This window comes from Sarcophilus harrisii, chromosome 6, assembly GCF_902635505.1.
Source record: "Sarcophilus harrisii chromosome 6, mSarHar1.11, whole genome shotgun sequence".
Lineage (NCBI taxonomy): Eukaryota > Metazoa > Chordata > Mammalia > Dasyuromorphia > Dasyuridae > Sarcophilus > Sarcophilus harrisii.
In genome coordinates, this window is record NC_045431.1 from 220,808,291 (window position 1) to 220,952,469 (window position 144,179).

The 144,179-nt window shown below is 37.1% G+C and overlaps 2 protein-coding genes across 2 annotated transcripts; one reads left to right on the forward strand and one right to left on the reverse strand.

Annotated features, from left to right (window-relative positions):
- Window positions 1-11,281: 11,281 nt before the first annotated feature.
- On the reverse strand, window positions 11,282-41,820 carry APIP (APAF1 interacting protein). Its single transcript, XM_031942860.1, has 7 exons — window positions 41,674-41,820; window positions 28,444-28,544; window positions 21,785-21,833; window positions 19,191-19,308; window positions 18,047-18,182; window positions 15,136-15,303; window positions 11,282-12,778 (listed from the first exon to the last, which is right to left on the reverse strand). Exons 1-7 carry the CDS (start codon window positions 41,728-41,730, stop codon window positions 12,679-12,681), a joined length of 729 nt encoding a protein of 242 aa, XP_031798720.1. The 5' UTR covers window positions 41,731-41,820; the 3' UTR covers window positions 11,282-12,678.
- A 141-nt stretch (window positions 41,821-41,961) lies between these two features.
- On the forward strand, window positions 41,962-117,552 carry PDHX (pyruvate dehydrogenase complex component X). Its single transcript, XM_031942859.1, has 11 exons — window positions 41,962-42,109; window positions 57,788-57,868; window positions 66,438-66,538; window positions 83,976-84,175; window positions 89,792-89,890; window positions 98,986-99,160; window positions 100,253-100,400; window positions 110,235-110,293; window positions 113,631-113,789; window positions 115,432-115,496; window positions 116,484-117,552. The coding sequence occupies exons 1-11, from the start codon at window positions 41,962-41,964 to the stop codon at window positions 116,740-116,742; spliced, it is 1,494 nt and encodes a 497-aa protein (XP_031798719.1). The 3' UTR covers window positions 116,743-117,552.
- The last annotated feature ends 26,627 nt before the right edge of the window (window positions 117,553-144,179 follow it).

The following is a 144,179-nucleotide window of genomic DNA, read 5'->3' on the forward strand; positions in this document are numbered from 1 at the left end:
TACCATTGGTGATAATAGATATCTTTGTTTCACTCCTTCTTTTATTGGAAAAGTTTCTAACTTATCTCCATTATAGATATTTGCTGATGGTTTTGGATAAATATTACTTATCATTTTGAGGCTTTCCTTTATCCATTTATTCCAATGCTTTCTAGTGTTTTTAATAAGAATGAGTGTTCTACGAACTGATGCTGAGTGAAATGAGCAGGACCAGGAGATCATTATATACTTCAACAACAATACTATATGATGACCAGTTCTGATGGACCTGGCCATCCTCAGCAACGAGATGAACTAAATCATTTCCAATGGAGCAGTAATGAACTGAACAGCTAGCCAGAGAAAGAACTCTGGTGATGACTAAAACCATTACATTGAATTCCCAATCCCTATATTTATGCCCACCTGCATTTTTGATTTCCTTCACAAGCTAATTGTACAATATTTCAGAGTCTGATTCTGTTTGTACAGCAAAATAACGGTTTGGTCATGTATACTTATTGTGTATCTAATTTATATTTTAATATATTTATCATCTACTGGTCATCCTGCCATTTGGGGGAGGGGGTGGGGGGTAAGAGGTGAAAAATTGGAACAAGAGGTTTGGCAATTGTTAATGCTGTAAAGTTACCCATGCATATAACCTGTAAATAAAAGGCTATTAAATAATAATAAAAAAAGAATGAGTGTTCTATTTTATCAAATTTGTCAATTTTTCTTCACTTATTGAGATAATCTATACAATAATATAGTCAATAGAGATAATTAATAGGGCAGCTAGTTGATTCAGTGGGTAGAGCGCTGAGTCTGGAGTCAAGAAGACTTAAGTTCAAAACTGGTCTAGGTATCAGCACTATATTTGGTTATTACAACTTGGTAAAAGTCCTTCTGTGCCTATTTTTCCAAATAGTTTACATAGTACTGTAATTGTTTTTTAAATGCCTGGTAGAATTCACTTGTGAATCCATTTGATCCTGGGAATTTTTTCTTATAAAAGTCACTGATGGCTTGTTCAGTTTCTTTTCTCTAAAATAGGGTTATTTAAATATCCCATTTCCTCTTTGTTTATCTGGAAATTTATATATTTTTTGTAACTACCATCCATTTCACTTATACATTGTTAAATTAATGGGGATATAACGGCAAAATAGCTCCTAATAATTGCTTTAATCTCATTTTTATTGGTGCTGAATTTGCCTTTTTAATTTTGATTTTGGTAATTTGGCTTTTTTTTTTTTAATCAAATTAATTGATGCTTGATCTTCTTAATTTTCTCCCTCATAAAAATTACATTTTAGTTTTACCTATTAATTTATGGTTTTATTACTTTTGATTTTATTATTTTCTCCATTGATTTTCAGGATTTCCCATTTGGTGGGAATTTTTAATTTGATCTTTTTGTAGATTTTTTTAAACTCTGCATTCCCAATTCATTGATCTGTTTTTTTTTTCTATTTTATTGATGTAAATATCTAGAGATATAAAATTTCCCTAGCATACCATACATTTTGATATATTGCTTTTTGTTGTCATTCCCTTTAATGAAATTATTAATATTTCATATAATTTGTTCTTTGTTCCAGTCATTCTTTAGAATTTGATTATTTACTTTCCAAATAATTTTAATTTATGCTTTTATGGCTCTTTATTGAAAATAATTTTATTGCATGGTAGTCTGAAAAGGATGCACTTACTATTTCTGCTTTTCTGAATCTGTGAGATTTTTGTGCTCTGATTTATGGTCAGTTTTTGTGAAAGTGTCATGAAAAAGGCTAAGGAATAAAGCCTACTTCTTTCTATTTCCATTCAATTTTCTGCAAAAGTCTATTATATCTATTTTTTTTTTCAAAATTCTATTCATCTTAACTTATTTCTTGTTTGCTTTATGGTTAGCTTTATCTAGTTATGAAAGAGGAAAGGTTAGGCGCTTCACTTTTAGAGTTTTATTTCTATTTCCTCCTATAATTCATTTAATTTTCCCTTTTAGAATATAAATGCTATCAAAACTATTTGGTACTGGCTAAGAAATAGAGTTGTACACGTGCAAAAATATTTGTAGAAGCCCTTTTTGTTATGATGAAGAACTGGAAATTGAGTGGATGCCTCTCAGTTGGGGAATGTTTAAATGGGTTGTGGTATTTCAATGTAATGGAATATTATTACACAATGGGAAATATTGAGTAGGCTGATTTCAGGGAGACTTGGAAAGACTTGCATGAACTAGTGCATGGGTGAGCAGAACCAGGAGAACTTTATATACAGTGACAACAATATTATATGAAAAACTGTGATGGATTTGGCTCTTTTCAACAATGAAGTGATTCAAGGCAATTTAATAGTCTTAGGATGGACAGAGCCATCCACATCCAGAGAAAGAATTGTGGAGGCTGGGTGTAGAAGCATAGTTCTTTCACTTTTTTTTTTTTCTTAAAGTGGTAGTCATTTGTTTGCTTGTTTTTTTTTTTTTTTTTTTTTCTCCTTTTGGTCTTGTGCAGCATGATGAATATGAAAATATGTTTAGAAGAGTGGCACATGTGTAGCCTATATTAATTGTTTACTTTTTTGGGGAGGGAGGTTGGGGGGAGAGAAGGAGAATAATTTGGAACACAGGGTTTTGCAGGGGTGAATATTGAAAATTATCTTTACATGCATTTGGAAAATAAAATATTATTTAAAAGAAACAAGAAATAGTGAATTTGATCAGTGAAATAGGTTAGGTAAATGAGACACAGTAATCAATCACTATTGTAATCTACTGTTTGATAAACCCAAAGACTAATTTCTGGGATAAGAACTCACTATTTAACAAAAATTACTAAGAACAATGGAAAATAGTATGTGTGAAACTAGAAACAGACCAACATCTCTTACCATATGTCAAGATAAGGTAGAAATGGGAGCATGATTTAGGCATAAAAGATGAAAACTATAAGAAGATTAGGAGAACAAGAGATAATTTACTTGTCAGATCTTTGGAGAAGGGAGGAATTTATAATCAAACGAAATAAAACAATTATGAAATGTGAAATGGATAATTTTGATTACGTTCAATGAAAAAGTTTTGGCACAAATAAAAACAAGATTAGAAGGAAAGCTGGGAAACAATTTTACAGCCAGTGTTTTTGATAAAGGCCTCATTTCTAAAATATATAGAAAACTGAGTCAAATATATAAGGTTACAAGTCATTCCCCAGTTGATAGTCAAAGGATATGAACAGATAATTTTCAGATGAAGAAATTAAAGCCATCTGTAGTCATATGAAACAATGCTTTAAATCACTATTAGGAAAATGCAAATTAAAACAACTTTGAGGTACTATTTCCACATCTCTCAAATTGGCTAAGATGACAGGAAAAGATAATGACAAGTGTTGGAGGGGATGTGGGAAAATAGGGACACTAATGTAATTGTAGGTGTGTTGTGATCTGATCCAATCATTCTGGAGAGCAATTTGGAAATTTGCTCACAAGCTTATAAAATTGTCCATACCCTTTGATCCAGCAGTGTCTCTACTAGGTCTGTATCCCAAAGAGATCATAAAAAAGGGAAAAGGAGTCACATGTGCAAAAATGTTTGTAGCAGCCCTTTTTTGTGGTAGCAAAGAATTGAAAAATGAATGGATGTCCATCAATTGGTGAATGGCTGAGTTATTTAAGGTGTGTGAAAGAAATGGAATAATATTGTTGTATAAGAAATGGTGAACAGGGTGATTTCAGAAAAAACCTGGAAAGACTTACATGAACTGATGCTGACTGAAGCAAATTGAACCAGGGAAACACTGTACACAGCAACATCAAGGTTGTATTATGATTAACTATAATAGACATAGCTCTTCTCAGCAATTTAGTGACCCAAGATAATTCCAATAAACTTTGATGGAAAATGTTATCCACATCCAGAGAGAGAACTATGGAGACTCAATGTGGATCGGAGCATGCTGTTTTCACTTTTTGTTTTTCCTTTCTTGTGTTTTTTCTCTTTTGTTCTGATTTTTCTCTCCCAAGATGACTCATATGAAATGTATTAAAAAAAATGAATGTACATGTATAACCTAATATATATATTTGTTAAGGACTATGTCTAAGTGTATTTTAAAGGGCAGGTCATTTCTCAGAGCCTCCACAGCTGTGAACATCTGAAGGCGTTGCAAAGCCTTTACTGACACAGGTGTTGCTTATAGACTGGGAATGAAATAAATTGGAGGCAGAGGGAAGAGGAGAGAGGTTAGAGAACTGTCTCTCAGTCTCCTTGAATCTCTATCATCTGTTCACAAGAAGAGATAATTCCAGGTAAATCCCAAGAGCAGCAGATAACATGTATATATGTTCACATATATTCATATATCTATATACATATATATTAATGTATGTATGAATTTGAATTGTATACCATTTGGTGTGAATGTTTAATATTTATATTATTTCATTGTCTAGGGTACCTATTAGTGAGATGTAGTTGTCATGCATATCTCTTCTAATTAGATCTATTTTTGCTTTTGACTTATCTGAGATCATGATTGTTACCTCTGCTCTTTTTTTTTTTTTTTTTTTTAAGCTCAATTAAAGCACAATCGATTTTGCTCCTGCCACTTATTTTTACCCTGTGTACTTATCTTTGCTTCAGATGTGTTTCTTTTAAACAACATATTGTTGAATTCTGGTTTTTAAGCCATTCTGCTATTCTCTTGCCCTTGTGTGGCTGAGCTCATCTCATTCATATTCACAGTTATATCTCTTGCTCATCAGTTATTTCAATCATGTCTGACTCTTCATGACTCCATTTGGGGTTTTCTTGGTAACAGTATTGAAATGATTTGCCATTTTCTTCTTTGACTCATTTTACACATGAGGAAACTGAGGCAGCATAGTCACATAGCTAGTAAGTGCCTGAGCTAATATTTGAATTCGGGAAGATGGAAGATGAGTCTTACTGATTCCAGGCTCAGAGTTCTATCTGCCACTTATCTGTGTTTGTGGGTTATAATGGTCTCGTAGTTAAGACTGGAATTGTGCCTCGTTAGTCATGACAAAAGGTGAGTCATTTCCCCTTTCAGATTGCAGGGTTCTCCTTTGTTAAATGAGAGACATTTGAACTAAATTATCTCAAGTTTCTTTTAGCTATGAAATTTTGGGTTTCTAATAAATAATTGAATTTCTAATAAAAATATTTAATAATAATAAAAAAGCTAGAATTTATGTAGCACTTTTAAGGTTTGCAAAACACTTTACAAATACCTCATTTTCACAACAATCCTGTGATATAGGTACCATTATTATCACACTTATTTTACATGAAAGAAATTGAGGCAGACAGGGTTAAGTGACTTGCTCAGGGTCATACAGCTAGTAAGTAAGTATCTGAGGCCAATTTTGAAATCGGGCTTCCTGACTACTATGGTACCACCTGGCTGCCCCAGTTATGGTTACCATTATGATGATTTGCTTCCATCATATTTTTCCATTTTTTATTCTTTTCTTTCTCTTCTTACCCTGTTCTTTCTCAGAAGTCTGATTTTTCTTTTCCTCCCTTTTATTACCACCCCCATTTTCTGTTATCCCTTTCTCCTCCTATTCCCCCATTGGATTAGATCTATTTCTATATCCAACTGAGTGTATATGTTCTACTTTCTTCAAGACAATTCCATCAAGTTAGATTCAAGTGTTGGCCCCTCCATTTTCCCTTGTGATATAATTTCTCTCATTCTTCCTTTCCCTTGTTCCTTCTCCCAATGCTTTTCTAACCTCTTAATTTATTTTAAAAAATTATCCCAATATAGTCAACTTACCCCCATGTTCTCAGACTATGAATACTTCTTTTAACTGCCCTAATAATGATAAAATTCTTACCACTTTTATCTTTATCTTTTTATGCTTCTCTTGGGTCTTATGTTTGAAAGAAATTATTCAACTCTGTTTTTTTTCATCAGGAATGTTTAATAATCCTCTATTTTATTAAATATCATTCCCCTAAAGGGTTCTACTCAGTTTTGTGGGGTAGATTATTATTGGTTGTATTCCTACCTCCTTTGATTTCCAGAATATATTCCAAACCCCCTCTATTTTAAGATGGAAGCTGATAAATGTTGTATGATTTTGACCATGATGCTAAAATATATAAATTTATTCTTTCTGACTGCTTTCAATATGTTCTGCTTGACTTGGGAGTTCTGAAATTTGATTATAATATTCCTGAAAGTTTTCATCTGGCAATTTCTTTCAGAAGTTGATCAATGGATTCTTTCAATTTCTATTTTACCCCCTGGTTCTAAGATATAAGGGCAGTTTTCCTTGGTTATTTCTTAAAATATGATTTTAAGATACTTTTTTTTTTTTTTGTCATAGATTTCATGTAAACCAATAATTCTTAAATTACCATTCTTCAATCTCTTTTCCAGGTCAGTTATTTTTCCACTGAGATATTTTACAGTTTCTTCTATTTTTCATTCTTTTGATTTTGTTTACTTTTTGATTCTAATTTTAAATTTTTCGGGAATTATTTTCCTCAGCTTTTGTGTCTCCTATTCCATTTGGCCAATTCTACTTTTTAAGTAGTTTTTTTTTTTTTTTTTTTTTTTAGATTAATTTTTGTACCTCTTTTTCCATATGGCCAATTTTGCTTTATAAGGAGTTTCTCTCTTCAATGGATATATATATATATATATATATATATATATATATATATATTTGTGCCTCCATTTTTTTTTTTAAAGTGTTATTTTCTTCAGTGTGTGTGTGTGTGTGTCTCTCTGATCTTTACCCAGGAAGAGAACCCTCTTTACTTTCCAATTCTGTGGGCTGAGAGCTCCTGAAGCTGTTGGTGTTACAATTGCCTCCAAGGCCTGCTGCTGCCATTGCCACCATATGGCCTGTACTGTGTCCTGGGCCCAATCACCAACCCAATGTTACAGACACTCCCTGCTGACCTCCTACATTCACTTGGGCTGGAAAATTATTTTACACTAACCAGTTTTTTTTTTTTTTTTTTTTTTTTTTTTTTTTTTTTTATTCTGCTGCTCCAGAATTCAATTTGAGGCATTATTTTAAAGTTGTATGCAGGGGAATTTGGGAAAGTTCAGTTGAGCTGCCTCTAGTCTGCCATCTTGGCTCTGCCAAATCCAACTTGGTCTTCCTACCTGGGTCATAACAATAGTTTCCGAATTGGGCATTTTGCCTCAGATGTCTTAGCATCTTTTGGTTACCAGAGTCATTTTCCCAAGACACAAGTATGACTGTGAAATCTCTTCCTCTATTAACTTCAGTGGGCTTCCTATTGTCTCTCAAATCAAATGCAGTGATGTCTTTTGGGCATGTAAAGCTCTTCATAACATGGCCCCGAATGAACCTTCCTAGCCCAATTTTGTATTATTACCCATCCCATCTTTACAATCTATTGAAGCTGACCTTTATGTTTCTCACATTTGAAGTTCCACCTCCAACCCCCTCCCACCAATGCCTTTGCAATGGCTATCTCCCACACTTTAGAATGGACTCTTGACCTATTTTCCTGTTCAAATCCTTTGATTCCCTCAAACTCAGGGCAATGACCATCTTCTCCACGAAGTCTCTTGAATTGTAAGTTCCTTTGTCCTGGCAAATTACCTTTACTTATTGTTTGTGTGTTTGTATATCACACACACAGACACACACAAAGTCTCCCCTGATAGAACTGAAAAAGTTATTTGTAGGCACAGACTGTTTCATTTTTATCTTATTTCCTCAGTGCCTGGCACATAAGAACTTAAGAAATGCTTATTGATTGGAGAGAATGGATGTGATAATTATATCACATCAAATAATTATACATATATGTGTGTGTGTATAGATATAAAAATGTAAGATAGGTCTATTTTTCTGTCTAGATAAATGAATAGATAGGATGAAAAAGCCTTCTAAGATACGTGCAGGTGTGCGTGTGTATGTTGGCAAGAGAGAATAAACTTGTTTTACTTGGTTCCAGATTGCAGGATTAAAGCAATGGGTGGAAGTTAAAAATTCTGTTAGGAAAAATTTCTTAATGATTAAAATAATGAAATGGATTGCTCCAGAAGTAATTCTCTTTGAGGGGATACAAAGTGGGGAATGGGAACCGATTACTCCAAGGGAGATTAGATAATAACTTGTAAGGGATGTTGTGGACAGGGACTTCATTGCAGCAAGGTAATTCTTTTATATTTCTCTGTGGTTTGTCTCATTCTTGAAGAGTTCCATGACATTGGGGAGGGGACATGCAGGTGAATTGGACTTAAGTGGGATGTGCACTGGAGCTATCTGAGTCCGGTGGCCAGATACAGATCACAATTTGTTGATAATTGTTTCATTATCCTACTCATTCCAGAGGCTCTCTTCCTCTTATTTCCATCCCTTATCATTGTCCCCCTAGATCCCACCCACTCAGCTCTGAGGAGTTTGTCTCATAGTTTACTGAAAAATTGAGGCAGTTTCCTAGGAGCTCAACTTTACTTGTCTCACATGACAAGGTGGTCCTTCCTTTTGGCCAAGGTATAACCCCCTAAATACACAAATTATATTATTTCATCCCATCGTCTCCCATAGATTGCCTCCATTTCTCATTTATCAGAATTATCCTTGTTCATTTTCTATTTCATTACAACTAAAAACATGCCCGTGTCTCCTCCATCTTCAAAAAACACCTCATTTGGTCCATCTATTCTTAACCATTAATAATTTGGTTTGCCAACAAACTCCTTTGGAAAGTCATCTATAACAGTGGTCTCTTCTTAACTCTCTACAATCTGGTTACTGATCTCATCATGCAGCTAAAATTGTTCTCTCTGAAGATATTGATGATCTCTTAATTTCCAAATCTTAAGCATTTTTAAAAAAAATTCTTATCCTTCTTGACCTCTCTGTAACCCTGACATTATCAATCACCCTTTTCTCTTAAGTTTTTACAATATTTCTCATTCCTACCCACCTGATTGCTCCTCAGGCCCCTTTGCTGGATCTTCATCCAGGTTATTCCTCATTAACCCTAGGTTTCCCTCAGGGCTCAAACCTGGGTCCTATTCACTATTCTCTCCATGCTGTTTTCATGAATTCATTTACCATCTCTATGCTTATGATTCTCACATCTTCTTATACAGCTCTAACCTTTCTGATGATTTTTCAGGCTTGCATCTTTAATTGCCTATTGGACACATCAAACTGGATGTCCCCTAGACATCTTAAATTCAACTTGTTTAAAACTGAACTCATTATCCCCCATTCCCAATCTTGACACCATTACAGAACTTCCCTATTACTGCAGAAGGTAGCCCTGTCTTCCCAGTAGGTTTCCAATCTGGGTCATCCCCAATTCCTCTCATATTCCATATCTAATCTGTTGCCAATTGATTACCTTTATAAAGTCTTAAGTTTGCCCTACACTCTGGTGTAGCCCCGCAATACCTCATGGCAGGTCTACTGCAATGCTCTATTGGTTAATCCCCCTGCCCCAAGTCTCTCCCCCCAACTCAAGTCCATCCTTTATTCAGCTACCAAAGGGATCTATAAGTGTGATCATGTTATTCACTCCAATAAACTTGAGAGCTTCTCCCCAGAATAATAATAAAAAAACCCAACCAAAACGCTGTTCATAGTCTTTCATAATTTGCACCCTCCCAGTCTTTTTATAGCTTCTATCTCAACACATACTCTGCATTCCAGTGACATTGCTGTTCCTGGAACAAGATGCTCCATTTCCTGATTCTGGGCATTTTCATTGGCTATCCCCCATAGAAGAAAGCCTCTTTCTAGTTTCTCAATCCCTTCAAGTCCCTGCTAAAAATTTTATTTTCCTAATTCCCCTTAATTCTGGCTTCCCTTTGTGGATGATCCCCAATTTCTCCTGAATATATAGCCTATCGATATGTATCTGCATATCGTTGCTCTGATTAGACTTGAGGATAATGACTATTTTTTGCCTTTCCCTGGATCTCCATCACTTAGCACAGTGTTTGACATAGCAGGTGACAAATATTTACTTACCAACTATTGAGACCAATGATTAGAACCTAGGACTACTTATTTCTAGAGTAATGGTCTTTCTGTTAAACATTGCAACCCCATATGGACCTTGTAAAAAATGTGGGAGTCATGAAAATAGGATTTATTATGAGTAAACGTTTGATCTGTATACTTATTTTATATACCCATAAGCCTGGGACTGAGTAGAAATCCTTCTAGTAAAAAGAAGTCATGAGTGGAAAAAGTTTAAGAAGCTCTGTATTATAATATGCTCAAAGGTTACTGCTTTAAGAATATAAAATAGCTTCTGGTATTGGTAAAGAATTGATATGAAGGAAAGACTGATAATCTCTTTAGGACTAAAAGAACAGTTCTTATTTCCATTCAATAAATATTAAGCTCCTAATGTAGGAAAGTTATTGTTGGGTACTAGGGTTAAAAAGACAAAGTCCCTGTTCTCAAGAAACTTCTGCTCTATGGTTCTACTTCCAAAAGTAAAAAATAAAAACAAATTCTTAAGCATTCAAAACATTAAGAGAAAAGATTCTTCTCCTGTAGGAATGGAAACCTGTTCCAAGATTAGGGATAGGTAAAATTTAAATGAGCATCTGAAAGAGATGAAATTGTGTTGTCTACGCTCTGGTTTCTACAAGAGCACTAACCCAAGAAACTTGTAAGACTTCAATCCAGGTGTAATAAATTAATGAGACCTATATTCTTTGAGCTCTTTCCTCCTCATAAAAAGGAGGTGGGTAGGGCCCAAAGGCTCTAGAATCAATTGCAGTTGAGAAACAATGCATTATCTCACCAAGAAATTGACACACCCTTCAACTAAAATGTTAATCCCTTATCCAATTTGGGGTGTGAATGGAATGTCAAGGCAAAAAAAGTTTGACTCATATGAGGCTCTTATCTGTTTAATCCTTCATATATAAAATCAACCTTTCTCCCCCCTAGAAACTAGGGAAGAAGGGAAGGGGGAAAAAAATCCAAACACATTATAATGGCAGGCGAAGATGCTCGGGGTATTTTCTTGGTGTGTTGACATGGGTAAAGGTAGACTGAACCATTCCTTTGCATCCTTCTCTCCCGTTTCCCCTCCCTCCCCCTCTCCCTATATGTATGTAAATACATGTCGGCAAGATTCTGCGTGACAATAAGCAGTTAAGGTCACGGAGTGCAGCAAAGTTGGGGTGACTGGCTGTTGATTCATAGCTACCCTGTTGCTTTGCACTAGACCTGTCTCAGGTTGGTCCAGTGAGTGATTCAAGTTCAGGATAATCACGAAATAAGGCACTGATATATCATTCAACACTCGATGATAACAACAACACAGATTTACTTAAAAATTGGATGGAAAGGATACAGCATGACTCAGATGGACACAGTGTGGGCGTGTACCAGCTAAGAGTTGGTCAGAAAAGTGGGACGTCGGTCATGTCTGGGGGCAATGACTCCTCCTATGGGAAGCCCCTTCAACAGCTGTGACTCTACTGGATCCTTTGCAGCTCTGGAGAGACTTATGCCCTAACCATACCTTTTCTCATTACCTTTTCTCTTAACCACCCTCTTTCCAGCTGCCTTGCTGCCATGCAAAAAGATCAGGTCCTGGTCTCACAATCCATTCCAAAAATTGTCTGAAAAATGCTTCTCCCAGGCTGCCATTAAATATTATAAAGGCTTAGAGTTTTTGCCTGTATAGAGTAGGCATTTAATAAATGCTTGTTCCCTTTCCCTCTTCTCCTTGTGCTGTCTGTCCTATTAGAATTTCAGGGACTTGGCTTTGTGGCACTTAAAGCACCCTTGCTAATCTACTTGCCCTTGTGGAGGCTGCCCTGCATACTTAGAATGGACTCCTGTGTGGAAGTCTCGCGCTTTTTTTTCAAGCTCCAATTCTGGGGCTACTTCTTTCATGAAGCCTCCCCCTATATCTCCCCAAGAGATTTAAAATTCCCTTAATCCTTCCATTCTGTGTGTCGGTTGTTGGGGTAGATTATAATTAAACCCTTTAAGAGCAAGGTTTGGGTATATGTAGGATGGATAATCCCCTTGTTTAGCAGAGTGAAGACTTAATGTTTGTTAATTAATAAGATAGTTATTCTTTTATGGCAGTCTCCGATAAGTAGAGGATGCTTCTGAAATCTTCCCGATTCCCCGTTCAATTAAATAAGAAATCTTTGTGACCTGAGGGAGGCTGCTCTGGTTAGATTAATGAATCTGAACCAGCCTTCCCAGTAGATGGAAGGCCACATCCTAAAGGCTGGAATGACAAAAGCAGGCCTGGCCCTCTCACTCAGCAGAGCACAAGGATCCTTTCATAATTAAGAAAAAAAAAAAAAATACAGCTTCTCTTCCCTGTTGATAAATGTGACTAGCACATGTAGCTCTGGTCACTGAGTATTTGTTTGAAGACTGAGGTAGAAGAGGTAAACAAAGGTACCTGAAACCTCATTTGAGAGCATTTTTGCTCTCATTCTTGCTAGTACACAGCATGTTATAGTAAAATATTACATAAAAAAAAAATCAGCATTTGTAGAAATAAGTTGAGAACAAATGCATACTTTGTGTAGCATTTGGCAACCTATTAATAACAAAATACACCTGATTCGGACATGTAGTAAATTCACAAAAATAGTACAGAAGGCCTCCTCTTCCTCCTGAATTCATGATCTGGATTTCAGCTTAGTCTCTTGAAAAAAATTAAAACCCCACTTAGAGAATTCCATTTTCTCCAACTGGAGGCTGGCTGGGGTCCAGCCCTAATTTCTTCATTGACACTGCAATATCGAACAAGTAGTCATAACACTCACACCTGGAAAAGAAAATGGAAAGAGAACTTGAGGGATATGGAGAAACCACACCCTTCTGACCCACTCATGTCTGCCCTTGGTCCCAGAGTCGGCCACAGGGACACCTGAGCTGGTGTTTTTTTTTTTTTTTTTTTTTTAATCTTTTTTTCTGATTGTTGGCCAGTACTTGGTCCCCACATGGGAAATGGACAGCAATACTGCTACGGGACCAGTGCCTTTTTCTCAGCCCATGGGGTCCCTGTGGCCAACATGCCCTCAAAAGCCCATTCAGGCAATCTTTTCTCCACATCACTAGGCTGTCCTCTAAAAAAAGGTGTCAAAACTCAAACTGAAACACATCCTCAGGGGCAGCACAAGGCCTTGGGAAACCACAAATTAACATTATCCAGGTTGCAATAACTTTTTTATTTGGTTCATTAAATATTTCCCAATTTCATTTAATCTGATCTGGGCTACATTTGAGGGATGCATCAGGCCTCCGCTCAGACAAAGCCTGAGGCCACAGTGAAGTCTGGTGAGACCTACACTCTCCGGGCAGAGCCCAAGAACCCAAGATTGCTGCAGTGGTACTTCTAGGGGGCACCTAAGCAGAGGTAGAGAGAGGCTCCCATCGCATCAGGTGGATCCTTGACGGACCAATGGAAAGTCAAGGACCCCAATAGCAGAGGATGAGGGGATGAGAAGGGGAAGATCATGGAACAACAAAGGACAGGAAATGTGCAGGAGATGGGAGCTTCAGAGCCCTAGCAAACACCTCTGATGTGGTATATAGGTGGACCAGAAATAGGGCAGAAGGAGTACTGATTTAAATGAGTTCAGATAGGAATTCTCTGTTGCTTGACTTTTTTTTTTTTTTTTTTTTTTTTTTTTTTTTTTTTTTTTTTTTTTTTTTTTAAAACAAAATGTCTCTGGTCCACTTCACATTCCAATTCCTTTCAAGGACAAATGAGAGGGCAGAGATGGGAGAATGAATGAAGTTCATTTGTTTGTATTTTATCCAATAACATGTAGTTAAGTATTCTGAGCTCTAAAATAAAATATTCCCTCTCTCCAAAGCAACAATAAACAAAATGAAAGACCCTCAAAGAAATCTTTCCTGGCTCCTATTTATATATTTATAAATATAAATGTGTTTATATTAATATGCATTTATATATAATTTTATATATATCATTTCAAATTGTTTCAGAACTGCTTGCTCTTTTGAAGGAAGTGTTTGCTTTTTTCATGATGTTTCATTAGGACATGGGTTCCTGAAAGATGCATAAGCTTTTGTAGGTCTGACTGAGATCAAAAGTGACTTTAGGGGAAAGTCCCAGTCAAGCTATGATGATAAAATTTTTCTCAACTTTAGTATTATCTGAGAATCAGACTAAGTTCTGAGAAGATCATCAGGAGGTGGGTCATGAACCTAAACTCATTTGAGGCCATAATAACTGATAAATCATCTATTAAGATGAAAATAAGATTATAGTTAGTCAAAGATTCCTTCCCTTGACTGTCAAAGTCCTCCCTGACCTGTATCTCTATGAAATTACAGATCCTTAAAAGCATTACATGATGTGTTTTTTGTTTGTTTTGGGAAAAGGTATATAAGTTCACATTAGGTGTGTGTGTGTGGGTTTTTTTTTTTTTTTTTGTTTTGTTTTTTTTTTTTTTTTGGAGGCAATTGGGGTTAAATGACTTGCCCAAGCTCAAATAGCTAAAAAGTGTTAAGTGTCTGAGACCGAATTTGAACTTGGGTCCTCCTGATTTCAGGGCTGATCCTCTATCCACTGCACCACCCAGCTACCTCACATTAGCTATTTTTTCACAAAAAAGACAGATGCTACCTTTCAAATATTTTGCTTTTGCTACTGTCTTTAGAATATGTATGGTAAATCTGATGAATTTTGATTAATAAAAGGCAAACATCTAAGAATAATGAATTACTTAAAATATTGCACATGAAACCTTCATATGCTGTGATAAACTGCTACTTTAACATAAGCTCTCATTAATCTTTTTTTGAAGCCTTTTTAGATTATTAATAAATTTGAATCTGTATATTAGTCCTAAAATCTGGACTAGATAAAGACATCTCAAAGATAAATTAGCTGATAAAACCCTAAACACTAGATAAATGACTAATAAGAAAAAGATCTATGCTAGATATGGATGGCTAAGCATAGAAGAATGGCTGATAGAATTATCCTGCTGTGGACTTAAGTTCTCAGCCTATCTAAAAAGCACTTATGGTTGCTTATCTTGCACATGAATATAAAACATTTGCTCTCATTTTTCCTTTTTAGAATACATATATGAATACATATGTATTTTACTTGATGAGTTCCCCAAACTGTTTTTAATTTGTACTCACATGGTTTTAGCTTTCTCCCATGTTTCTCCCCAGACATATACCCCATGGCGCCTGACTAAAACAGCACAGGAATCGGGGTATTCATTCATTGCTTGAGCCATTCGTTCTTTGAGGTCCTTTTCCTCTGGTGTATTCTCAATAATGGGGACCACTAACATATCATCATATCTACAAGAAGGAAATAGGCAACATTTTTTTCCCCAATATATACAAGTTATATTCACTGAAAGAAATTCCAATATTTTCCAAGTTGTTAGTCAGAGAGAGACTAAGGTTTCATCTCTAGAAAGTCACTGGCAAACTCTGTAAGTAGGATGTTGCATGTTATTCTGTAGATCTTGCACAAACATCTGTACCATAATGGGCTTCAGATTTTGGCACTAGTTTAAATTTTAAGTGTCAGAAACTTGTAAAGTGTACCACAATCCAACAACATCAAGATCACACAAGTAGTTTCCTTGAAGCACAGATGAGCAACGTATTTTAAAATGAGGGAGGGAAACAATAAATGTAAGGATCAGAAGCACAGAAAGGATTAGCAATGGAACTACTTGTTAAGTAGAAATGTTGAAACAATACACAATCTTCTCCCCTCCTGAATGTTTGCAGGATCCAAAAAACATTGGAAAGATAAATAAAAATGCTTCTAAAATTAAGCTTAAACACAGCCAACACAATATATATTCCATGATATTAAAAACGAATGCTTGCAGGTTTAAGTTTTTCCATTTTTGTTGAATCATTTTCATTCATATCTGACTCTGTGTCCTCCTGGCCTGGTCACTAGGTCTCTCTCCCCTGCTTCTTTGTTTCTCCTGTATTACATTTATTTCTTTATCAATCATCCTTTTATGTGGAAGCACTTCAGGATCCCTTAAAGCCAGGGAGGTAACCCACTTAACATACCTAAGAAAGAGTGAGATGCTTAAATATCTTGATTATTTCTAAATCTTATTCTGACTATACTATAATAATAACCCCCCATTTATACAGGTTTTTATGGGTTAAAAAGTCCTGTGAAATAAAGACGCTTTGTGCCACTCAATATTTATCTCACGAGGATTATGCCATAAATAATAAATATTATCCCTGCAATGTCAACAATGGTAGAGGCATTAAAAAAAAAACAAAAAACAAAACAAAAAAACAAAAAGTGAAATTAAATTACCCTAAGAAAGTAGCTTTGAATATACATATCCCATCAAATAACAAAAAAAGTTAGCTCTAGAATAGCATTATGAAGGTTGGCAGGTAATCTAGACAATTCTTCAATTTAAGAATTGGATATTTTTGCTGCTTCACAAAAAAAAAAAACACTTAGACAAAATGAGAGAGGGAGCACGTGCATGCAAGTGAGCTAGATAGAAGCAGACACACATATACACACACATAGCAACAGAGAATGATTTCTAACGCATGTGGGGACAGAGTGGCTCACCTTCTCCAGCAGTCTGTCTCTGCCTCTGCCAGTCCCAGGAAAGGTCTGACCCTGACCTATGGCTCGTCTGTAAAATGGGCTGTGACTAGAGTTCCGGCTCTGGCTTCATGACCCTCGGGAGAGGAGCCAGGTCCCTCACAGGTTTTCTCGTGCCGGGCTCAGTACAATGAAGGTAAGGGCATCATGCATGAGTGGTGCAGACATGGAGGACTTACTGTTTACAATTTGCTCAGAGAATTTATAAGCCACTGGAGCTCAACCAGTCAAGTTAAGGCAGTTTTAAAGAATATTCGGTATAAAGAAATTAAATGTGAAAAGGCATTAGTAATAAAAAACTTAGCCTCTTACTACAAAATGCCCATTTGGCACTTGAGCCTGGCACTGCATGTGAGCCACTATGAGTGATGCTCAATATCATGAGATGCATCAAGGCGTAAGAAATTTTTGCCAACATTCTGTGCCTTGGTTGGGTTTATTGGGGAGAAAAAGGAGGGAGGAACCTAGAGGGGTGGTGCAAGCTCACCTGCAAGGACAAATTAATTGGTATCTTTCTTCCAGAAAGGTTATGTCAACAAAGTACAAGAGTACAGCAGATGGCAACAGATGTTAAAGCTTCTGCTGTGAGCCAGAATCCCAGGCCCTGTGTCGGCCATTCCCTGGCCAGAAAGGCTAATGATCCCCAGAAGGTTGGGTACCAAGGGACAGACTTTCAGCCCATAGAAACTCATGTCACCTAAGTAAAGTGTGGGGAGCTGCTCTTGTTTGTGGAGAGCATTCCCATCCTAGTGGAGTCACAAGTTTTAAAAGCATTGCAATGTAAACACAGAAATACCCCCCTGGCTTAAGACAGCCTCTCCTGGGAAGATGGCTGGATTGGGAGTAAGGGAATCTAAGCTGGAGTCCTGGCACCACTAGTTACTACTCATCTGTAAGATGAGGCAGCTAAATTAGATAATTTCAGAGTTTCTACTGACCTTAAAAATCCATGACTTTATGAATGATTTTATAAATATGAGAGTGTTACTGAATCATTAGCTTATTCTATGGAAAGAAGTCCCCCTCTTATTTAGCTCTACTGAGAATTTATTTTCAGGCATGTGGTAAATGGCACATTATAACACATATGATATTCTTTGATTAAATGAAATGGCTATAATCTAATTAAAATATGTAACACTGAATAATAGAAAATACTATTTATTTTCATTAATCTCTAAACTTTGTACATTTCTTCTGTTATAAATTTAGGCAAGAAGCTTCCTTCCAAGAATAGGTTCTTGGGCTTCCCCTGGGGTCTGGTCTTTTGACACACACACACACACACACACACAAAAGGTTAAAAATTTCTGGACTACATGATGATTAAAGTCCCATCTAGTCCAAAGATTTTATGTGAAACTTACAAATGACAAGTGTTCTGTTTATCACCTTTAAGAAGAAATGTTAAATCTCCTAAATTACAAGATGTAATACCTGTAACACCCTCCAGAGGTACATTTCCTGATTCCTTTTATCATCTCCTGATGTGTAATCTTAAACTCTCGTCCTGGAAAGAGAAGGGTGGCCATCACAGCAGCCTTAGAATGAGTATGGATCACTGCTCCTGCTCCTGACAGAAAAATAAAAAGATTTTTGGTTATTAAAATAACTTTTCAAAAGTTAGATTTTATTTCAATCATCACTTGTTATATTTAGGTTTTTTTTTTTTTTATTATTATTCTCTACCATACATAGTGAAACTAGGCTAATAAATGCTGAGGGTTAGAGAAGAAAGATTTTTAAAAATCATTTTTTATCACATTGAATAAAGAATGAAAAATTCAATCTTACCAAATAATTGCTCTAATAAAGTTGTTTGTTGGAAGTGCCTCTATACTGAAGCAGAGAGGGGTGAGCTGTTATTTCCTCAAGCCCTTCTGCATAATAGATCATAAATAGGGCTGGAGAAGGAGGTAAGTTTTGGAGAGACCTTAACTAGAAACAATTCATTTCCTTTAACACAATACTTGTTAGTTCAATAGTTGATGACTGCATCCAGTTATATTCTTAGTGCTGGTCTAATTCCTGTTCTTAAGCATAAAAATAACCAATAGGCTATATTAGCTGCCTGAAAACAGCCAAAAGAAATATGTCCATTGACATTACACAACTATTGTACTAAATCATGTTATGAAGAACTTTAACATCAGGGTTGGAAGAGTGCTTTGATTATAAAGCAGCATTTCTGAATTATTCTTCAAGCTGAGTCTTTTCAGTCTGTTGTCCACAGAAACTTATGACAACCAAAATCTAACAATTGATTTTAATTCTTATGCCCAAAACCTGCAAAATTTCATGATTCCATAAGAATTTAAACCACCAATGGATTCAGAACCTAAACCTCTTCTATGAAGGCCTCCAAATGGAATGGGTTAAGTGATCCCTTCAAAGGAGTTGGAGCTATATTATATTTCCAGCTCAAATTATTGCTCCCTAGAATAACTAGCTCAGAGGATCATTTGGATCTAAGCTTTTGCACGTAAAAGGTAAAAAAACACCTTTTGAAAAAGTATACCTTCACAACTAAAGCCCAAATTACAGATCAATTAATCTTTGGGTCAAAGCATTTCCTGCATACCTCTCATAGTGTAAGCATTCATAAAGAGTGGTGTACACTGGCTTTTTCTTAGATTCTTGTATGGTGGAGGTCCACTGATGTCCTGTTCATTTATATCACAAACAAACATGTCGTCAGGCTGTTAGAAGGGAGAAAAAAACACTCAAATTAATGTTGTTCTGAAAGAGTATCTCTGTTATATGTGGAAGTGATAACAATATAACAAAGGCATCTAAAATAAAAATGGTCTTACTTCTGTTTTCATCAAATTTAAATGCTGAATTTAATTGACTAATTTCCCAGCCAGTCTATAGATTTAACATTAAATCTTCTCTTCCGTACCTATGAATCTCTATGTCAACAATGGCAGTTAAAAAATCAGTACTAGAAAACAATTACTTAAAATGAAATACAAACTGACTTTTCAAAATGTTAATCTACTCTTTAACTACCGATTATCTGAAGATAGAGACAAAGAGAAATGACAAATTCTGAAGCCCAACTCTAAATCAATGATTCTAAGTATGCAAAGATTGCACAAGGGGAGTCAACAATCTCAGGGAAATGTGTGTTGAATTTATATTTTAGGAAATCCAAAGAAAACAAGCAAACATTCTCTTTTTTATTCCTTTACAATAGGAGCTCAAAAACTGGCCATTTCACAGTGAACTTTAATAAGGCTTACTTTATATAAAGAACTATTATTGAAGCTTTGAGCTATCAGGACTATAACTCTTCTGAAGAAGGTGTGTTTTTCAGTAAGGAAAACTACAAGTATCCCATTAATGAGAGAGTTTCTTTTCTTACTTTTGCTTTAGGGTGGTCAAGAACCAATCCTATATTAGAGTCTGGGGTGCAAAGTAATCATATACATACATGTGGATTGCGCTATATTACTATGTGGCAGAGAGAATGAATACCAGATTCAGCAGAATGGAATACTTTTTTTTTTTAAACATCTATACCAATTCCTCTAATTACAGAAATGTTTTTTATAAAGAAACCAGAAGTGAAGGTTGCAGGATATTTTTTTTTTTTATGCATTGTTATCTCTAACCATTAGCCAATTACCAATGGGCTAAAAATGATCACAGAGGAGATGTATATTTTAGGCCATTTGAGAAAATAATGTAGCATACTTCTTAGATTACTGAAAGCGGCACTATATAGTGCTACATGATTATTCTCACAGCTCTATCATTCTGATTTCAAAATGAGATGTTCCCTTTTGTCCATTAAAGAAGGAAGAAGTTTCAAAATGGTAATGATATATAAAAGATACTCCCACACAGCACAAAACTAGGCACAAACAAAGTGCTTCAGTATAGCAACTTTTTATTTTTAGGCAAGGACTTAAAGATCTGCAAGGAGCCTTGGAAATTAACTAGACCAAGATTCTCATTTGATTATTTTTAGTTTTTTTCCCCATAAGTGATCCCCTCCCAAATTTAAGTTTAATTCATCATATTTCTTTAAACATTTTGCAAAATAGAGATACTGATTTGCTATTTCATATGTAAACAATGAAATTTAATAATTGTTAAATTCAACATAAGACTCTAGTGCAGGGGTCCTCAAACTTTTTAAACAGGGGGCCAGTTCACTGTCCCTCAGACTGTTGGAGGGCCAGACTGTAGTAAAAACAAAAACTTTGTTTTGTGGGCCTTTAAATAAAGAAACTTCATATCCCTGGGTGAGGGGGATAAATGACCTCAGCTGCCGCATCTGGCCCGCAGCCGTAGTTTGAGGACCCCTGCTCTAGTGTTTTGGATCCCTCCTTTTCTCAATTATTAAGGCAATTACTAATCTGTTGCTCTTCAATTTTATTTTTATTGGCAACTATATCCTTTTCCTCACCCCTCACAAGGCAAGCCATTTCTTATAACAAAAATTAAAGAGGGGGAGGGAGAGTTGTTCATCCTTTCCCTTCCCTGCAAAGAAGGAACTGTTCATACATTCTTTCTCTAGGGCCAAATTTGGTCATTATAATTAAACAACATTTAGTTTTGGCTTTATCTTGTTTTCTTTCCACTTATGCTGCTGTAATCACTGTGTATGTTTGTTCTGCTTACCATACTCTGCAGCAATACATATAGATCTTTCCATGCTTTTTCAAATTCTTCCTGTCACTTCTTATAACAGAAGTATTCTGTACTTCACATACAATTCTCCAACTAACAATCATCTGCTTTGCCTCTAGCTTTTTCCTAATATAAAAAAGTACTGTTAGGAATACTTAGCTATATATCTATATGAGTCCATTGGCAAAGTCAGGACTTAATATCATGATGAGGCTTCTTGAAGGTTTTGTCATAGAACACCAAATGTGGCAGATTCTGCCAGATGAAATATATAGAAAGCTTTTGCCATATTGGAAGATCAAGCTAAGTTTAAACAGGCTCATCATCAGACTGGTGGGAGGGGGAAGAATTTTTTAGCTGTAGCAACTCTCAAAGGCTATTTACCAAATTGTATAGGGATTATTACAGTTAAAGTGAGTAGCTACACTGAGAAATCCATAGATCTTTTATGTTCCAAGGTAATTTCTTTGTTTTAAAAAATATGTTCTTTAGCAAAAATTAGAGAGATTTTTAATAAGTATCTCTTCATCTTACCTGAATTCGTTCTTTTTGCACTCCTGATGGAGCAATGTAGATTTCATTGCTGTAATATGAATCAGAAATTTACATGTAACCTCAATTTTTTCTTTTGTGCATAGAAAGTTTATCTTTTCTTAATCTTGACCTCTAATATATTTATAGCTTGGAACTCTACATATAAAATAATTAGGTATATAATTGCTTATAATGCTAAATAAACTATTTTGAAGAAAAAAATAGTCAATTTGCTTTACAATCTCAATATTGTAGTTGAGACAATCTTGTGTACTTATGTTTAAGCATGTGCCAATTGTGATAAAATCCCTTTAAATTTCAAATGCTAAATAAAAGTATTCTTATTTTGTGTACATATGTGTGTTTATGTGTGTGTTTGTAAGGGCGTGCATGGACACATGCATATGTGAATATTTTCATTAAGTCTTTAAAAGATAGTTCACAAATCACTATTAATCAGAGAAATGCAAATTAAGACAACTCTGAGATACCACTACACACCTGTCAGGTTGGCTAAGATGACAGGAAAAAATAATGACAAATGTTGGAAGGGATGTGGGAAAACAGGGACACTGATACATTGTTGGTGGAATTGTGAACACATCCACCCATTCTGGAGAGCAATCTGGAATTATGCCCAAAAAGTTATCAAACTGTGCATACCCTTTGACCCAGCAGTATTTCTACTGGGCTTATATCCCAAAGGAGATACTAAAGAAGGGAAAGGGACCTGTATGTGCCAAAATGTTTGTGGCAGCCTTGTTTGTAGTGGCCAGAAAGTGGAAAATGAATGGATGCCCATCAATTGGAGAATGGTTGGGTAAATTGTGGTATATGAATGTTATGGAATATTATTGTTCTGTAAGAAATGACCAGCAGGATGAATACAGAGAGGCTTGGAGAAACTTACACGAACTGATGCTGAGTGAAATGAGCAGGACCAGGAGATCATTATATACTTCAACAACGATACTATATGAAGATGTATTCTGATGGAAGTGGATTTTTTGACAGAGACCTAATTCAGTTTCAATTGATCAATGATGGACAAAAACAGCTATACCCAAAGAAAGAACACTGGGAAATGAATGTAAACTGTTTGCATTTTTGTTTTTCTTCCTGGGTTATTTTTACCTTCTGAATCCAATTCTTCCTGTGCAACAAGAGAACTGTTTGGTTCTGCACACATATATTGTATCTAGGATATACTGCGACATATTCAACATATATATAGGACTGCTTGCTATCTATGGGAGGGGGTAGAGGGAGAGAGGGGAAAAATCGGAACAGAAGTAGATGCAAGGGATAATGTTATAAAAAATTATGGATTCTGTCAATAAAAAGTTATTATAATAATAAAAAAAATAGTCCAAACTATTTTAGAAACTTGGTGATCAATTCTCAAAATGTGTTCAATAAAAGTGATTCACATTTGAAAATTTGGCAATAGATTTCAAACAATCTATAGTGTTGTCTTTAATTTTAGAATGGAGAATGCCTTAAGTGTAAAAACATGAAGTACAGAGACCTCTAGTGAATAGCTTGCCAAACTACAGCTCTATATCCTACAACCTGAAGAAGAGAAAATGTTTTCTTGGAAAAAAATGGTAAAGCTTTGAATATTCAGGAACACTTGTTCTCTATATCAGGAGTACTTGGAAAAAACTAGCAGGGCTACCTGTGACAGCCCCTTCAATTATTAATGAAGCTAAATTAAAAAATTCCTACATAGAAATCCAATCATTTTTAACATCTGGCTTCCTTCACGACACCTCAATCCTTTCCTGGTCCCACCCATGTTTAGTGTTTTCCTCTGAGATTATTACCAGTTAATACTGCAAATGTCTTGTATGTATGTAGTTGTTTGCATGTTGTCGTCTCATTAAAAAGTGAGCTCCTTGATGGTAGGGGCTATTTTAGCTATTTTTGCCCTTTTTTTGAGGGGGGTATCCCCAGAACTTAGCACTGTCTCTGATACCTTATAGGTCTTTAATAAATGCTTGATTAGCTGCCTATAGGACAAGAAACACAGGAATTTTTTTTCCCCAGGGAAAATGCAAATCCATAAACAAATGAGCATACATTTCATAGACAAAGTTTCACATACATGTGGTTTTCAATGCAGATGCTGTGAAGTAGGAAAAAATACAAATCTGTTTAAATATTTAATGCTTTAACTACTGGTGTGAGTGTGTGTGTGTGTGTGTGTGTCTCCAAAGTCAAAGAGCTTCCCTTCTCTACAGCTGCATTTTTCTATCTATAAAGAGGAAACTGACCTCTGCCTATGGCTCCTACCAACACTAGTACGTCCTCAGATCCAAAGAAATGGCCCTTTTTTCTCTTTTGTCGTCATTATTGCTAGCTCTTTTAACCTCCCCTGACCCATACCCCACCTCACAGTTTAAAAACAAGAAGAAAAAAGGCCCTTGTAACAAATAAGTAAAATCAAATACAATAAATTCACCCAGGGGTTATGGCTGGAAATTCATCTCCTGCTGGACCTCGAGGCCATCACCTCTTAAGGAAGCAGGCAGCTCTATGGATCTGGCTAGCCACTATTTTCATCAGACTTCTTGCTTTAAAGCTTATTTTTCCTTTAATATTGCTGTACTAAAGGGTTCTCATTTTTCCCCTCTTCATTCTGTATCAGTTCATACCCATATTCCCAGGAATTTCTAAAATCATCTCCCCCCAATTCTTAAGGTACAATAGTATTTCATTTAGTCCTCAGAATCTGTCCAGCCATTCCATAATTAGTGGGCACCCCTTTAGTTTCTTACTCTATATTTTTGTATGTGTGGATCCTTTTTTTTCACTCTCTTTGAGGTATAAGTCTAGTAGTGGTTTCCTATATTAGTTCAAAAGATATTACTCCTCCAAACTGTCTACTAGAAAGGCTTCACTGACTTCCAGCTCCATGAGTGTGTGTGTGTGTGTGTGTACCTGCCTTTCTACACAATCTTGGACAATTCTCATTTTCCTGGTCATCCCTGCCAATCTGATGGGGGTAAGGTACAAATGTGCTGGAGCCAGCTTACGCCAGCTCTGGAGAGAGAATTCTTAAATTATCGATGTGAGAATTTACACATTGGAAATTGGCAAATGATATAAATCAGTGATCTATCTTTTTGTTGGTTGTATAGTGTTGGTAATATAAAAAGTGATGGCAAAAATCTTAATGAGTAGATTACATGTAAGTGTATTATGGACATCTTTTTTCTTGGATAGTCATTTGCTAAATATTTATCAGAACATCCCTTGTGTGAGGTCAATCTGAATTGTGTTTTTTATTTCTCTTGTTATTAGTGATTTCGAACATTTTTTCCACGTAGCTACTGAAAACTTGTATTTCATCCTTTGAAAGCGAGTTGTTCATATATAATTCAAGTCAATTCAGTTTCTATCTTGGACACCTGACTTTTTCTGAGAAAGCTGCTAGAAAGATTACTTTTTCCAAGTAAACTATTTCCATTTTAATTTTGCCTGCACTGATTTTGTTTGTTCAGAAGTCTTACAATCAGAAGTATCTACTTTATATTTTGTGATCCTTTCTATCTGTTCTTTGACCAAGAACTCTTTCCCCATCTATAGCTTTGAAAATTATCTTTTCTGTTTTTGTAACTTGTTTATACTATTGCCTCAATGCTCATTGTTTTACCTTATGAAAAATGAAAGCAATTCTAAAATTTTATCTATAGGGCAATAACCTAATGGGTGCTATATCTTTCCTTGCTAAATGAGATACATGTAGTTCTGGGAATAGTTCCAAAGAAAAAATGAAGCTGCTTGTGAGTAAATAGCCCACAAGGTATGTCAAAATCTTTAGTATCATTTTGTTTATTCAAGTTGTTTAGTAGATGAAATTTGACATTATTTCTGTTCTCTTTCATATGGAAAGCTGCCTATGACTTTGTAGACTTTATGTATTGAAAGATTAGTTATGTAGCTAATCATTAAATGGCTAATCACACTAAGAATACGCTATATAAAAATGACAGTTCTTTACTTTTAGAAGGAACCATTGGCTATGTTTTGGGGAAATTACCAGAACTAGAATGTAGTTTTCCCTCTATGCAATAAGATACTACTCCCCTCCCCCCCCCCCCCCCCAAAAAAAAATGGGCTTTGAATTCCTAAGTATCACTTTCCATAGTTTATTTTCTCTAGTGTTGACTCCACAATCTAGGGTAGGGTAACAGAAGTCTGAAACCATAATCTGTTTATGTTCAGAGGTTTCTCTTTTCATGTATTTTCTGAGCATTTAATAGTCATTGTTAACTCCTATACTCCTAAATTAGCTCAGTCACTAGTTTAGTACTTGCTAGCTTCTAGGCTTGGCATAATCATTTCAAAAACTATCTCCAGGTAATTTTTCATGAATATCAAGAAGGCACTGTGAAAATGTAAAATACTATTTACTTTATGAGGTGGTACATTGTAAAACAAAGATGATTAAAGTTAGAGACAAAAGTTGAATGACAGATCTATTTTTAGGCTTCCCTAGTCACTTTTCTCCCTGGGCCTGATTCTTTATTCTTTTAGGAGAAGAAAATGGAAGTTCCCTCTCAAATTCTATGGTTAACCATGTGCCCTGGGCAGGCTGGCTGCTGAATAAGAGCCTGCCTTTTACATGACCTTCTGTTTCTTTCTTTAATGTTCAGTCTCTCCTGGCACTGTGTGTACAATAGCACCTCTTCTGCTGCTTCTAAAAACACTGTGCCTGGAAATCACACTTTTGGGACATTTTGCTATGAGAAGTTTATGAACTGCTAGTGCTCATCACATAGTAGGAGAGAGCTTGAGCTTTTTCTTAGAAGGCATGTAAGGAAGGAAATACCTTGGAAGATATTTTCAAATTACAAAAATCACTATCATAAGCTGGTATAGTCTGTTAACATGGTGCTACTGTGATGTTAGATTAGTTTCAATTTATTCCAAACACAAAATTTTAAAAGACTGGACTTAAACCAATAGCCTAAGAAAATCATACAGGTTAAAAATAAGCAGCTTTGGGGTTCATGCCAAGGTTAATGCCAAATATTGGCAAATGTCATCATTATGCCCCATAAACCTGCATTCTTTTAGTAGATGCCATGTAGGGATGTAGCAAACTTAGAGGTTTATTTCCTACTGTGACCTCTAGGGGTAGCTGTACAACCATTAACCATGATGATAAGGTAAAGCTCCTGGCTCAGCTATCTCAGGTTGACTAAAGAATTTTTTAAAAATACTCAGAATTAAAAACCTGCTGTAACAGGAGTTTGTGAGAGAGTTCAACAAAGGGTGACCTGGGAAACTAAGCAAAAGTGAGGCGTCTTTGGCAGAGAATGAATTTCTTTAGAATGGATCAATTTTCAATTACTAAAAATTTTACATGTGCCTCTGGTGTATCTATCTAGGCATCTCTTCCAAAGGTGGTTTTAAAGAAACTAGTTTCAATGGATTTTGGCAAAAGAAAAATATTGCTAGGCAAATGCAAAGCAGATTTCTACTCACAGAGCATCTTTTTAAAATTAAGATGGATACCACTGAATAACGTCACAGTACTGGTTAGTCACACCACTTGCTACCATGACAGTGTAACAACTGCCTCCATGTGTGCTACAACTCACTAAAAATGTGAGCCAAGTCACATGTGTCTGTACATTAGAGGCAGGGAAAAGCAAGTTTTAATCAGCTTTTCCCTGATTAAAGTCAATAAGACTTTAATCTTATTGATTAAATTAGCAATCACTAATTGCAATTACTGATGGGTGGAGAAGGGTCCAAGAGATCTGAGAGACTGGACCCATCTGTGAAAGAAATGTGAAATGTGGATAGTTTGAGATGAAAGGGAAAGGTTGGTCATATAATCTGAAAGAAAGCCATGATGGAATGTGTCACAAATCCCTTGGAAGATCAGTGTAGTCACCAAAGGGTTAAGAAGAATGACAAAGAAAAGGCCCTTGACTTCAGCAATAAGAGATCATCAGATCACCAGTGTTAGGCAGGCAGTGGGGATGGAGATGCAACTGCATAGTGGTTCTTGCAGAGGGAACAGGAAGTAAGGACGTGGAGGGCAGGGTAGTGTAGACAGTTAAGACCGTAACACCTTGAAGGAAAAACAAAGTCAAGAGAACTCCTTGAAAAGAGAGACTGAGGCAGGAGCTATTGAGGTCTAGTCCAAGTCCTAAACTTGACCCATAAAATCTTTCTACAATATTCTCCAGTTTGTGCTTGTCTCCTTAAATTGGGTAACTCACTACCTTAAACGGTCATCCAAATCATTCTTCAAATTTAAGAACCTTGAATTTTAAGAAATTTTTCTTTATAATGGACAGAAATCTATGTTCACTTTGTATTCCCTACAGTACTTAGCAGTGCCTTGACAATCTATGAATATAGCTGTAATTAACTTCTTTAACTGTGCTTCTCCAGAGATTAAAGATTGAAGTGTTTTTCTTGATGTGAACCAGTGAACAATAAATATCCTTAGACATTTAATTAGCACCTTTTATGCCTTGTGTCCCCCCTTTTTTTGTGCATTATTTCTTCTTTTATGGTAACACATGTACAAAGCTTACACGTAAAATGGATTCAGCTGGGCATGTGATACGGTGGATGCCTTGTGAAATATTCACATGGCTGGATTTGAAAAATGAAATTAGTCAATAACTTACCCATGCTTCAAGCTAATTCCTCCGCCAGTGCCGGTGACCCAGCCCAAATGGTAAAACTGCTTGCAGAGCTCTGGAATCAGATTTCTTGGATGTTCCTTGTCCTTAAAAGAGAAGGGAGAGGGGAAAATTATTTTCATAATCATTCTATCACATTCTGTTGTCTAGAAAACTGTACCATCTTTTACAGTTCCTTTACTGAGTCTTTGTGGTGTATTTTATCTTTTCTAAAATGGACTATAAGAATATCTACTTCATATCAGTACAAACTAGAATGGATTTATGGCTCATAAGGAAGCTCAAATACACGTAAGGCCTACATATAAATTCAATCTTAGAAAGAAACACAACATTGAGGACCAAGGCCCCTACCCCCGTCATCCCATTCCTTGAAAGCCCTCTTTCTATGTAGCATGCTCAAAGTCTCTATACATTATATACAACATATACACTTTTTTTCCTTTTCCTCCATCATCTATATAAGATATGTTGCTTATATAGCTATAAGCACAAGCCAGTAGACTGTTTATAAATGTCAGAGAGACAAGAGATGGAACTAGACTGAGGCTCTTAACTTGGAGTTCATGAACTTGTTTTTAAACAAATGTTTTGGTAACTGTTAACTGTGAATTAGTTTCTTTTGTAATCTTATGTATTTTAAAATTATTTTGAGGAGTGCAGAAAGATCCATGACACCAAAAAATGTGAAGAATTTCCCTGTCATCTTTTCTTGAATACTATCGACACTTTACCTTTTTCGAAGATGGATCCAGTCTCTAATCTCTTGTACTTTTCCTCACCTATCCCTAACTGCTCATTGACTGATTAATGCACATACAATTGTGATTCAGCTCAGCTACATTTTGTTGTCCATATTGGATTATAGCCCAAACAGAGACACTGGGTGTTTTTTAAGATCCCTTTCAATTATGAAGTGTGATTCTATGTGAAATCCTGTATGACAGAAAGCCCATCTCAATCATCGCAGCATTAGCTTCCAAAGTGGTACCCAGAGCCTCACCTCAAGGAGGTGTATGATTGAGTAAAGTATGATGAAGTGGGAAGATGAGTTCATCCCACCTTCCCTACAGCAACCAACTGGATTTCCAAAACAACTTATTCCCAGAACAACTCTACTTCATCTGCCAATTTCATAATTGCCCTTCAGAGTCAACAAAATCTAGGAACCCATAAATAATAGTTGCACTGCCACTGGGACAGAATGTATAGCACAGGATGAGCAGACCAGGACTGCTACTAATCTTACTATTTCATTATTTACATGCTCCCATCAAACTCACCTTTGTTCTAAACCTCTCTTCTTATGTGTGTGTGTGTGTAAATGGAGAAGGCTCCTTGTGGTGATCATATTAAAATGCAACTGGGAAATATTTAAAAGATAAAATGTAATACAACAAAGATATTAATTGCATGTGGTTTTCCAAGTCAATATGTAGTAAGGATCCTTATGTAGAATTTAGTGTCCCCTTTGCATTAGAGTTTGGACCTACTGGTCATATAAGGTGCCATCAGCATCCTAGTGACCCTTGTGGTATACAACTCAGTCTCACCTTTTATTCCTTCTTCCTCTTCACCCTACACAACCCCCACAAGATCTTTCCTAACCGTCCTTTTCTTTCTGCTCCCACATCACCTTAATTAAGAAATTAGTAAGTGCCTATGCCTCAAATTCTCCCCCTCTCCAATCCATCCTACACACAGCTGCCAAAATGATTTTTTAAGAGTACTAGTCTGACCATGCAGCTCCCCTACAAATGCCAGTCTTTCAATACTGATTCTAGGCTCACAGATTTTTATCTCATGCTTTTAAAATGTCTGCTTTTTAAAAGTTTTATAATATGTATAATTATCAACATAATACTACTATACTATATAAAGTTTATAAATAAATATGTGCACAGTGAGGGTGAGTGATTTTTTTTTTTATAACTCTCAGGAGTGACTTCTCAAAAATATCTGGAGACAATTGCTTTAGAATTTAGTTCCAATTTCAAAAATAATCATAATCCATGAATTGTGGAACTCTTTAGGAGAAATTCTTACTCATTGTTCAATCAGAAATTTAATTTTCCATACAGTGGCTAACAATTTTGGTGAGCAGATCCATAACCTGAAATAGATATGGCAGATTAAAGGAGGAATGTATATGGAAGAAGGACATAGAAAGGAGTTGTCTCAGTCAGAAATTATTAAAGAATCAGAAAAATTATGAAAACAACATTTTGGAGCCACATACTTAAAAAGATCAAGACAGCGGGAGAACTCTTATTAAACTGACCTCAGGTCATAATAAAAGATCAAATTGTGACCTCTATGCTTTAAGGAAATAAAGAAATTCTAATAAATTTTAGGATTAAAATTAAATGGTCCAATAGTCTGGAAAATTAACTTCTCTGCAACACTGAATTCTAGAATGATAGAAGCAGGGATAGGGATGAGACCAGATTTCCAGGCCTCAGTTCATTCTAAGCTAACAATAGGGGCCTACTTCATAGCGGACCATATCATCTGTCAGTATCCTCATCATCTTCCTCCAAGGGTCAATCAGCCTTGGCAGCTCCTTTTTTGTGAATCCTTCCTGAGCCCTGTAGCTGCTGGCACACTCTCTCTCTCATGAATCTGTCTTATAAAATACTTATTTAGTGTACATGTTGTTTTATGTTGTAATAACAACAACTGGCATTTATGTACAGCTTTAAGGTATGTGTGGGTATTTTTATACTTTGGTTACTTTATTAGCCAGTGATTAGCACACAAGAAGCATTTAATATTTGTTTAATTGTAGGGTTACACTGGAAACTAGAAAACAAAATTCATAAGTAACCAAGACACCTCACTGTAATTTTAGAAACGAAGTGCCAATAATGTATCAGTAAAAGTAATAAATCTGATCAAATTCATGTTAAGTGTAATATTTTCATTTTAAAATTATTAGTACAAGGATAACCTTGTACTTTTTTAAGCATTAATTCTCCTCTTCAAATAATGTGTTTACATAAGAAATGCTTTTAAAATTGGTTTAATAAGGACAAAGATAATTCATAATAAAAGGTAATAATTCTCACTAACATTTTCTTCACAATGTTCTAATTATAAGAGATCTATTCAGCATGAAAACTGAAAAATATATCAAATTTCTAATTTCTCAACAAGGACAACTGAGAAATCTTTGTGATTTTCACTTTAAAACTCCCTTATGCAAAAGTCAGCAATAGTGTCCTCCCCTCCCCATGGCATAATTGCCTTTTTTTTTTTTTTTTTTTGCTGAGGCAATTAGGGTTAAGTGACTTGCCCAAGGTCACACAGCTAGGAAATGTTGAGTGTCTGAGGCCACATTTGAACTCAGGTCCTCCTGACTTCAGGGCTGGTGATCTATCCACTACACCAACTAATTGTCCCCATAATTGCTTTTACAATTGACAAATTTCTATTTTAATGAAAAAATTGGATACTATACTTGATGTTTGTCATGCTTTAATTATTTGAAAGAAATCAGAAGCAAAAAAAATCAGAAAAACAGTGACAGAGGGCTCCTTTAGTCTATTCTCTTTGAAGAACTTCAGTCAATGGCTCGCAGGGAACTTATTGTTATGTCCCATACAGATGCTAAACATCTGTATGGAAACAAATTAGGATTTCTTGATGTTTTCAGAACATTTTTGTAAACTAGTATTTTTGCATTCTAGGTGTCACGCTAAAAAGTTATTATTCCATAATAACAAAGATCTTATGAATTCATTCAGGTCTTGTGAAATAACAGAGGTCACAAAAATGAAAGACTGTTGGGAAACAAAAAGTCAGCTATCTTTGTTAAAATAAAACAAAAAAACCCAGCAATTCACATGTATACAACACTTGAAGATTTGAAAAGTGTTTTCTTCCCAACAATTCTGTGAAGTAAGCCAGGAAAATATAATTTTACAGATGGACAATGACCTGAGAGGCTAAGTGCCTTGACCATAGATCACACAGATAGAAAGTTTTGAAGGCAGAATTTGAACTCTGATCTCCTAACTTCATGCTTAGCACTTTATACACTGTCACACTGCATAGCACCATGGCATATAGCAGGAGCTTAATAAATGTTTTTTTTGGATTACCATTGTATTATGCCTAATTCACCATATATTAACGTCTAAACCTCTAAAGCTCCAACATTAACATTAGCCAAATGAATTTATTTACTAATGGAGCTTAAAAAAGATTTTTATCTATAATTTAAACTGAGAATTCAGGGATACTAAACAAACAAATCTATGATGTAAATCACTAAATTGACACCATTAAGAGTCAAAGGAATTAAATAGGCCAGGTCCAGGAAATGAACATCTTCCTAGTCTGAACCAGCTGCTCTTGAACTCTGTGGTCTCAGGCCCTCTATAACATGCCTCAAAGTGATTAAGGACATTCTACTTACTTCCTACCCTCAGATTTCCTTTATATAGGTTACAGCTTTCAGTATTTACTATATTCGAAATGAAAATGTCTTAATATTATTATGAAAACAGTTTTCACCAACTGGACTTGCTGACCAGGAAACCCTGGACCACACTCTAAGCAGTTCCAAAGTCCAGGAAGACTGACTAAGGAGGATAAAAGTGAGCAAAGATTCTAGTGAAGAGAATATCTAAGGTGGGATCTCCCTCACTGTGGGCTGTGGATGGGCCCTTTGGGGTGAATCAGTGTGCTCTCTAATAAATGTAGATGTAAAGAAAAGGTGCTATTAAAGGTATGAGCAGAGGGGTCAAGCACTTCTCTGGCACTTAAAAACTGATTAAAATGTACTTTTCTCTAATTGGGGCTTAATTTTTAATTGTTAAAAAATCCCAGAAATTTAAAAAATAAACTTATTTTCCTGACTTGGTAGAAGCAAGTAGATAACAAGTTGTTGACAAATATATAAAACTCTAAGAAAAAACTCAACATGGAAACAGAATATTGAAACACTGATTCTTAAGTTGAGGTGCCTTGAAGCTTATTTAGCTTAATCTTTGTTCAATTTCCCCTAAAACATCCATTTTGTGAAAGGAAATACTTAAAACTGAAAACAACATAATTACTTTAAAAAATTTAACACATAAACTATGATAAAATACTAAAGCTAAATGTTTTTGCTTTCCAGCCTATTTAAATGTATAATGGTAACATAAAAATTTCTACAGAAATGGCTTCCTCATCTTTTTTCAAATTACTAGAGATTAATTTACCCTTAATTGAACCGAAAATAATTCCATGTGCTTTGGAATTAGTGATGCTAGATAACTGTGAAATATAAATTTTTAAAATCCAATGAATGATGTTTTATATTCCTGAACAAATTGATGAAGGAAAAAATGAAAGCTTCATCAGCATCTCCAGTTCCTGCTAGGGTAATTTCTAAGTAATACTTTCAAAAGACATCAATTACTCTTGCAACACAGTACTATTATAGGAACCCAATTTCAAAATACAATTGGAGAGTATAAAATTGTAAACTTTTGCAAATATATGGTTATTTATTTACTGTGAAAACAATAACAACAGACAAAACAGTTTTCTAAAATTATTGATGAAATAGTAGTGGCAATCATTATTAATGCTGTTTTAAAGAAGGGGAACCTGAAGCTGAGAAGTCAAGTGACTTACCAATTTTTTTTCTCACATCCATGACTGAATAATGTTTGGTGATAATAATTGCAGAACTTTTAAAAAATTCTAATAAATTCAAAGTTAACTTTTTACATTACCATTTCAGTCAATATTATCCACCTTTTCAAGACATAAATCAAGATGGCAACATTTACAGTAGCAATGGCAAACTGAGAAATGAACAATGAGGTTCAGGTAGATGAGTGGGCCTTTTGACTTCTCTGGCAGCACTCTTTCCCAACTCCTTTGGCTGCTCCAACTTCCTTCCTCCCCGCCTCTTTACATCTTCCTTTTACGTGCATGGAGTCTTTTTCATTAGACTGTAAGCTCCTGAAGGGCAAGGCTTTTTTTTCCTTCTTTGTATACCCAGCACTCTGCACAGTGCCTGAGCCAAAAGACCCTCAATAAATGAACAGCAGATAGATGATATGGTTTGACATGGTGATAGTCACTTTAGGTTTCTGGATTTAACTCTCACAAAAATTGTACTGGAAGCTGATAATTAGTCTAGTTTACTTCCATGATATTTTAGTTACAGCAAATTTCTTTCATTCACACACACACACAAACACTTAACATTGCCTTTTGGAAATATTTTATAATGAAGTTGTAATCATCCCAAGAAATAATGAACTATTCAGAGAAAGATCCTTTATTAGTAAAAACTAACAGACTGATTTTTATAGCTGCTTAAATAAACTGTACATTTAAAATGTGAATGAAAATTCATTAAAGTATAAATTTAGAAATAATGGGAAAGTGGAAACTTTTTAAAAGCTGCTAAAAGTATCTGATTAATATTAATGAGAAATTAATGGAATAAAAATTTCTGTATTGTTATTATTTATAGTAAAACCATATTGGCTCCTTAATATATAACACCTAGTTGCAGTTATCTAAACTCCATGCAATTTGCAGTATTTTTAGGAACAAAATATAATAATTATATACTAAAAGTCCATCAAATTGGCAGAATTCTGCAGTTTTCAAAATCTGTGAAAACTATTAATTTGCATAGCAAGTTAAAACACTATAGAAAATAGCTCTGTTCCTCCTTTTATCTTTTCAAATCATTTCAATTATAGCAATTAGTACACATCAGACAATACAGAAATAACAACTGATAATGCAGCTGTGTTGCTGAATTTTGACTCAAATCATTCACAGCATGAAATGACACTTTCCAAGTAAAATAATCACTGAACAGAAAGAAGTAATACAAAGATGTTTGGTGAGAATGTAGTCATTTAAATTGTTTAAATTAGTAGGTAAACAAAAACTAGTGAAAAGAGAAACACAATGGATGTCAGAGATCTTGCTTTTAGTTCTTCCTGGTTCTAACACTACATGTATGTTATAGGGAAAGAGTTCTTAACAGCTCTGAGAACATTTCAAAAATATTTTGATAACTATATTTCGATATACTTGATTTCCTTTTAATCCTATGAATTTTATGCATCAAAAAACAATATCCTGATGAGTCTGCAGACTTTATCAGATTGCCTAAAATGTTCTTGATACAAAAAAATTTAAGAATCTTTATGATATGGGAACTGATTTGGCAAATTTCTTAGACTAAATGGAGTCTAGTCCAGTGCTGGAGGTCCTTTCTCCAGTTTTGTGGTTACTTCTCTAAAAGGAGGCATGCATATTTGATGCCAAGAAAACCCATGCAAACTTTGGCTTTGCGATTTATTTATTTGCCAAGTGATTTGGAGAAGGAACCTAAACTCCATGGGCCAGTTGCCTTTCAAAATAGAGGTCCTGGAAGGTTCTTTATTGTTTTAAATTAATGATCCAGAAATCCTAATGATCCTTATTTTAGTTACATGAAAAATAGGCTTAAAGTTCATTTTCATTTTTTTTTTTTACTATTACTTTGCTCATGAAATGAGTAACATGAAAACACTTCAAAAACTACAAATCACTATGCTAACTAAGACATGATTCAGTCCCAATCACCTCTGATGAACGTTTTTATCTTCCAGCTCCCACAAGCTTGTAATCTTGAGAGAATTTTTATTTTTTAAACTCTTTTCTTCTTCTCTTGATTCCCATATCCAAACACCAAATTCTGTTAATTCTAGCTGTTAAGGACCATGCTTAAGTGTGAAGGGGCAGGTGATTCTTCAAAAGCCCCCACAACTGTGAATCATAACACACTTGAAGGAATTGCAAATCAGCCTTTCCTGGCACAGATGTTACTTGTGAATTGGGAATGAAATATATTGGAGGGAAAAGGAGGGAGGTCAGAGAATGTAAATGTCTCTCAGTCTCCTTGTATCGTTATCATCCTCTCACAGGAAGGGATCTATTCTTCTGGTCAGAATAGCAGCCACTAGCAGGTGGCTCCTGTAACAAATGGTGCCCAACACAGGGCACAAGAAACAAAGAAGCAGAAAGCGCTTGAAAGCTATTTGTGAGTAGGATCCTCCCGGGAGAGTCTCTTTGGTAACCCATGGGAAAGGAAAGGGAGAAGAGACCCGGTAAGACTTTCAGTCGGGGTAATTAAAATGGGTCAATCCGTCAAAGGGCCTAGTCAGGAGACTGATGAGGGATTTATGAAAAATGTTTACTCTGACGACAATCCTACTTCTCCGGCTGTCAGAAAGTTTGCCTCCATGACATCTCACAAGATTCAACAGCTGCTATAGTGTCTCACCCTACACCCATCCAGAAAAGACTTTGATAATGCTTTTTGTATTCCTCAGCATGCAGACTCGGATAACAGTTGCTGTACAAACTTACTGCTGTCGGAGGGAAAATAATCATGTTCCCATAAAACAAAAAATGGGGATTTGTTAAGGACCACTTAAGTGTGAAAGGGCAGGTCCCGATTCTCTGAAAGCTTCCACTGTTGGAATCCTTACAAAGTGTTAAGTCATTAGAATTGATAGAAACAATAATTATCTAATTTTGCATGGTTCAGTATGATTGATCTGATCCTACGAGGAGATGTTATGGGCCAGAACTTGAAACAAAGTACTAAGTGGAATTGAGGAGACAATGGTTAAATCTAGTTTAGAATTGATTGAATCCTGCAACAAATAATGGTTTCCTAGTGATATAATGATTGGTGTGTACTCAGTGTATGGCATATAAGCAAGAAGCTCTCAGACACAGACAGACAGAGAAGCCCAGACATAGATACAGAAGCACACACAGAGACACAGAAGCCCACTGTAGGAGGCGGAGACAGATTCATTCCATATTCCACCTTTGTGCTGGCTGGAGACATTCGGAGAGAGCTAGGAGCTGAAGCTCAAGACTTTGAAGGACACAATAAAGGACTGGATTTTAACTCCTGGCTACATTTGGGGTGATTATTACTTGGAACTGAAACGAAGGCTGCCTCCAGAAACCTGCTCAGAGAGAACCATCATATTATATTATAAAAAGGAAGAGAATACCACATCATAACACACTTGAAGGAATTGCAAAGTGGCCTTTACTGCTGCAGATGTTGCTTGTGAATTGGGAATAAAATAAATCAGAGGCAAGAGGGAAGAGAAGGGAAGCCAGAGAAAACAACTGCCTCTCAGTCTCTTTGTATCGTTATCATCTTCTCACAGGAAGGGATCTATTCTGCTGGTCAGAATTAGATCCCCAGCAGTCACTAGCAGGTGGCTCCTGTAACATCTAGCCTTCCACAACTCAGTTTTAACCTATCTTTCTAGTGTTCTTTTCCTACTTGTTCCTGACATGAACTCTCTGGTTCAGTCAAAATGCTTATTTACCTATTCCTGGAACATTCTTTGTGTTTTCTGCCTCTTTATCTTTGCTGATGCTACGTCCTTATCTGGAATACTCTTTGTCAAAATCAAAATCCAGCCTATTCTTCAAAGCACCCCTCAAAATGATGGTGATTAGAAACGAATGTGACACTTATTGTCCATATAGATCTCCTTCGGCGTTTATCACATATTACCTAATTACTGTGACAATCATCCAATATCATTTATTTAAAATCTCCTCTAACATGCTAGTGATGTAAAAATTAAGACATGTTCTTCCACCATGGCTTATATATTCCCTTCAACTAATACATAAATTACTGGAAGGGATTATTTTTTATACTACATGGTACCTCAACAAGTCTAGCAATATCATAAGTTTATTAAATTCCTATCGTGGACATCCCAGTAACTAGTAAGCACTTTGAGGTATAACCCCAGATAGGATAATGTACCAACCAAGAATGTATGAAATCAGAGTTCAAAAAGAAACTGGGACTTCTAATTATGATAAATATCATAATACTTGACATGGTTGTCTATAGAATAGGAGCTCCCTAAAAGTCATGTTTCCTTGTGTGGTCTCTTTGGTGAAGTAAGGTTTATAGAAAATTGTCATTAGTAGAATATAATCCAGTGTGACACACATAAGTCTTATATATATAGTCTAATGACTAAAAATGTCAGAACTAAAGACCTGCCTTTTCAGTTTTCTTACCTCTTACTCCTTAACATGTACTCGTATCCAGTGGCTCTGACCTCCTGGGCATTCTTTCTAGCTGAATCCTATCCTTGGTACAGTCTCCCTTTTCATCTCCATCTATCACCTTCCCTGGCTTTCTTTAATTCCCAATAAAATCCAGCTTTCTGGAGAATGCCTTTCTTAACTCCTCTTAAGTTAAGAGCAATCACCTGAAATTCACCATCAAGCCCATTACTCAAACTCTGGATACACGTTCCCAACTACCTTAGCCTCTTCTCCAACCTCTTATTGGAGGGCTGGAGGGTGGAGTACTCACTCAACTCCCCCCAAAGTTTCTTCTATAAAGGACAGGATCTGTTGGACTGTCCCTCTCAATTTCTCCGTTGTACCTGCAGTTATCCTTGGTTTGCAGAACTCCATCATATTTCAGAACTATCCCTCTCTATTATTTGGTGGAGCCTATTATAATAGGCTCCACCAAAAGCCAAAAAGGCTCCTTGTGTGTAGTCTTCCCCCTTTGTCAGCCACTTGAGGATTTAAGACAGCTCCCCAGAACTTAATACAGTGTTTGGTACATAGCAGGTGCTTAATAAATATTTACTGAATTGAATTAATTCCAGGGCTTTCCTTCTTATCATTATTATCTCATACATAGCATGTCTGAATATGGGCATAGGAAATGTCTTTCCTATTATATTGTAAGCTCCCTAAAGGCAGGGACTATCTTACATTTCTCACATAGCCCCTGAGCACAACTGTCACCCCTTCCCTGTACCTTAGGCTAAGCACAGAGGCATCCCTGGATGCTGCTTGAGCTGGCCATGCCCTGATCCTTCTGTGCTCTCTTGCCCCCAATTTGTGCAAACATGGCAGGGTTCATCTCAACCGCAGCTCCTTGGCATTTTAGCTTTCCTTACACTGACAATGTTAGCAATAATCTTCCTGTGATCACCGGGGACTTCGTTTTCACCCTATATCATCACTGGGGTGAGAACAGGCCCATAAGCCCTGCTATGTGCCTTAATGAATGTGACAGGAAGATCAAAAGAAATTTACATTTGTAAATAAAATCTTATTGTAGTTAAAAATGTAAAAATGATTCTCAGTTCACAGGCCATGCAAATAGGCAGGGGCCAAAGCAAACCCAAGAGATTATAATAGCTCCACCAAAAGCAAGGAACATTTCATTTTTGGCCTTCTATGGCCAACTCTACACAGAGTAGTACTTAATAAATGGGTGTTAAATAATTTGGTCAAACAACTGACAGATGAGAGAATGAGATTTACTGATTTTTTTAAAAGCATTTGAGGGGCAGTCAATATGGTGCAGTGGATAGAGCACTAGCCCTGAATTCAAGAGGACCTGAGTTCAAATCCATCCTCAGACACTTAATACTTCCTAGCTGAGTGCCCCTGGGCAAATTACTTAACCCCAATTGCCTCAAATAAAACAAAACAAAAAAAGCAAATGCCCCAGGAAAACAAAGTATAGCTTTAAGGGAATCTATTAAAGCAAGATGGCTTCCACTTACATAATAAGATATAAAATAGATGCCATTGTTAATACTTTGTTCAATAATCTATTGAATGTTCACAAAGCAAGTTGTAAATAGAAACCTGCTCATCTTGTTGTTCCTCAGTGTGACCTACGCCGTTTTTTTTTGCAGAAGGCAAGTGTGTGTGTGTGTGTGTGTGTGTGTGTGTGAAGTAGGACACACAATTATTCCATCCCATCTCAACTTTTTAACAATGCAATGTAGAAATATGGCGGTCTAACAGTGTTAAGTAAGGAGAAATTAAAAAAAATAAAATAAACCAAAGTGTAAAACAGATGGTCTCATTCACTGCTGTAACCACTACTTATCTTTGATTAAGAGATACCCAAATCTAAACTGTGAAATTTTGTCTAAAAGATCTTCTTTCACATTTATACAGGTAATTGGTCGCTTCTTGTCTCCTGTCCTTGAAAAGGCAATGTTTTCTCATTCCTTTAACAATCTTGCCAGTTGGGAGGCAAATAATTCCCTGAAAGCCTCTATTTATGGAATAATTTTCTTTTTCTACCACTCTCTCTTTCTATGAAAGTGAAAACTGCCTAAGAATGTTGCCAATCGATTATATATTCTAAGTAGGACAGGAAAAAAAAAAACCTTCCTTTCCCACTAGCAGCAATTCTCAGATCCAAATCCAGCACCGGGCAGGAGGGACTTTTCCCCTTCTCCCCCCAAGCAATTCAATTTCCTGCAAAGTATAACCTTCTTTCACTGGATTCTAAGCACCTTGAGGGGAGGGCTTTTGTTTCTTTGTATCTCTGCCGATCAACTCAGGGCCTGACCAGTTTAAGTAGGTATTTAATAAACATTTATTGCTTTGTATCTTTTCGAGTAACAAAGTATCTCTCCAGTCACAAAAAGGCAGGGAGAGTACAGACCCGGGAGTAGAGGTGCTAGCTTTGAAAAGCTGAGACAGAGGCCAGAGGAATCCAAGTGGGGAGCAGTGGCTAGCTGATAATCCCCCGCAGCAGCTGTAGTCAGAGGGAGCTGGGCTCCACAAAGCGGGCCCTCCAAAAGGCATTTATTAAGCTCCCATTTTTCCATGAAAGTGCCGACTGCAGCTTCACTTTCCTGGGGTACAGAATCACTTTCTATGATTTTCCAGATCCACTTAAAATCAATCTTTACACGGAACTGCAAGGCGGCATCAGATGCCATCGAAGCCAACCTCGTTATTTAAGAGACGGGGGAGAAGAACCGAGAAACCCTCTTTTCCTCTCTCTGTATCTCCTGAATGTTCCTTCTTCGACTCCCCTGATTCTAAGGTTCAGGTGGAACACATCGGAACATTGTCCCTGGGTCCCCTCCCCCTCCGAGCTCTTCCAGGTTCTGGAAGCTGGGAGAAGGTCCGAGGCAGTCCAGCTGCGGAAAGCTGCCGGCAGCAGCTGGGGGTCCCGGGGTGACGCGCAGACAAACAGCTGGCACGTGGGGAAAGGTGAGCGCGCATGCGCAGGGGTTCCGCTACAGAAGCGGCCTCCTGACGGCCCCTCCCCCCGCCAGTCACGCTTCGGGTGCGTGTACCTCTACCTCCTTTTCCTCCTACCCCTGGACCGTTAGTAGAATAATGGCCAGGGGCGATCGCTCCCTCTCCTACCTGCACCAGGCAGCTGTGAGAGCAACAGCGACCCTCCGGAGCTCGGCAAGCGGCCATGACCCCGTGCGCCCTCCTTCCGGAGCCTTTCTCGGAGAGCTCGGCGTTTTCTCTCAGGCAGAGCGGGGATCAGCCCAGGGGCGGGGCTCAGCCCAGGGGCGGGGCTCAGCCCAGGGGCGGGGCTCAGCCCGGGGGGCGGGGCTCCTAGGCGAGCGGACCAATCCGCCGTGAGCTCGGCCGGCCGGGCGGCCGGCTCTGAGGACCCCGCAGGGCGCCTGTCCTTCTGTAAAAATGGCGGCCTCCTTGCGGCTGGGCTGCGGCCGCCGGGCGCTGCGCTTCCTCCTGGGCTCTGCGAGGGGCCGGCGGGCCGAGGCCGCCGTGAGCTCGCTGGGCCGCGGCGCGGGATGCCGCGGGCTGCGCAGCACGGCGTGGCTCTGGGGTGAGTGCTGAGCGGGGAGAGGCGGGTCAGCCGGGCCCGGGCTCCGGGGAGAGGCGGGTCAGCCGGGTCCGGGCTCCGGGGAGGGCGGGCCGGACGGGGCTGGCCGCGGCTCCGGGGCGGGGGGCGCGGCTGAAGCCTCCCTCTGCTCCGCGTCCTGCGGCGAGACGACCGGGAGGCCCGCGGCCCGGGCGCTGGCCGCGGGCCGCCGTAGGGGTCACCGGGCGGCTCCCGCCCCCTCCGGCGTCTCCTCTCTGGGATTTTAACCATTTCTTCCGCCCCTGCCCCGGGGTCAGGAAGCCTCGGCTCCAATCCTGCTCCCGCACTTGGTGCCGGCGTGAGGCTCTAGCCAGTCTCCCCCGGTCTCTGCCTGGGCTGCCTGTCTGTGGAGAGTGGAATCGGCGTCGGTGCTTATCGGAGATAGGCTGCTGGGCCCGATGAGATTACATTTAGTGCCTTGTTAGCCTTAAAGCGTTACAGAGACCCAAGTGCCTCCTGTGTGCCAGGCTGGGCTCCGAAGCCTGTAAGTGGTGAAAAAGCCTGGCCCGCTCTCGGGCAGCTTTCGCTCGAAAAGGAGCTACTACTGCTACCCCCACCACTACTACTACTACTACTACCACCACCACTACTACTACTATTACTACTACTACTACTATTACTACTACCACCACCACTACTCTACTATTACTCTCACCCACTACCTACTATTACTACTACTCACCACCACTACTACTACTATGCTCCACGCTACTACCTACCACCACTACTCACTATGTACTACTACTACCACCACTACTACTACTTACCTATCTACCTACTACTTTACCACCCACTACTACTATATTACTTACTACTACTACTCACCACCACTACTACTATTACTCTACACCACCACTACTACTATATTACTCTACCACACTACTACTACTATTCTACTACCCTCTACTCTACTATTACCACCACCTACTCTACTATATTACTACTACTCACACTACTACTTATTACCTACCTACTACCTATTACTACTTACCACACTACTACTATTACTCTACTCACTCCTACTATTCTACTACCTACCTACTTTACCTACTACCACCACCACTGCTACTACTATTACTACTACTACCACCACCACTACTACTACTATTACTACTGCTGCTACCCTACTACTACTATTATTACTACTACTACCACCACTACTACTATTACTACTACTGCCACCACCACTACTACTATATTACTACCCACCACTACTACTACTATTACTACTACTACCACCACCACTACTACTACTATTACTACTACTACCACCACTACTACTACTACTATTACTACCTACTACTACTACTACTGCTACATAATACACTCTACTACTACTATTACTACTATTACCCCACCACTCAATAATACTAAACTATTACTCACTCCTACCTACTACTACTACTTACTACTGTTTACTACTACACTAGCTTACTACTATACACTCTACCACTATATTACTACTCTCTCTACTATTAGTAACATACTAACTAACCCAAAGGTAATACTATTTTTTACTTACTCCTGTTACTACTACTACAATAATAATCCAAAAAAGGTAATTACTCCTCCTTCTCTTACTACTACTTCCACTACTATTCCTACTACAACAATACAAAGGGCCATTAGTACTGCTACCACTATTATTTCTATTCCTCCTACTAGTAAATCAAAACCCAAAGGGTAGTTACTATTATTGTTACTACTGCATAATTGCTACTGCTACTACAACAATCCAAAGGGTAGTTATCCTATCTATTACCTACTATAATTACTATCTGTATATTACTGCCTCCTACTTAATAAACAACATATCCATTTAAAGATGTTACTAGTACTATTACACAAGAGTATTCATGACTTACTAGAAATCTTAAAGGATAGTTACTACTTTTTCCCTTAGTACCACTAGTTTAACTGGCTACTAGCAGATGACAAATAATGAATGGCCTGATTACTATACTTTATGTCAAGGCTAACAACCAAAGGATAGTTACTCAGTACTATTAGCTACAACATAGCTTAACAAGTTCTCTACCTACAATAATACAAAAGATATTGCTACTACTGTTGTTTTATTCATAAGAATGACCATTGACATCAGGGAGGTAACTGCTAGTGACATGGCAACTGAATTGATTTGCAGTAAGGAGGGTGGCCTCACTTTCCTTCAGATAGCCATCATGGGTTTAAATGGCAAGACTATAGATGGGATGATTGGAGCATAGAGCCTGTGCATTGAACATGACTGAACTGACTTTTTAAGCTAAGGTCTTCAACAAGTCTCAGCTTGATTGAGGCCTTATCCATCCATTGTTAAAGGCTAAAATAGCCATTGAAGCAAAGAATCTTCTCCTCACCTAGAATTTTAAAAAGATTTAAATTGAATAAATGAATGATTGAATCTGGGAGGGCAACAGTAAGGTTTCTGGCCAAAGCCAAAATGACTGCTATTTACATTCAATCAGAGTCAATATGGGCCCAAACAATGACCAAATGGGGCTTGACCTAGAACCTGTTGGTGTCCCATTTAGAATCAAATGCACTTAAAATCATTTTTTCCCCCTCTTTTGCACCTCTGAACCCTCCCAAGATATCTTGGGGGTTACTGGCTCGATTTTTCTTTAAGGACCAGGACTTAAAACCCAAATCAATCTAATTACTACTATTATAAATACTACTACTCTAACTACAACAATCCAAAGGATAGTTACTACTACTACTGCTCTTACAATAAGTCAAGGGGTAGTTACTACTACTACTAGTGTCATGAGCTGTTTCAAAAGGATTTACAGGCTTGGCCGCATCTCTAAGTGAAGGGGCAAAGTTTATTATAATTTTAGCATCAATTAAAGTGGGCTAAGTGCCAAAAGAACTTAGCAAAGAATCAGGAACAAGAAAATAAAGTTATAGGAAAAAGAGTAGGTGCTTCATGTCACCGATAGCTAATTTTATATCTTAGAGGTAGGATTGTGGTGTGGTCTTAGTGATGGGTTTGAGGAGTAGTCTGGCATGTACTCTATTATTGAATTCTATGACTTAGATTGTCTCAGAAACTTGTATTAATGACCAACAGATTATCTGATAGTCAGCATTTTGTGGAACTGTCATTCCCAAGGCTAGGTGGCCTTAGGGTTATTGCTACATCCTCCCTAGGAGCTACACTACATCATTACTATTCTTACTATAACAATCCAAAGGGTAGTTATTAATACTACTATTACTAATACTGCAGTCTAAAGAATACTTACTACTATCTCCATCATCATTATTTTTATCATCTAACATTTAATCCTTCTATTTAAGAAAAAATGGAAAACTTACTATTATTAAGGGAAAAAAAGAAAACCCCAGTCCTTACTTAAAAAATATATGCAATCAAAAAAATCATTCCATTTTGACTATGTACAAAGAAAAATATATCTTATTCTGCCCCTGGTCTTTCTCTTCTGTCAGGAAGTAAGCAGCATGCTTCATTATAGGTCCTCTAGAATCAATGCCACTGCCCAGTCATCCATTTATTGTGTGGAAGGGTGCTTGGTAGATATTTTCTATGTAAATATACAAATACAAGCGAAGAAGAAAGTGCATTAAAGGGAGATAGAGAGGATGGGGGTGGGCAGAGAAGGTACCCAAGAGAAGTCATGGTGGAGAAGTTGGGGGAGTGAAGGATCTCTGACCTGGATACTTCCTCTAAATGGAGGTTCTGAAATCTCAATATGAGAAGAGGGGCCTGAAAGGATAGAGGGATGCTCCAGTATGAGAGAAGGCCATAGAGGTGTGTGCTGGAAACCTTCCTGGTGAAAAGGTACCTGAGGCATGGAGTGGGGAGGAGGCAGAGAAAACTGAAAGATGATTGATCTGGGAATTTTCTCAAAATGGTGTGATCGGGTTATCTAGAGAGGCAAAGCTAGTTGTGAGAAGTCTTTCTTTCATTTTCATGGAATCCTGAAGAAGTTCCTCTTATGAAAAGTATAGCAGTGTCTTCTGGATGCCTTATGAAAATGAATTTCCATTCTGTCTTTGGTTCATGATGTAGACAGTACCATGGAATGATGAGGAGTTGGAGTGGGGAGAGATGTTAAGAGATTGATGGATAATGGAAGAAGAGTTGTATAAATTGTTCTGATTCTGCTAACTTCACCCTGCATCAGTCCATACAGTGCTTCCAAGGTTTTTCTGAAACTGTCCATTTCTTATAGTACAGTAGTACTTCCTTAAGTTCATAATTTGACTCTTCTCCAATTGATGCCGAACTGCTCAATACCTTCCTACCTTATATATCTTTTGTATGGAGATTCTCCTCTCCTCTCCCCAGAAGTTTTTTAAATTATAGAACTGTCTCACTTAGGTTTTTGCATCCCAGTCCCCAAGTATAATCAGGAATTTAGGAAATGCTTATTGGTGATAATTATGAGCATTTTAAGCTCGCGAAGCATTATCTTCTCTACAGCCTGTTGGAGGCAGCTGGGGCAGTGAACAGAGAACTAACCTCCAGAGAGACAGATGTGAGCCCAGTTCCTTTATTTGGTGCACCTCTGGCTGTTAAGTTTCAGAATAGGTGCTGATCTCCATTGGTAAAGGAAATTCACTTGCAGAAGTCCCTAAACCAATAAATCCTAAATCTAGACCATATTTTGTCTTTACCATGGGATGTGCAAGCTTCTTTGGAGCAGGGGTCTTGTTGCTCCAATACAAAGCCCAGAACTTGACATCTTGTTGGCAGTTAATAAAAGCTTTTTGGATTGAACTATCCTCAGAGTAGGTAATATAATCTCTCCATTTTACTGATGAGTAAGTGATGCATAGAAAGGAACTCACGGTTATATAATTAACAGGTGTCAATCAAGATTCAAAGGCTAGCTTCCTGACTTCCAGACCCACAGTAAAAAGTAATAGAAATCTCATTTTGGAGTTAATAACTTGGGGACTTATGTGGCCTTTATATTTAATTTTATGAGTAGATGATATGTAATAGGGAAAAGGGAGCCAGAAGTTAATGGCTAATTGTTATTGTTTTAAATATAACTTGGTCTTTTTGCCTTAGTGTTTTGAAACAAGGTGATTGGAAAATTGGAAACTGGTTAGTTGGTTAAATAAGAATCAACAAATGGGCCATATTCGTGGTCTGTGGGTCACTCTAAGTTTCTCAGTATTTCTCCTTTTTCCACTGCCTTTGTAAAAAGGCGCTCAATTTAACCAACCTGCAGCATTTGTTTGAAACACTGGGGTTGGTAGGCAGTAATACATGTTTTGATTTTTGGTTTGACTGAAAGGACTTTTGTTTTTGCTCTCTCTATCAGAATGTAAACACTTGATCATCATATGGTCCAAAGCTTCTTAAACTGCTTCTTAACCCCCCCCTCCCCCATGTGGGGGGGGTCATAGAATTATGATTTATTTTGAGTAAATATTTGATTTGTATACCTATTTTATATACCTACATACTCAGGATCATGTAAATGTTTCTCAGGCAAAAAGGTGTTATGAGTAGAAAAAGTTTAAGAAGTTCTGATATAGTCCATCCAAATATTCATATGGAGTTGTCTTTAACTTTCTTTTTGATCTGTTTTCATTTTAATGCTTCTACTCAGCTCTGAACCTTTCATGAAGAATTCTTTATTAAAGCTCCACTTTTTCTCTTGCAAGACTATGTTTAATTTTGCTGGTAATGCTGGATTGTAAACCTTTCTTATTTTTTGCCTTTTAGAATATCTCTTCTCATTTCCAGTGAGTTGTCAAGTCTTTTGTGCTCCTACTTGTGGTTCTTGGCACTTGGACTTTTTAATCTGGAACCTCTGGATTTTGGTAGTGAGGTCTTTAGGAATTTTCATCTTGGGAGGGGCTGTTAGAATTCTTACTAGGTGCTAAGTCAGTGAATCGATAGAGACAATGGTTGTTTAGCTGGGTGCTTAACAGTAGATGTACTTAGTACTTACTACACAAGATTCACACCTTTAAGAGAGCCAAGAAACCAAGATCCGTAGGCCTGGAAAACTCGCTGAGCCCCAAGTGAGAGATAAGATTTTGGAAGAGACAATAAAAGATTTGGACTTTAACTCCTGGCTGCATTTAAAGTGCTTATTACACTGAACTGAAAGGAAGGCTGCCTCCAGAAGCTTCCCAAGAAACCTGCTCCCAGAGAACATTATATTTTAGAGAAGAATATTACATTATTATTAATATTACAATATTAAGGAAACTTTTCTGTTTTCACTTGGTCTTAGTGATTTTAATAAATCAGGGCAGTTTCTTTTATGCTTTTTAAAAACTATTTCATCCAGTGTCATAGTTTTGGGATTCTTACAGTTTAGTCAGTTGCTTTTGATACCTTGTTTATTTTCTTCCTTTTCAGTCATTTGATTTTGTTCTGCTATTCCTTGTTGCATTATGGTGTCATGGCTTACATTTGACCCATTTTAATTTTCAGGAAGTCTCTTTCTTGTGTAAGATTTACCACTGTGTTTTAAATGGGGAATTTTTCCATTCTCACTTCTTGTCATCAGAAATCGCATTTTATAGTCTTCATGTCTTGTGTGGCTAAGTTATTCTTTTCTTTGAGACTACTTGTGGAGTTGAATCTATAGTATTTTTTCATTGTGTTTGACATTTTTTTCTGATTACTACTATTCCCAGCCTTAATTTCTGTATTGGGATTCTGTGTTCCTCTTGAACGGGCTGAGTTCTGCGTGTGGTAATCAAGGAGGTCCTGTTCTCCAGAGGAATCTTTATTGGATTTTGGCCTCTGTCCCTTCTGTCTTCTCCTTGCACAATTTTCGGCCCAGAGCAGGCTCCATTCTTTGCTTTACCCATTGAAATGTTGCTTATTGTGCTGATGGTAAGCCTCCTGTCCCCTTTCCCTACATGCTTTGCCCCTGGGACAGCTTCCCCAATCCCTGGCCCACTTTCTCTCTTGCTTCCCATGGGTTCCTCTCCATTCTCTTGTGTACAGAGGGAGAACTTAGAACAGGTTGTCTCTAGTTTTCTTTGTCTTTGTTCCTGCTGGGGCATCTCTAGTGGTGGGTCTGGTGAGGACTGGGGAGTTCAGGCCTGTCCCAGCACTTCCCTGTATTGTTTCTACTTCTTAATAAGCACCATTATCCCCTCACAAGGGATCAAATGAGATAATGTTGGTGAGACATTTAGCCCAGGATTGCTTCTTCCCTCCCTCCAGTCCAACAACAACAGATGCTTTGTTCTGCACCTCTATTCTCCCACCTCTCTGCCATTAGTTTTTGGTTTTTTGTTCTGATCTTTCAGAAATGCTGTTCTTCCCCTATTATTTCTTTGTCCTTTGGGGAGAGAAAGACATACCTACTACTAATAATAATTTATTTATGTAGTGCTTTGAGATTTGCAAAGTGCTTTACAGATAATCTCATTTTATTCTCAGTAAAATGAATACCGCCCTGGGAGGTGGGTGTTCTTATTGTTTCCATTTTATGGACTGGCAAACTGAAGTAGAGATTCTGTAACTTGCTCAGGTATTTACCTAGCTAGTAATTGAGAGATTTGAACTTGAGTCTCCCTGATTAGGCCCCAGTACTCTAAGCATGGGACTGCCTGGTTGCTTTTCCAATATATATCTTACGTGACATCTTTAGTTTCTTCTAAGAAAACATGTGTTTCTCCAAGGAGGTTCTCTAGGCACCATATTATGAATTGACATTTGGCCAAAAAATGTTCTTTTGGAGTTTCTTGACTTAAGAATATGGTTGGGTAATAATCATGTTATTGCAAAGGGAAATTGAGTCAGGGCAACTTTGGAAGGGGATCTTCCTATACGTGCAGTCACATGTATGGGAGCATTCCTGCTTATCATGAGAACAGAATGCTAACCTGAAATTGTTCTGTCCTTACCCTAGAATCCCTGAAGGCCAAAAGAACTCCTTAAACTATGTCTTAATTGATCAAGGTTTCTGAGGGAAGAAGGTTGCTTTCATGCTTGTAGGAGCCTTGTCAATTCTGGGTAGAATTCATCCCTGGGAAGTTTCATCCCATTCATAAACTTTAAATTCCTTGGACTTGCATGTTAATACACGTATACACATACAAAAATTTTGATTAATATATATAATATGCATACATATGCATAAATATTTAATATATAGACACTGTACCATTTTAGTCAAGTCAATAAAAGAAATTTAATATTGGGTTATGTATCCATCTCGGCCTCTGTTTAATTTTAAATTTCAAGTTGAGACCTCAGAAGTCTTGTGTGGAAACCCCTCCTCCAATCCCTTCCTTCTGGTGCTACCAGTGAGGAATGGAGATTGTGAGAGGTCAGCTGAATTGAGCAAACTGATCTAGCAGAGTCTGAGGCAGGATTGAAGTCCAGTTATTTGCCCACAAGTCACTACTTCGTGCCCTAAGCACAGGAAGGTACCTTCTTCGGATCCAAGATTAGATAATCATTTATCTGAAGATAAATTGTGGATTGGAATGGGGAAGGCCTTTTGTTAGAGTTAAGACAATGGGCCCCTCCCTTGAAAATTTCCTCTACCTTGGGCTTATCTTCAAGGACTTAGAAACTAAGGACATCTCATCTCCCCAGCTAGCTTTCCTTGGGTCCGAGAATCCTGTCTTAGATCCTGAGCAAGTCAGTAACCCTCTTTCAGCCTTCCTTTCCTCATCTGTATAAAGGTCATTATGATAATCCTTCACAGAGTTAGGAGGAGTAAATCAAATAATACATGTAAAACACCTCACACACATTAAAGCACTATATAGATGCAGCTGGTACACTGAGGAAATTCCAATTTTTTTCATTTTTATCATGAACCAGTATTTATTGACAAAAAACTATGCTCAGGACTAAGTTTTGGGGACACAAAATAGCAGTGACTTCCCTTTGATATTTAAAGAAATTATCACTCCCCCCTCTTCCTTTTGCCCCTTCCCTTCTCTTCTGCCTTCTTACCACTTTCCCTTTTTCTTCAGTTCTTCCTTTTCTCCTGCAGTGGTACAGTCTGGAAGGAGCTCTGGATGTCAGAAATAGATACTCCAGTTCAGCTTTGGACACTTGTCAAGATAGCCTTAGTCAAGTAACTTTATTTTGTCTCAGTTTTTCATCTCTAAAATGGGTTGATTGGGCTGAAATTTCCAGGTTTTCTTTCAGTTCAAAAATGCTGTAGATCTATTCTGTGGTATTGATGTGAAACTAGCAACTTGTTAAAAACAACTGTTTCAGGCACGTTCGAGGAACATAAATGATAGCCATCCTTTATTCTATATCTGAAGCTTTTAATTTCAGAATAAGTCTTTTCTAATAATACTCTTAAGTTAAACTGTCGAAACATTTTTATTTGGTACATGAAAACTCTGAATACTGCTTTAAGACAATTTTTTGAACAGACAAGACTTACATTAAAAAAAATGAACTATTGTTTTCTTAAGAAGTTAACCATTTGCCTTTTCTTAGGAACTCAGCATTTTTAAGTTTTAAGAATATGTGCTCTTAAAGCATTGCTTTAGAAATTTCCATTTATTTCTGCCTTTTTTCAGTTAACCTGCAGATGGCAGAAGTGGTTTATTTTTGCTGTTTTTAACAATTCAGTTTTATTTAATATGTTCTTGTGTTGAAGGTAGATAATTAAATGAGCTGCATCTCTCCCATAATGATTATAGAAGATGCAAGTTAATGGTAAGATAGGAGCTAAGCTGAAAAAGCTTTGATAATTTACTTCTGCATTGGCCTGTCTTCATTTCATGGTTCTTGTGTTCTTGGATTATAGTTGAGAAATTCAGACTTAAGCATAAAACACAAGCAGTACCATATGTCAACCACTGAATTTCCTTAATTACATTAGTCAGAGTAATGAAGCTTAGATCTGCTTCATATTAACTACTGACTTTGTTTTGGATTTCTACTTTAACAGGTTGTTAATATAGAAATCTTTTTTGGTCTTGAAACCCCTTAGTATCATTAGAGATTTGAAACAGCCGTTAGGCCTGGAGTGTTTAATTGTCTGGGGGACAGAAATCCATTCTAGGGAAAATGAAATTTGAGTGTTTTATTTGAAACTTACTGGAAACTCTCGCTCTAGAAATTCACAAATTGCTTTTGGAAAGAATGTAGGAAGTGTCCTCAAAAGCTGCTGTAAACCTCCATGGCCATTCAGTCTTTGACTTATGGCTTGTACTTATAGCATTATGGCAGATGAAGCAACAGCAGACTCACGGAGACTTCATTTGTTACTTGTCCTATGTGGCCCTCTGTTGAATAGTACAGAAGATTGCTTTGGCAGCTCCGCTGACTTTCGTTTCTTTACTGTTGAACCTTATTAGTGACAGCAAAGGTTTTCTATATGCATGAGCTACTGCACACAAAAATTAAGTATCTTATGGGCAACTTTAAAAGAGATTTTTATATGTCTTTTGATCACTTTAAAACCAGTTCCATCTCTCTTGCTAGCTATGTGTGAAAAGAGCCAAACACTTAAAATGATGATGAAAAGCCTTACATTTTGCTCATACTTCAACTTTGTATGGATTAGAATGGAAAAAATACCTAGTTCTATTGGGAGGGAGAAAACACATCTCTCCCAAACACATCTCTCCCACAATCTCTGAATTTGAACAACAATTAGTAGAAGATTTAATTGGTGCCACATTTAGCAGTGACAATTAAGCAAGAAAGAACTAAAAAGCATTGTTTAATGGAGTGGAGAAAAGGGACCAGATTTTATTTTGAATAATGAAATCAAATAATATTGGTACTGCTTAAACTCTAGGGAAATCTGAAAAGTTCATCTCCTCTGAATATGGTTTATTTAAGGGAGAGAAATCAATAGTGTACATTGCATTTTGACTGAATGCTAATACTAGGGTTACATAATTTTCATATTAGAAAAACATATTTTGGCAAAGGCATTTTGTATAATCAGCCAATTGAAAAAAATGAGTTCAGATGAGAGACTTATTAGAGTTAACAGATTACTTTTTGCCTGGTACTATAATGTGTTAGATGTGTTTTCTCTTGGCAATTTTACTAAATATAAAAAAACCTCATGTAATTTATCAGAAGGTAATCTTTCCAATTTCTTGCTTTGAATTCTGTCACTCATCAATTTTAAAGAGAGGACAATGATGATCTATTATGGGATTTAAAATTTTCATTGCTGGCAAATTCAGAGAAGCAATTTCAATTCATCCATGAAGGATGGTCACATGAGGAATGGTTATGCTCTTTTTTTGTCAAATAAAAGTGAAAATTATTTGGCACTGACGAATGGTTAAATTGAAAGCTCTATACTCACCAGTAGTAAATTAAAGGTCTCAATATAGTTCTCAATGTCAACAGTAATGGAAATGGGAACATTTTAAGTAGAGATTGTTACTGAGACAGAAACATTAAATATACATTGTCATAGCAGATGAAACAAAGTTATTTGAGAGATATATGTGTTGAGGGCTTCAACTTTGAACATATTTGGCATAAACTGGAATGTGGAGGTGATAGCAACCATCTTAGTTAAAAAAAAAAATAGCACAAGACAATCTTTCTACCAAATTTGCAATCTTATCTACTGGATTCTGATTGCCATTTGTCAGATGAGAGTCTAGACCTCAGTTTTCCCTTTCAGTGAACCATCGTCCTTGACTCACCCCTGTGTCTGCTACTGCAGGGTCCTAATTCTCCTGTCTGTCCTGAACTGTGAATGCCTCAAACTCATCATGTCTAAAAGAGATTTGGTTTTCTTTTCCCCAAAACCCTTCTCTCCCTAATTTCCCCATTTAAGATTATATCATGTTCCCAACCCCTAGGAACCTCACATTTTCTTTAGCTAATCCCTCTTCCTCCACCATCCAATGAATTGTGAAACCTTGTCACTTCTCCCTCCAGGATGTGTTTCCTGCATTTTCCCTCTCTGCATTGATGGCCACTCTCTATTCAGGCCCTCATCATTTCTTGCTTGGATTATTGTAGTGGCTTCCTAATTATTCTCTCTGCTTCCCATTTCTTTCTTCTTTAATACTCTTTTCTTAAAGCTTGGGGCTGACTGTCACTACTTGTTTAAGAAATTCAGCAGTTCCCTCTTGACTGAAGGATAAAGCTGCTTTGTTTTCTTGCTCCTGCTTGTATTTTTTTTTAGATTGAACGTTACTTTCCTTCATTCCCTTATAAGTTATGAGCAGCCTGGCAGACTTGCTGTTTCCCATATGCAGCCTACCCTCTCCTTGTCGGTGCCCTTGCGTAGGATGTGCCCTGGGCCTGGAATATACCCCTTCCACGTCTCTGCCTTATTGAGACCCTCAGACTGCTTGGTGTATACATACAACAACATGTATGTGCATGTTGATTCCACACTCCCTCCCCCCATTCTCTCCAGTGTAATGCAAGCCCCTGGAGCAGTAAGGGCAGGCTGTATGGTGCTAGGGGAAAGTCACTGGGTTTAGAGTAGAGCACCCAGCTTCTAATCCTTGTGTGATCTTATGCAAGACCTTTCAACTCCCTGATCCTTGGTTTCCTTCTCTGTAAATCAATGTGTTTGGATGGAATGAATGAATGAATGGCTACAAATGCACTTATTAAACACTTTAAACATGTGCTAGGCCCAATGCTAAATATTCAGGCAAGCTGGGCAGCCCCTGCTTACTTTTTAATAGAGGAATGCTGCTCATCTAAGGAAACCAGAGTTGGCAGAGTCATATGGCTGGGAAATTCATGGTGAGCCTGGGAATGTGTGTATGAGGAGCCAGAATACTGGCTGGGCTCTCCACCTTCTTTAGAGCTACTCTCTTTCAGTCCTGTGCCAGCAGTATCCTTTGGCTGTTATGTTTGTTTTTGTGTCCTTGCTGCTGTAATCAGCACTTAGTAAATCATGGTTGAATGTTGACAATTGACAGTTCATTTGAGAATTGGTTCTTCAGAAATAGCCTCATTGAACCCTTAGATTTTCTGTGTGCTCTGCTGCTTGTGGCCTCCCTCACATTCATTATCTGTAATGTTAATGACAGGAGCGGTCATGAAATAAATATTCCCTCAACCAGGAATGAAGGACTTCTGAAATGGCGACAAGATGTGTGGGAATATTTGTATGCTGCTGAAAAGTAGTTGGATTTAAGGGAAACGTTTTCAAGGAAACCTAACCACATATTAGGATCATAGCATCATAGAAGTAGAGCTGGAAGTGATCTTAGAGGCCATGAGACTCAACCACTTGATTTTATATATGGGAGTGCTGAGGTCCCCCAAAATTTTAGTGTCTCTTGTCTTGTAACAGGTAGTATATGGTATGGCCAGGATTTTACTGTGAGCCATTTGTTTTTAATTCATCAAAACATACATATAGATAGATAGATAGATTGCCCAAGTTAGTAATAACTTTTTAAAAAACCACCTTTAGTGTCATGCTGGTCTTTTTTTAAAGTATGGCATGATCAATACTTGATCATTCTATGAGGAATTTTAAGGTCGATTTTATTTTATTTTAAATCCAAACGTTTATTTTCTCCTTCCAAGTCTTTTTTTTTTTTTTTTTTTTTTTTTTTTTTTTAAATAACTTTTTATTGACAGAGCCCATGCTAGGGTAATTTTTTACAATATTATCCCTTGCATTTACTTCTGTTCCGATTTTTCCCCTCCCTTCCTCCACACCCTCCCCAAGATGGCAAGCAGTCCTATACATGTTAAATAGGTTACAGTATATCCTAGATAATATATGTGTACAGAACCAAACAGTTCTCTTGTTGCACAGGAAGAATTGGATTCAGAAGGTAGAAATAACCCGGGAAGAAAAACAAAAATGCAAACAGTGCATTCATTTCCCAGTGTTCTTTCTTTTGGTGTAGCTGCTTCTGTCCATCATTGATCAATTGAAACTGAGTTAGATCTTCTCTTTGTCAAAGAAATCCACTTCCATCAGAATACATCTTCATACAGTATCGTTGTTGACATATATAATGATCTCCTGGTTCTGCTCATTTCACTTAGTATCAGTTCATGTAAGTCTCTCCAATCCTCTCTGTGTCCATCCTGCTGGTCATTTCTTACAGAACAATAATATTCCATAACATTCATATATCACAATTTACCCAGCCATTCTCTAATTGATGGGAATCCATTCATTTTTCAGTTTCTGGCCACTGCAAAGAGGGCTGCCACAAACATTTTGGCACACACAGGTCCCTTTCCCTTTTTTAATATCTCTTTAGGGTATAAGCCCAGTAGTAGCACTGCTGGATCAAAGGGGATGCACAGTTTGATAACTTTTTGGGCATAATTCCAGATTGCTCTCCAGAATGGTTGGATTCGTTCACAACTCCACCAACAATGTATCATTGTCCCAGTTTTCCCACATCCCCTCCAACATTAATCATTATTTATTCCTGTCATCTTAGCCAATCTGACAGGTGTGTAGTGGAGTTGTCTTAATTTGTATTTCTCTGATCAATAGTGATTTGGAACACTCTTTCATATGAGTGGAAATAGTTTCAGTTTCATCATCTGAAAATTGTCTGTTCATATCCTTTGACCATTTGTCAATTGGAGAATGGCTTGATTTCTTATAAATTAGAGTCAATTCTCTATATATTTTGGAAATGAGGCCTTTATCAGAATTTAAGGTCCATTTTAAACTCCCTAAGGAGAAATTTTTCCTTCTCATCCATAATGAATTAGTCTATTTGTATATCTGGGATAGACAGTCTAGGAAGGCACAAGTTGGGCCCAGAATTAAATCAAAGGAGAGCAGGGTAGATTATCTTTCGGGAATTTAGAGTTTCCTTGATTCCCCTTTGATCTTGAAACAGGAATGTAGTTGGTCTGAGTAGAATGTAATGTATAAAAAAAAAATAAGGAATTTTATTATTTATTTTTAGCTTGTTTTTGTTTTTATGTAGTATCACCTTTTCAAAACTTTGTGTTCCATATTTTTCTCCCCTCCTCAAAATAGCAGGTTATTCAATATAGGTAAAACATGTGTAGTTCTTCTAAATGTGTTTCCATATCTGTCATGCTGCACAAGAAAAATTATTTCAAAAGGGGGAAAAAAACATGAGAACAAACAACAAAAAGATGATAAAATTATGCTTTGATCCACATTCAGTCTCCATAGTTTTTTTTATGGATGCTGATGGCACTTCCCATCACAAAGCTATTGGAATTACCTTGAATCACCTCAAAAAATGAGGAATTTTAAAGCATCATCTTCAGTATAATTGGAAAAGAACATGAGTTTGGTCATGTGTTAAGGATAAAAGCTCAATGGCCCCAGTACTTCTTAGGTGTTCTTTTCATTTCGGGAGAAATTGAGGGAGGCCATTGAAGGTAGGTCCATTCCATTGGCATCCTCTATGCATGCTAATTTTACTGCTTTTCAACATAGCATTTTAGAGAGATGCCTGAAGGCAGTTAAGGGTTAAGTGACTTATCCACTATCATTCACCCAGGTTGTGAACCTAGGCTTTTCTCACTTTTAAGCATCACTCTGTATCTGTGTTCCTTTCTAGGCACTATTAATTTCAAAATTAAATGTTATGAGAATGACAACTCTTTTCCCCCCTCTAGAATTAAGAGGTTCTCTTTCTCAACTAAATTCCTTAACATGAGATAGGAGAAAATTAGATGTAAATTTGAATCTTAAGTCTTAGAGCATACACATTTAGTTAATAATATATATATTTTTTTTATTTCAGTTGATCCTATTAAAATTTTAATGCCTTCCTTGTCTCCTACGATGGAAGAAGGAAACATTGTGAAGTGGTTGAAAAAGGAAGGTAAGTAAGTGTGTGGGGGGAGGGGAAGTGGGTGTGAATTTTCATTTTGGATTTTTTGGTTTATGATTAGTTTCAGTCATGGTTGGTATAATTTGAGTTATTTAGTCAGCTTATAAAAGACCAAGAAAAACTTTCCCATCTTGTTTCAGTTTATTTTTTTTCTTAAACAGAAAAAAATGATATCCTAAGACCATGTTTCTATTTTTACTCTTTGACTTTAGATATTAGTTTCAAGATTTAAAAAACAATTTTCACTCTCATTTTCAATTTTTTTTTCTTTTGACCCTTTAATTCCCGTTGTAACAGTTATTTTAAACAATAACTGTTTACTTTGTGCAAGGCATTACCTAGGTATCTAAAATACAAAGAAAGGAAAAGCAATTCCTACTCATTGATTACTGGGAGGGTACAAAAGGTACCCAGATGAGTAACTAGAGTAATCAAAATAATTTCAATAGGGAGAGAAAATGATCATAAGAAGTCAGAGAAAATTTCTCTAGGAGGCAGCCCAGAAGCTATGCTTGGCAGGAAGGGAGAGGTAAAGAGCCTTCTAAATAGGAGGAAACATTGGTGCCAGAGGTACTAAGGTGATTTTTGGTCTCACCAACCAACCATCAGAGGAGATGAACTTTTCAGATTTCCCTAGAGTTTAAGCAGTACCAATCAAACCAACCAAAGAAGGAGTATTATATTTGGTGTACCCATTTGGGAACAGAAAGTTCAGGAAAGGGAATTGTATAGAATTTGAGACTAGAAAGGTAGATAGCAGTCACCTTTAATTACTTTGTCAACCTTTTTAAAGCACTTGCTATGTGTTAGAGATTGAGAATACAAAGATTAAAAAAAAGTGCTCCTAGTCCTCAAGGAGGACTAGCAGAATAGTAACATCCTCAAAAGACAAAAGGAAATTTAGAGGATGAAAAAGAAAACCAGAGAAATCTGGGAGGATTTTGCATGATAGAGAGGGAAGTGAGCAGAAACAAGGTAATTGTTCATGCAATGTAACATTCACATAATTACCACTTTTTTTTAATAATTAAGTTAAATTTTAAAAATTAGTTTCAGTTCTGATTTTTTTTTCTCTCAAATCTGGCCTGCCTATCCCCATTGAAAAAGCTAGAAATATGATACTCATTAAGCACATGAAGTCTGCAAAAAGGTAGTTGTACATTATCCATATTGTAAAAAAGGAAAAAAAGCAAGAAACAAAGTGGAGGAAAAATATATGCTTCAATCTGCATTCACTTTGTCAGTTCTTTCTCTGGAGGTGGATAGCAATTTTCACCTTGAGTCCTTCAAAATTTTCTTGGATTGTTGGCTTCAAAGTAACTGAATCTTTCACAATTTTTCATAGTTAAAATAAGGATGTTACTATATGCATAGTGATTGTCTGGTTCTACTCATTCTTTTTGCATCAGTTCATAGAGGTCTTTCCAGGTTTTTCTAAAAATTATCTTACTCAGTATTTCTTAATATTCTATCACAGTCATATACTACAACTTGTTTAGCTGTTCCTTAATTAATGAACATCCTCTCAATTTCTAGTTCTTTGCCACCAAAAAAGCTACTGTAAACATTGTTCATGAAGGTCTCTTTTCTTTTGTCTTAGATCTCTTTGGAATCTCTACCTTGTAGTGGTATTGCTGGGTCAAAGGATAAGCTACTTTTTTTTTGCCCTTTGAGTATGAATCCAAATTGTTTTCTAGAGTGGTTGGATCAGTTCAAAACTCCACTAACAGTTCTTTAGGGTACTTGTTTTCAAAGCAGTTTTCATCTTGTCTACCCTCTTAGTCTAATGGTATGAGATTCAAGCCCTTGTCACCCCTTCTAGACGATTTCAGTGACCTCACATTTGGTCTCCTTGCCTTTGTGTCTCCTATCAACTTAAAAATCATGATTTGGCATGATTATTTTTCCGATTCCCTTCCCCCCCCCCCACTTGCCAGTGCCTTTTCCTTCCTAATGACAGTATCATTTTTGTATTTTTCTGCATTTGTTTATTCTCTTTGAATATCACAGATATACAGAAAGGCAACATGCTACCTTTCAGAATAGAAGTTCTTAATTGAGCTCTGTGAGCTTGGTTTACTCTGTAACCCTAAGCATTTTATTTTATGCATTTCAAAATCTAACTCTGAGGTGTGTATTGGCTTTAGCATATTGCTTAAGGGTTCCATGACATAAGCAGTGTTAATAACTTTTGTTTTAGAATGTAAGTTTCTATATGTCTAAAGGGCTAGGAAATTGTGCATATCCTCTGATCCAGCAGTACCATTACTGGGTCTGTATCCCAAGGAGATCTTAAAGGAGACCTGGAAAGATTTATATAAATTGATGCTGAGCGAAACCAGCAGAACCAGGAAAACATTTTACGTAGTAATAGCAAGAATGTGCCTGATCAACTGTGAAAGACCTGGTTCTTCTCAGCAGTTCAGTGATCTGAAACAATCCCAATAGACTTTGGACAGAGAATGTCATCCACATCCAGAAAAAGATCTAAGGAGACTGAATATAAATCAACACATGCTATGTTAACTTCTTTCTGGTTTTTTTTTTTTTTCTTTCCAGTGATTTTTCCCTCCCAACATGATTCATAAAGAAATGTGTATTAAAAATAAATAAACTTACTACAATTAAAAAAAAAAAAAAGAATGTAAGTTTCTGGAGGGTAAGGATTTTTTTTTTTTTCATTTTTTTTTTTTTAAATCCCTGCACTTAGTAGATTTTTATCTTGGCAGTTGCTTAATAAATCTTTGCTGATTGAGTATACCCGGAGATCACTTGACAGCATTCGAAGGGCACTAGCTGGTGAGACCAATGACCTTCCCTTCCTGTGCCTGGAAAACTGCTCTCTGTCATCACATCTTCTGGAGAGCAGCCATGTTAGCTCCCTCCTCAGGGAGCCTTCTAGTGATCCAGGCCATGATCCTAAGGCATCTGAAGGACTGGCTATTGGGGACAACTATGTTGTTGGGAATTTGTTTCTAAGAAAGTTTTACCTCCATAAATAATCTACTCTTTTAGACTCTATTTCTAGGTTTCTCATCTCTGATGAATTATAGAACTCTGGTTATTTCTGTATTGGATATACTGGCCTGGTATTATTCTCAGTTCTCAAGTCACAGTTCAATCACAGAAGAGTCTTTTAGGAATAATTGTAAGAAGATTAATTTCATCAAATTTCCAGGCCTAATTAGACATTGCCAAAGAAGATTCCTTGGACTCACATTTGTCTTCTTTTATCCACTCTCACTTGATAAGTTATTCATGTATATGAGAACATGGAGAATATTTTTTAAAAATTTATAGATTTATCACTGCCTCAGACAGTATGGTATAATGGAAAGGCCAGTGGCTAGATTTATTGTAAAGAGAAATGAGGTTATTTCCTAACTCTGCTGCTAATTACTGTTTGTGCGTTCTTGAATTGTATTTCCTTACCCGGGAATTGTAGCCCAATTGATCTCCAAAGCATCTTCCAGTTCCAAATCCTATGATACTATAAGAATCCTGGTATATTTTCACATGTGATGTATACTGTTTTGTCTCAGTTAATTTTTAAAGATAGCTAGTACTTTTTTTTTTTTTTTTTCTTCTTCTAAATGTGACCCTTAAACAGCCTCACTTCTTCTAAAGCAGTACCACTTGGTAGAAATTTTGCTGATAGTCTAGAGTGGTAGGAATCCCTTTTCCTTGTCAGTCATGCTTTTAGCTCACCTAAGGGATGCCATTATTGGGGTACTCATTATGTGTCCAGGGTTTTTTGTCTTTCATAGGTAGGGATTATATTAAAATATGCATTCATATTTATTAAGTACACTTGATATGTATCAGAAGTACACATTTCTACAAAGATAAGGGCTTTATAAAATAGTAACTGAAAATGTATTATGGGGTCGTGGTGTTCAGTCATTTCAGTCATGTTCAGCTCTTCCTAACTTCATGGAGGGTTTTTTTTTTTCATAGAAATACTGGAGTGTTTGCCATTTCCTTCTCCAGCTCATTTTACAGGTGCGAAAACTGAGGTCAAACAGGAGTAAGTGACTTGCTGAAGGTCTAAACAAGTATCTAAGACCAGATTTGAACTTAGGAAGATGTCTTCCTAACTGAAGGTCCAGCACTCTGCATCTACTGTGCCACCCAGCTGCCTCTAATGGGATTAAAAATGGTTTTCTTTTGTCCTTGTGACTCATTAGTCATATGATTAAAGGAGTCACTCCCTTTTGTGATCACAGTGTTCTCCTTTGTTAAATAAAAGGCAGTTCAATTAAATTATCTTAAATCTTCTTTAGCTATGAAGTTTTTGAGTTTTTAAAATAATAGTAATAATAAAAATTAGAATTTATGTAGCACTATAAGATTTGAAAAGTACTTTACAAATCTTGTTCTCACATCAATCTTGTGAACTTGGTACTTGGTACTATTTATTATCTCTATTTTACATTAAAAAAAAAAAAAAAACTGGAGGCAGAGATTAAATGGTTTGTCCAAGTTTGCACAGCTAATCAGATGTCTGAGGTGGGATTTAAATTTCCCTTTCTTACTCCAAATCCAGTGCTGTGTACCTGCACCATCTGGCTGTCTTTAAAATAAGGTGAGATAGCTCTCTATTATCTTCAGTTTTTAAAGACTAGGCATTGGGGGGGAAGGGGGGGCTCTCTGTTATCTTCAGTTTTTAAAGACTAGGCATTGGGGGGGAAGGGGGGGGACTAGGCCTAAATTCTTGAGTAGCAGGCATTATATTTATTGCCTAATTTTGCCATATTTTGATAACCATTCTGAATAATTTTATAAAGAACATAAGAGGACTTAGTTCATTTCTCCACATAGCAGAACAAATCAATACTAGAAAATGAGTTGTCTTCTGACAAGAAAACCCTAATGGGATTACAAAGAGTTGGACATGACTGAAAATAATAGAACATCCAGAGATTGTAGCATAATTTTGAACTGTTCTGAGAGTTAAATCCTATATTTCTACATATTTGAGATCAGCAGAAGTCTTCAGGATAATTTTTTAAATTGTCATTAAAATGGTCATTTGTCCCTTTTTTACAAGGAAAAAATGACAGCAAAATATTAGGTCTGTTGAGTGATTTTTACAATTTTTTTTCTCATTTCCAATAGCAAAAAGACATTTCTCCAAGATGAAGCATTTGAGAATCCATTCTATGACATACCTCACTTCCTATTGAGAATATCTTTGTTATTGACAGAATAATGTGGACAGTTGAGATACCCCATTGACATATTCAGGATAGATCTATGTTTGTAGCAGTTTAATAACCTCGTCTTGACTTTGATCGTGCTTTAGAGTTTTGTATTTTTAAGATATTATCATTTTGCTGATGATAATCTTTTCACAGTGATTATTACAGATATGGCTGCAATTTGTCCATATTGTGCAAATTGTGGATGGTTATTATAACCAAAGTATCAAGATTGCGGATGACCTAAAAGCAGAAGTTTCTAACTTTAGTTGTGTACTAGACCTCTCACGGCTGATCTGGTAAAATGTTTGGATAGACCCTTGCTCAGAATCCTATTTAAAATGCATAAAATAAGAGTATATATATAGTTATCAAAACTTTAGGGAAAAATTAAGCTCATGGACCCTCTTGTTAAGAACCTCCGACTAGAAAGGTGGTAAAAAGGTACATGGTAGGCATGTGGGTTGGTAGGCTTTATTTACCATGGACATTGTAACCAGAAGAGGGGCCAATTGTATAACAAGAGTAACAGTTGGAGAATCCAAGTATTGCTCTTATGTCTGTGAAATATTAAAGTAACTAGATAAGACATCTCTTTGTTGAGAAGCTCCTCTCAGGAGGCCAGAAGGGCACATACAATATTCAGACTGGAGGAGAAGGCATGGGCTGCTTGTCTCTATAAAGGAAATCCCCTTTTGATCTCACAGTGTGGATTCACTGAAGTATTCATTAGAGGGTAACTTAATTTTAATCTGTATTAGAAGAATTTAAGCTCTTTAAAAAGTAACCCAAGAAGCAACGATGCCTAATGAGTAGAGAACTGGATTTTGTGTTCAAATTTTGCCCCTGATGCATTTTGACAATAATCCCAGGCAAGTTAATCAATTTCCCACGACTCCCCAGCAATTCTCTTAGATGAGAACACACACATACTTCTACCTATTTTTTCTTCTTGCATTGAATTATTATTAATTGAGATTTTTTAAAAGAATGTTTTTTTTTAATTAACCCTAAGAAATAGTGATTTCTTATATTAGTATATTTTTTAACATGTTTTATTAGTCATCTGTAATCATTATTTTTTAGAAATCTAGGCAGGAGATCCACACCCCCAACCTCACCACCACTATCATAAAAGCTGAAAGGATTTCTGTAGGTGAAGTTGCAAGAACAAGGAACGTATAAGAAACGGACCAGATTTTTCAGTGTTTCTTGTGGTATTAGATTCTTTTCACTTATAGTACAACGGCCACAATTAGAGTCTTTTTACAGATCAGTCCTGGGTGAGGATGTTGAAATAGTAATTAGTAAACAGAGGAATAACAATGGTTAACCAAATATATGCAGAAGAAATACATGCAGCTAGCAACACAATTTTAAAGCAACTTTTAAGGATTGAATTAATAATTTCTCAAAGATCTAATGCTTAAATATTGTAAGCTGTTTTTAATTTCAGAATTTATCCAATAAACAGTAGTAAAAAAAAGACACAGTTTTTTCAGAGGAACATGAAGATCAGAGTTGAAATGTTTATAAGAATTTTTGCTAAGGCCAACAGGGGTCATCAGTGTTATTCTGAAGACTACTGTTGGGCAGAAGTGTGCTTGCCATAAATACTTAGGCTTTTATTTTGATAAAATGAAAGGTGAATGAAAATTTGACAGATGGTTTCACTATCCTTGAACACTGAGACCTCTCTTCTCTCATGGGAATAATACTCCCATTTAAAAAAAAAATGATATCTTTAAATTTAATGAATAGTATCATAGACTTGAGATTAGGACAAGAGCTCAGTGGTCTGGTCTACTTCATTTTGCTGATGAAGAACTCGAAAGTCACAGATGGAAAGTAATGTATGTGCCCAGGATCCTAAGATGTTATGGTATCTGGTTGAGAAGCTTTGGGGAAGAAAGATCCTCTTTTCAGGTGTCCTTGGATCTCATCTCCCCTTTATTATGTGACTTTTTATATCAAAAGTTTCTACCCCACATCTCTGGATGAAATGCCCACTCATTTAAAGAGGGGTAAAATCCTTCCCATTTGAAATTTATTTCCATTACTAAAACAAAACAACCAGAATATGAGTTTATATGCTCTGAGACTGTAGTTACTTCAGAGGTTTTGTTGTTTTTGAAGACAGTCTGAGGTTAAAAAAAATTTCTTGATTTTAAACATCCTTTGTAGATAATAAAGTTATGTTTTATACACACACACACACACACTATAAGTATACACACATGTACAAATTACTCCTGCTGGACATATTGTATGTTTCAGAGAATCTAACTCACTAGATAAAAACTGAACTTTTATTTCTGCCAAAACTCACTTCTCTTATGATCTTAAATTCCTTCTGTAGGGGGTCTCATCATCATCCCTGTCACCAGTACCACAGTTTTGGCGTCATCTTTGACATCTCATTTTCCTTCCCCTTCCATTTTCAAGTCTTCTTGATTTTCCCTGATGATTACTTCACATCCATCTCCTTTCTGCTCACTTAGCCATCACTCTTTGTCGTATGCCTCCCCTTACTTCTACTCTTGACTTAGAATCACCTCCTAATTGGTCTTCTTATCTCCAATCTCTCTCCACTCTAGTCCATCCTCCACACCATGACATACCTGCTTCTCTGTGATTGCTAGGTTACCTCCACTTTTCATGTTTGGAGGGTGATTTCAGCCTCCATTTTAAGCCTTCTGCATTAGTCCCGCCAGCCAAGTTGGCTTTGTTGCTGTTTTACATCTGGCATCCCATTTTCTGCTTTGGAACGTTTTCACAGGATATTCCTAATGCTGGAATCCACTCTTTCACCCGTTGGAATCACCTTTTTCCTTCAAAGGGAAGAATAAATACTACCTTCAACTTAATGGACCCCTTGAGCAGCCTTCTCCGAGAAATGTTTTTAAATGCATAAATATATTTTATTATATTAATATATGATTACAAAGAAAGACAATACCTCTCTGATACTGTTATTTTTGCCAAATATATTTCTAAATTTGTCATGTCTTTCCATTGTCATTTCCTATGAATTTTGGAGCATTTCTGTTCTTCTGCTTGAAGAAAATTGGATACCATGGTTGATCTTGTTCTAAGGATATAACCATTTGTCATCCATTTGCATACTCAAAAAGATATCTTGGGTTTTATTGGGGTTTTTTGCTTTTTTGGTGAGGCAATTGGGGTTAAGTATTAAGTGTCTGAAGCCAGATTTGAACTCGGGTCCTCCTGACTATAGGGCTGGTGCACTATCCACTGATCCATCTAGTTGCCCTGTCCAAAAAATATCTATACCTATCTATCTATCTATCTTAAGGGCTTGAAAACCTCTCAAACAAACCCTGCCCCTTGTTTTCTAGGTGAAACAGTGAGTGCTGGAGATGCCTTGTGTGAAATTGAAACAGACAAGGCTGTGGTAACATTGGATTCAGGAGAAGATGGTATTTTGGCTAAAATAGTGGTAAGTTATCATTTGTAGGTACAGAACTTTTATAATTATTTTGTTTAATTTATCCATTAAAATACTTTAAAAATGTATAATATAAATGTATATTCACATGTTTTAGCTATATTTATGTTGTGCAAATAATATAGAGATTAAGTTTCTAATCATTGAGAAGTTTATTATTAATGATAAACTTTTCAAGCTTTTATTTTAGTCTTTTTTTTTAATTATGCTGGAATGAAGTTCAGTGTTTGCCTAAAAATCAAAGGCATAAATCTATTGTGCATCATAAAAAATTTAAGTGAAGGTACCAAGAAATTAAATTTTGAGACAATAATTGACTATTTTGGCAGTGGACTAGCATTAATGTTTTCTGTTGGACATAGAATGCTAGATAGATTTGGGACAGATTGAGACTATGGAATCTTGAGCTCAGGAGTTCTGAACTGCATTGTGCTAACTTGAATCATGTCAAAAGCGGAGCAAATCAAAATTCCTCTGCCAATCAATAGGAAATCGGGCCTTTGAGGAGTCACCTAACTTCCAACCTTAGTGAGAAGTTGGGGAGCACAGTCTCTGCAGTTCCTCCATTACTTAACTCCCCCCAAAAGCTTCCCTACTCCTGTTTTTCTCTCTTTTTGCCATCATCTCTGCAATATTCAAAATACTTAGTTGCTTGTATTTGGGTAGAAATTGTGGCTCTTTGCCTTATTACTTCTATAAAGTCATTTATTATCTCTATGTGAGTTGTACTTCTGTAGATAATGTATGGCAAGATTAAAACCACAAACTGACTTCTCTTTTCACTTCTCATCATTGAAATTGCATCAAGTGCAGATTTATTTTAATGCCTACCCCCAATTATAAGAGAAAATCCCACTTGAGCATTTTCTGTGTAGGTAGGTGGGAGTGTGTGTATGTGTGTGTGTGTATGTGTATTTGTGTTATTATGTCTAGTACATAGTAAGCACTACTTCACTTTACATAGATACATACATACATACATTTTTGTATCTTGTATGCTTCTTCGGAGAAAATATATCTAATGTAATGAAACTATAAAAATTGTAAACATATCAAGATGTATATGTTCAATAATGCCATTAAAATAAATTATCTTTAGATATAGATAATTAAATATCTTTAAATTATCTTTAAAGGATTGTACATAATTTTCCTTCGAGTGAGTATTTTGATGAAATCACAGATTTATTGAAGTATGCAGATACATGTATGCATTTGCACATGTGTATATGTGTATATACATGTATACATATGTATATGGATGATTTTTAAGTTACATACTAATTTAGGTTTGTGTGTCACATGCCATTGCATTAACTTATTATAAATAAAGCAGAAATTTTCAATACTGAGTTCAATGTCCCCATTGTGCTTAAGAACTGTGTTGTATTCCATAGAAACTGAATTATTTTTATTTCTTTTTTAAAAGTAATCCTGATGGAATTGAAAGGTTTTCCATTTATGTCACATTTAGTTATTGATGTTTTTAAAGGTGCTTAGACAGTAGTAATGGCCTGTTTAATGATCCAGATGGGTACTGTGTAATTAGGACAGTAATATATAGGAGGGGTACAGGTTTTAAGGGTTATTCCATTATTTAAAGTATCTAATGTACCAGTAGCAAGGGATTAAAAGGCTGTTTGTATGCAGAATGGCTTCTGTATAAATGCCGTTAATAAGAGATTTTTTTCAAATTGGTTGGTGGTGGTTGTCCTTCATGTTGAAGGAAGACCAAGTAATGAAATCACTATGTTGGCTGATCAGACACTTATAAGCTCAGAAGTCTCTACCACAGGTTGGGCAGTCTGTATAGATCTTTGGAGTGCACATCTTAGGTTCTTTTGAGGTACTGCAATTGTTTTGCTCATAGGGTAGTACAGTGCCTTTTTTGATGCCGACAAACAGTGTCTCACAATTGATTCTATAATTCTTCAGAGAGACCTTGAGAGTATTGTGTCCCTTCTTCTGACCATTGTGTGAGCATTTGCTTTGTGTGAGTTGTCCACGAAATAATCTTTTAAAGAAATTTGACCAGTGTGACCAGTTCATCAGAATTAGTGCTCTCAGAAAAGGCTGGAAGAAATACTTGATGAAAAAAACATGATTAAACTTTTAGAGAAGGGAAATTCTTATACTCTTTATAAATATTTTACAAATACTATACTCTTTATAAATCCTAGCACTATCTATCCATTTCTCCCAGATCCCAAATTGTATCTGTACATTTATTTAATTATGTCTTGCTGCCCAAGGACCAGTGTAGCTACCTATTGAGAAGTTTAATTTCTAAGTGATGAATTCTTGGACTCTTCAGAATATGCATACAAATTTTAAAACTGCCATCTGCTTGAAAAGAAGACTAAAATAGGTAAGCAACCCATTTTTAGATCATTTATAAGCATCACTTCAAATACTATGATTGAGAAAAGTTATATAATCAAGTAGAATTTTATTAGGAATTTAAAGAGATTCTCCAAACTAAGTTAACATTCACCTTGTTGCTTGGTGTCTGTGACATAAGGATTGAAAGCAAAACACGGGATAGAAAATGTTAATTGGAATTAATAAATGAAAAAAACAAAAGATGTCTAGATTGTTCAGATATCTTATTCCTTTTTATATACAAGATGAAAACAAGATAGTCCCTGAAATGGTGAGGATTCGCATATTAAATAATAACACTAAAGTGCATTTATAGAGTACTCTGAGGTTTGTAAAGTGTTTTACACATGTCATTTAACTTGCACCAACCTTGTGAGGTAGATGCTTATATCTGCATTTCTCAGATGAGGAAACTGAGGGAAGCAGGTGAAATAATTTGTCTTGGGGTCAAAAACTAGCAAATACCTATGGCAGGATTTGAATTTGGCTCTTCCTGACCCCCAGGGATTGTGCCCTTCACCCTGCAGGAGCATTTGGTAGGCTCCCTTTTTCTAAAAGTCTTGGTATCCCTTTGCTATCTTCTGAATTACATAAAGTGTGGTAGAGCTATGTCTGGGCAGATAGGAGCTCCATGTTATTGAATGTACTCAGCACTGACAAATTAGAGTGAAATTTGAGATGTGCACACAGTATCAACAAAACAGCTCCATCTTGATTTATGTAAATTAAACAAAATGTGGACCCCCCCCCCCAAAAAAAAAAATGGAAATCGTTGACTTTCACTAACTTCCATCCTGCCGATGGCTTTGGCCTCCCTTGGCCATATCTGGGCCACACGTGAGAGTCTTCATGTACAAGTCTTCATGTACCCGGGTACCGCGGTGCGCTTCTCCTTGTCTCTTTCACACTTAAGATACTTGACCTGCTTACGCACTTGGTGCAGGGTCCGCCCCGCAAGCTGAGCTGATGCCACTGCCTCGGCCACTCCTCTTCTCTCCCGGGCCTTTCTCCTTGCCCAGAATTGAAATGAGATTTCAGTAATCTCATTAGTTCCTTAAATTTAGTTATCCTTTTTATGCACTTGACTCTCAGCTCTACTTCCGGTCTTTCTTTTCTGCTCCCATTGCCCTGATAACCAGTTGCCTGTTGGACATTTCAAACTGGTTGATTTGGAGACATCTTAAATGTAATAGATCCCGAACTAACTCATCTTTCCCCCTAAATCCTTCCTGCCTTACACATTTCCCTGTTCTGTAAGAGACATCACCACTGCTAGAAGAATCATTTCAGGCATTATCCCAGACCCTTCACTTGCCCCCAGCCCCTATAGCTTCAGGTGCCGCATCTTGCTGCCTCCATCTTCACAGCGTCTCCTGTCTCTGACCTTTTTTCTACACTCACAGAGCTATCACTTTAGCTCCGAGTCCCACCCAGGTTTTTGCCACAGCCAGCTCAAGTCTCCCTGTATTCCGTCTTATACATTGCTGCTGAAGTAATTTTCTTTAAGTGCCTCTCTGAGTGTTTGATACATCATTCGTCCAATTCCATTGCTTTTCTGTTGCTTGTAGGAAAAATATACTCTTCTGTTTAGCTATTACAGCTCTTCACAACCATGTCTGTCTTTCCAGTCTTACTGGACATTATTGTTCCCACATCATATGGACATGGATAGAATGCTGTCTGTACCAGAAGAATGAATGTAGATGTCACTGAGTTAACAAATCTTTTTATTATGGTAATTTTTTTTTTTTTTTAATGTTTTCCAGTACTGGTTCCCAGTGAATGAGCTGTGGATCCTTTGTAACTTCTCAGTTACATCCATATGGGCTCTATGCATTGTCATTTTGGTTTTATTTAGCGCTTAAGAAACTATATGAGTGACCATATAATAAATATGTTGGAGAATAAATAATCTCATTTGTGAGATTTAAAAAACTATCTATATAGCCTTTATAAACATGCATATATTTTTCTAAATGTATGTATATACTTGCCATTTAAAAAAGGTCTTTGTACTTGGAAAAGTTTGAAAGTACTGATGTTTTCTTTTTCTAAATCTCTTTTTAAAATATAGATTTCCAAATGGCTCTGACATATGGCAGAGAGATGAATTCTAGGGTTTGTGTTTTATTACCATTTCTTGAATCCAACCAACATGTCAGCATTTTTAATAACCACACTATATCACAAACATCAGCTTGTGGTATACTGTTGTCCTCAAATCACCCAAGCTTATGGCTCCCTGGTAAGTCTCCATTTTGTGCCTTTATGTCTTGAATTAGGACTCTTTGCAACTAAGCTATCATTTATCACTTTTATCCTTAGTCTTTATATAATTTCCAGTGGTAACTAAATTTTAGGTGAGACAACTACTTCCTCCATTGACCTACTTTAGAGCCTTGTGTCTTTTCTTCTAGATAATGAAGGGTTTGGACCTGTCAGGTATCCAGGAAGGTTTCTTCCAGCTCTGGAGTCCTGTGATTCTCATAGTATATCCCTGGGACATTGTCTTCCTTTGAGTGGTCCTCATTGTGACTTGATTTTGGCCAGCCTTTACACTTAAATACTTTCCCTATCTCCCCAGGTGCCAGCAGCCACTCCCAGATTGGGATGACCTTCCGTTTCAGACCAGGGATTAGGAATAGATTGATGTGGGCTCTCCCTCCAGGGCTGCAGCTCACTCCAACCCTGCATCTCTGCCTTTCCTGTGGGACCCGCTCTTCCCCCCATCCTTTCACCTCAGGCAGTCCTCCCAGTGTGCCTCTTGATAGGTGGAATCAGTGCAGCCCATCTTTCTTGTTCCTGGGTTACCTGCTTTTCCTTTGTAATTTCATGGTTGTAATAGACCGGCAGCTGTTGCCGATGGGTGTCTGCTAGCTGTAGTCATCTCATGATTCTTCATTGCCCTTGAAGTGATCCCTGATTTCAAGTCTTCTGAGATTCTTTTATTCGAAGTTTTGCCACCATGGTAGTAAACCAGAAAAATATGGGTATGAGCCTTGGTTTTTTCATATAATTTAGCTGTGGTTTTTTTACAGGGATTACAGGTTTTTGTAGGGTTTGTCATGTTTTAGGCCTTGATACAATCAGCCCAGTTTCTTCTGAAAGCAAGAATATCCAGAGGACCTTATTGCCCATGAAGGTTTCCTGGTTTTGGGGCTGAATCTCTTCTGAAATAGTGGAGACTACTGATATATTGTTTAAATATTGCTGATAAAATTAAATAGTCTTTGACTTTGATTTTCCTCATGTACCATGAATGACCATGTCTAGTCTGAAATGTTGCCTTATTTGCACATAAAAGTCTTTCTGAATCGGTAGCATTTTTACCTAACTGCTTGGTATTGTAAATTGAATTGAATTGTAAAGAACGGCTGCAGATAGATGGTGCCTATTTCATCTTGTTCTCTAATGCTGTGAAAAGATTGAAACAATTGAGAGACCAGTTTTGAACTATTTTTAGCAATCAGTACAGCCACTTCCTTGCCTTGGTTAAAACTATGTGCAAAAATAGGACTTTGTGTTATTTTCTACATGCTTTTTAAAAATCACATGCTTTTGTGATAATGAAATGTAGAATGTAATTTTGATAGAAAAGAGAAGGAAAAAAAATAGGATATTTTCAGAGGAGTTGTTCATGACCAGAATAATGGCCTCAGTTTTTTAAAAATATGCATTTAATTTTTAATGGAAAAGTTATCTTATTTTCATTTGTTGTAGAATATTAATTTTTTTCATACATATTCTAGCAATTTCTAGCTTTAACTAGACATATAAGTATAGGAAGATATGTTTACTCTGTTTTACTAAGAACCAGAAAATGTAATTAGAATCTACCGTTAGCAAAATAGCCAGAATAAGTAATTTGTTATGGAGATAATCTTATAATTTCTTTTAATTTTGTTTCAATGAAGGGAGCAATTTAAAGTGTAAGTCATTCTTTATGAATGTCATTATTCTGTACATTATATATGATCAGTATTCACTGCCTGTGTACAAGATCCAGAGCCAACACAGTTTCTCCTGTCAAAAAGCCTCAAATCTAATGGTGGGTGAAAGGTATCTTCACCAGTAATGGTGGCCTAAGGGGAGAATATGACAAGCATAGAAGAGAGATCTAGGCAAAGTGCTGTCATGAATTTGAAGAGGCAGAAATTACTATTTACTGGGGGTGTGGAAAGCTTCATGAGAGAAAAGGACCTCCGAAGGGATCCCCAAGTTGCAGGGAATCTGATTGAATCTGTCTCCTCCAGAGATCAGATCATTTGCCACAGCTACTTTGAGGAAGTAGGTAAAAGCCAGATTTTATGGGACCTTAAATGTGAAGTTAAAATAACTACACTGAAATGTTAAGTAAGGATTTTGTACCTACCTTTTGCTATATTTAGTAGATATTGGGAAACCATTCAAGGATTTTGAAGAGGGATATGGTAAGAAAAGGTCATTAGTGAGATTTCACTCCCCAGTACAAAGAGTGAATTGGAGAGGGGATTAAAGATAAGTCTAGGTGAGAAAAGATGGAAGCCTAAATGAAGGAGCTTGTGGCAGGAGAGAAAGAAGGGGACACATGGAGGTTTGGGCAGTGACTGAAGAATATGAGTGATAAAGGAAAAATCAGGCAGCTCTGAAGTTAGGCGCCCAGCTGACTGGCAGGTATCATCCCCAGAAGTTAAGTTTGAAGTTGGGCTTGTGGGCCCGGTTTGGAGTGGAGCTTTTAAGTTCACTTCAAGGTAGTGTGTCTGTAGAGGTAAAGGAGATAATCAACTAAGGAAATCAGCAAGGATGGTGGGATAGGTAGAGATAGAAAGGTGTGCTTTGGAAGGGAGGAGTGCCCTTTCTTGTTCCAGGATGGTTAGGTAGGTGGAGGGAATGGGGATTGATATTAAGAGAGGAGCTTCTCTGAGGGTTCTACAAATGGTCTCCCTCTTCTCATGAAAGGTGGTGTCTGGATCATCAAGGGATAATGAGAGAGAAGTAGATTTAAGATTAAGGACTCTTAAAAGAATGGCTTTAAGCAGCCATTAGTAATGTAATCAAGGGACAAGAGGGGATAAATAGAGTCCCTGCAGGACAGCAGCACTTCAGTGATCCATGACCTACTTAATATGGGGTATCCACTAAAGTAGATTGGACCTCTTCTATAACTTAAAAGTCTTAAAGGGTAGCACTTTGGATATGCAGTTACTTTAAACAAATCAGATTGTGAACCCTTCTGACCTTAATGAAGCTGGTCCTCCAGAGTACGCCTGGCTTGTATTTGTGAGCTCTCTGTCATCTGAATCTCACAAAATTCCTTTCAAGTACAGAGGAGAGGTACTAACCCCATTGTAGAGATTAGGAAACTGGAAAGACAAGGGGGCGGAGCCAAGATGGCGGAGAAGGCACACACGACTTTCTAAGCTTTTCATCCCCTCACAACCAACTATTAAATTCAGCCTCAAAAATAGCCCTTGACTGGTAAACCCCATGACGATTAGAAGCACAACAACTCACCAGCCAAAGATAATCTGGAAGATCTCTAGGAAAGGTTTGTCCCTAGGGGCCAGGAACAGACCAGAGCAGGCAGCAAGACTAACGTCCTGAGCAGACCAGGGGCGGGGGTGATCTCTGTGGCTAGAGAAATTATAGAGACCACTCTGCTATAGGCTAACTGCTCTGCCTTGATTACAAAGCAATAACCTGGCAGAGAAATTAAAGCCTAAAACAGAGGGTACTCTAAAAAATGCCAGAACCTAACAAGATCTGTCTGTAACCACCCAAAACTGGAAGTGACTCAGGCAGACCTGTAATACAGCCCTGCAGCCACATCCTGCAGTTCGGGGCTTTTGTGGGGACAGTTACAAATCTGCACAGCAAGGGGGGCACAGCCCAAGGCAGCCTGTAATCTGCATAGTGGGGGGCTCGGCCTGCAGCAATAGAACTTCCCCAGCAGACTGTGGTTCCTGGGGCAGAGACACTTCTGGTTCCTGTTGGGCTATTCACTGCTTAGCCACTAAAACCCACAGCCCCAGGGCAAGCTTTGGCTTGGGGTAGTCAAATTTTCACTGCTCATTGTCTAGCCCCAGGGCAGTCATTATCTCATACAGCTGGGGGGGGGGGGGCGTCTTTGCAGGACACTTTCCCAGTTCTGTCCTGCAGGCCTGAGTTACTTCCTGGTGGGGAACTCTTTCTCAGAGCACTCCAGTACCTCACTGCTTTAGCTGGCTAGTAGGATAGCTACCCAGCCATACACCTTTCACTGCTCTGCAGAGGAAGCTGGTAACCTCCTGGCCCTGAAGGAAGCCCCTACAGGCTTTAACAAAACGAGTAAAAAAATCAAAAGGATGATTGATAGCTTCTATACCGAAAGAGAGCAGTTTTTCAACCCCTAGGAGACTAATAGCAGACAGTCTCCAGACAATTGTTGGTCCCCAACACAAAAGGCTCTCCTAGAAGAGACTATTAAAAACCTTAAAAGAGAACTATGGGGAGAAAAATGGGGAAAGAAAAGAGAAGCTATGCAAGAGAGCAACAACTTCCTGAAATGTGAATTGGAAAAGGTAAAAAAACTCCCAAGAAGTGCAGGGAAACAGAATTTGTGAATTGGAAAAAGAAAATAATTCACTAAAAAAAAATTAGTGAAATGGAGATTAGGAAACTGAAGTTAATGGTCAATGACTCAGAGTAACAGAGATGGTAAGTTGTAAAGTAGGATTCAACCCAAATTTCCAATGAAAAGGCTAACACTTTTCCAAGAAGAAGGTGGAAATAGGTGATTTGCTCAGCAAGAAATGAGAGATGGACTTTCAGACTGTTGTCTCCAGAGAGGAGAGCTGGAAGCTGATAGTGACAAAGTGAAACAGCATAGCTAGGTCAGGGCCTTGGAGGACTTTGAGTGAAGGGCAGAGATGAACTCCAGGAAAGGACACTGAGAAATGAGGGAGAGCCAGGAGGGAACTCGGAGAAGGAAGTATATGCAGGAGGAGAGCTATTACAATGTTGAGTGCTCTAGAGAGGGGAAGCTAGGTGGAATGGAGGGAGCATTGGCCCTGGAGTTAGGAGGACATGAATTCAAATCTGGCCTTAGAGACTTAATCTGCATTACCCTGGGCAAGTCACTTAACCCTGATTGCTTCTATTTTCCCTCCCACCTCTCCATCCCCAAGTGCTCTAGAGAGATTAGAAAAGATGAGGTTTCAAAAAAGGATCATTATGGGAGAAGATAATGAACAGTAGAGGGGGTGTGAGAAAATGGGCCACTAATGCATTGTGTACATTGTGTATACACCACCTCTTCCATGAGAGTGGCAAGAGGGCGTGCCAAAGGCAGCTCCAGAAGAGACAAGATGTGAAATAGATGCTGTGGAGTCAACAATAGCAAATCATTTATTTAAGCAGTGATTGTACCTTTGCCTGACTTCATAGAGTGTCCAGTTGAGATTAGGTGGTCTGAATCATCAAAGTCCATGGATTTCCTCCAGCAGCAGTTTAATAGTGAAGGAGGCGGGTAATGATCACGTGAGAAATTATAAAAATAATAATAAATACATATAATACAATGACAAAATCTTTAGGAAGAAATTAAAACTGTACCCAGAGATAGATCCACAGCCCTGAATATTTATGTCAATAAAAAAAGACAAAATTAATTAAATGTTTGCATTTAGGAAAGGGCCAAAACCCCAAACCATCAGAAAGAAGAAAAAAAATAACAAAGACCAAAGAAGAAATCAATGAAGCTAAAAATAAGAAAACAATTGAAAAGATAAATGCAACAGTTATTTTTCTGAAAAGTTTAAAAATTGATAAACTATTAAGTTTAACAAGTCTAATCAAAGAAACTCAGAATTCAGAAGGAAAAAAGACAAAAAATAATGAGAAGAAAACTTACCTGCAGATTTGTTTTGAAAAAATAAAACAAAATTCTGTAACCCTAATGCTATGAGCCAATAATGCAGTAATGATGCCCTCATTCGCATTTTCTTTATAGGATCGATAGTGGTTTCTTTTTATTCTTCCTAATATGATAAGATACATATAGTCATACTGACTTTACTGTCTTTTGAAAATGGAATTCTGTGATGATACTTTGAGTATTTCTGTAAATTATGTTTTTCTAGTAGGGTTGCAGATGAAGTTTCTAGAAATTAATGCCTAATCTTTATAGGGCATCATTTCTATTTAGGAGAAAATTGGGGGGGAAATTAATTTTGAGAGAAATATATCTGTTCTTATTTGTGTAGTAAGAAAGGAATTGGTAAGGGCATTTAGTTTCACTTTATTTAGTTTGACCCAAATTTCACAGAATTTTTATACTCAGAGAATGTTGTAAATTATAGAGAATAAATATGTATTCAGGGAACTATCCATTTTGATCCATTGAACAGTTAAAAAGAAATGTTTTTGACCAGTTGGATGTTTTGTTTTAATTGACCTTATTCCTAGTTCAAACTTGAAAAAATTTACCTTTGTTTGGACTTCTTATTTGAGTTTTTTGGTTCAAATTTAACTTTATTAGATGAAGGTTTACTTTTTTGACTTAAAAAATGTTATAATTCATGAATAAGTAATTAGTCGTTGGAACAAGAAAAGAAAAATCTGAAAACAATAATAGACTTGGATTTGCCACAACTTAAGTCGCTGTAAAAACAAACAAACAAACAAAAAACTTAGCATACTTTGCAGAAGTAGGAATGTTAGAATAATTTTATAGTGTAAGATACAATTAAGGAAGTGTGATTGTCAGTGGGAATTATTAGGTTTGAAATTATTAGCATCATGTCATGCTAATTAACCCCACTGATTTTTAATAGTTAAAAATAGGTTCTAAGTTTTAAAAATATATAACTGTCTCTTTTCCAGTTTTATTTTGTATAAAATATTATTTACTCAACTTTTATCAGTGACCAGACGTCTTTCAAAGTTTCTTGATTCTAGAATTCTATATTTCAGTGATTTGGGTTGACCATTGAAATTAATGACATTCTTCCCAACCCATATTTACTTAGTTTCTCATAAGTAATATCTCTATAGTCAATTAACATACCCAAATACTCAAAGTTAAGTCATATTCACAGTTGATCGCAGTGATAAATTGTAGCAGTTTTGTTGATTATAGAGAAATGTTGGCTTGAGTAGACCAGGTTTGAAATTTATTGCATGACATTGTTACCTACTAAATGAAATTTGTCTGCAAAACCTTATTTGGCTTAAAAGGTGAGAACAGTTTATATTAGTGAAAACTCTGAATTAGATAATATTTTTTAAGAAAAAATGTTTTCTTTCCTTTCCTCATCTTCCTCATGCCTATAATAACTCAAGAGTAGGCTCAAAGGTGGTGGTGGTGGTGGTGGTTTTTTAATGCAATTAACAGATCACAAAATCACAGAATATCATTATGGAAAGAAACCTTACAGACAAGAAAACTGAGTTCCTGAGGATTATATATATTGAGCTAATAGTTGGCAGACAAAGATTTTGATTTAGGTCTTCCTTCTTCAATCCCATGGTCTTTCCATGCTCTATAATAATAGTTGTTATGTATAGATGTTTCTGATTACCCTAAAATGATTCATTTTTTTCCTCATAAACATTTCAGACTTGAATCCTCTAATCTTATCTTTGTCATGCTGTATACTCTTTGAAGAGAAAGAGTTTGCTTTGAAAAGATAAACATTTAGTTATTGAATGTTATCATTAACTAAATCAGGAATTAGTGTTCTTACTCTTTCTTAAGATATGATATAAAAATGGATACTCTGCTCAGTAGAATGCCAACAAAATCTTATAGAATGATACTTTTAGTTAGTAATTTAGCCAGTTTCCTCTTTGGGAAAAGAATTAAGTAACACCTTACGTATATGACTGTTTCAGTGAGTTAAGCCAGATTTCATTGCATGTCATTGCCCCATACACATTCTAATTAGTATCAGTAAATGGTGGGCCATATAGCCTGTGCCCTGGCTGACTTATCAGATATCCAGAGAAAAGAGCTAAGGTGTGTTGGGACCCCTTTCATTTCATATTCATTTGACCCATTTGGGTCAAATGGGTTGGGACCCATTTCATATTCATTTGAGAGCCTGATACACAGAGATTAGCCTTGGCCTAGATCGTACCAAAATATGACTTAAAGCTTATTGTGAGACAGATTTTTGGAGTATTGTGTGAAGAAAACTTTTTAATAATTAGCAATACTCAGCTAATAAAAGGGTTACTCCATAAAGAGTGATGGGCTTTTCAGTGGAAATAGTCCAGGAGAGTTTCTCCCCCTTCATATATGGGCTGAACTGTGGGGTCTACAGTTGTCCAATCTTGAGGCCGAGCCCCCAGCCATAACCCTTTTATTAAAGGGACTAGATGCCTTTTTGCGTGCTTTCTTCTGCTTTTCCTGATTGATAGTGCTGGGTGACCAGGATTGCACAGAAGAAGCAAAGTAGGATGCAAAATATTTTTGGGAAACAAACCTATGCGCTGACTTCCCAAAAGGGTCGGAAGTGGTGCATCCATGTGGTTGGTCAGGCAAGGGTCATCTCTGCTGAGTGGTCCTGGGGTGGAGCCTTGTGGAGGGCAATAGGGCAGTCTGGGGGATCAGAGATAATAGGGGTTCTGTTCACATTAAGTCATCTCCACCACACAAGGCTTGTTCACAATGATTAGCCAAAGAGAGGAGAGGTCTGAAGGTCCTCTCCCCCCACTGTGGCCTTGGTAACACATCAAGTCTGGAGGGTAAAGGGCTTCTGGTCAGCATTCTATGATAAAGCCAGTGTATTTCGTAACAAGCCAGTGAACTTATAGTTTTCAGTTTAAAGTTTAGGGCCTATGATAAGAAAGAGCCTATCACTGACCACATGTATGTTGATAGATAAGTATATATTTGCTAATAATTACTAACCCCACAGAATCTCATTAAACTTATTGGTGTTGATTGGAATAAAGTAAGGCTCCAGTTAAAATTATCTTATAACTGTCCACTGAGGTCTCTTCCATCTCTAAGATTCTTTGTTACACAGTACTTAGTATATTGTGTATTATATTTCTTTATGTTTATGTCCTCTCCCAGACTAGCAGAGGGCAGGGACTCCATCTTATCTAAATTTTGTTTCCCCCAGCAGTTGACATAGGAATCAGTAGTAAATATTTAATTATATTAAATGATGGAACTTTCTGAAACAGTGCAAAAAGCTGTAGATTTGTATTTTGAAAATTTGTACTTGAAAGTTAGTTTTGAAATGTAATTTCTATGTGATCTTGGGTAGATCAATTAATTTCCTCAATTTACCGAATCTTTGTTTCTTTATAACATGAGGAGGTTAGAGTAGATAATCCTTGATATCCTTTTAAAAGTATAATTATTTTTCACTTTCAAGTAATATGGACCTGTTTTCTCTCTTTCCTTTTCCCTCCACTACTCCTATAGGGGCGGAGGGCAGAACCTTTGTCACAAGAGAGCAAAGCTAAATAGACTGCTTCTAAAAATGTGCCTCATTCTGCATCTCCAATCCCTCCATTAATCTGCCAAGACCTCTGAACTTATTTTCACTACATTGGAACTGCTGTTGATGGTAGTATTGATCGGAGTTTTGCAATCTCTCAAATTGTTTGTCTTTCCAGTGTTATTGAATGGGTTGTTCTCCTAGTTCTTCACTTATTCTTGTGCATCAATACATACTTAATAGATTTCTTTCAAATCATCCCTTTTGTCATTTCTTAGGGTACAAGAATGTTCTGTTGTACCATATGACAGGTCTGTTTTTTTTTTTCAGCCATTCTCCTGGTTGATGAGCATTTTCTTAGATTCTAGTTCTTTGCAACTATGAAATCAATATTTTCTTAAATGTTTTCTGACTTATCTTATAAAAGGATGAGGATTGAGCAGCAGGGGAGGGACCTGACTAATGTCCGGGTGGTGAAGCACACCTTCATCCCGAGCTGGGTCAGATTTCTTTTCTTTGATCTTGTTAGGAGCTAGGTTAGATAAAGGTTCCATCTTATCTCTGTGACCACTCAGCAGAGGTAATCCTTGCCTTGCTCATCCTGTGATGGATGTAGCCCCCATGTAGATTGTAGATATATCATCTCTTTTTGAAAAGTCAACTTATAGATCTGTTAATCATTGAGACTCTGCATTTTACTCTGTTTCATCTGTGTCATCCTGGTACAACTGGGTCAATGGGTACGTAGTAGGAGGCAGTGAAAGCTTATTTTACTAGTATAGCTCCAGTTCTCAAAGTTGCATTAATTTGTATTCTTCTAATTATTAATAACAAGGAGCATTTTTCTTATGACTATCGGCAGCTTGGATTTTTTCCTTTGACAATTGCTTGTTGCTGGAGACAGAGCCAAGATGTCAGGAAAAAATCAGGGACTCACCTAAGCTCTCCCTCAAAATACTTTTAAATAATGACTCTAAACAAACTTTAGAGCATCAAAACCCACAAAGAGATGGAGAGAAACAAGTTTCCAGCTGAAAACAACTTGGTAGAAAAAGTCTGTTGCACCAGGATAAGAATGGAGGGCAGTCTGGGAAGGCTGCTCCAGCATCGCCGCAGCCCCATCAAACCAGAAGTCTTTGAGAGACTCTGAATCCATGGCAGTTTCCAGACCTCTTGGCCCATAGACACCAAAGATTACTTAGAAAGTCAGCAGGAAAGGTTGCTTCAAAGCCCAGGATAGCCCTAGCCTCAGCACACCCAGGAGAGGACCTTAGGAACCACTGAATTAGTGGCAGCAACAGCGGTGGTGGCAGTGGCAGCAGTGGCTTCTGGACATCTCACCCCACAGAAGTAAGGGAGGGTCAAACAGCTGGTCAGAAGGAGATTTCAGAAATGTCTTTGCTAACACTGAGGCAGGACTCTGTTGACTTGTCCATATTCAGATTCAGGAAACAATCCTGACTCAGAGTACTAGAATGAAAAAAGATTACTATATTAGAACTTAGTGCTTGTGATCACTCACAGACTAGAACACTGTCCAGAAGGGTTGTAAACATACTTCTCCTTGGATTATGCCACCTTGGAAGAACTGAAAACTTACAGATCCCTAGAAGTATCTCTGAAAACAGCTGCACAAACCCCTGAAGCTTGGGACATTGAACCCTTCATCCTGGAAACAGAGTTCTCCTTTAAAAAAGAGTTAAAAGCCAAATAATAGTCTGGGAAAATGAGCCAACAACAGAAAAAGATTCTGACCTTAGAAAGTTACTGTGATAATAAGGAAAATCAAAACACACACTCAAAAGAAGATAACAAATTTGTAAGAAAAATAAGAATTGGTTTCAAGTCATGGAAGAAATCAAAAGGGATTTTGAAAATCAAATAAGAGAAATAGAGGAAAAATTGGGAAGAAAAATGAGAATGATGCAAAAAGAAGTACAAAAAACAAATGAAGAAAAGAATGCCTTAAAAAGCAAAATTAGCCAGGTGCAAAAGGAGGTACAAAAACTCACTGAGGAGAATAATTCCTTAAAAATTAGAATTGAACAAATGAAAGCGAATGACTTTATGAGAAATCAAGAAACAATAAAACAAAACCAAAAGAATGAAGGGGGGAAAAAGGGAAAACAATGTGAAATATTAGAAAAACAACTGACCTGGAAAATAAATCTAGGAAAGATCAATTTTAAAATTGTTGGACTACCTAAAGCCATGTTCAGAAAAAAGAGCCTAGATATCATCTTTCAAGATATTATCAAGGAAAACTGTCGTGATGTAGAACCAGAGGGTAAAATAGAAATTGAAAGAATCCACTGATCACCTCCTAGATGATCCAAGTAAACTCTGAAGGACTTATGATAAAAAATATTATCCATGCCCAAAGAAAGAACTGATTGTGTCTGAATATAGACAGAAGTATACCTTTGTTTTCCCTTGAGTGGAGAGGGGAAATGTATGTTTTCTTTCACAAGATAAGTTTTATGGAAATGTTTTGTATAACTTTACATGTGCCTTCTCAATGGGGAGATGTGGGAAGGGAGGAAAAGAGAGAATCTGGACTCAAAGTTTTACAAACACATGTTAAAAATTGTTTTCTATATAACTGGGAAAAATGAAATGGTTTTAAAAGGGAAAATTGCTGTTTATATATCCTTTCATCATTTCAGCAGATGTCTTTCAATTTTAAATCTGTGAGCCTGTAGTCCTTTTGTTGAAGTACATTCTTAAAGTTCATGGGATATTGAACTATAAAACTTCCAAGATTAATTGAATGGAAAACTTTAAAAAAATTTATTAGCACTTTCTGTTTTCTAGGCTTTGTACTAAACATTGCGGATACAAGTTCAAAAGAGAGAATTTACAAAAAAATTACATTCGAATGGGGAAGGTAACACATAGAAAGGAATGATGACCAGGAAGGTTAAAAGGCATTGCTGGATCTGATATGATCAGCAAGAGTTCCAGAAGAGTAAGGATGAATATCCTTCTCTTGACAGGAAGGTGAATGGTTTCAAGATGCAGAATGTGACATATTTTTGGATATGGTCAATCCAATGGTCAGTGTATTTTGCTTGACTTTGCTCTCCGTACTAAGATTTCTGCCCCTATTCTCTATAGTAAAGCTTCTGATACTGAGTCTTGATTCTTATGGGACCATGTAAGTGAATGTGGAGGTTGCAAAATAATGACTTATTTTCAGCAAATATTTGATTAATATACATTACTAATCGTGTAAATTTTTTACACAATGTGGGATCATGTAAAATTTTTTCCAGGGGAAAAGGAGTTGTGAATGGAAAAGGTTTAAGAACTTCTGCCATATAGGAGGAGGAGTAAGGAGAGGAAAAGATGAGGGGCAGAGAAAATAGATTCATATTACTTGAAGGTAGAAAGAATTTAAATTTTAAAAGGATATTTTATCCAACCTCCTCATTTAACAGATGAAAAAGATGTGAATGGAGCTATAGGAAAACTGAATGATTTACCCTTTCTAGAAATTGTGGTAGTCTTAATTAAGTTATTGTTTTCAAAGTAAAAGGCATTCTCATGACCGGTTTAAGTGTTGCAAATTTTGCAGCATTCCTTTCATATTTTCATAACCTAGCTTTTTTTTTTTTTTCCCCAAAATACAGGTCGAAGAAGGAAGTAAGGGTATTCGGTTAGGATCCCTAATTGGATTGATGGTGGAGGAAGGAGCTGATTGGAAGCAAGTTGAAATTCCCAAAGATGTGAGTCCTCCGCCACCTCCAGCTTCACCTGTGTCTGCGCCTCGCCTAGTTGAAGCCGTGGCTCCTGCCTCTGTCAAAAAGCACCCCCCAGCTGGGAAACTGATGTGAGTATGCCATTTTTGGGTAGGCTTCCAAGGGCATTTGTCCTCTAGATGGGGCCTGTTCTCTCTCATTCTTTTCTTAAGAATTTGAGGCAGAGAGCAAGGTGACTAAGTCACCTTGTCGAGTGCACATGGCAAGTTAGCACAGTGCCATGGACTGAGCTGAGACCAGTATCCATCCCTTGGAGCTCAACTTGTAATCTCCTACTGTGACTGTGCCCCAGGGCAGGCAAGGAAGGCCATCAGTCCTCTCTCTCCTGGAGCTGAGGATGCTGTTCTTCTGACTGACTTCCTTGCCGGGACTCTCCATCTCCCTTATTTTTCCTCCCCTTGCTCTCCACATCTCCTAGAGGAGGAGTCCATTGGATGGTCTGGGAAAGCAGGAAATGAATAACAAAACAATTGGTGTTTATGTAGCATTTTATGTTTAAAAAGCACTTCTCATGTGTGATCGCATTTGATCCTGGATCTAGATAGACTCCCCCACCTCTAGAATGTGTCCCTGGAGAGTCTGGGGATTTAGGGATGGAAAAAACTTCAGAGATGAAGAGACTGAGGTCCAGAGAGGTGCCAGGACTTCTCCTGGGCCACATGGGCCCTTATTAATCACAAGCTGGGCCAACTGACACAAAATGAAGGTAGCTTTAAAAAACAAACCAACTGATTTTGATTCCATTTTAATAGAATTAATTCCTATGCTTGGATTTCTGGCACAGAGGAAAGGGGGCTTGTTTTAGCTGGTTTTCTGTGAGGTCTCAGAAGCACAGGCTGTTAGCATTTCATCAGAGCAAGGGACCACTGGAATGATCAGGTGGAGACAGCGGCTCTCCCGGGGTCCCTTGGGCCGAGATTCACATCTAAGGTTTTTGACTGCAGTTTCTGGCTCAGCTCACTGTTCAGCCAGACTCCCGCATAAAGACATGCTTTCGGGGATGTTCCTCACACACTCTTGAAGGCTTACTTTCTTTTAACACAATTTTAGAAGTTTCTGATTTTAATCATCGGATGAAGGATTAACAAAACATTTTTGTTATAACCTGTTCCTTTACTAGGTTTCTCTCTTCCTTTTGAATGACCTTCATAAGGCAAAGGGGATTGGTATTTTTGTTTCTGTTTCTTCTTCTTACCAAGCATCCCCTTAGAACTGCCCAGGATATTGCAGAGGCCTTTCTTTTTCCTGGTTTTCTAATTTACTATTTTAAACCTTGTGTGGACACATGCAGGACCTGCAATATTGCCCTTCTCTTCTAACCCACAGTCGCCTCCACCATTATCTCATTAAGGCACTGAGGTGCTCCTGATTTTTTGAAGGCGCTGCCACCAATATAACCCATCTGGCAGGTTCTATGATGCTGGAGACTTCAAATAAGATCCCAGAAACAGATGCGATTGTCTTCTAAGGCTTAGCCTTGTTAAGTATGGAGAGGCTCGTCCCCAGGAGGCTTGCTCTCTGGTAATGGTCCTTTGTTCATAGAAACCAAAGAAAGGCACAGAACGGTATCCAGTCTTGCTTGGCATCCTCTGCCTTGGCAGTGATGTGGTCTTCAGGGCACTGAGAACCACAGCATGTGTTTCTGTCCTCATGATAGCTGTTGTTACTAGAAAGGTGAGCTCCTTTTCCATTAACTAAGTAGACATACTACTGGCAGATCTGAGCCATGTCAGTGCTAATATTTTCATCACAAGTGAAACAAAAAGAATTTAGAAGTTGCAGGTAAAATGCCTCATAAATTTTTCTTGAATAGGTAAAGAAATGAGTTGGTTTTATTGTGTGTCCAAAAGCAATGAGAAAAATCACTACATGGGCCCTCGGTCATCTTGTCCTCTATGCTGATAAGTATTTACCAAAAGACCTCCATGAAGATGATTGCAGCCTAAGGACCAACATCTGTTTCAGAGGATGAGAAGGTAGATAAGATCCTTTAAATTACATCAACACGGTCTAATACTCAGGGATTTCACTGCCAAAATTGGGTGGACAGAGTAATAAATGTTACAAAACAGTTCAGGAATAAGCAATAAGAGAGCCCAACGGATTTCAAAATTCTTCTCATGCCTCTTTTTCTTAAATAGTTGGGAGATACAAAATTTGGATTAACACCAAAATAAAATATAAACTTCCAAATTTTTTGAGTATGATTTAACAGAAAATGGGAGTCACTTATGAATCAGCTTTCTTTTTCCATTCAGACAACCAACTTGTTAAAACAAAAATAAAAATTGATATCACATTAGAAGCACTAATACAGAAAATAGTGTGCAACTGAGGTAGCTACAGCTTGACATGTTTATGCCAACTGGTAACCACAGCCACAAAAATGGGCAGTGGGTAAAATAACAGTTGTCAACACAGAATATATCACTATGTAAGTTGATAAACATTTATTAAGCACCTGCTACATACCAGGCACTGTGCTAAGTAAGTGTTAGGGATTCAAAGAAAGGCAAAAGAATTCCTTCTCCTAAGGAAATTTTTAACTGATGTTACTGATATCAATAAAAATAATTTTTAATTATATAAAACTTTAAATTGCTATGATGAGGAGACCCAAAATTCCTAGAAACTATCCTAGCCAGCAAAAATGGCATTTAAGGACAAAATAGATTGTTAAAAATTTATTTGTGCAAAAAAGGATGGAAGATTATGAGCAGCATCACTTCATACAACAATGAAAGGTAATGGCCCAGGTGTATAGAAAGACAGATGGCCATCCCTAAGGGAGGGACAACAGACAGACAATTAGAGGAGATCTGTTAGGATTTCTCTGCCTATTTCCTTTGACACTGACAAGAGAGGAGCCTCAGTTGGGCAGTCTTAACAGCCCAGGCCCAGTTCACTGCTGGAGGAATGAGAAATGGCCCCAGAGCTGCAGGGCCCGGGTAGGGGTGGGGACTGTGATAGAGACCGGAGCACTGCACACCAGCAAGCGTAGACAAGTCAGCAGAGAGAATGGTCCAGCATTAGAGCGTCAAGTGGGGCCTAGGGGGGTGTTGGGACAGTGGCCGAGCTCCAGATGTGAAGGACAGCACCTGCTGGCAAGTCCAACCAACTTCTAGGTTACTTTTGCTTGACTTATAAAGGAGATTCTTGATAGGGGAAGCTAGCTAAGCAGATGAAGAAAAGAGGAAATACTGAATGATAAGAGTGATAGAAGAGCTAAAAGTAGCAGTAAATTTTTCTTATCTATCTATTGCTGAAGCAATTGAGGTTAAGTGACTTGCCTAGGGTCATACAGCTAGGAAGTGCCAAGTGTCTGAGGCTGGATTTGAACTTGGGTCCTCCTGACTTCAGGGCTGGTGCTTTATCCACTGCACCAACTAGCTGCCCCAGTAAATTTTTTTTTAAGAAAAGACATTAAAGAAAACAAAGATGGGAGAAAAACCTAATTTAACTCAAGTCTACATGAGAGTTTTGCCTCCATGGATACCTGATAAAGAAGAATGCCGGATGTAGGGAGAAAAACTTTGGCCTTATTCCCCTCAGTAGGCACTCAGAAATATATTTATTAATAACCCATTTGTCTACTTTATCATCTCTGCAAAGGAGGTGAATAATCCACATACACATGCATGCATAAACCTTAATGAAGGTTTGAGGAGGGAATGGGCCAGGTTTCATAAATAATATACTAGAGCAAATCACATCTTTATAGTCTCACAACTGAAAAAATAAAGGGAATGCAAAACCCTAGTGAATTTATTGTGGGGTATAAAAATATATTTGATTCTGTAAAGCAAAAGACTTCCTTAATTATTAGCCTCTCTTTCAACAAGGCATTTCCTCTAATCATAAAAAGGTTTTGTCCAATGTCCCTTAATACAAATAACTGTCCTGTCCTCTGATCTCTGGTGAATATAATGCTGGATTTTGTCAAAAGACCTTGGTTTTATTTGAGTCTCACCTAGGCACTTCCTAGATGTTTGATCGATAGAAATCATTTTTCCTTTTCAGCCTCAGTTCCCTAATTGTAAAAACAAGGATAATACATGAAGTGTTAACCTTATAGGATATTTTGAGTACCAAATGAGATAACATATGTAAAGTGCTTTATTAATTAACAAATCAATAAAAATATGTTAAATGTCCTATTTTTTTTCCTCTTTTTTTCTTTTTCTTTTTCTCTCTCTTTTTTTAAATTATAATAACTTTTTATTGACAGAACGCATGCCAGGGTAATTTTTTACAACATTATCCCTTGCACTCGCTTCTGTTCCAATTTTTCCCCTCTCTCCCTCCACCCCCTCCCCTAGATGGCAAGCAGTCCTATATATGTTAAATATGTCGCAGTATCCTAGATACAATATATGTGTGCAGAACCGAACAGTTCTCTTGTTACACAGGAAGAATTGGATTCAGAAGGTAGAAATAACCCAGGAAGAAAAACAAAAATGCAAACAGTTTACATTCATTTCCCAGTGTTCTTTCTTTGGGTGTAGCTGCTTCTGTTCATCCTTGATCAGTTGAAACTGAGTTAGATCTTCTCTTTGTCAAAGAAATCCACTTCCATCAGAATACATCCTCATACAGTATCGTTGTTGACGTATATAATGATCTCTTGGTTCTGCTCATTTCACTTAGCATCAGTTCATGTAAGTCTCTCCAAGCCTCTCTGTATTTATCCTGCTGGTCATTTCTTCAGAACAATAATATTCCATAACATTCATACACCACAATTTACCCAACCTGATGGGCATCCATTTATTTTCCAGTTTCTAGCCACTACAAACAGGGCTGCCACAAATAAATGTCTTATTTTCTAAATCCTCTGTTAGGCATTGGGATTATAAAGAAAAGATGAAAACAATCTGCGTCAGAGGAAACAGTATCCCCCCCACCCCCCCAAAAAAAACAAACAAAAACAAATAAACCAAAAATCTTTTTTGCATGGTAGTTTCGAGAGAGAGCGATCACTGGTGGTTGGAGAGAGTTCAGGAAAGGCCTTCTTTAGGAGGTGGTATTGAACTGAGCTTTGAAAGCATCTAGAGAATCTAAGTGGCACCGATAAGAAGAAACAGTGTTCCACTCATGGGAGAACTTTTAGGCATAAATGTCGGCTGTTAATGGGATTACATGAATATAAAAATGTCATTCTGTTCTAAAAATGTTATGAGAACCTATTCTTGCCTCAGTTTCCCCTTCTGTAAGATGATCTCAGCTCCTACCTTTTGAGTTGGGTATTAAGTAAGTTTTATTCATTGTTAGGCAGTAGGTAATACATATGTCCCTTGCAGTATTTAAATTATTTGATGAGAATTGAAGAAAAAAACTTTATTCATTAATTTGTCTTTTTAAATACTTTGAACCAGTGATTATTTAAATGTTTTATAAAAACATTTTGTCTGTAAAATTAGAGTAATAGAGATTATTTTGAATGTCCTGAAACAGTTTGAAATTTAGCTTTATATGTGGTTATAGGCTGGTTTTTGTGAATGATTATTACTAAAGTGATCTAGATGATAGGTGTCAAACTGCGAAATAAATAAAAATTTAGTACATGTAGTTTTCTAAGTTAACCTGCAGGGAGCAATTCTATTTGAGTCTGACACTTCTGATCTAGATCATTTTATTTGAAATAACAATACGTTTTTGCATCCTGTGACCTGCATTTTCTTATTTAGGTTCCGGCTAAGTCCTGCTGCTCGCAACATTTTGGATACTCATGACATTGATCCCAAACACGGTACCGCTACAGGACCTCGGGGCATTTTTACTAAAGAGTATGTATGTGTTTTATGTCTTTAGAGAACATATATTTATCATGATCCTTTGCTAAAGAAAGTACTTCATTGAAGATATGAATACAGGTGGGAGTTATCAGTGTAATTTCCTTCAGACTATTTTGCCTTTTATATTTTAATTATATTTGTTACAATCCAATACAATTCTTAGAATGCCAAAATGTGTGTGTGCACAAGTCTATTAACATAATTTCCTAGTACTCATAAAACAATTTGGTTTTGATTATGATTATGATTATCTTTGGTTTTAGTGAAATTATTACAAATGGTGATGTTGAATATTTAAACTCATGACTTAGATATATAACATTTAAATCAGAAGTGGTGAAATAACTATGTGAAGTCATTTGTTTCCCCAGTCATCTTGCATCTTTTTTTTCCTCTTCAATTATGATTGTTTATTTTATTTGAATGAATGTGCCTTATTACCTATTTAGGGATATTTAATTTTAAAAGACCAAGAGAAAATACCAAAGTAGTTCTAATTGAAGAAAGTCTACTTGGCAAATTATTATACAATCAGCATACTGATATTGTGGTATTTAAGAATAATGAAAAGGGGGGGGGGTATACATTGAACTAATTTAGTTTTTAATTAAAGCGATTAATGATCAGAAATGGACAACAGAATGGAAATTGACACTACCTATAATAATTTTATCCAGAACCTTAAGCCATGCTAAACATATCCCTACAACAGGAATCATGGAGTTTAGAAACAATTTTAGGCAGCAAAAATCTAACTTAGTTTTTAAATAGAAGGAGTTGCCAAAGGCAAAAATGGTTTACTATATAAACTCATTTGTAAAGTCTGAGAAAGAAAGATGATAGAGTAATATGAGGGTATTATTACTTAAAGCAAAGAGAACCAAAAAAGAATAAAATCAGTTAAAAGAAACTCTGGCAATATGTCCATTTAAGCAGTGTCACCTCAGTATCATTCAAAGATGAGTAAGGAAAGAGAACTGCAAGTCAAAGAAAAAGGGAAAGATTTGCCAAAAAGAATTTAACGAGTTGTTTCTTCACTGCACTTAGACCTTAGCATCTTAGACTTTAGCATCTTGGTCAGCTGGACTCAGAGATGAGGTAGAAAGGGCTCTCAGGAGAATAAGAGGAAAGCAGCCAAATTGGACCAAGTCTGTTGAGAGCCGATGCAATTGGGAGAATAGCAGAAGGTACCAAAGACATAAATGACAAAAATCCCAGAGAGCATTAATGTCAAAAAAAAAGTGTTAACACTACTGACCTCTGTCTACTCTCCCATGAATACAGTATCTTTCTGCCAGTCATATTTACTCAAATTCATCACATCCTCTGAAGATATTAGTAGGAAATGGGCAGGCTTGGACAAGCAGTATTCAATAGTGAACCATATCTTTACTGTTTCACAATCAAGTAAAAATGTAGGGGATACAGTTCTGTTGTGTTTATTGTGTGTATTCCTTCGGTAGAGCACTGCCTTCTAGTGTGTGTGTGGGGGGAGTATTTGGTTTTTTCTCAACCATGTGTCTCCCATTCATATGTTATTCACAATTCCTTAAAAAATATAACAGAAACAATCGTGTTCAGTGTTCTCCTTACAATAAGCATTTAGAACCACGATAGAGGGGGTGTGGTGGAGAATCTAGAGCAAAAAGGGATCCCCTGTGAATGGAATGTTCCAGGTTCTTATGTTTACTGATTATATTAAGGCCCAGAAACTCCACATGGAGAGAGAATGTCCTTCACTCATATTGCAGCATGCATTTGAATGAAAGTCTTATGGACCTTTTTAGCATTGTGAATACCTGGGACAGATGATGTGCACAGCTAACAGAGCAGGTCTAGAGGGGAACAGTAGCAGCCCTTTAACTTTCCCCAAGCTTTCCTCCAAAGTAAAGGCCGCTTTTTCAATATTAATATTCTTCTAATGCTGGTTTATTTCAGTGAGATGTAGAATGCAATTGCCTCCAAACACCTAAAACCGAGTATTACACAGAGAGTAATAGAAGGTTATTTGGTGGGTGAGAACAGACTGGAGGAGTTCCAGCGATAAAGTGATAAGAGAAGGTAGGCTATCTACATGGTGAGGGCAAAAGGTGTGCACCCAGCATTCCTCTGCTATCACTGGGGTGTCAGGAGACAGTGAGGTGCCATCAGCATGTTTGGTAATTTCCCTGAAATGGACTTGGGGAGGGAGTGGACAAGAGACCTACAAGATGGAGGCAGGCAGGCCTGGCTCATGTTCCCAGGAAGAATATTTAGAATTTAGGAATTCCTCTCTGTCTCCATATAATTGCACTGGATTATTCCAGTAATGGAATTCATTCAGCAAGTATAGTGAGCATCTCTCCTATGCCTGTCACTACTACAGAGTGCTAAATATCTTCTGCATTGTACTGGGAAAAGAAGCTTTGTTTTACCTCTTTTCTGCATCTGTTTCCATGTGAGCTATATGACTTTGGCAAGTCATTTCATCTTGATAAGTCTCAGTTTTCTCATTTTAAACATGTTAACATTTATCCTATGGTAATTATATTATTTCACAGTGTTGTTTTGAGATTGAATGGGGGAACAAGCATTTTTTTTTGTTTTTAATGCTTTTCATCACATTTTTGTTAAAGCCCCAAAGATTTCTTTTTTAAAGAGGTGCTCATAAAATCTAATCCATCTTTCTTTTTTTTTTTTTTTTGACTTAATATTATTTCTTTTTTTTCCTACTTATATATAAAAATAGTGTTCAATATTTATTTTTGTAAGATTTTGAGTTCCAAATCTTTTTCTTTCCCTTCCTCCTTCACAAGACAACAAGCAACCTAATATAGGTTGTACATGTGCAATCATGTTAAACATTTTCACATTACTCTTGTTGGGAAATTAGAATCAGAACAAAAGGCAAAACCACAAGAAGAAAGAAAAAATTGAAAATAATATGCTTTGATCTACATTCAGACTCCATGGTTCTTTCTCTGGTTGTGGTCAGCATTTTCCATTATGAGTCTTTTGGATTTGTCTTGAATCCTGGTACTGCTGAGAAAATTAACTCTTCCCCTGTACAATGTTCTTCTGGTTCTGCTCATTTCACTTTGTGTTAGGTGTGAATCTTTCCAGGGTTTTCTGAAATCTGTCTGCTCATCATTTCTTATAGCTCAACAGTATTCCATTACGTTCATATGTCACAGTTTGTTCAGCCATACCTTCGATTTCCAATTCTTTGCCACCATATAAAAAGTTGCTGTACCTGTGAGCCTTTTCCCTGTTTTATGATCTTTTTAGGATATAGACCTAGAAGTAGGACTGCCAGCTCAAAGGTATGCACAGTTGGTTGCCCTTTGGGCATAGTTTCAAATTGCTCTCCAGAATAGTTGGATCATTTCACAATTCCACCATTAGTGGAAGAAGCATTTATTGAGTTCTTTCTGTGTACCTACGTGGAGCAGATTTGTAGTCCATGAATAGATGCTGAGTTTGGAGTCGGGAACACCCGAGTTCAAATCTGGCCTTCGTCAGTAGACATGTGATCATGGGCAAGTCCGTTAACCCTGTTTGCCTCAATCCACTGGAAAAGGAGATGGCAAACCCCTCCCTTTTCTTAGTCTTGCCAAGAAAACCCCCCCGCTTGGTGCTGGTCCGAAGGGTAACAAAGTGTTGGACATGACTGAGCAACAAGTAGTGTGCCATGCAATGAATGAAGTGTTTTATAAACATTAATCTCATGTGATCCTCACAACAACCCTCTGAAATAGGTTCTGTTTTTGTTGCATTTTACAGGTGAGGGAACTGAGGCAACAGGTGATTCTTTATGGAAAATACTATATAGATAGATATAGATAGATAGAGAGATAGATGAATTTCAATAAATTCATAAATACAGTATGCTTTAAAGTGGTAGTGAACCTGATGCCTTATAATTCCTAATACTATTATTTCTTATACATGCTGTTTTTCCAACACATCATTTCCTTTTTTTCACATTAAGTGAAAGCTTTTTATATAACTTAAATTGGCTTAGTTTTAGATTTAATATATGTGTAAAAGACTAGTTCATTAGATTTGTCAAGGCAAAGCATTATGCTGGGTGATAGGATTTAAGAAGTGAATGGTCTTTTAGTTGTTATAATAACAAAAAAATGTTATTGTTCTCAGTTTATACATAGTTTTCATAATCTAATACAATACACTTAATTAAGAAATTTGCACTATTTTGAAAACAATACAAATATAATAACTAAATTAGATATATTTGATAGACTTTTATTATTTTGTTTGTCCTTTGTTCTCAAAGAGGACTATGAGATCAGAGAAGTGACACCATGACATGCAAGTGAGTTAGTTAGAAATGAGGGAAGGCTATGTATGCCAGGTCACCTGCCTCATTGTCTCCTATAGAGCCATGGGTGAAATGAGAGACCTGGGTCTATTTGACTGAAGCCCCAACTCATTCAGTGATTAAGACTGGGTAGCACAAAATGGCTTTTTTCACCTAGTGAAAAACCACTCCAATTTGAGAGAAGAAGATACTTAGGATTTCTGTCCAAAATAGAAACAATTGCTATTTATATTCTGAGTCAACCTGGGCCCAAAGGATGTCTTAGTGGAATTTGACTTGAGACTTATTGTTGTCCAGTTAGTGAGAGAAGGAGGATTTGGGTTTAAGGCAAGGTCTTAAGAAAGAATTCTAATAGGTAAACCCTTTATAAAGTACTTGAGAATGGCAGGTGCTTTTCTAAAATACTGTTTTTTTCTATAAAAAGAACAAATTCATGTAAAATCATTATGGATTTTCTGTGTATTTTATTTAAATACATTTAAAATGTGTATTTTAAGGGGAAAAAGTCAACTATTAACTCCATTTATTGTTATTTCAAACATGACTAAGAAGTTAATGTATAACAATATATATAGTAAAATAACTGTCTGAAAAATAATTTTTTGAAATTGTTATACTCTGTAAATGTGTAATATTACAAAATATACCAACACTGAAAAGACTGCTTCAAGCACACTGAGGCTTTCAGCGACCGTTTTCAGTACAGGTCTTGATTAGTGTCCACCATACTGCTCTTGTAAAAATCCATGAAGGCAAAAGAGTTTTCAGGGCTGAGCAATGGAACTATGATCAGTGGTGTGGGATCGAATTTTTAGGTTACATTGACCTTTGTCCCATCTTCCCTCTGTATTTAGTGACTCCCTGGAGTAGATTATGCCCATGCCTTAGAATTTGTTAAGCTATAAGTACATAAATAACTGTAGAAGCCATGGTGGGGAAAGGATTCCAGGTGGGTAAGAACCACCTTTCCATTCTCATTGGATTTTCCTCTTAGCCTGTTAGATGGAAGGATACTATACTTAATTTTATGGGGTAGGTAAATTTCAGGGGGTGGCAGATACTATCAGAATACAGACTAGCTCTTGCAGACTAATTTAAAGTTATTAGAGATGATTACTTGACCTGTTACTGCTGTACTTATTCAGTAGAACACTATTGATAAGGATCACTGTCTATACAAGTTCAACCAAAAAGAACAATGGCCAAATGTTTGTACTTTCCACATTGCATGTATAAAGGGATCCTCATGGTTTGGAGCAGTTTCTTTTTTAAGAGTGCGATTTTATTTGCAGTTTTGCCTCTGGTAGCATTTAAATTGTTAATTGAATTTGCTCAGTAAAATCACCTACTCTTGAAATGCTCCTCTTTTTAAGTTGGCCTGTCTGTTTGCTATTTCCTTCCCCAATACAACTACATAATATGCTGTCATGTGTTAATAAAGCTATTTCTTTAATTCTAAGCAGTTATTTCCATTCTTTGCCTAAGAAATCTGCATTAGAGTTTGTGATCCTAAATCTTGGAAGCAGGTCACGTGCAGAAAATGGGTGGTAGTAGTACTCCTCTGTGACTTTGTGTATCTCTGAGCATGTCCCCTGTGGTTTCTGGCATTTTTTAATGTAACTTCTGGTTTTATTTCACTGAACATTTTTCTGGATTCTGCCTTCCCTCCTCCTTATTTAAAAGAAACAATACTTTAAAAAAATATCTATCATAGGTCTTCTTCAGTTTGTTTATTTTCTCTTTTGAGTATTGTTCAAAAAGCAATAGATTTTATTGTTTATTTTCCATGTTTCTTTTTTTTTTTTTTTTTTTTTTTTTTTTTTAATTGGCAGTTTGGGGATACAGGCTCTTACTGTGCCATTTGTGATTTAGAGGTTTCAAAAGTGTTACTCCCTTCTTAGGAAAGTTTCCCAGTTTGGAATGCAGTTCCTCAGGACATCCTGAGCTCCTTATTACTAAGAGTGTTAATACAAGTCTTGGTGATCCATTTATAAGTCATGTTGTAAAGGAAATTGATTCATGCTTTAGGTATAAGTTGGACTAGGTGATTGACCTCTGGTGCCCTTCTTGGCTTCTAATTTTACAGTAGCTCCCCTTGAACAAGCAGAATGAGTGTCTGGTAATAGTTATTTTCATCTTGTTCCTTGACATTCCTTTTCTGAGTGCATTGTAAAGCCAGGGTGTCATTCAGATTATGTAATGTCACTGAGAAAAGCTTTTATAAATTGTTTCATTGTTATTCAGTTATAGCAATTAAGATAAAATATTTAAAACATTCTTCTGCTTGTAATTCCATGAAAAGGCCAGCATTAAGCATATGGTCTGTAAGCATCTGTAGTAGTTATTTTCTTATTCTGATGATGGATTTTCAGACTTTGGAGGAAAGCACTCCCAGAATATCCTAAGGCACATTTTATTATTATTATTATATCTTTTTATTTACAAAGCCTATGCATTGGGTAATTTTTTCAACACTGACCCTTGCAAAATCTGGAATTTTCAAATTTTCCCCTCCTTCCTCCCACCCTTCCTCTACATGGCAGGTAGTCCAATACATGTTAAATATGTTAAATCCAATATATGTATACATATTTATACAGTTATCTTCTAAGGCACATTTTTAAAAGGTGATGCTGTTCTGTTCTCTCAACAAAGTTCATGCAAGTGATCTACAAGGTTGGGTTACAGACCTGTTAGTAGAATTGGGAATTGGTTTGTTTTTGTGGAAAGCTGTTTCACATAATGCTAGAAAGGTCACTACATTGTGAATACTCTTTGAGCAATATCACCATAAGATTCTTAACTCCAGGAGATCAAAGATAAACTGAAGTCTCCCCACCCCTGAATATAAATGTGTCTATAAAAATACTTTGCTTTGGTATTAACAGTTCTAAACATTGGGGAAAAGGGGGTGACTATAAATTGGAAAATAGTTGAACAAATTGTAGTAAATGAATATTATAGAATAGTATTGTGCCAGAAGAACCAGCACATTGGAAAAAAAATAGAAAGTTGGTATTAACTGATGAAGAGGACAGCAAGCTAACGTGCCTTAGTGATCCTCTCATTATGTAAAAGGTATTTTATAAACTCAAGTGCTATATTCAGTTTAACAACCATTCATTTGGCACCTTAAGCTGTCATTACTCCCTCTCATGTACTCTACTTTTTGCTGTCCTCCAAATAAATCACTGCATTATTATTTCTATGGTCACCTTTCACCCACAAACTCTCTCCTCTTCCCTGCCTCCTCATTGCTTTGAGCACTACTGTCATCTTCCCAGTCACCCAGGCTTGCAGTGCAGGGGTTAACTTCAGGTTTTCCCTCTCTGTGCTCCTTATCTAGGCAGTTTTCCAGGTTTTGTAGATGACATTAATTCCTTAACATTCCTCATCTGTGTCCCCCCCACCCCCATCACCAGCAATTTGAAGCTGGGACTATCCCAGGGGTTTACTAGTTGGTCTCCCTGCACTGCCCAGCTGGATTGCTCAGTTGCCTTCAGTTCCAGCTATGATGATCCTGCAAGGTTATCTTGAAACGTATTGATATGACTTTTAAGAATCTAGCCTGACTTCTGGGCCATGAGATATGTCTGAGTGTACCATATTTAAAATCATTAGTTTAACTAATGCTATTGCTTTTTCTCTTTATATGTTAAATATAGGATAATTTTGTTAGGAGTTATATTTCTTCAGATTTAGCTTGGTCCTTTAAGATTTTTTGAGATCCTGTTGTGCCTGACACTCACATTGACTTAATTAACTTATTCTATTTATACACAATTTATCTTCCCTCTTCCACCTTAGTGATGTTTTGGATTTGGAGTGGTTAAGGGCAAACTATTTTGCTTTCAGTCTTTTGGCCCTTAGAAATCTAAGAAACCCTCTTAAACTGGGGTAATTTCATTTTTCAGACAGCTTCATGTTCTTACTAGAAGTGATTTACTTCTGATTTTGAAACAATAGAATTTCTTCTGAAGAAATTAGGTATTTCTTCAACCTAGTTGTGTTTGTCCATCTTCTTCCTAAAGCACCTGAAACTCAGAATAAGTTAAATGTCTTTCTTCTCCCCAATCCACACTTTATCAGAGATCAGTAGCTATTTAAAAAATATAGTATCTTGTTTTATACTCTAAATTTCTTGAGTCAACTAGGAATCATTTTAATGTCACCTAAAAGAAGATTTGTGCTAAAGCTGCTCTGGACTTAAATGTCTTTGGGACTTAAATATCAGGTAATATCTATTGTAAAATATGCAATTAAGGTTGATATAATCTTCTTGTACACTGCAGGTTATCATACTGAATCAAACTTTTCTTTTATAATTTTATATTGGGTGCAAACATGTGGGAGGTAAAAGATGAAATGACTGAGGAAACAAAAAATTGAATTTCCAAGCATATTGATTTATTAAGCAATACATGTTATTAAGCATAACAAATCACATATAGACCTCAGTTTAATACAGAAAAATTCTTCTCTTCCCTGTATTAAAAACAATGGAATAAGATCAATCAAAAAAAAAAAAAAAAACCAAAAAACAATTAACTAGGATACAGAATTAGGTAATCTGATTTCTACTTGGAGGAAAGATTAGGGACTTTCTGTATTGGGAAAGGGAGAGTGACTAGGTACAACTAATTGAAATTAGAGGGGGAAAATTATAACTATCTTTAACTGTTCTTTTAATCATTTTTTTTCCTTTGTGAAATGTTATACATATTTTGTTGCTAGTAAGTGTCCTTGAATTCTGTCTTATCTCTAGAGATGCTCTCAAACTTGTACAGCTAAAAAAATCAGGCAAACTTGCTGAATCAAGACCTTCTCCAGCACCTCCTACAACTGCAGTGCCTTTGCCTCCTCAAGCAGCTACTGGGCCATCATCGTATCCAAGACCGATGATTCCACCAGTTTCTACTCCTGGGCAGCCTAATGCAGTGGTAATACCTTGTGCAGATTTAGCATTTTAATAATGATGTGCCATAAAGAATTAAAAACTAAAAGAGATTGAAACATTTTTTAAAATGGACATTAATTGTGTTGCCATGTTCCTTAAGCATATAAAGAAAATGGATTTTTTAAGAATCCAAGCTTTTTTCTGCATAGAAATGGGCTCACTGAGCTGGGATCCTATTTGACACAGAAATTCCATGTATTTAGTACAAAATAGGTATTATTCATGTATGTTACTTTCAGGGCTTCCCATGTTAATTTCCCTGGCCAGTCAATTTCTAACTCAGTGCTTACTCCTTGGCTCAGGAAGGAAGGAAGTACCACATTATTTTAAATGATGCTCCTTTTTGAATGGATTGGAATGTATGTCAAAAAGTAATAGCAGTCTGCTATTGTTGAAGGATGGGAATGAAGAAGCTAGAATGCCAGATCTCTAACATTATGATTTTATTATTTTGTTAGCATTTTTGAGAGTCTCAGAAAAATCCGGCCTCTCCTTTTAAAAGCAAATTTTATAGAACTTTCCAAGGTAAATAGAAATTAGCTAGAGATTAATTGAGACTTTGAATTATTCTTGCCCTTCATCTCTATCATAGCAGATAAGTAAAAGTTGACTGTCTTTGGCTTATTTTATATATTGTCTATTGTGTAGTCTTAAAAAATTTTTTTTTTTTTTTTTTTTTTTTTGCATTCAGCTGATTAACTCAGTATGAAGCTGCCAAAAGGAGAGAGAGAGAGTATAGCTCTGAATGTGATTTCTTTGTAATTTTAAACCCAATAGCACAAAACTAACTTTTTGCAAGTTTGATTTTTCTTCATTGGTTGTCGTGGTCATGCTTAAATAGTTAAAATGCATGTCATTTTTTTCTTTTTTATTAATTTGTTTTATTAACCTGTATATTTTTCTATTTTTTCCTCAAAGAAGCAAGAGGTTACTTCATCTGTTTTAAATGACTACTCTCTACATTAATTTTTAATCAGTGTTATAAGTTAAGGTTATTGGGACAGAATCCCAGTTGGGTAGTTTTTCATTTCTCTGCCACCCATGGTTTAACACATAGATTACTGTTTCTTTTTAGGGCACATTCACTGAAATCCCTGCCAGCAATGTTAGAAGAGTAATTGCCAAGAGGCTAACTGAATCTAAAAGTACTGTACCTCATGCATATGCTACTGCTGACTGTGACCTTGGAGCTGTCCTAAAACTAAGACAAAATCTCGTCAAAGGTTAGTAAAGAGACTTTGGGCAATTCTATTAAGTCACATTATTTGTGAAATTCAAATTCTGTCATGTATACATGTATAGTTTTAACTTTGAAATCATAAGGCTATAGATTTAGAGTTAGAAGGAATTATGGATCTCTCCTTTGTTTACATTTGAAGAGATGGCAGCCCAGGAAGGTTAATGATTTGGTGACTCAAGTCACAGAGGTAATAAATGTCACACTGGAATTTGAATTCATGACTTAAGTGAAGTTATATGACATTTCATCTCTCTTAAAGGAAGAAATTCATCAAATTCTTGAATTCTAGAAAAAGAAGCTTATCCTGGTAACGTAACCTCGAAGTCACCTAATGCTTTCTTCTTCTCTCTTGTTCTCTTTCTTCCTCTGCCACAAAATAGTAGCAACAATGTTAAAAAATTATCAATTCAACACACATTAAGCTCCTGTAAATTAGCTATTTTTCAGGAATTCAAAGGTAATGAAAATTTAAATCAGACTGAACAAAATTTAATCCTTTTCAATTGTGTGAAGACGATTCAATGTCATAATTAGAAGCATCAGTTTTTGAAGTTTTTGTCTCAGAATATTGTTTGAATGTTTTCATTGTTATTTTCTGTAGCATCTCACCTCTGTCTCAAACCCCCCTTTTGGGTTTATCATACTCCATTTTCCTTGGTTATTCAAAACATATTTTTAGCAAAAAGCAAGAGAGAGAGTGCCAAAACATTAATTTATCATTATTAATTGATTAATTAAACACTAATTTATCTTTTGGTACTCTAAATGTCAGATTCTATGTCTAGTGATCACCAGGAGGACAGGCTAATGTAGAAATTAAATTCTATCAAACCTGATCAGTCTTACTATAAATGAAGCTAGAACACAAAAGGAAGATGTTGCTGAATGGAAAGATGGCAAAATAGCTCACAGATTCTTCTTGGAGATTCAGCTAAAAGAATTCGTTTTAGTGTATAATAGAGGAAACCAGAAACACCAGTTTCTTGGGATAAAGGAGGAAATTTTACAAATATTATATCATTTGATCCTCACAACTATCCTAAGAGACAGTTGTTATTTTTATTTCTTTAAGGACACGGAGGCAGACAATGTTTAAATAACTTTCTCACTATCATACAGCTGTCTAAGATCAGTTTTGAGTTCAGCTGTTCCTGAGTTCAAATAAACTTCCATATTCTTTGATACTTGATGACTTCAATGTAGATGGTTAAAGTAAAAGTAATGAGAAAAACAAAAGAGTGAATAATTAAATACTAAAGGTTTTTTAGAAACTTTATGCCTATACATCACAAAAATTTTCCTTGATAAAGTATATGAGAGATCCAGGATGTGGTAAGCACAGAATAATAATAAAATGCACGTGCGCGCGCGCGCACACACACACACACACACAATTTTATTAGGCAGTTAATCAGTGGTTCACTACTATTGGGGGAGCTATTCCTGAATCAATTTTATATATATATACAGTCATATCACTGACTTGTTAGATTTAAATAAAAAAGTTAAAATGAGGAAAAAAATGACATGTTAAAACAAATTCCTGGTACTGAAAAATGGGAAATGGATGGAGGGAAGGATGACAGTAGTTTTAATAATTTCATAAGGAAATTTAACCAATGTAAATCAATTTCCATGATACGTCTCAAAGTGACAAAACTCTAAGCTACTATCTAATGGAGAGCTTTGGGCAGCCAAGGGCCACACCAGTTTAATATAGTTAATTATGAAACATTAAGAAACAACAAAAAATAGAGAAGGCATAGTGAAAGATGAGTCTGTGAGACTACACACAATAAACAGGAGTTGGGAAACTTGAGTTTAAAGAAATCTCAGCAAGGCTTTAAATGAAGGTGTCCTTATCTGCCTATGTCTGTCCTTTCTGTAAGTTTACCTGGAGACTACTGAACATGTTGGAGGACTTGCCTTTGTTTCTTTCTCCATTGCCAAAGGATAAATGGATTTCACAGCTCATTATGAAAACCTTTCTCTTTCCACATGACCAGCCTCTGTTCTTTTCCAACATTTCTTTGGTGACATCCTGTATTCTACTTCTGTGCCGCTCCTTGCTTATAAAATTCCTTTTGAGGATGAAATGGAGTAGTACTAAAAAGCTCTGAATAAAGAGAAGAATCTGCAAGCTATTAGCTAACTTATGAAGAAATGAAAATATCTCAGTTTTCATCTTATAGTCCATTGAACTGGCAAAGATGATAGAAGAGGAAAATAAATGTGGGGGAGGTTCACTCTAATAGACCAATTCACAGCTCTGCCAAGAATCTACTTTTCTAAAAAGTCACAAAAACATACACATCATTTGACTCAGTATAGTATCAGTAAGTATATCCCCCCCCCCAAAAAAAAAGTTAAAGATAAAAAAGTCAACTTAGAAGCAAAATAGAATGTTACCTATTGCAATAGTAAAGAAGGAAGAAAGTAATTCTTTATTCATTAATTCTGAATGGTTCAACAAATTGTGGGCAATAATACTCTAGTGGAAATAAGAAAAATTCCTAGAAACTTGAGAAAACCTGTTTGAACTGGTAGAGAGCAAATGGAGCAGAATTAGGTGAGCAATTTACTCAATAACCGCAATAATAATATCAAAAGGCGTCATTGAAAGACATCAGAGGCATACTGGCCTGAGGTCATTGGAGTCACAGACACCCCCCCCCCCCCCTCCTGGACTACATTGCACCCATGTCCCCATCCATCCCACCGTGCTGTGATCCATCGGCAGCACCCTTGATGCCGCCCCTCTACCACAACCTCAGTACCTCTGCACAGAGAATGTAAGCGTAGCCAAGCGAGGTGCTTCTGGAGGGGGGTGGGGAGGGGGGTTGCTGCTTCTGAAAAATTGCCCTTTGGGGCATCTTGTAACACTCTGTGATGTGGCTTATATTTCCTGTGTAGCAGTGGATCTGAGGCTTCTTGGGACCAGAGCTGCCATGGCAGCTTCTCTGGGACCTGAACCTGCTTGACAGATTGTGCCATGGGTGTGATTCCTGCAGGAGCTCTCAGGAAGCCAGAAATGAATCAGGAAGCCCGATGACCTGTTGAGAACCAGCCCTACAGTTGTGGTGATGCTGGCTGCTTCCTGTGCCATGGTCTATGTCACTGCCCATTTGGTCAGCTCTATCAATCCCATCTGGACTTTTAGAGAGATAGGGCTCGTCCAAGCCCAGGATGGGGATCATCAGAATGCTTTTGTAACACGGCTGAAGGGCTTACATTCAGCCTGAGTCAGCATCTTTGTCGTGGGTGTTCGTGTGGGGAAGACTGTCAGCCTCTGGTTTCTGTACCCACCTGCAGTGGGACTTTTGGAAGATGAACTGAAAAGTCTGACAGGAAGGATCCAAGAGGCAGGGAGGGAGCTTGGCAGAGCTAAAGTTGAGCAGATGCTGCTCCCCTTTCAGTGGCCTGTGCTGCTGCCAGGTGTGCCTTCTTTTTTTGGATGTGGTCAGCAGAAAGGAAGGTGACGTGGAGTGGCCCTTTGTCAGAAGAAAGAGAGTGCTTCTAGTCTTCCACACCTTGTTGCTTGGGAGAAAAGGGCATCAAAAAGAATCTGGGTCCTAAGGCCATTCCCAATCTGAAAGCCTCCATCAAGAAAAAAGAGGATTTTGTGAAGAATGTGGAATGGAAAAACTAGAATGTGAAAAGGGGAATCTATTTTTCCTTCATTTATTCAGGCATCATGCAACTCAGAAAGGTATTTCACATGCAGTGTGTTCTCTTTGGGAGAAGGATTATATTAGTTTATTATCATCTCCAAATTGTCAGTTGGTATGTCGGTGCATCAATAAAACTGTCATTGATTTTTAAAAAAAGCTTTGAAAAGTCTGATTAGTGCTGACTCATTTTAATAATGTGTCTTTTCTTGTCTAAATGGCAACTTATATATCTTTGTTCATCAGTGTGTTAATATGGATCAGACAGATGCCCAACATTTTAGGCACAGAGTGAAACAGGAACAGCTTCTTTATACCATTTTTGAGCATAATTGTTGCGTGGATGTAGAACATCCCTTCAAGAGAAGTGAAAATAAGTATCACAGAGAGAACAGTTGAAGAAAGGCACATGGTGGATGTTATTGGCCATAATACATCAACAGTGAGAAATTTCAAAAGAAGTTAATTGTCAAAGTGTTACAGTTTAGAAAAAAAAAAAAAAAGGTAAACTAGCACCAGCCCTGATTTGACGAGGACCTGAGTTCAGACCCAGCTTCAGACACTTAATACTTCCTAGCTGTGTGACCCTGGGCAAATCACTTAACCCTAGTTGCCTCAGCAAAAAAAAAAAAAAAAAAAAGATAAACTTGCCACATGGCTAGTACAAGGTATGATAGGTAAACAGCACTTCTGCTGTCTTGAATATGTCAGAAGATCTGAAGCCAGGAGGGTTAAGCATGCATGGGCTGTGTGCCATATTATTGGAGGGAACATCCAGTTGGAGGAGATCTCAGACCCAGCTGAGTATTATAGATGAATCTTTCCACAAATACTGGATTATGTACCTAAGAAGTTGCTTTGAACAGATATTTATAATTCATTGATTATAAGCTTACATTTGAAATAACATTGTCTTAGGATATTATTAACGTACATCAGATTCATTTGCATTTGCCCAGACTGAGTAAGAGTTTTTAGCCTACAAGACTTTAACTCTTTGACCTTTTTTTTTAAATGTTATTATTATCATTACTTTCCATGTGAAGGATTAATCCAGTTTGAGGCATGCTATGTAGTTATTTGTTCCATTTAATTTGATAAGAGAGAGAGAGAGAGAGAGAGAGAGAGAGAGAGAGTGTGTGTGTGTGTGTGTGTGTGTGTGTGTATGTAATTATATTTGCTTATTGGTAAAGCTCACATAAAAACTTATGATATATGATAGAAAACACATACAAGTTCAGAGGAATAAAGAATTTGATAAATCTTTATAAAACTATTGGTACCTTTTTTTTTTTTTAATATAAGTCTGGTCACCTTATTGTGTATTGGAAAGGCTGTTCTTCATTTTTCAAGTCCAATTGTTCTCTTAAAGATTTTTCACGCAGTGCCTGTTGCCACCATTTCAGAAAAGCAATTTGAAAATTCATGGGCTTCAATTTTTTTTTTTAGTATCTTATGAATCCCATTTGCTGTTATAAAACAAAAACAGGCTTCAGAAATGTATTTTTGTTCTTAACTTCCCATAAGTAAAAGGTTATATAAATAAATGGAAACTACTGAACTCTGGCTGAAGAGGTTTTATGACTTTGTGAATGTCTTTTGTGCAATAACCAAACAAAGCCAGCTTTAGTAGCTCAGGGTCTTAAAGCAGTTATAAAACTCCTGACTGTGTTATTTACTTTAAGCATGTTTGAGAATTGTGAGGGGGTTTTTGAGTGTGTATAGAAAGAAGCGGCTCTCTTTTTTCTGCAAGATTAGAATTCATTTTGACTACATCAGATCCTTCTTTTTGATTGTTCATTTTCTTCAAAACTAGCTTTAAAAAAAAAACAAAAGACTGTCAAAGGATTTGTGATTCAGTATAAGAGGAAGTTGTACCAGGAAGAAGACTGAATCAAAAAATAACCAGAAGTATGACCTTGAAAAAAGAAGAAGAAAATGAGAGCCCATCTTGATCCAGTCAAGTAATCTCCCCTTGGATTTCTTGGGCTCCCCAATGGCTGCAGGAGCTGGTCTTAGCGGCTCTTTAGTGACTCAATACTGTCTTCTAAAAACTGCTCCCAGGAAGTGCCAGACAGGCAGTAATAGTCACACTTTTCCAGAATACGTGAAGGTTTGCAGAGCACAACTCTGCAGTACATACATGCCAGGGCCACTTTCTTCCTATTAGTGATGTCCAGAGTGAGGCTCTCTGGGGCTCAGTGACTGCCTATGTTCTATCACTTGTTCTTGTCAAAGGCAGGACCCCAAGATCTGAGGAACAGCTCTCTGCTTTTCACTGCCCTGTGCAGGCTAATGACACTTGGTAAACTGTCAGGGATGACAGATTTTCTTGGAAGAGCTTAGAAAAATAAACTGGAAATGTATGTACAATCTCCATTCCTGAATAAGTTTTCCTCAGGTGACTTTATATTAATAGATATTTACCATTTATACTCTGTAGTGGGTTATATACTTCTTGCATGTTGGATACAAAGCATCCTATTATTCACCTAACTTCTATAGTTCATCTAACTGAATTCTACAATTCTGTAATTTTGTGTAAATAGAAAAAACTGTATTTTTAAGATACATAGATCTCTACATTTTGCAGAACTAGAAGGAAGGATTTAAAGGGAATTGTAGGTGCAGTAGGAAAAAGCAGAGGCTGCTTTGAAGTGTTCCCATTCCAATTTGTAAACAATCCAAATAATAATGCCAACTTGAATAAAAAACTTATTTGTCTTTGAAAAATGTTTTCTTGTTTAGTTTGCTTGAACTGCATTTTATGGCATTATGGAGAGTGGTCTGTTGTAAACTATCATTCTTTGTCAGACATTTGGAGCCTCATGAAGGCCTTTGCTCAATTGTATCTCCCATGGCAGCTGTTAAATATCTGGTAGCACAAGTCCTTCCCACAAACTTGGTATCTGCTGCAGAATTGAGATCCAGAAATACTGCCCCATTTTCCCCAGTGGCTAGGATATGTAAGACCTGGGTTAACCTTTGTATAAGTAGGCTTCAGAGCAAGGGCCTTCAGGATTACTGATAAGGTCAGTCTGATAGCTGCTTAACATTCAAAGAACCAGATGTAAAACTGTTCTAGGGGAAGTTGGAATCAGTGCAGAAATGTAACCTATGAAAATAACTCTTAAAGAATAGGGGCCTGCCCAAAATGCCTCCTTTTTTTTTTTTTTTTTTTTTTTTTTTTTTTTTTCCTTTTCTGAGTTTTACTCAGAAAATCTTATTGTGGCTAGGGAAAACCTGCTAAGAGTTCTTAGATATCCGATTTTTAAAAAATCATTCATGTTTATGTAGTGTTTTAAGAGTCATGTGACTATGGAAATACATTTAGAAGAATTGCAGGAGTTTAACCTGTATCAGATCACTTGCTGTCTAGGAGAGGGAAGGGAAAGAGAGAAAAATCTGGAGCACAAGATTTTGCAAAGGTAAATGTTGAAAGCATCTTTGCATACGTTTGGAAAGATAAAATCCCATATGGCTTTGAAGTTTTATTAGAAATTGTTTTGGAAATTGTCATATTTTCTAAGAGGATCTTCCAAAACAACTATGTACACCAAAGCTTAGATTGTTGTAAAAATTATAAAATTTTAGTGATATAACTTCATTTTAAAATGGCAATTTCCTATGAGGTTGATGGTGGCTATTTCTGTTGTTACAGGAGTAGAATTTCTGAATAGTCTGTGCTTCCTTAATATTCTTAGGTTCCTTTAAAATAGAAATTTGTTCATTTTTTTTTAAGTTAATGAATCTTTTGCTTTGTTCATGAACATTTTTTTAGATATGTGATGAGATCTTTGGATTTCTAGTTTTGACAAAACTGGAAAAAGGAACTTAGTGCTAGGAAATTTGCCTGGGAAGTCTTTATTATTTCTCTGAAAATGTACTAAGAAATGAATAAGGTGAGCCTTTGGATAAGTCCTGGCCACAGATATGGTTTTGTGAAAGATTGTATATAAATATTAGAAAAAAAAAAAACTTGGATGCTTTAGAAATAGTGGTTTTGTTTGAATGTTACTTGGATCCTTTAGAAATAGTGGTTTTGTTTGAATGTTCATTTGTTTTTAACTTTTATCAGTTCCAAATTTTCTCCCTCCATCTGCTTCTTCCCCCACCTATTGAGAAGGCAAGAAATATGATATCTATCATATAAATCATATTTATCCCGTTAGCCACATTCTGGAAGGACAGGAAAAAAGCAAGAAAAATAAAGAGGAAAAAATATATTTTGGTCTACCTTCTGAGTCCATCAGTTCTCTTTTGCTGAAAGTAAATAGCATTTTTCATCAGGAGTCGTTTGGAATTGTCTTGATAATAGCTAAGTTTTTCACAGTTGATTAAAGCTTATCCACCCTGAGATTTAGTTCTGCCTTTTTTTTTTTTTTTTTTTTTTTTTTTTAAGCCAAAAAGATTGCAGAAGCTTTTTGTTGGAGTTTGTGACTGCTGGTCTAGACTGTGCTCGAAGAAGAAGCTCTTCTCCCAGTGCAGATCAGCCCTTCTTGTAGCTCCCAGTCCTCCAGAGTTATTTGAGATACTGGAAGCTTAAGAGAGCCACCCAGACAGTGTGATGGAGAGGGGGACTCAAAACCAGGTCTACATCCACAGCTTTCTGTTTCCTGGCCTCATCACATTATCAGTTCCTGCCATAGATAGGGCACAGTGAGAATACAGCTCCTCTAAATTAAAATCTCATTGGGAAGGGGATCTTGTCATTGTGAAGTTGTATGGCCCTCTAGGAGCATCTAGTGGATGTTCTTAGGTTCTCTGCCCCCCACCCCCCATAGAAACAGGGCTATCTAGTAGTATACAGAGTTGTCAGAGTGCTAGTTTCCAAGATACCCAGTTGGCAATAAGCTGTACTTTGGTTATCACTTAGATGTCAGACTTTGCTCAGAGCCTCCTGCCTTGTTTTCTGCCCCCTTTCCTACTGGGAATAGGAAAGATAAAATCTGTACAAGTGAGCAGGGATCAGTTTTTAGGATTGTTTTTTATATGGGCCCAAGCAAAAAGCCTTGTCAGGAGACCTTATGTTCACACTGGAAAGATCTCTGTGTTTCACCATAAAATTAGAAAAGCAATTGTCCAAGGAATTGGAAATTGAGTGAATGCCCATCAGTTGGGGAATGGCTGAATGAGTTACAGTATAGGAATATAATGGAATATTATTGTTCTGTAAGAAATGATCAGCAGGATGATTTCAGAAAGGCCTGGAGAGACTTACATGAATTTATGCTAAGTGAAGTGAACAGAACCAGGGGATCATTATACACGGCAACAACAAGATTATGTGATCAACTATGGTAGACTTAGCTCTTCTCAGCAATACAGTGATCTAAGGTGATTCCAGTACACTTGGGATGAAAAATGACATCCTCATCCAGAGAGAACCATGGAGGCTGAATGTGGAGAGAAGCATAGTAGTTTCCCTTTTTTTGGTTTGCTTGCTCGTTTTTTTCTTTCTCAGGGTATTTTTCTCTTTGGGTCTGTTTTTTCTCATACAACATGACGAATATGGAAATATGTTTAAAAGGATTGCGCATATTTAATTTATATCAGATTACTTGTTTCAGAGAGGAAGGGGTAAGGGAGAGAGGAGAAAAATTGGAAACAAAAAATTTTGCAAAAATGAATGTTGAAATCTATGTTTACTTGTATTTGGAAAAATAAAATACATACATATATATATATTTTAAGCATCCTGCTAGTGGTTCTGCACCAGGACCTCTGTCAACATGGCTTCATTTCTTTAGACACACTGTTCTTTTCTCAGGTCTGATTTGTAGTTTGGCTTGAAGTGCTTTCTAAGTTTGGTGGGTAATGTAAAGGCTGCCAAGACCCCGCTCAGAGACACCTGACTTCTTGACTTTGTTGAAAGCTCTAAAAGAACTGAGTTACCATGTGATTCCCAAGCACTTCATTTTTTCCCCTAAGTGATAACCAGGATAAAGTTTCATGTTAATTTTGTATCCTAGAATGTCATATTCTGTTTCTTGTGTGTCACACTTTATGGAATTTCCATTTCTGTCAAGTGTAGGTCAACAGATTGCTGGAAAATAATTTATAATTGTCAAATTGAGACCCACAATTGTATTGCTTCTTAAGGTTCTGCGAGCAACAGTCTTGATCTTAAAATTCTTTTTCTCTTTCAGATGATATTAAAGTATCCGTAAATGATTTTATTATCAAGGCCATAGCTGTAACTCTTAAAGTAAGTAACAAAGCCCAGACACCTGGGATTTATCTGTTGGATTTACTTTGTGTAGCCTTTGAACAGTGTGTACATATGTGTAATGTTTGCCTTCACTAGAATTGGTTTTTGTGGTTTGGAAGTCATAGTCACTAACTTTATAAAATGTCAAAGTTTCAAGGGAACTGTTCCAGAAAAGAGGAGAAGGTTTAGTGTCACAGAGGAAGTCTTCAGCAAGTGCTTATTTGTTATACACACACACACACACACACACACACACACACACACACACACTCTCTCTCTCTCTCTCTCTCTCTCTCTCTCTCTCATTCACTCTATATTTGAGGGGTTTTTTTAATTGTTTGCTGAAGAATACAGTCTATTATGTGGGTACCTATTTGATCTTTCAAAAACAAATTGTGTTTTCTAAAAGATCTCAAGTACATATCAATGTTTATTATTCTTTTACTAACAACATAAAGAGATTGGATTTGGGGCTTACACATTCTAGTAGAAACCTTTCAATTTTGCTAAAAGTACATATTTTTCCTGGAACTGTTTGAAAAGCTATTTGGAGGCTAGGAATATCTCCTTTTAAGCATTTGTAGGATGGACTTCTTCTTTTTGCTTTTAACCACTATGGGGGAAATGACTCAAATTATCTAACAGTGTACTATAAATTATCTTCCTAGAATTGGAATATAGTCATTCCTTAGCTAATTGTAATGGATATTAAATTAAAAAAGAAAAACAAACAAAGCTGTTCCATATGCCTTTGTGGTTTTCTGGGAATTGTCTTTCTTTCAAATCAAAAGAACAGAGGTTTATTTTAGAGTATTAAAAAAAATTTCTTATTAACAACTACTTAAAATCCAATATGGAAAATCTTTTTCTTATACCTATACTTGCTATCAACCAGTATTTTATTTCCCACAGATCCAGTTATGATCCAGTTCCTTATTTTTAAGGAACATCTATTATAACCTTTGAAAAAATTAAGTTAAAAGTCTTGTGAATAGCAATGTGTAGAGAAGTATTTCTTTACTTTTATGTCTTTTAGATATTTTGTACTTTAGAGGTAACTATTTATATTGACATGTTTATTTGTAATCTCATTTGCCTTGGTTCCAAGAAAATTTAACTCTGCTTAAAGTTCCCAATATTATAATAGATAGAGTTCTCAAAATAAATCTAAATCTAAGCTAGTACATTTATTTATTTATTTATTTATTTGTTTGTTTGTTTATTTGGCATTCTCCTCCCTGGAAAAAGAAGTGAAGGTTTATAAGTTAGAAATAATTCAGGAATGTTTCTATGAAGATTTAACTGTGTATGTAATTATACCCTATGCTTTTGCTATAAATTAGGAGACAATAATAAATAGTTGTACCATGTGATTATTTTTCCACTTTCTGGTTTGATATTTTTATACTGATATAAAACTGATTTCAAATCAATTTCTTATTTGCTCTTTGAACAACTTTAGACTTCAAACTTTTTTGATCTTTTTACATATGGCAAAAATAAGATTATATAATAACTTTGGTTTAAATAGCTTTTTACTAAACTATTATTTATTTGAGAGTACTGTTATAGATAAGGGCAAAATTTAGGAATCATAATTTTAAACCAACACATTCACTATACTTAAGGTAGCAAGTTCATAATTATTTTCTAATTGTTTTCTAAAACTCAGATTTGTAAATAATATTCTAGAACTTAAGAGGGGATATGTGTATACCATGATTTAAGGAAATATTAATTTTTATAAACTGTCCCCTTTCACATCTTTTTTCTGTCTATCCTAAGCAGGGGTCCTCTTCCCTTTAAAAAATTTGTTTACATGTAAAATCTGTTACAATAAAAATCATCCTTGATTTTTTGGTGGTCCCAAAAGGCCACCCATGTGGCATGTGGTTGGGGTGGATACTATTTGCCCTGGTATGTAGAGCATTGTGAGCATACTCTGGTAGGAGTTCCTCATTCACCCGTGTTTAACCTAAGCATCCTGAGACTTAGAGCAGTCAGGAGTCTTGGGGAGGGTCTTGTTCAATGCCTCCTCTTAGAGGTGACTTCGAGAACTGAGTCACCCCGAGCTGAGAATTAGTCCTAGATTCCTTGACTCCATTTAGATGTGTGTTTATTATGTGTGATGATTTTGTATGTGGTTGCAAGGATTTAACAGGTTGGGGCAGTGGGAGGGGTGGGGATAAACCTTGTCAAAATGTATTCCTTGGAGTAGCTAGTTGGCGCGGGAGTTAGAACACCAGCCTTGGAACCGAGAAGGCCTGGGTTCAAATCTGACCTCAGACACTTGTGACCCTGAACAAGCCCTATAATTCCCTCCCCACTCCCGGCTAATGTGTTTCAGAACAATGCTGAAAAATCAAAGCCTATTGAAATGTGACATCATGTTACTATCCCATTGCCATCAGATTGTGTGAGGGGAGTATATAGGACAGAATGAACATGCCCAAGGCACTGGAAGCATCTCTCCCTCCCTCTTTCTTCACTCCTCAACCCCTTCACCCCCTGACCCTCCTCTGCCATTGAAGAAGTAAGAGTTTGCATCAAAACAAGTTGGTTTGGACCTGGGATTCCCAGGTGCCCAGAGCATTTGTTCAGAGATTTCAGGGAATTTGTAAACTTGAATGGAGAAAAACAATGGTATTTTAAATTTGTTTCCATAAATGTACTTTTTTAAAAACACAATTTTTCACATCATTGAAAACAAAATATAAAATGTATTGGATTTGACATTCCTGTTCTCCTTCCAAGGCTCTATTAGAACAATGTACAGTTTGGGTGATAACTTCTAGTAGTAAAGCATTCTGCTACATTTCAAAAATGATTTCCAACTGGTAGCCACCAGCAATATGATACTTTTTTTCCTTTTGTTTTTTAAAGTTAAGCTATCATTTTTCCTACTTCAGTTCATTTTCATGGACCAGGGAGGCTTATCGCTTTCTGCATTTTAAGTCTGAGTTCTGTTTTAAGAAGATATAAAATTCATTTGTGCAACATAACTTTACCACATTATTCCAATATTCTCCTTCTTCCATTAAAAATGTGGGTTTTGCTCTTCACATCTGCCCTATCAGAGGAGGTGGTTAGTAAAAGTGTTATGCCCATTTTCCCAAGGAAGCTTGAGTCTCAAAGATGATGTGACTCACCCCCTAGTCACACAATTTATGTGGTGAAAATGTTGCCTTTATTTTTCTTGTGTTCACATAATACATTTGTCTTTAAATCAAGAGCCTCAACCTGGTGTATTTAATTGCCATTCATGTCTTAGGGCCTTTTGAGTCTTTCACTGCTGTCAAACTCTGTTTAATACTCTTCTACTTCTGCCTTCCAGCAAATGCCACACGTGAATGCGAGCTGGGATGGAGAGGGCCCCAAGCAGTTGCCGTCCATCGATATCTCAGTTGCGGTGGCAACAGACCGAGGTCTCATCACGCCCATCATAAAAGATGCTGCTGCTAAGGGAATCCAAGAGATCTCTCTCTCTGTCAAGGTATTCCTGGAGCTTTCATCAGCACAGTGTCACCTTCAGAATAATTCGGGGTCCTCCTCCTGAGGCTGTGCTGCTCCCCTTGTGCATCAGGACTTTCTAGAACTCCAGGCCCTGAGTGCAGAGTAGAAGGGCAGGGAGAAGGCTTGGACCAAGATCCTCAGTGATAAGGGAGCTTCTGTCTCTCCTTGCTGACCAGGACCTCCGTGTATCTGGAGCTACTGGGTTCCCCTGGGCTCCCCTGGGCTCACCCACACTAGTGTGTGTCGGGATGCCCCAGCTCCAAGACCAAATCTTCATCCACCGCATCCTCTGGTTGTCTCCACCAAAATCCCAGAAGAATTCTAATTTTTTTCAGACTCTTTAGCTCCTGCTTCTCTCAGTTTTTATGGTAGTCAGAAAAAGATGAGATCATTTGCCTTTTTAAAAAAACTCTTTGTTAAATCCATTTGATATATCTGATCAAATCATGTGACTAGTGCTGTTGCCTAAGGTGGGAGAACATGTTTTTAGTTTGTTCTTTCTCTGTCCTGATTTCAAGAACTATTTCAAGTCTAAACCCATCTCTTTTCATTTGAGGTTTTAAATCCAAATACTTTTGTTAAGCAGCAAGTATATATTTGTGATTTGTTTTGTTTGGCAACAATTGCTGATGACATGTTGATAGTGGGTAGGGGAGATTAAGTTTAAAAAAATAGCCTATGGCTTCTTTTTGTTAATTAGTGAATATCTGCAATATCCTGTTAATTCTGCTTATGATAAATTACAGTAAAATTAATCTTTTAAACTGTGATTGATAATTTTGTACTTTTCCACGCCTCCCCAAATTTGGCCACTGCATATGTCAGGTCTGGTTGTGGACCAACCTCCATGACCTTATGCCTCATGTCTGAGACATGAAGCTCAGGATGTCGCTAATTTTCAGAGAAAAAGAAATGTAAATGAAGGAAGTAGAACTGCTGCCCTTCTAACAGTATGATGCTTTCTCTCATTCCCACCTTTTTAACATTTTAAGGCAACCCCAAAAAGTAAACTTAAAAGGATGCTTGGAATTCCATAAACAATAAAATTTAGAGCCAGAGAGTACTTTAGAGTTGTCTGAGACAGGCTCCTCATTTTACAGATTAGAAAATGGAAATCCAGAGAGGCAAGCAGCCAGAGGCCTGGTAGTTCTGAGTTAGAAAGCAGGCACTGGAATCCAGAGTGTCTCAGGTGGCTACTGTTTTTTCAAGAATACATTTTGCATTCAAAACAGGAAATTGCTTTGCTTATAAACAACACTGAAATATCATGGGAAATAATTATATGCAGAACACTGGAACAGAGAAGCAGTTTGGCATAATTACATTAACATTGGACTGAAAATGCTAAAACAAAAAGGAGAAAAAAAGAAAGTAATGTTGCCTTTAAACTTTTGAATTCACTTCTTTTGTTCTGAGAAATCTACTGTTCTCTACTTGATTTTTTTATGCGTGCCCCCCCCCCCCATTGTATTTAAATTAGAAGATATATAGCACATCACAAAAAATTAGCAACTTGACTTAATTGGCAAAATTGCATAAATTTTGTGAGCCATATCTTCTATTTTTCAGTTGTAACTATCCAGAATTTTTTTGGTGCTAATATTTTATTTTTATTTCTTTAGGCTCTGGCAAAGAAAGCAAGAGATGGAAAACTGTTACCAGAAGAATATCAAGGAGGGTCTTTTAGGTAAAGTAGAAAAACTAATTACAATAAATGTTGGCTAGATATAGATTCATTTTATTTGACTAAACATTCTTAGGTTTCGCTAAAATTAGGCAGCAAAGAGTATAGAAAGGAAACATTCTTCTGACTAGTCAGAATGTACCTTTTAAAGCCCCTTGAGACAAAAAAAAAAGGGCAGGAAGGTAGCTCAGTAGCTCAGTGAATAAAGTGCTGGGCCTACTAAGTTCAAATTTAGGTAGCTGTGTAATCCTGGAGAAGAAAATGTCAAACTCCAATATCTTTGCTAAGGAAATCCCAAATAGGGTCATAATGAATCAGACATGACTGAAATGACTAAACAGCAACAGAAGTCACAGAAAAGCTAATAAGAGCCCAGTAACACTTATAGATGAATGTGCTCTTTAATGCAAATTGATCCTTTTAAAGTTTCTTATTTGTTGTTAAATAACTTTGATTTTCTTTAAAAAGTTGATTCTGCAGAATGCTTTTTTATAAGAAATTAATATACCACATACACTAGAAACCAGTCAGTCTTGTTTTCAGTTCAGTTCAGCAAGAATGTATTTGTCTTCTCTGCTTGGTTCTGGGGGGAGATAAAAGGTTAACTAAAATGGAGTGTTTTACCTCTAATCAGTAAAAGAGCCCATTTTAGTCAACCTTTTTTTCCTGCTTGGAGGTAAAAGACTACTGGGGAGTTGGGTCAGATGTGCAAATAATCTAAAAGATGTGCAAACAATTCTATGTGCTTATTTCTAATTGCAAACTCTTTTTTGAAGTACTTTGGAGAAAAATGTTAACATTTAAGTTTTTAAGACCTTAATTTTACTATTCTCAGAGTTCACAGAAACCATTATGCTTATTTGGCTAAATGTTTTTTAGTATCTGAAATTAATATTTACTTGAAGGTTCAATAACACATTCTTGCTATATGGTCAGAAAGGGGATTTCCAAAATGATTTCCTGAATCAGTGCCTTTTATTTTTCTCATAGCGTGTCTAATTTGGGGATGTTTGGTATCGATGAGTTTCGAGCTGTGATCAATCCTCCTCAGTCCTGCATTTTGGCTGTGGGCCGATCCCGACGTCAGCTCAAACTCTCTGAAGATGAAGAAGGAAATGCAAAGCTGCAGCAGCAGGAGCTCATGACAGTCTCCATGTCCAGTGACAGCCGAGTGGTGGACGATGAACTGGCCACCAAGTTTCTTGAACGTTTTAAAGCAAACCTAGAGAATCCTGCCCGGCTCTACTAATTTCAGAATGATCAGCTAACAATACAGGTTGTTAGAAAAAAGAAAGCTTACAATCTATAGGAAAACAGTTCGAATGTTTAGTATGAAATGGACAGAGTATTTAATTTATTTGGGGTGAAAGAACCTGGACCTTGTCTTTTATTTCAACGTTTTAAAAATATCCTATTTTAAAGATTAATCAAAGGAAGAACACATCTAGTTATTTGGCGTCTTTTAAAACTATTTTGGTGCTGCACAAAAGGGATCTATTTAACTAGATGTAACTTAAATTATATATTTAGAAAAACATCCAGAGGATGTTGGAGAGCCTGAGTATTTAAAAAAGAAAACATTTGAAGATCAAGACTAACTTTTTCACACGGAAAGTTGGGCCAGTCTTTATTGAGTTGCTGTGTTTCGATTTTACAAGGGCTGCTCTGACCATATTCCTAAACAGTGTAACACAGAGAGAAGCGTTCCTCCTAAGGACAAATCACTACACAATTAGAATTACATCTTTTGATGGATTATGGCCACATTGTGGAGTTGTTTCTGTATACAAAGCCATACCTTTCCCAAGGTAGTTTCTAAGTCTTATTGTTCTGCTTTGACACTGATACACTGTGAGCTTCTTGAGAAGGAATAGGGGGAAAAAAGATACATTTCTACTAAACAAAGACCAAAAGGGCAAGATGTGTTTGAATGGAAAATCATAGCCAAAACATCTTTGCCATCTGGTAGAATTTTAGAAACAGTGAATAAATTTTAAAATGTACTTACTCTGATGCTAATTCACCATATACTAAAATAAATGATAATTTCCCACTAAAAGGTTTTTTTTTTTTTTTTTTAAGATTCTTTATTTTAAACATAAAGTATTACCTTGTATATGACTTGTTCTTTCTTGACTTAAGCAATATATTTTTGGAAAATAGATGCACATATAAAATAGAGTTTAGAAGTTGTTGGCATCATGAAGTAGACTAGACTTTCTCCTTCAGTGTATCGTGATAATTCTCCTGGGCAGGAATAAGATGAAATGGTCCGTCAGTCTGTTTGTTTGTTTAGATGAGCATAACATTTGATAAGATTTATAAAATTGGAAGATTTTTAACAAAATGAAAAGATTGGAAGCATGAGAACTGTGACTCTCCTGCTAAGTTATCAGTATTAAGTCATTCACCATTTGTGGCCAGGTTTCAAATATCTACCAGTAGCTGGCCAAAATTACTCTCCCATATAAGAAGTGTTATTGTGAATGAGTTGCTGCTAGATTGTCACTAAAAAAAATCTCCAAAAATCTTGTTGTATTATTTTGATAGAGATCCTCGAAAGAAACAGTTTGTAGTACATCTCTCATGTTATACGATACAATAAAAGAGTTGTAAAAACTCACTTAATAACCATATCAATGAGATCCTACCAGATAGCCAAATTTTAAGACTGATAACAGAGGGTCCCTGGCCCCTAACACAGTGAATTTAGAGGAACTTTCTTATAAAAAGAAGAAATCAAAACATAGAATATAAGACATATACAAAAGAAAGGGAGAAGCAAGATGCTTGGAAGCATTATTTGTCAGACAGCTTTAATTTGTCAGAAGCTGAACCAGATAACTTTTTTTTAAAAATAACAAAAATGAGAGTTTATGCTAATTGGATTAACTCATTATTTCAAGAAAATTTTCACTGAAATAACTTATTTTTCTAATTCTTAGGCCTGAGTAATCTAGGAAGCAGGCCATAAATCCTTACGTACTGCCAGAAGCATGAGGAGAAATCAGTTTTATTTTCTCATGAATTTGGTGGCTTAATAAGATACCTAACCCTTTTGTGTCTTTGTTTACTCTTTTATGAAATGGGAAGATGTCATCTGCTCCTTATCCCCTTCTGGAGATATATATGAGAATATGTGAAATGATATATATCAGGACTTGTATGAATTACGTCATTGAGAGGCTTTATCTAACAAACAGTTCTTAAGTACCTACTAGAGATCCAGGTAAAACCCTTATGAAGTAAAAACAGTTCCTGGTTTATTGGAGTTTACATTCTACAGTTTTTGGCCAGATTCAGATCACTAATCCACACCCAATTCAAAATGACAGTATTCTATTTAGGTAGATCTTCAGTTGGAGATACTTTTTGCAAGACAGCAGAGAATGAACAGATTTATTTCTGTCTTGAAAAGGAATATCCTTTCCAACTATTCTATTGAAAGATAGGTGGTGCTATGGATTAATATTCTGAAGAGGAGCTCAGTTCAGATAGATTGTCCTCATGATGTTTTGCAATATGGTGGACTTAAGCTTGGATCAGGTGAAGAAATGGAAGAGCAAGGAGTTTACAGGAAAGACTTAACCATTTAAACATAGAATTGCTTGGGTAGAAAAGGATTCTCAAAAATGCTACAAATAGTTTTCCAAAATAACTTATTTTTAAAAACCTTTCAGTAAAGTTATTTTATTTGATCAAATATAGTTTGTCTTTTAAAGTTTCTAAATTTAAAATATAAAGGATTTGGTGAGATTTTCAGTATTGAAAAGATTATATTTGATTAAAGTAATAAGTATCATTATTAATGCCTATTTTAGCATTAAATGAATAAATTAAATTTATACAATGAATAAAGTGGACCAATATGCCACTTTGTCAGCCCCTAAGTGAATAAGGAAATGAGAATTTCCAAATCTGAATGCATTTGATTGGTAAGAGTTGAAGAATAATTGTATCTTTTTGATCTTGGTGCTAGGGCTCTTAGTGGTAGAATGGATATGACAACAGAAAAGAGCAGTAAAATATTAGCCAATTTATAATGGAGATATTATTTATTTAGCCTCACCTGAAAGCATTTGTTTTAGTAGCAGATACTGCCCCAGACACAAAAGCAGTTAATCTTCACATGTCCTTTTGAAGGAAGGTTTCCCTTGACACTGGGTACTGTTTAACATTTTTATCAGTGACTTGAATGAAGATTTTAATATCATGCTTGTCATATATAAATCTTAGTTGCATATTTAATGTAGCTGACAAGATCCAAAAATAAACTACCAGACTAGGAAGACAGAGTAAAACCAATGGCCTTTTCTTTGTCTTCATCTTTTTTATCTCTGCAGGCTTTTATGCTGTTGGTCACCACTTGCATTTTCTTTCTGTTTTTTTGTGATGCTTACCTCTCCTACTTGTTTGATGTTTCCTCAGCCTCCTTTGCTTAATCTTCATCCAATTCACATTTAGTCCTTCAGGGTTCTATCCATCATCTTGTCTTCATCTGTACTTTTTTATTTGGTGAATCTGTTAGCTCCCATCGGTTCAAATAGTATTGCTGTGGCGACAAATCCCAGCCCTAAACTCAGCCTCTATATTCAGCCCTAAACTCTCCTGAGCTCATTTTGCACCACCAACTGTTTCTTGGATATCTGAAACTTCATATCCTGTAGGCATCTTAAATTTAGTATATCCCAAACTTAATCTTCCCTTCCAGACCTTCCCCTCATAACAAATTTCCCTGTTGTCATTGAGGGCCAGTCAATCAAGAAACATTTATTAAAACCTACTGGGCTGGAGAGTTTAAAAAAAAAAAAAAAAAAAAGAGCAAAATATAATCTGTGCTCAAGGACCTTACAATATAATAGGGGAAACAACATGCAAACAAATGCAGGTATTTAATCCTTGCAAGCCAAACAAGGTTTGTTTTGAATTGTGAGGTAGAGAAAACAGAGTACTCAAAACATATTAACCCTGTGCAATGTATTGTAGTCCTTCCTGTGTATTACAAAGATACAGAGAACTAATCCTTTCACTCTAGCTAACGAGCTGCAACTATACAGCTTATCTCAAGCCTTATATTTCTAATTTTTGGAATATATGGTGGGCCTCCATTAACCAGGAAGATGTGGCAGATGTTAGGACCACTCTCCTGGGCTTACATGGGATTCCCTTAAAAGGGGACATTTTTATACATTTCAGGCCAAGGACTATGAAAGACTCTATTTCCTTTCCCACTCCTCACCCCTATGTCCCATCAAGGATGATGGGAAATTCCTTTTAAGTGGCAAGACTACAACTAAGCCCTGTGTCCTTGGTTGGGGATGTTTTCATTGTCTTTAAGTGGCAATTACCCCATACAAGGACATCTTGCAGAAAATATCTTTGGAGGCAGAACCTGGCAACAAGTGATAAGTGCCTGAGAATTATGGAGTCAAAAGGGACTTGGAGCCTCACAAACTGGTTCAGAGATTACTAATCTATCATCTCTGACCATGGATGACTGGGATGATGAGAAGCCTGGGAAAACTAGCAGAAGAGGATTGAATGAAGGTAAATCTGGAGGACAGAAGCTTAGGATAGGACATGAGAAAATAAATAGGGTATTTAGCTTCTGGTTAAAATAGTAGATTAGCAAATCCTGAGTCGATTTGTAAAGTCCAGGTTTGATCTTTAATAGCAATCTTATTTCCTAAATTTAGGTGATTGCGTCAAATGGGATTAAGAATCCTTAGTTAATCTTGTATGATCTATGCAAGGAGGGGAACTACAAAAATTGAATAAGCCATGGTCTCAGTACTTACAACTTTTTTCATCTAATAGATGTAAATTAAGCTCTAATAGAGTTCTGGGAGCACAGGGATAGTTATAGCTATTATCTTTCTAGTCAATAGTTATTCCTGTGCTCTTGGACAAGATGATTGATAAATCCCCTTCCAGTACTAGATCTATGATCTTACTGATATAATATGATTTTGTGGTCCCCTGATTTTTACAGGGGCTTCTGTTCTGGCAATAAGTCAGTAAGTGATTCTAGATTTTCTGCTTCAAGAAACTCCTACAGATCAAACTTCTGAGACAATAGTAAATGAAACCACTCCTCAATTCATTGCTGATTGGTAATCTTGCCATCCAGAACCAAATTCTGGAGACCACTCCTTCTTGCCTATGAGCCATAGAATTAATATATCTATGTAGAAGCAGAATAAAAGTCTCTTCTTGCCTCGGTTTTGCTCTGAATTCCCTTACAATTCAGTCTGCTTTGTAATGCCATTATTATTACTTTCAATAAACTTTGCCCTTTGACTAGGTTAAGCCTGCAGATTCTTTTGAGACACCTTGTGATACCAGTCTTTGACCCCAAACTTTTAGGGTCCCCTCTTCCCCTTTCTCAACCTCATCATTTGGTGGCCCATCCGGGGAGAGTCTGGCCTCCCCTGGCTTAATGCCCTCCTTGTCAAGGTAAGCCTCCCATTTATGCTCAGCACTTCTTAAATGAATGAAGCATTTATTGAGCCCTTACTGTGTTCAGAGCACTGTACCAAGCATGGGGGCTACATACAAATACAGAAGTTAGGGAAGGTTCAGGGTCCTGGGCTGTCTCCATCAGGGTCTGAGGGTGGTCAAGATGGGGTTTCATATGCTTTGCATCAGGCCCCTACTTTCATTCAAAAGAATCAAAAGAATCTCCTGAAAATACAGATCTTCCTATTATTCTTGATCTGAACTGGCTTACTAGTTGTTCCCCATATTTGCTGTTCTGTCTCCACACTTGTCCAAGCTGCTCCCCACATCGGGATTATATTCCCGCCTAACTTCCACCTCTCGGAACTCTGAATTTAGCTTAGAATCAGCTCAGCTGCCACATCCTACAAAAATAGAATCCCCAAGTTATTAATGCTTTCTCCTTAAATTACGTTAGATTTATGTATGTGGAGGGAGCTTGGTGGCTCAGTGGATATAGCACCAGCCCTGAAGTCAGGAGAACCTGAGTTCAAATCTGGTCTCAGACACTTAACTTGCCCTGACTCTGTAACCCTGGGCAAGTCACTTAACCCCAATTGCCTCAGCAAAAAAACAAAAAAGATTTATGTATGTGTCTACTTGTATTCTCCAGTAGAACAAGAAGACCTTGAGGGCAGAAATGACTTTCATTTTTCTTGTATCCCCAATGGCCAATGTTTGGCTTTTAATAAGCAATTATTTGCTTGTTACATTAGATTGAATTAAAGAGGTAACAATTGTACTGGACCCTAAGAGATGGGTGGGATTTTAAGAGATGACCTCAGGAGGTTGGGAGGGACGAGGTCCATTAGCAAGACCTTGGAGATGGGCCTTGCAGAATGTGTGTGAAGCAGATGGTGATTGAGCTTAGTGGGAATAGGGAGAGAAGGTAGGAAAAGTAGGGTGGGTTAGAATTAAGAACTTGGCTTTGGTCCTATGGAGTAGGTTAAGAGATTTTGATGAAAGGAGTGACATAATTAAATCTGTGCCTAAGAAAGATTTTTCTGGCTGTACTATAAAGGAGGGCTCTGGGAAAGATCTGGGAAGACCCACAGTTAGGAGGCTGTTAAAATAGACTCTGCTGATGATAAGAAGAACCATGTCATGGTGGCAAATCATTGGAATAGATAGGGAAAAGGGTGTGACTAATATTGCCAAGCCCTTTATTATTTAACTGATTTCAAGAAAAGCCTCCAGCATGTTGGGTAGATCCTCTATGGAGAACTTAGGGGAGGACACTGGCAGGAATTGCCCAGAATAAGAAACCCTAAATAGATTGCATTTGGAGCATTACCCACATTGTTAAATCACACATCTGTTGAAATATTCAAAGGTTTTTACCAAGAGAGAGAATTTTCTTCTGAAGAACAAAAATGGTGGGCAGTACCCACTTCAATTGGACAGATCTGAAAACACTATAGAATTTTAGAATATCAGCTTACTGTCCAGCTCCCTTCATAGAGGAAGCAACCAAGGCTGAATATATGACTTGTTTGAGGTCACATGACTGGTGAATAATGTCAGGAGCCTGACTCAAATCTGAGTTCCCTGACTTCATTTCCAGTAGTCTTTGCATTACACCTGTGCAAGCACCTTTTATTTCTATCTTTGGAATAATAGTATACTTAGATCTTACTTAAAAAAATGAAGTAGAGGGGAGTAATAGTATACTTAGGTCATCACTTAAAAAAAAAACTAGAGGGGAGTAATAGAATACTTAGATCATTACTTTAAAAAAAAAAACTAGAGGGGATTAATATACGTAGATCATTACTTAAAAAATGAAGTAGAGGGAAGTAATAGTATACTTGGGTCATTACTTAAAAAAAAAATAAAACTAGACGGGAGTAATAGTATACTTAGATCATTACTTAAAAAGAAAAAAAAAAATAGAAGTAGCTGTGTCGTCCTGAAATGTTGATGCAAGGTGTTCTGGCTTGTACATGTTTATGCAAGGTCTGGAAAAAGCAAAACAAAAAACAATGCAACAACTAATGACTCAGTAGCTTTCAGGTAGGAAAATACTATACAGAGTGTTTCCTCTAGAGATAATTGCTCCAAATCTTACCCAAATTAAGAAAAACCCAAAATAACATGCCAAGCTCAGTGCTAAGTATTGCAGATAGAAAGCCAAAATCAACAATAACAAAAAGTCCCTGTTCTCCAGGGGCTCACACTCTGAAGGGGGAAAAACATACAAATTATCATGAAAATATAAGAGGATAGATTTTCAGAAGATAATCTTTGACAAAAGACACTAGAAATAAGGGTTGAAAAAGGTTTTCTTGCATAGGGTGGTACTTCAGCTGAGACAGAGGAAACCAGGAAGTAGATATGAGGAGGAAGAACATTACTGGGGTGGAATTACATGGAGTAGGGTGATGGAAAAGCTTGAATGAAAAACATCAAGGTTGACAGTGGAGAAAAAGACTGGAAATGTAGGAAGGCATCACAGTATAAAGAACTTGAAAGTCAGAGAATTTTGTATGTCATTCTGAAGTTGGTAGAAGCCACTGGAATTTATTGAGTATAGAAATGACATGGTCAAGTCTGTTGTTAGGAAGACTTATTTGACAGCAGAGTAGAGAATAGTTTGGGGTGGGGAGAGACTTGGGGCAGAATTACCAGCAGGCTATTGAAGACATCCAGGGCCTCTGAGTGGTAGCAGTGTTATAGGAGAGAAAAGATATCAAGAAGGTAGAAATGATAGAATTTGACAACAGATTGGCTATGGTGGGGTAGAAGAAGGAAGAGTCAAGGAAGATGCCCTCAACAGTAACAGGGAAGTTAGAAAGAAGGGAGGATTGGGAGAAAAAGATACTGAGTTCTGTTTTGGATATGTTGCGTTTTAAGATAACTGGGAAATCCAGTTCTAGATGTTCAACTTTTCCAGCAGTTGGAAAGGCAAGACTGAGTGTCAGAAGAGAATATGGGACTAGAGAAATGGAGCTAAGAATCATCTATCTGTAAAGAGATTTAGGGACTGATGAGATCAATGATGAAAAATAATGTATGGGAGAAGAGCAGACCACCTGGGGAAATGGGGTAGTATGGATGAAGAGACTGGGAGCAGAGGTCAAACAGCTCATTCAGAACCTAGAGAGTAAGGAGGATCCAGGCGGACAAGGTGATCTTCAGAGCTGATGACTTTAAAGAAGTCAAGAGAAGGACTGAGAAAGGACAATTGCTTGGAGAACTGTGGAGAGAGCACACCATCGGTGATGAGTTCAGAAGCCATGCGCAGATGAGACAGCGCTCGTCCAAGGCAGTTGCTGCGGTTAATTCCCCAAGATTATAGTGCATTGAGAGAAGGAGCTTCCTCACCCAAGACTTTCTAATATCAGGGAAATCACAGGTCCAAACAAAAAGCCCCCCAGGCTTTCTAGATATGTGACCACAGGCAAACCAGGTTGGAGCTTCAGATCTCTCTGGGAAACCAGGGGCAGTTCTGCTAATAGTACTCACAGAACATGTATAAAGTTCTCTGTGAACCCTAAAGTAGCTGTCAGTTACTTTTATTTCCAACATGCTCTGGATATATGAGGCAAGGTAAAACAGCCGATAGGGCCTATATTTTTGTTTTTGTGACTGATCCTAGGAGGTTCTGATTTTTAGACTAAAGCATGTTAGGAGCATTTTTTAGGAGATGGAGTGACATGCTAAACATTTCTCTTGTTTGAAAGAATAGGCGTTGGTTGTTCTGTGTTACAGCTCAGAAATGGCACATATTGGTTTTTAAATAAACATTGGGTGACTTCAGAAGTCATTAGCATCCTTCTCAAACTCTGTGCTGGTTCCCTGGAGTACTTTGCTCTCTGCCTCTGATTCATAAAGAGTAGGAGTTGTGGGCGATTAAATATGAAGGTACAAACAACCACCAACAACCCAAATAACTCCTGGTCGTTCTTCTGACATAGAAGAACAGTGCTAAGGGAGGTAAAACTGGTGATGACCCCAAATTGTCTTCCCTTATTCTGGATAACTCAGGACCGAGGGGGAATAGTCAAGGGAAATCAATTGGCAATAGACCCCAATGTAGGAGCACTAGAACTTGGCACCCAAGATATTGTCCTTTCAAAGACTTTCCCCAGGGAATACAAGACTGAAGTTTCTCCTTCCTCCTGTATTTATGCTGTATAAATGTTATTTTCTGGATTTTTCATTTCTTCTTTGAATCCCTATCACGTAGTACACAGTAGGTGCTTACTAAAAGCTTGATTGGTTAAATAGGCTAGGTTTCCTGATAACTTATTTTTTCTCCAAACACACATTGCTCTGCTGTGTGAGGCAAAGAAAACAATGGATTATGGTGATGTCTCTTAGAAGAGCCATCGCTAGATGGCTATTTTTTGCATTATATTCTTAGTTTCTGCACTCCCATGCTGCTACCACACCATTATTCATGGACACAATAGCAGTGTGGGCCTTAGATTACATGGGATTCTAGATGCTATTTTAGTCCGATCCAAGGAGCATTTCTGAACTCAAGCAGGTAGAGTGGTTCAGTAAATAGAGTTGCATTTGTGAAGCCTGAATCCCTAAGTTTGAATTCTACCTCGGATACTGATAGCTGAGTGAAGTGGATATATCTCTAATTTCTCTGAATCTCAGTTTTTTATCTGTAAATAGGGGAGAGGAGAAAGAATTGTACTTGACAGCCTCAAAAGCCTTTCTAGCTTGAAGTCTGTAATCCTATAAGTCCCTACTATGTGCCAGGTACTGTGCTGGGTAGTGGAAATGCAAAAATAAAGTGAATGCCCTTATAAAAGTGAACATTTTATGAAAGGGTACAAGACATCAGAAGATAAGTTCACTTGAGGATGCAGAGAGCTCTAGGAACCAGGGGAATCAGGAGAGATTTCATGTAAGAGGAAACTGAGCCATGAATAAATGAACAACTAACGATAAATGAACAAAATGAATGAATGCATTTCTTAAATGTTTACTATGTGCTGAGCATTGGTGAGACCTCTAGAAAAGGAAGAGAGTTCCTGCTCTCAGAGAGTTCACAGTTTAATAAGGGAGACAAGTCTAGGCATTTTTGGCTGCAGGTTTATAAGAGGGAAAGGGTCAGACTTTATGTTCAACCTTCACCAAATTAACATTCTTCTTTATTAAAAATTCTGAGCTTTAACTCCATATAAAATGAGCACCATCACATGTACAGAAGAGGATGATACATAAAACTATGACGCTTTAATATGTAGTTTGCTTTTTTTTAAGTATATAATTCAACTTGTAACTTTCAAAAGGATCTGGCTTGAAGAGAAAAAAAATAGGATGATGCCTGAAACTATGACTAATATGTAATTTTCTTTTTTTTTTTAAAGTATATAATAGACTCAATATATAACATTTTTCTTTTCTTTCTTTTTTTCCTTTCCTTTTCTTTTCTTTTCTTTTCTTTTCTTTCCTTTTCTTTAGAAATTGGAATTAAGTGACTTGCCCAGGATCACACAGCTCATGTCTGAGGCCAGATTTCTATCTTCTGCTCCACCTAGCTGGCCTGGCATGTAACTTGCAAAGCTGCCCTCTTTGTCTGAGATTCTTTCAGGCCTTTCTTCTCTTCAAACACATTTTCTTTGACGTAATTTTTTTTTTTTAATAAGATGTTCTGCAGCTTGCATTTCACCTATAGATTAAAGCAAGAAAAGCTCTCCTGTTGTAAGTTCTGCTCCAGTGTCATGATTTTGAAAGATATTTTGTGGAGCTGGTTTTCCTTTCACAATGGGTGGGACCTGAGCATATTATGGTAAGAGTGGTGACTCACTTAATATTTTGAGGACATCTGGTTTGACACTAATGCAGCATTTATCCCTGGCTAAGAAGTCCTGGAGCAAAGGAAGTGAAAATTCATTTTTGTTCCTCTTCATCTTTTCCCACAGTGGAAGTTCTTTGTTGTAGAAAGGTTCTGGGGAACAGCTGAGAACTGCTCTTCATCACCTTTTAGCCTCATCTCCCTCTTGCATTTTGCATCCTTACCCTCCCCTCTCCCCCAATCATTTCCAATCTCCTATTGATCAGTTGTATACAGCAGATCACCCTTTCTACTCAGGAAAACTTTCTACAAAACCCAGTGGAATCTCATATTCTCAGTTGTTTATTAGGGGGGGAAAAGCAATTTGATTTATGGAGCAAAACGCCTCCTGAAAGTAAGAGGCTCCTGTGCCTTTGTTAAAATTCCTTTATGAGTCCTTGAAGGACGCCACAACAGAGATCCCTTTGGCACCTAGTGTCTGTACAGATTCAGATTCAGATCTTTTCTCCAATTCTTATGTGTGGCTCTGAGCAAATCACTTAAACCTTCTCAGCCTCAGTTTCCTCATCTGTAAGGTATGAATAACAAAACCTCTTGCCTCCCGGGCTTATTGTGACACTAAAACAAGATAATATTTAAAGTGCTTTACAAATCTTGAAGTACTATAGAACTGTTAGCTATTATTATTATTAATGATGATGATAATATTAACAGGACACAAAAAAAATGTCCATTTGTCAGAGGTGTTTCTGTGGTTGTAGAGACTGTCCGACAAAAAGTTCCAGTGGAGAAGCGATTCTCTGTTGATGGAGAGGCTCCTCTGAGTCACAATGGGTGACATTGTACTTGTTGAATAGGAATATTTTATAGCTTTCCAAATTAAATCTACAGTATTTCAAAAGTATTCAACTTCATGCTCCACATTGGGGAAAAACAACCAACCACAAAAAATGGACAAAGAACACCTTTTGTCCAGAAAATATGTCGTCTATTGCCAATGGAAAATGAATCAGCCCAAAAAGTGAAAAAGATGAGAACTGGCTGGATTGCTTTGGGGAAGTGACATGGTACTTTGAATAATTTTTCCGGAAACAAAGGCTCATCATACCATTATTCCTCCATCAAGTGCTCATGGCTGTGAAGAATGGGATACAATTCACTCCAAAAAAGTAAAAGTGAAGGTCACTTAAAGGGCAATGAAAAGAGAGAAGTGTTTTAAATGAAGAATTGCCTGATTGTAAAAGTCATAGTGCTAGAAAAGGTCATATGATATGAAGGAGAAATCATTCATGGAAAGTTGGAGTGCCCTATTGATTTCCATACAATGTCAGGGGCTCTTAACCTTCACATGTGGCTCATGTACCCTTTGTCACTGTCTGGTGAAGAAATCTATCTTAGAAGTCCCAAAATAGGGGATAGTTTTCCTTTTGGGAAAGATATTTTTTTGTTGTTGTTATACAAAGATTTTGAGCAAATTATTCAGGGCAAGGCATTCATCTCTGCTAATAATGAATCCCTTCTCAAAAATGATATTTTTAAACATCTCCACTAATGATGAATTCCTTCTCAAAAATATTTTTAGCCCTATAAAGTAAAATACATAAAATTACAAAGAAAATCAAGTACATTACAATAAAGATGTCATTTTTTCTCATCCCAAATGCCCTAAAATCTACTCATGGGAATCTGTGGGCTGTAGGCTTATGTCTTGCTCTAGAGAAAACTCCCTTTCCCAACATGTAGCACAGATTCCTTCTGTGGAGATTTCCTGGAGCATGAATCCTGAAGGAGAAGATGTGGATGGACGGTAAGGAGCAATAAAACCCTGGAGATATGTACCCACACTGTTATGATCACAGAAATTTTTAATGTATTGAGCCCCAAGTTTGCTTGATCCAAGCAATAGACTAGGAGCAAAGAAGGCAAAGGAATGCCTGGGACATGGGCAGGTCTTGAGGTGGCAGTAGCATGGCCGGGAGCAGAAAATGAACTATCATCATTATACCTTTCTGTGCTAGAATCATGGGATTTACAGCCAGAAGGGACTTTGGAGATTATCCAGTCCAAACCTCAATTTATAGGTGAGGAAATTGGGACCGAGTGAATTTAAGGAAGTGGCAAAGCTGGAATCTGAGTCCAGATCTTCAGATTTCAGCCTCCTGTTTGTTTTTATTTTCCCATGATGACCCACTGGCCTCCAGTTTCCATCTTTAGCAGACTGATCATTAAAAGGCATGGTGTGAGATCCCTAAGCAGCATTCATTTAAAAAGTTTGTCCTAAGTAGATAAATTGAGTCTGAGAGGAAATATGGCATAGTAGGTCATGGAATCAGGGAGACCTGGGTTCAAGTCATGTCTCTTAGATGTAGTGGCTGTATAGCCCTGGACAAGTTCCCTAAGCTCCCACCACCCTAGACAACTTTCTAAGAGGGATACGTGGCAGAGCAGATGCTAACTGGCAGTAGTGAGGGGATTTTCCCCATTCTGGATAGTGAAACCATAGATGCAGCCCCTATTCCTATCTGATCCTAAACAATTATTCAGCACCTGGCACAGAGCCTGACATTTTATAGGTGCTTAAGTGTTGATGGATTGAATTATTTTTTTTTAAAGACTGCATCTCCAGGAAGTGTTGGGGCTACTCATGAGGCCATTCTTACTACTGATGGGCATGGAACTTTTGACTTGTTCCATTTCAGACATGGACAGGGATACCCTTCCTTAAGCAACCTGGTTACCTACTCCTAGGGGGTCACCTTAGTGACCTTGAACTTAGTACAGAAACCCAGTCAGCCTTACTCATGATGACTCAAAGCTCCTGAACTCAGGAGAGCCAGCTCTAGCCTCCCCAGGAGCTGTGGTTTCTGGCAGGTGCTCCCTACCCTCCTTGGCTTCTTGGTTTGAATTGGATTACATATTGACTGTGGGTAGGAAAGTGGAAACGGCTGCGGTCCCTCATGTCAAGAAGACACTAACTAGGGCAGGGGGATCTGGGCAGAACGCTTGTCCAACATGGGCTCCTGAAAGGGAAGTGTTCCTAGTCCTCGACCATCTCAGCTGAAGGAGACCACAGAAAAAGCAGAACGGGATGTGAGAGCCTGTGGGCTGATTAGGTGGAATCACAGGGTCTGTTCGTTGGGTTGATACTGACTCATGGGGGAAATTTTCTGCCTCTGCAGACCACAGTTCTCTGTCCAGATCTTAAGATCTTCTATAGGGTAGACTTGGTTTCCTAAATAGAAATGCTTACTATTATTGACATAGGAAAATGTGCTATAGCAATAATTTTTAACACTCTATTTTTATAGTAATTAATATAGTATAGTATAGTAATAGTATTAGTATTAACTACTATTTTTAATTATTTTAACACTCTTTAAAAATTCTTTATGTGAATTATCTTTTTATACTCATGGCATTCCTGTTAGCCAGATGCTGCTACTTGTTTCCCTCTTTACAGATGAGGATTCTGAAGTTCAGAGAACTTGGCTCCCTCTGACACATGCAGGTGGTAAATCATCAAGCTAGGATTCCAACAAATCAAGGCAAAGAGGATAAAGTGACTTGACCAGGATCACACAGCTAGTCAGGCAGTCATAAAAATGAGTTTTCTTGGCTCTGGGCCCAATGTTTTCTCCCAGGGTCACACTAAAAGAGGGAACAATAAGTACACATATGAATATAGATGACACAAATATAAAATGGAAAAAATGCAAAGGTTTTAGGATACAAGGGAGCAGTTGTGGGTGGAGGGAATCAGGCAAGACTTCAATCAGGTAGAAGTGCATTTCAGGCTTGAAGTTCAGCCAGTGCAAAGAAAAGTCTTTTATTTATTTTTCCTTTGGCTCCCTAGAGCAGTCCTGTGGGGTAGGTGCTAGCAATGTTATCCCTGTTTGGAAAGTGAGGAAATTGGGGCCCTGAGTAACTTATTCAGGGTCACACAGTGAGTAAGGACTCAGGACAGGATTTAGACTTGGGCCTTCCTGCCTCCAAAGAATGTTCATCTCTAAGGAGATGGAGGAAATCTTCCCAGGGAAGATTGCATAGGAACTGAGTCCTGGAGGAAGCTAGAAATGTTGAAAGATTGAGACAGGATGGGGGTGCTTTCCAGGCTTGAGTCACTGTTTACACATAAACTTACAGCCAGGAGACAGAAGGCCAAAGTTAGGGCTGTTTGGGTGAAAATCAGAGTGTATGAAGGGAGGTGTGAGACAATGAGCATGTAGCAGTAGGCTGGAGACAAAGTGGGAGAGTCTTTAACTTCCAAGGGAGCTACTCATGGTTGACATCCCTAGGACACTGCGTTTGAAGATACTTGTGTGGCCCCCCGAACGTGCATTTGCCAATATAGCCACAATTGGAAATGAAAAACTATTAATGAATATTTTTTTAGATTCCTGGAAAAGCTGCCATACACTATAAATATCTCCCTCTGGGAGAGGGGAGGGGAAGGCTTTGGGAATTCAGGTTTCTATGAACTACATGGTGTGGTCTTTGAGCAGCAGAAAGTGCTAGGAAATTAGACCATGTCCAAGACCTCTTTAGGTCGGGGGTGTGCTGGCAAATGTTCTCTGGGGGAAATGTACACAGGATATTTTAAGTTTATTCTGCATTATTAAACAATAGTTTTCCCATCGCTTTCTTAAGTCAAAACAATCAACTCAGCAATAAATGAAGCCCTCATTTATAGCATTAGCCGTAAATTCAGTTAAATGCTTCCACTGAAAACCTAACTTTCAGTTCTCAAAAACTGGCAAGAGCTGGCTCCAGCACATCCCTGCTTGTGGAGGTGACCGTGGAATTTCAAAAGCCTAGGCTGGAGAGGGCAAACTCTGGTGGATGCTAGAAAACTGAAACAAAAAGCTTCTGTACGGAGCTAGGGAAGTCTCCTCTCTGAAGATTACACTAGAAAAGTCTGAAGGTGCTCTGCATTTAATTGTGGGAAGTCTGAGGTCATTGCAGGAGGCAATCTGTGGAAATGGGATGACTTCCTGAATAGTTGATGTTTCCTGTTATTCTTCCTTCAGAACCTTTCTGTCCCATTGGATCACAAATGGAGCTCCATTAACAGTGTTGGTTGTAATCCTTTGCCAAGAGATTTGGACCAAGGATGCCCAGTAGCCCCTGTTGGTGCCAAACAGCTGGCATGTGCCATTGTAGCGGCCAAGAACTACACCACTTACCAACTCAGCTTGAAAGCCAAAGAAGCCATAATGAGACATGCAAGTTTCTCAATAAACCTTATCTTTAAGGAAAGCAGAAACAGCTGGGAAGAAGTGCATCTCTCACCTCCACTTTGAGCAGAACAAAACCAGAGATACTGATGCCTAATATGGATCAGGGATGAGGGGAGTTCTCCAGGAGCAGTTACCTGGGGCAAGAAGATAAACACTGGTTACTAGAAATTACTCCAAGATATTAAAAGCAAAAACAAAGGCTCCATCTATGCTGATGTGATGTCAAAAAATTAGAAGCACATCCCACCTGATGTGGCTAAAAAAAAAATAAATCTTGTTCTGTGTACATGGAAAATGATTGGAACAGCCCAGGCAGCCCAGATCGTGCCTCGGGGGAGGCTGCTTTGGCAGCAATAGCAATTTAAGGAGCTCTAAGCCCAAAGATGGGGATGGGGGCGTCAGACAACTTGTCAGAAAGAGATGGTAGGGGGTCCTTTTCTGGTGCTGGGTTCAGGAGTTTTTACATTGTGGCTGCACGGTTCTGGATTGCTGTCCCAGGGGCAAACCACCTGGACCACAGGGAACAGGGGATCAGATCATGGTTCCAGATCCATGGTTGCTCACAGGGGAGACCCTGGACTCAATTCCACGGCAAAAAGAAGTACTAGTGCTTGTGACTGCAGGAAAAGGAGACACCTGATCAGAGTCCCAGAGCCAAGAAGAGTACTAGCAGTTGCAGCTAAAGGAGAACAGGTGCCTTTCCTAGGTAAAGAACCAGAGCAAAAAATCCTTAAATCAGACCACCTTAGAGCACCAAAAACTTCCAGAATTCTAGCATCAGCACTGAAAATAGCATGAAAAAGCCAGTTTCAGATAATGTCTCTTCTGCCCTGGGAGCAGAGCCCGACTTTAACCTAAAGTTAAAAATCAGGAAATAGTCTGGGAAAATGAGCACACAATAAAGACAACAAAAGAATCTGACCATGACAAGTTACAATGGTAACAGGGTAGATCAAGATACAAATCCAGAAAGAGACGATGACAAAGCAGTTCCAAGGAAAAGCTCAAAGAAAAATGTGAATCAGGTATAGACTCAACAACAATTCCTGGAAAAGCTCAAAAAGAATTTTAAAAAATCAAATAAGAGGTAGAAGGAAAATTGGGAAAAGAGTGAGAGTGATGCAAGAAAATTATGAAAAAAGAGTCAACAACTTGAAAAAAGAGACACAAAAATCCACTGAAGAGAACTACTTTAAAAAGTAAATTTGGTTAAATGGAAGAAGAGGTACAAAAGTTCACTGGATAAACTATTTCCTTAAAAATTATAATTTGGCAAGTAGAAACTAATGACTTCATGAGACACCAATAAACATTAAAACAAAATCAAAAGGAAATGATGGCTTTAGAAAATGGTGACTGAACAGTTCAGAGAAGCCTGGATGAACTGATTTAGGGAAAGAAAAAAAAGACAACACAGATAATGGCAAGCATGTAACTAGGAAGATCACTCGATGGAAGCCAAACCCAAAGTGACTGAAAGACTAGTGATGGTCCCTGAGAATGGATGGTGAAGAAAATAAACCTCTCTCTTCATAGTTGAAAGGGGAAGACCACGAGAGTGGAATATTTTTTAACATTATCAGACATAGCCACTCCATCAGATTTTTTTTTTCTTTATATAATTTGAAAAGGGAAGAGGAGAAGAAAATTTTTCTAGAAATGACTATAGTAACCAACTGGAAGGCATCAATAAAACACATTTACAGAATAGGGGAAAAAAAGAAAAACAATAAACAGTGGTAGGTACAACTTTTAAGAATTGGGGGTCAGGTATTACCATTAGGAAACTATGAATCATATACTCCTGGAAATCTTGGAACTGTGGGGGTCATGAGCTGGAAGAGGAAGAATTTAAAAAACAAACAAACAACCTAACATATTAAATATCTGGGAAGTTCTGCCTCTGAATCATGAACATTTGAACAAACAAATTTAATCCAACAGGAGATAGCATTAAACTTAGCCCTTTTGTTAAACTGAGAAAATCAAAGAGGGTGACTCATGATCCAATCAGAGGTACAAAGCTGGATAGAGATAGAGTTAGCTTTGTTGAGAGAAAAGAGACTATAGGTTTTATGATGCATACTTGGTTCAAGAAAACTGAACTTTGTATTCTTATCTCAGAATATTTTATTTACTAAAATTGAAGTCAAGAAAGACCTGAGTTAGACTCTTGCTTAAGAAAATGGAAAGCAATTTTATGGAAAATGGGTTTAGAGCAACATCTAATATACCACAGGAAACTCAAAAAATATAGTAACTGGAATATTTGAAGGTCACCTCTCCCAAAAAATAAGATAAAAAAATAGAAGGGAACTAGGCTAGAGATACCTTTCACAGGTATGGCAAGTGAGAGAATCCTTGATAAAAGGATTGAGCCAATCACACAAGAGAAAATAGAAAATCTTTGATTTATAAAAACTGCCTTTTGAAGAAACAAAATCAAGTGATTAGGATGAAAAAAAAGAAGTGACTAATTAAGGGAAATCTTCATAAAATCTCATTTATCTAAGATATACATGAGATCTGGACTATGAGGGTATTGAAGGAGGATTAGCAGCTCCGGTATGAGGGCTTGCTGAACCCTTTTCAGGACTGCTCATCCACTTTTGGGGTCTTCCTGGCTCTCCAAGAAGCTGGAGCATGTGCCCCAGCTATGATTTTTTGCCCATCAGAGGGGCAAAACCAGGTGGAGGGTAACTGACAGGCTAGAAACCTGGGCAGTGAGTAGGAGCATGTTTACCCCAAGCATGGAATGGGAGGATGAGAACAACTTGATCCAGCGGTTGTGAAAGTAGCTGGAGTGGGTGCTGTGGAGCGCTTAGAGTTTGGTCAGACATTGAAGATATTACAGTCTTCCACTCCATTTATTAGCATTTGTCCTGGTTTCTGTGCTCCCACTGGACTTTAATGACTCTACAAGAGAGTGAGTTTGATGACTTTGTGTAACTTTACCTGACTTAAATCCAAATTACTCTGGAGTCAAGCTTTCACCCTGTAATGTCACTGATCTTTGAAAACAAAGGCCAAATAACAAAGAGAATTAATACAAATGTCTAACACCACAGGGCATTTCCCAATGAATAAATAGTCAAGAGATATGAATAAGCAGTTCTCTAAAGAATAATTGCAAAATATAACCATGTAAAAGTTTGTTCTAAATCATGAACAATACATGCAAATAAAACAACTGAAATTTCACCTCACATCCAGCAAATTGACCAAAAAAAAAAAAAAAAAAAGGCAAAAGGTCTTCTTGTGGTGACAAAGAAATGGAAAATAAGGAGGTGCTCATCAGTTGGGGAATGGTAGAACTATTAACAATAATACTGTTAGCATTAAAACTAAAAAGCAATCTAGTTTCCTTCTTTAGGGGTCTTAAAAATAAGAGATTCTCTTCTTTCTTGGAATCAGCATGTTACCTTCTCTCTGCCACTTGAGAAGGCTCTTTTCCTTTGTTTTCCTCCCAGGCCAGAGTTCTCAAAAGGTGCTGGCCCCATTAGTTGGTCTGGGGAAATGCTGAACCAATCCTAAATCCTCTGAGGCTAAATTCAAGATATGTTGTTCCAGAAGAGCTCCACCCTTCTCAGGAAGGATTAATGACGGGGGAAAAGAGGGAAAGGCTCTTAGGTTAGAGCAGGATGATTTACAAGACATCTCTATTCCAAGTGCACATTAAAAAAAAGATACCATTTAAGAAATAGCCTCCAAAGATCCTAGAATCGGCCCTGACACCAATTGGCAGCATGAACTCAGGAAAATCATTAAAATCTCTCAGTTTCAGTTTTTCTCCTTTAAAAAGCTCCTATTAAAAGTAACAATAACAAGATCTATTAAAAGTAACAATAACAAGAGGGATCTACTTTTAGCATAAAGTGCTTTCTTACAACAAACCTCTAAAGCATTCCTATTTTACAGATGAAGAAAGGTTAAATGATTTATTCTAGATCACTCAATGTTGGAGGTAGATCTGGAGACAAGATTTTTTCAATTTAATTTTAATTTATATATTATTTTTCCAATTACATGTAAAGATGGTTTTTGAAATTCATCTTTGTAAGATTCTGAGTTCCAAATTTTTTTCTCCCTCCTTTCTTTACTTCCCCCCTTCCCAAGACAACAATCAATCTGATATAGCTTAAACATGTACAATTCTTTAAAACATTTCCATATTTGCCATGTAGGAAAAGAAAAATCAGAACAAAAGGGAAATACCACAAGAGAGGGAAAAAAAATAAGAAAAAATAGTGAAGATACATGCTTTGATCCATTCCATCTTAATAGTTCTTTCTGTGGATGTAGAGGGCATTTTCCTTCCAAAATCTTTTGAAATAGTCTTGACTTACTGTATTGCTGAGAAGAGCTAAATCTATCACATCTAATCATACAGTCTTGCTGTTACTGGGTACAATGTTTTCCTAGTTCTTCTCACTTCATTCAGCCTCAGTTCATTTGTAAGGCTTTCCAAGCTTTTTTGAAATCAGCCTCCTCCTAATTTCTTATAGAACAATAATATTCCATTACATTCATGTATCATAACTTCCTCAGCCAATCCCCAATTGATGAGCAGCCACTCAATTTCCAATTCTGTGTCACAACAAAAAGAGCTTCTAAAGACATTTTTTTTCTTTTGCTCATGTGGGTCTTCTCTTTTATGATCTCTTGTGCTACAGACCCAGTAGAGACACTGGATCACAGGGTATGCACAGATGCCTTTGGGGCATAGTTTCAGATTACTCTCCAGAATGAATGGATCAGTTCACAGCTCCCACAACGATGCTTTAGTGTCCCAGTTTTCCCACATGCCCTCTAATATTTATCATTGTCTTTTCTTGTCAAGTTAGCCAATTTGAGAAGTGTGAGGTAATACTTCAGAGTTGTTTTAATTTGCATTTCTCTAATCAATAGTTATTTAGAGCATTTTTTCATATGACTATAGATGACTTTAACATCATCTGAAAATTGTCTGTTCACAGCCTTTGACCATTTATCAATCGGGAAATGACTTGTATTCTTATAAACTTGACTCAGATCTTTATATATTTTAGAAATGAGACCTTTACAAAAAAACACTGGCTGTAAAAATTGTTTCCCAGCTTTCTACTTCCCTTCTAATCTTGGTTGCATTGGTTTGGTTATGCAAAAACTTTAATGTAATCAAAATTATCTATTTTGCATTTCACGAAGTCTCTATTTCTTGCTTATCATAAATTCTTCCTTTCTCTAAAGATCTGACAGGTAAACTATCTCTTGCTCTCATAATTTTCTTATGGTATCACCCTTTATGTCTAAAATCATTTATCCATTTTGACCTGATGTTGGTATAGAGTCTGAGATGTTGATCTATATCTAGTTTCTATTGTTCTATTTTCCAGTTTTCCCAGTAGTTTTTGTCAAATAGTGAGTTCTTATCCCTGAAACTGGAGTCTTTGTTTTTATCAAACACATGATCCACTACTCTATTTCTTAGCCAAATGGTTTTGTTGACTGTGTAGGAAAGATTTGAACTCAGGTCTCCTGACTCTATATTCAGTCCTGCCTCATGAAGATCTTTCCTTCTCTTAGTTATTTATGCAGCTAACTAACAAATTAATTTTCCTAATACGTGCAGACTTAACATTTACCTTGAAAAAGGAGTTGTCGAAATAGAGCATTGATATTGTATAACAATATTAATTTATTCAACAACCATTTATTAAATACCTACTATATATTATATATTAAACACTCAAGAGAATTCCAGAGCTAATATAGTCACAAGTCCTTTCCCTCATGGATCTTGAAGTTTAAAAGGAAAAAGAAAACCATTATACAAAATAAATCTGATGTGATATCAAAAAATATCACAAAAATATCTGATGTGATAAATCTTACAGTACTTTAAGATTTGTAAGTCAATTTATGTATGTAGCATTTCCTCTCAGGTGATTTTTTACTTAAACTCTTAAACTCTGTATCCCCAAAGTACAGTTGTTGCTCATAGGTTTGATGGTACCCATTTCTTGAACAAGTCCCTATTGATTTGCTACCCATGAACATTCAGACAGAAGACACAGTTAGTAAAAGTCATTTACTAAAATGGCATAGCAAGAGCAAATTACAAAGTGCCCTTCTTCATAAACCTAGGGGCACTCTCCTAGAGTGCACACAATATTTCATTTTAGATGCACAAAAACCCTATGAGCCAAGTATTATTAACCCCATTTTATGGATGGGCAGCATGAAGCTTAGAGGGATTAAATAACTTCTCAGGAGCCATCCAACCAATACATGACTAAGAAGGGATTCAAACCCAGTTCCTTCCTGACTCTATGTCACAGCAGCTCACACCAGCTTAACCATGATTACTCTCCACAGAAATATCAGAATAGGATGCTCTGAAGACCATTGAACTTCCATGTCTTTCCTCACTATTTACCCACATTTAATATGAACTCCACACTCCCTCCTTGGAATTTCTTTTTTCTTCCCTCCCAGAACTCACCTTCCCAGGCTTTTGAATAATTTTGCCTTCAACCCATCTATGGCAAGTCAGACCAATGACTGGCAAGAGACACCCAGCAGATCCCACTATCTCCACTAAGAACTTGCCACTCCCTTGACAGATGAAAAAAGCAGGAAGAAAGGACCACTTCAGTTAAAATTCCTGGGTTTGAATCCTGGTCTGCCACTTAAACAGTTAGATAATTGTGTGTAAGACATTAAACTTCTCTGGGATTCTCAGGGATTCAGCAACAAAATGTGAGGATCACAAAATTATGATTTATTATCAACCAATATTTGATTTGTGTACCTATTTTATATACCTAGATGCCCTCGGGTTACATAAAAATTTCTCAGGTAAAAACAGGTTGTAAGCAGAAAAATTTAAGAACTCCTGGTCTGGATGATTTGATGGGTCCCTGTCTGTCTTAAGTCTATGATCTTATAATCTTTTAAAAATAATTTTAACTCCAATCTTTTATTCTTGCTTAATTTTAGAGAAAGGTAGCTCTGAACTTTGGAAAACTAGGCCATTGGGGATGACCTGGCAGGTCCTTCTCAAGCTGGAAAGTTTTTGATATGAGCTTAGCAGGGATAATGTGTCTTTCTAATCATAAGTGTTTCATCAAGAAAGCAAAGCTGTTGGGCTTTTTCCTTTGGTGTTTAATATGTTGTAGTATTTACTAAGTGCTTATTAATATATTAATATTAATAAGTTAATATTATTCACTGTATTAATGGTCTAAATAGACAGTCTCCCTTCCCCAAAGCAAAGACATGGGTCTCCTTTCCACTCTCTCCCCACAGACTTTACTCTTTCATTTCCTTTTGACGGCCCATGATCCTGGTTCCATTATCTTCAGAAGCTGAAAAGAAGAATTATCTCTCTATCTTCTCTGTGCTTTGGTTTCCTCATCTGTTTAAATGAAAGTGCTGGACTGGATAGATTGTCTTAATGTAGATCAAGAAGGTCTGAGGGAAGACAATAGTCTAGGACAAGGAAACAACAAGACACTAGAGCAAGCCAGCTTCACTGAAGGGAGATATTCACAAAATGCAGGGTAATTGAGGAGGATTTTGGAAGGTAGGCTGCTGGCCCTTTGGGTGCCATTGGGTACCCCTAGTCGTCTTTTCCCTCAAAAAATACGGTCCCAGTTCTCATCTGGGACCATCCAGCAGGTTCCATCATTACAAGAAAGGATCTGGACCTGGAGACTAGTGCTGATTTATGCTGGGGTCAAGGGAAGAGACTCTTAGGGAATTAACATTCAACATTCAAACTCCCAACCAGTGAACCCTTACTGCCAATCTTACTCTGACAAGGCAACCTAATTTCCTCGTCTGGGCTTTTGAGCTTTCCAGGGCTTTCTTCATTCCTCACTATCTCTGAGGTCTCCTCCAGCTCCAAACTGATAATTCTCTGATCGTATAACCTTTTCATTGGCCACATCATGGATGATTCTATGGCTGAGCTGCTTACTTTATTGCAGGTTGACGAATCCCTGAATTTACAAAAGGCCCAGATTGGAAGGATTTTGCGGTCTGACTTGAGTGTACATTCACTTTCAAAATCCTAATACACATGCCTTGAAGATGGTCTCTTCTTTGGGATTAAAGATTTTATCTTTATTTTCTCCCATTCCCATGAGATGATCATTGGGGAAGTACATGTTTAGAATCATGACAATGTGGCTCAGGGGACCCAGGTTCAAATTGTAGCTTTGCCATTTGCTAGCTGTGGGGCCTTATGAAGAAAATCAGGGTGTTATAGAGGAAAGAAAGTCAAAAGACCTGACTTAAAATGATGCCTTTTCCACTTGCAAATTTATGATCTATGTAATCTTGACAATAATATAATAATAATGAAAATATAATAACAATGTTTATATTGTGATTTAAGATTTACAAAATGCTTATTATTACATCCAAAACTCATAATAACTTTGGGAGGTAGGTGCTATTGTTATCGCCATTTTACAGATGAGGAAACTGAATATGAGAGAAGTGAAGTGATCGCCTATGGTCACACATCTAATAAAGTGTTTGAACTTTTGATTTGAACTTAGATTTTCCTGGCTCCAGCTATAGCATTTGATCCATTACAATCTGACTGCCAAAGGTAAAGTACTCCAATTATCTGTAAAATGAGTTCAGATCCTTTTATTTCAATAGCCTCCTAATGGGTCTCCCTGTCCAAGTCAAGCAATAAAGGGGGTTAGATCTGATCGTGTCTAAGTCCCTCCCGATTCTTTTCTAAAAATTTCCCCCCAATTACATATAAAGACAATTTTTAATATTCTTTAATTTTTTTTGAATTTCTAAATTTCTCTCTCACTTCCTCTGTCCCTGAGATGATAAGCAACTTGATGTAGTTTACACATGTTCAATCATGCAAAACATATTATCTTATTAGTCATATTGTGAAAGAAGACACAAGCCCAAAAGGAGGGGGGATTCATCAGTTATTTTCTCTGGAATCGAATAGGTTTTTCATCATAAATCTTCTGAAATTGTCTTGGATCATTGTATTGCTGAGAATAGCTAAGTTACTCACAGTCGATCATTATACATTTTACACATATACATTATACATACATTATAAATTATAACATTGGTATTATGGTGTACAATATTCTCCTGGTTCTGTTCATTTCATTTTGTGTCAGTTTGTTAAGTCTTTAGTTAAGTCTTTCCAAGTTTTTCTGAACTCATCCTGCTCATCATTTCTTAAAGTCTAATGGTATTCCATCATAGTCATACACCATAGCTTGTTTAGCCATTGCCCAATTGACAATGTCTCTTAGTTTTTTTGCCATTAGAAAAAGAGTTGTTATAAATATTTTTGTACAAATAGATCCTTCCCCCCTTTTGTGATCTCTTTGGGATAGAGACCTAATAGTGACATTGCTGAATCGGTTTTAGAGATCTTTGAGTGTAGTTCCAAATTATGCTTCAGAATGGTTGGATCAGTTCCCAACTCCACCCACAGTGCATTGATGTCTTACTTTTCCCTCATCTCCTCCAACTTTTATCATTTTTTCTTTTTTGTCATATTAGTCAACCTGATGGATATGAGGTGGTATCCAGAGTTGCCTTAATTTGAATTTTTTAATCAATAATGATTTAGAACCTTTTTTTTTATATGACTATAGATAACTTTGATTTTTTTCTCTGAAAACTGCCTGTTCAAATCCTTTGATATTTATCAATCAGGGAATGACTTATAGTGTAAATTTGAGTCAACTCTCTCTATAAGAGAAATGAAGCCTTTATTAGAGACATTTACTATAAAAATTGTTCCAGATTTCTCCTTTTCTTATAATGATGGTTGCATTGGTTTTGTTTGTTCAAAACTTTAAAAATTTAATATAACTAAACTATCCAGCGGTCTATACCTAGTTTCTGCCATACTACTTTTGGGTTTTTCCTGCAGTTTTTGTTAAGTAGTGAGTTTTTTTTCCCAAAAAAACTGATGTCTTTGTGTTTGTCAATCAATGACTATGGTCACTTAGCACTGTGTCTTGTGCAGCTCATCTGTTCTATTGACCCACTGCCCTATTTCTTTTTTTTTCTTTTTTTTCACTTTTTTTAAATTTAATAACTTTTTATTGACAGAACCCATGCCTGGGTAATTTTTTACAACATTATCCCTTGCACTCACCTCTGTTCCGATTTTTCCCCTCCCTCTCTCCACCCCCTCCCCCAGATGGCAAGCAGCCCTATATATGTTAAATAGGTTATAGTATATCCTAGAAACAATATATGTGAACCACTCTGTTTCTTAACAAGGACCACATTATTTTCATGATTACCCTGCTAACTCTTAGTCTTTGACCCCTTGATGTTTGTTTTAACCTGATTTCTTCTCTATAAAATGTTGGAGTCATGGAGAAAAGTGGTATACACAGTGTGCTTTGACCAAGTCCTACATCTCCCTAGGGAATTGCAGAGGACCATAGACCCCGTGGCAAACAGCAGGCAGGGTGGCAGTTTGTTTCTGCAGGAATGCATCCGATGATGTTTTCAGAGTTCTGAAGTCTCCTGTAGCTGAAGAAATAAGTGGAAGCTAGAAAACAGAAGGTATCTTCTTTCTCCTCCCTGTACAGAACTCAGGAGGTTCCTTTCCCTCCTCCTTGTCTGAGTCAAGTTGCTTTATTTTATTATTCCCCTTTGACTAAAGGAAGTTTCTTGCTTGTTCAAAGGAACTGCTAATTTACTGGATCACTTCAGTTATTTGCCTGTATCTGACTTTCATGTGAGGTCCAAGGCTGGTCAAATTCCTATTGCTGTGAGAATAAAATCAAACTATATTTGTAAAGAACTTTGCAAACCTTAATAGCTATGATGATGATGATGATTTTTATTTTTAAAGATCATAAAGGTAGCAAAGAACAGGGCTGGAATATGAATCCAACTCCCTCCTTTGCCCCATTCTTCGTGCTTCATCCAACAAGCTAGTTTTATAGAGAAGGAAATGTAGCTCCAGAGAAGCTGAGCCATAAACAGTTTACATCCAGGGAATACGTCAGACTTTCAGAGCCTTCACCTGGGGCTCTCTCCCCAGCATCCAGCATCCTCTCCTGCAGGTTCAAGTTGTTTTTTCTCCTGTTTTCCTTTCACTGTCTTGTGGCTTAGTAACAGCACACAGGTCAGCCCTGTTTGAAAAATTTAGAGAATGAGAAAAATGTAGCAGGATATGAGTACAGAAAT

Bases quoted from the DNA above. Each gene is read 5' to 3' on its own strand.
- PDHX (XM_031942859.1), top strand. From the start codon at position 41,962: ATGGCGGCCTCCTTGCGGCTGGGCTGCGGCCGCCGGGCGCTGCGCTTC. The intron at 84,176-89,791 runs GTGAGTATGCCA...TTTCTTATTTAG, and splicing joins CCCCCAGCTGGGAAACTGAT to GTTCCGGCTAAGTCCTGCTG. The intron at 113,790-115,431 runs GTATTCCTGGAG...TTATTTCTTTAG, and splicing joins AGATCTCTCTCTCTGTCAAG to GCTCTGGCAAAGAAAGCAAG.
- APIP (XM_031942860.1), bottom strand. From the start codon at position 41,730: ATGGCCGCTTGCCGAGCTCCGGAGGGTCGCTGTTGCTCTCACAGCTGC. The intron at 28,545-41,673 runs GTAGGAGAGGGA...TTCTCTTTTAAG, and splicing joins CTCACAGCTGCCTGGTGCAG to GACAAGGAACATCCAAGAAA. The intron at 15,304-18,046 runs GTATTACATCTT...TCCTTCTTGTAG, and splicing joins ACCTCTGGAGGGTGTTACAG to ATATGATGATATGTTAGTGG.